Source organism: Leguminivora glycinivorella, chromosome 17 (assembly GCF_023078275.1).
Source record: "Leguminivora glycinivorella isolate SPB_JAAS2020 chromosome 17, LegGlyc_1.1, whole genome shotgun sequence".
NCBI classification, from domain to species: domain Eukaryota; kingdom Metazoa; phylum Arthropoda; class Insecta; order Lepidoptera; family Tortricidae; genus Leguminivora; species Leguminivora glycinivorella.
The window spans coordinates 20,471,492-20,615,670 of NC_062987.1; the positions used below are offsets into that span (position 1 = coordinate 20,471,492).

Consider the following 144,179-nt stretch of genomic DNA (forward strand, 5'->3'; position numbering starts at 1 on the left):
TATACTTTTTTGGACGTATCACACCACACTGTGAGACTATGCTCCACAATTGCGCATCAGCGCCGTTAAGAAGACCTTTTCTACTGAGTAACAATACGGAAATGTTTTTTTTTAATTGGCAATAACTCTGAAACTAGACGAAATCTAGAAAAGTTTATACGACATTTTAGTCTTAAAATGTGACCAAGAATATGCCGTTAAAGTTATATGGGTTCCTCGCGAGCACCTTGTATATATGTGAGTGTGTTTAGTAAAAAGTCCCACTTTCTCAGTTGCTACAAAGCCGCTTTGTCAGTTTATTCGTATAAAGATACAAGTAAATCTCGCCTTAATGGTAACCGACAAAGTGGGACGCTTTACTAAACACACTCACATATATCGATTTACGTTATGACCAAAAAGAGTAGACATTAAAAAGTGGCAACATTATAGTGTCATCCCTTTCAAATCAATACGTGTGAGAAAACGGGACGACACTAACCTACGATGTTGCCACTTTTTGGTCAGACTGTATCAAGTCCTTCACGCTGTCCACCGATATATTCGATCCTCTTTGTTTAAACCTAATATAAATAGCAGAAAAAAATGAATTAAAAAGTTCTATTATTTTTGACAATGTCTTTCAAATATAAAAATAAACAACCTCCTCATGCTCAATTCTAAAGATATTTCATGAAAATTTTAATATATTCGACGGACTTCATACTTATGAGATATTCAATATGCTCGAATGGATTTTAACAAGACAGCTACGAAAACCTCACCTCGAGATAGTAAATTGTAAGTAAATCCATTAAACTGTCCGACATTTAATTATGTTTCTCAGAAATAATGATATGTTTTAATAATATCAGCTATATTGTCTTCTGTATTTCTATATTCTCTTATTGGATGTTGTCCCACCCATGTCCCACAATGATTCAATGATAATGTACCAGGCCGTCCCAATCGCACTATTTGTAAGTCCAATAGGGATGCGGACGGCGATGTTTTATCATTTATCGCGCGACCATACTTGCCTGAATGCCTGCTTGATTATTATGCAAGTGTCCAAGGACTCCAAGGTGCCTCATAGTCAGTTTGTTTAGTGCTAGTTTCTAAATAAAGAAACAGGAAATCTAATTTGCCAGTTTTGCGACTCGACGATTTTTGTGACAAGCTTTTTTAGTATATAAGCAATATCTAGGATGTATCTAGGTATTTTAGATAAAACTCATTTTCTTCTAGAAAAGCTCTGCAGGCCGCATTGACTGCGTCCAGTCCTCATTCAGAAACCTATAAATCAATATATAATTCTAAAGATCCTCAAAAACAATCAACAGACATAATTAAAACTGAAACACCTGAGAGGAAAACAATTAAAGTTAGTTTTCAAAAGGAAAAAGATAAAAATGGAAACTTAGTCAAAAAAATCAAGGTAAAAAATGAAACAATGTTTGATATGGTCAGTTCAAGCATGAAAAATATTGAAGAAACTGAAAAGATGGAAGAAATGATTGAAAATGCGAGCAGGAAGCGACGGAAATATACAAACGAGGTAGCTAAAAAGAAACGTAAATGTTTTTAATTAAATGTTTATGTTTTAGCCTGTTTTTTTTTTGTGGTGGCGGCGTGCACAAATCTCGTGAGCTAAGGCCCCGCGGAGGATATGAGCGAGCCTTGCTCATTCTCATACTGTGCACCTGCCGCCAGCAGTTTTCTGATATTTAATTTTATCGTACAGGAATAAGTAAGGGAAGAGGTGTAATTCCGAAGGTGTATCGCCATCTAGGTCATCACCTTTTTCTGTATGGTTTTGGGGTACGTTTTTTTCTTAGACTTTATCTGTCTATACTATGTTACTCCACATAATTATGTCTTTGATAATTGTAATAAATAGACATTTTGCAGTCGGGTTGCAGTTCCTCCCTTTCGGACCTTATAGAAAAAAAACCAAGAGTTGCTACATAAATTTGTAATTGTCAACATATTCAAAAGCAATTTCAAATGTTATAACAAATGATTAAAACATTTTCAGCATTATTAACACCTTCGCTGCGGCAATTTAAATCGCAGTTAACCAAACTTCGTATAAGGTCTGTCGGCCCGGTACTGCAGCGAACGTGTTAAATAGAAATTTAACACTTATCATCAGTTTTTTACGCAATTAAGTCTAAAGATGAACTATAGATATTTCGAAGCAATCAATGAGCTCAAAAATATCTAAACCTACATCACGTGACAGAGGCGGGCACAAATGGGAGTAATTCATTCCCATCTGTCTCTAGCGGGAACAAATGGGAATAAGCTCACTCCCATATGCCAATGCCGGGAATGAATCTTTCCCATATTTGACCGCCTCGGCCAAAATTTACCTAAACACGTTTGAAAATGTCGAATTAGCTGTATACTGCAAAAACCCTTAAAAATAAGACAATGAAAAAGAAAACAAAAAAAATCCTTTAACATAGGTACATTGTCGATGAAAATAATAGAAATAGGTTGCCTTAAATGAAAATCTTACACAGTAGATAATTATTTGGTATCACACAGATATGGACACATAGATTTTTAAAACATTTATTCTTAACATCACATCAAATTATACAAAGGTACTTCGAACATTGATTCGAATATAGCGAAAATATTTGTAATAGTCCTTATTCATAAAGTAACTAGTTAAAAAGTGTTTCGTCCTTTTCTATCATATTGACTTACGTATTTGTGAGAAAGGGACAAAACACGTTTTTAACCTAAGGGTGTAAGCGTCATCGAAGGTCTTCCGTTTCAACTTGGGCAAAAAAATATCCTCTAACATTTGATTAAATAGAATCTCGGAGATATTGTAACATTTAATTTCATTTTAGACACTGCACAACACTAAATATATGTAGTAACGTTTAGACATCAAGAATTATGTATACTTAATTAACTGAAAGCACCTTGAAACAACCGTTTTCATTCTTAAACGCAAATTAAGTTTAATTATTTCAATCGGTATGATCTTTGTTAATTTCTTAAATTCGTCTCATTTTGTTTTCGTCTTGTACTCGCATGAGAATGATTCATTTTCATTCATTCTCATTCGCTTACATGTGTTGCGTGTATACACGCCACGCATACATACATACCGCGCGGCGTACGTTTGTTAGAAGTGTGACTACTGTGGCAGTATGGGACAAATTTAAGAATTTGACAATAAATTAAATGAATGATACGATGATACCTGATAATCATATTATCCATTCTTTTTATCCTAATCAGTCCTGACATTTGGACGGTCGCTTCCGATCACAATCAATTTTCTCCAAGAATTTTAGGCCATGTGGCGTTCTTTGTCTAAAGGAACCTTTTGTTTCTTGTGGCGATAAGGTACATTTTATCAGAAATTCGGTTGAAATTTAGAACTAAAAGGACCTTATTACACTTGAAACATAAGGACCCTCTTGGAAAGGAAAGCCACGTGAACGTTTCCAAGTTTTCTAACATTGCCATACGTAGGTATCGCCAGAAATTTAAAAAATCTGGCAATTTCACACTGCTAGAGTGGAGAGAATGAAAAAATTAAGCAGTTTAACATTAAACTTAGTACTTAACCTACAATATTGACAAATTGACATCAATGTCTAACAATAATATATCTAAATGTACTTTTACAGACACGCATGAATTTCGATTTTATACCCTTACAGGGTAATTCAAAACTTTGGTTGAAGATGACAATAAAATTATGAAAAAAAAAAAGACTTATCTATAGGTATCTTCCTTACATAACTGCTATATGCTTCTAGTTAAATTGAGCTTATTTTTAAGGTAGAATTTCAAATTATCTGGTCATACAATTCACATCACATTGAAATGGGAAGACAGAATAATATGTAGTACATTGTTAATTTTTTGTATTAGGTCCTACCAGGGGTCTATTTCTCGAACGATATTAGTCTAATATTATTAGTCCATGAACTGTCAAACCGTATGGGTTGCCATGACAACATACTAATATTATTAGACTAATAACTTTCGAGAAACGGGGCCCAGAAGCGAGTAAGCGATGACCTATCAGTGATCAGTGAAACAAAAAATAGACACTTCCGTGTAAATAAAAGAGACGCCATGATAGCGCGAGTGAGTTATAGTTCGTCACTGTGCGACTATCTTTTGTTCGTTTTTACATAGAGGAATAAGTTGTTACCTGTTGTTAGCTCTGTTTAATTTGTTTTTGTTTCTTGTGCATTAGGCCTGATTTAGACGGCGTGCGAACTCGCATGCGATTTTAGTTACATTGCGGGCTGTCGATGTTAAATACATTCAGCACAGCCATCAAATACCTCAATGTAGTAAAACTCGTATGCGAATTCTCGTACCGTCTAAGTGGGCCCTTACTTGTAAACTATGTGAGGTGTGCAATAAAGAGTATTGTATTGTATTTGTATAGGCATAGTATAGTGACATCTAGCGAAAACGACGCGTCAACTAGCGTAAATTATCAGTACTGCTATTTGTCAATAGATGTCGCGACGAAGGAATAGTCAAATGCTTCTCAATTTTTAATATTACAATAGTATTAATCAGTATTCTGATTTCAATTCCTTCTGCTTGTAATATAAGTTGTAAACTGTTCTAATATTACATTTTTGGCAGACGAGCACTGTTGCCACCTAGTATCGAGTAGCAGTACTGATAATTTACGCTAGTTGACGCGTGATTGTCGCTAGATGTTACTATACTATGCCTATCAGTGGCGGCTGGTGAACATTTCTGCTAGGCAACACTGGGCAAAAAGAAACCTACCTTAACATTAGGTACTTTACTAGTTATCAATTTTAGGCAAGCCGGCGGGAATAGGCTTGTATGGACCAGCCGCTGCTGATGCCTATATACAAATAACTCGCATTTACTGATGTATGAAGTGACAACCCCTCCCTTACTTATTTCTGTATAGTTTTGGTGGGACCAGTGCCTAATGCTCATCATTTCTAATTTGTAATAGTATAGGGCAAGGTCAAAAAATATGAAATGAATAATCTTATAGAACACTGTCACTTATTCTATACTAGAGATTCATTAATAGTATAAGATATTTTCTTAATCTAATGATAATACCCTCAAGTCCGGTAAGCTTTAACGTGCATCTGACATCAAAACAACTAGGGAATGCAAACCGGTTATAACCGTAACCGGTTATGAAATTTGGTCGGTTGTTGCATTGCCTAAAACAACAAATGGTATTGGGACCCCCCAATTAGCGTAAGTAGTTAACAATAATTAACTCACTGACAGTTTTGTGACGATAATTAAGCATAAAATTTCAATAAAAGATATTGTTTTTGTGTTAATTACATAAACTTTAAGCGATAATCTACATATAGAATGTGAAAAAAGTAATTTTTTACAAATTTTATGCTTAATAACCTGAAAATGCCCGTAAGTGACACGAATGAACGAATGGGTGAATGAAAATATACACGTGAGTGACAAATTTAACCAATTAAATAGTGGCAGATTAAATCTTGACCGTTACGCCTGCACACCGATTCATAAATGAAAATGAAATATTAATTTTGCAAGTAGGCATATTACAATGCGCATATGAACGTCAAATAAAGCTACGCCGGCTCTAACCCTACGCCTCAGCCTCGAGAAGATTTCAAACCCCCCTCAGTTGGAGGGGGATCCAGGGACCGGCAACAAACTCGGCGGGCCACTTCTTTTCAAAACATTATACATATTACATGTTTTGTTCATTCTATTCATACCATTATTAATTTTGATATCAGATGCAAGTATGAATTGGCGAGTATGGTAATCTCACAAGAGCTGGCTGGACGAATGAATTACATAATCCAAATGTCATTCAACATAAAATTTGGTCACTCACACAAAGTTATTTGGGTAAATCAACTTTTTCTTGTCTGTTATTGCCATGGTTACGATCTCCCGAATCACGCTGGTTTTATGCAAAAATATGCTACAGGCAAACATGCATTTTTCTGGTGTTAACAAGCCCTTTCCTCAATTTGCCACCTATAAACATGGACTACATGCATGCTCGCATAATTTCAGTAGCATAATTTTGCATAAAACCAGCGTGACTCAGGGGACCGTAACCATGGCAATAACAGACAAGAAAAAGTTAATTCACCCCTTTTCATTCTATTCTTGCCAGCTTTCGTGAGACAACATATTCCTTATACTAAACTACGAAGAACTATATAGATTGGCGGACCTCTTATTGTCACTTTTAGCACATGACAAAGACTAAGTGTAACATTCGTCCTAGATGTGTTTTTTTACTTATTAGGCAATTTAGGGAAATCGCCTAACTTGTTGATGTTAGTTGGAAGTCCACGGCCACGACCTGAAAAATATATTTATATGGTTACAGGTATGTCAATAAAAACTATATTTAATTATTCGAATATTTTGCGTGTTAATTTTTAGTTTTTCTTTCAGCCCCTTATTTGCCAAGAGTGGCACTGAAACTTGAGAAGTTTCATGTGCTCTGCTTACCCCTTCATGGGATACAGGCGTGATAGTATGTATGTATGTATGTAATTTTTAGTGGCAAACTCCATGCTTTGGCACGCTCTACAGTCCAAAAAACTTGGGACGGTTTTTCACATATTAATGAGGCCTTTACTCGGCAGTAAGACACAAATACATACACATACAACATACATACAATCACGCCTGTTTCCCATATAGGGGTAGGCAGAGTACATGAAACTGCTAAAGTTAGTGCCAATCTTGGCAAATAAGGGGTTGAAAGAAAACGAACTGTGACATTGCAGTGACAGGTCGCCAGCCTCTCGCCTAAGCCACAATTTAGCCCATATCCCACAGTCGCCTTCTACGACACCCGCGGGAAGAAAGGGGGTGGTGAAATTCTTAACCCGTCACGTCGTCAATTCGCGATAACGCTAACGTTCGCCTTGCCGTGCTGTATGTGGCCGTAGCAATAGAAAAATGGCGTGGTAGCATACCCCGGCCGGCGATGGCGGCCTGCGCGAAGGAGGCGCTGAGCAGGTCGCTCTCCGTCAGCTCGGGCGCCGGCCGCAGCGCCGCCGAGTCTGACGACACAAACAGAGATATTTTACATCAACATAACAAACAATATTATCAGATGTGTTTAATAAAATCAATATACTAACGCAAACTCCAAAAGTGAGCAAAGGGGTAATCAAATCTAGATTAAAACGTTTTTTCCTCAGTGTTAAGTCATAGTCTGTAAGTTAGATAGATGAATCCTGCAATAAGTACGTATTGAGCATGCTTAAATGTTTGTTTAAATTAAGTAAAACTATTAACAAGTTGTAAGAATTAAGTAAATAGGTTAAGTTATAAGCATAAAAATGAGCGCTAACTCACCATCAAACGTCATAGTTTGGCGAGATATATAAAATTTGTAAAAGTGTACATGTTGTTCTGAATAATAATAATAAAAAAATAGGGGCCTGAAAACGCGGCGAAATGGTTCCAGTAAAGGAGGGTATGGCAGTGTTTGCTTTGCGATCGACTTGGCGGGTGCACTACCGTGCCCCTCGATTTGAAGAAAAAAAGTGCTTTCCGCCACAACTAGTAAAGGCTGTCTTATTTGCTTCTTCATAAACGGATGATAAAGTTGAATATGAGAATCTGAGGGACGAATTATCTTGACAAGATACCTATGGATTTCCTATATATATATCGATAAACGAAATTATCGATACTCGGTTCTTATAGTACTTATTGGTAATTTGAAATTGATGAAGTATAAAAATATTATTGGGTTGGTAAGAAAGTAATGAGCGAATCATAACCAATATTGTAATTTTTATTTAATTTATTATTTTAATCATTTATCAAAAATATAACGGCCTTCGTTATCTACTACTTGTCTCCATCGTTCTGGTAAAGAATGAATAGCATCGGCGAAGAAGTTCTTAGGTTTAGATTCAAAAAACTCAGCTATGTACTGTCGTAGATGGGCTTGATCATCGAACTTTTTTTCATTCAAGGCATTGCTTAGCGATCTGAACAATGCGTAATCCGTAGGTGCCAAGTCTGGAGAGTACGGTGGATGAGGTATCACTTTCCAACCTAGCTCCAATAGCTTTAGCCGAGTCACTTTTGCAATGTGTGGGCGAGCATTGTCGTGTAAGAAAAAACTTTAGCATGCTGTGGACGATTCTGACAGATTTTTTGGTTTAAATTTTCAAGCTGATTACAGTATACTGATGCGGTAACAGTCATTCCACTTGGTAGGAGTTCCCAGTGAATAATACCATGAATATCCCACCAAACGGACAGCATAACTTTTTTCGGGTGAGGCTCTGTTTTTGGTGCCTCTATTCCTTTTTCGTTTGAAGCTAGCCACTGACGTTTGCGTGTGTGATTTATATATAAGACCCATTTTTCATCTCCAGTGATAAAATGGTCCAACCAGTTGAATGTGCGGCGAAAAGACAGAAGTTGTATGCAGATATCGGCACGGCGGTTTAGTTGATCTCTATCAAGTTCGTGCGGTATCCAAACACTGTATTTGTAGTTTTTTCCCAACTCGTGTAAATGTGTTTCTATGGTGACATGAGAGCAGCCTAACTCGGTAGCAAGAGTACGACTCGTTAGCCTCGGATCTCCTTCAAGTAAGGTTTTTAACTTGGCTACATCAATCTTCACCGGTCGACCAGACTTAGGTTGATCTGATAATGAAAAGTCGCCACTACGAAACCGCTGGAACCATCGTTTCGCCGTGGCCTCAGACACAACTTCAGGAGCAACACGCTGACATATATTACGCACTGCTTCGGCGGCTGAATGGCCAGACTGAAATTCATATAGTAAGCAATGCCTTACCTGCACTTTTAATTCGTCCATTTTCTTCCTTATATTAGCTCGGCGACAGCTAGTGAATGACTGACGAGAAACTGTGCGATTCGCCCTTTATATACTTTCGACCATAGAAGATTCTAGAACTCTCTCAAAAATTTTATGTGGAATTCAATCGATCGCTCATTACTTTCTTACCAACCCAATATTATTGAACACTACTATTCTGGAAAAAAAACTGCAGAAAAACGAATAGAAAAATCTATAAAATCTGATACGTAAACACTGGGTGGAAATAATTGCAAATCAATCAATTATTTATTCGTGATAACTACAAAATACACAAGTAAGAAAACAGAAACAGCAAATAAAAGAAATTAAACATATAAGTTACCACGAAATGGTCCCGACTCAGCATAAAATGCTAACCCGAGGGTCAGCGCTGGTCTTCCGTCGGGACCGTTTTGTTGGTCACGAACGCAGCTGTACGACGCGGACCCGTGACACAGTGAACGCAGCGCAAAGTTGTATGAATTAATTCTATACTTACAGTCAGTTTTCGGCATTCGCATGGGCTGCTGTGACTTCTTGCTCTGCGTGCCTAGAAAATTACATCATGTTAATATTTTTTCATCACACTCGCACACTAAATGTGCTATTGCACGCAGGCGGGGCGTGAGTTGTAGAAAAATCGTTCTCCCTAGGAAGTTAAGAAATTTCTAGTACTGTATTGAACTCTTTTTTACCTTTTTGCATATTTTTTATAATGCAAGTGTGATGGAAAACATTGTGTGTAACTCGGGAAGTATAAATATTACTAAATCGAGTCTTTAAATCGCTCCGGCAAGCCGTCGCGATTTAAATTACTCTCGTTAATAATATTCAATTTCCTCTCCTTGTTGCACAATGTACTATTATTTTGTTTATTTATTTAAAAAAAACTTGTGGAAAATTGTAAAACCTTTAACAATTTTACATCATTTTCATACATAATAAATGAGAATTTATTAGTGTGAGAGACCCTTAAGAATGACATTCAAGTTACTGTCAAGTGATTGACGGCACATTTCAAAACAAATAACATTAGAAATTGGTAAAGGCTGTCACATACGTGTTCAGTAATTATCTTTATTTTTCTAATAACTCGATAACCGTAAGAGTTAAGACGGTTTCTTAGAGAAATTGTGTTTGATCTAAAGAACCTTCCCTTAAAGTTAACGGAATTCAATAAAAACAGGGTGTATATCAGAAGTCAGAATGAGGTGCACTATCTTTGCAAACGAACACCCCCCTGGAGCCTGCTCTAGTTAGATGGCGCAAATATTAATATGGGTGAATCAACTTTTTCTTGCCTGTTATTGCCATGGTTACGGTCCCCTGAGTCACGCTGGTTTTATGCAAAATTATGCTACTTTCACTATGCATCAAACATGCATTTTTCTCGTGTTAACAAGCCCTTTTCTTAATTTGCCACCTACAAACATGAAACATGGACTAATTTGCATGCTTGCATAATTTCAGTAGCATAATTTTGCATAAAACCAGCGTGACTCAGGGGACCGTAATTATGGCAATAACAGGCAAAAAAAAGTTTATTCACCCATATTTAACAATTATATTATAACATTTATAACACATGTCTGGAACTCTGGAACATACACGGTGTTTCCGGTATCACTCAAAACCTCAGACACCCCAACTGATTTTTATTTTTTTAAACTCATCTAGAGTATTCATCTTTTAATCTGATCGTTACTTTTTTTTAAATTGAATTTTTAATTTTCTGTACAGCTCTACTTGACTTTTAGCTCTACACAATAAAATAATTGCTAACTACCATCATAAACCATAAGACTATTTATTTGTGTACGTTACTACAACGACATAAGGTTTACCAATAGACAGCTAAGATGTCACTGTAAAACACTTTAAATCTTTGTCACAGTAAACTTCAAATTGGACAGGTAATAGCAGTAAGCAAATAAATTCAATATTCAAAATGACAAGGTTGTAATTAGGTACGAGTTCAATTTGTTATGACTTATGATAAACATTAAGATTAAACTGACAAACAACGTCAAACTAGTAGCGGAAAAAATAATCGTCCAAGTAACCAGCCAGTATTAATACCCCTAAATACTGAAAAAAGGTAAACAACCTCTAGCAATGCCATATACACAATGTTGTATTACGAGTACAATAGAATGGGCACGTAAAAAATAACTAATAATACTAATTTAAATAAAAATATTACCCCCATCAAGATATAGCTCAATCGATTCTACTCTCGATTCTGAACAAACTGTTTTCAGGTTTTTAGTGTTAAGTGAAACACGGTGTATATACATTGAATGAAAATGTATGGTACCATACAAAGTTCACTTACTGGTGTTAGATTTGTTGACTACAGTGCTATTGGAGGTATCGGCGTATGAATCGCTCATCGAACTGTTGAATGAAATCATCGCCTGAAACAATATTACAGTCAAATTAGAACCTAAGTCCCCCCAAAACCGAGTAAGCGATGACCTATCGGCGATAGAAAGGAACAAAAGATAATCGCTCCCGTGTAAATAAAAGAGACGCGATGATAGCCGGTAGATAGTGCATGAACTAAATTAGTAAATACTTCCGGCCCAGCCACGACATTGGTTTAAGCGCGACAGCGGTGAGCGGCAGCCATACGTGCGAATGAAAAGTCCCATCGCTGTGTCTCGCTCCAATGTATGGCCGCCGCTCACCGCTGTCGCGCTTAGACCAATGTCGTGGCTGAGCCGTACAGGTCATTCTTACACAGATTGACTGAGTCCCACGGCACAGTATAATAAAGAGTACTATCGTACAGTATGGCCACTCCCGCTCCCCGCTGAAAGTGCCACCCCCTCTCTGTTACCTCACAGTTACCGCCTGTCAAAAACGCGAACAGTCGACCTGTCATATTTCACTCATACAAGCATAGTACGCGTTCACCTACACGAGCTTAGTGAGCTAGGAACGCGCCTCTTTCATATATTTGATCGCCAGTGTCCGAGGTGTGCCCACGGTAAGCTCAAGAAGGTTTGTGTTATGTGTATGCAGACAACGATATATATAATACACAAATACTTATACAGGGTGTATTTTGATAGCGGGTCAGTAAGGGCAGCTATGAGATCCCATAGTCCTACGCAAAAATGGTCTAAGGAGAACATCCATCGATTTCAAATTGACGAAAAATGCCATTTAAAGATGTTGGAAAAACGTACAGGGTGCGAGAAAAAGAGCATTTTTGACAAACTTTGTTTTTTAAGCCAATCGATCTCATTCCTATCCAGGATTAAAAGCTTGTATGGGACCAAAAAAATTTTTTTTTCAAAATCTGTAAATGCCATTTCTCATCAATTTGAAATTGAGGGAAGGTCTCCTTAGACCATTTTCGCTTAGGACCACGGAATCTCATCAAATACCGCTATCAAAATACACCCTGTATACACAGAAAACATGACTCAGGAACAACGTGTGCTCATCACACAAAAAAATGCCCTTACCGGGATTCGAACCCGGGGCCGCGGCTTAGAAGGCAGGGTCACTAGTGTCACTACCAGCCAGGCCAGGCCAGACCGGTCGTCGAACGATAAATCGATCGCTTTCTAATCGTTTGTGTTTATCTGTAATGTTGACTTATGTATTTGTGAGAAAGGGACAAAACCTATTGTCTCAGATTTGTAAGTTCGCATTTTTGACACATTTGTTTTGAAGTATGTTGCGATGTTGCTAAGACGTATCGTTTGCCAAATCTAACGATTAATGTCGAATTGGTTGAATCGATTAGGCCCTATGACAAGGAGGTGCTTAAACAAATATACGATTTCTATCAACATACTGAAATGTCATTTGAATCGAAATGACAGACTCTGCCACAGCACTAGTTTAAAAATAAAAATGAATAATAAATGACATAATAAGTAAATCCTGCGTGATAAATTTTATTAACACTTTCGCTACCAAGAACCCGACTGTCGGGTACACCGCTCGTAGAAGCGTAGCCGATTACATGGGTTTCCCCGTATGTAGCGAAAATGTCGTAGCGCCGCGTAGAGCCCGGTTTCGAAAGTGTTAATATCGTGAAATACTCACTAACGAAAATCCGCAAAAATGTAACATGTGTTAGATTATGTTTAAAGTAAGCGAAATATTGTTTTTAAGTACTTGATTTTTTTTAATATTATTACAGGATTTTGTTTAAAATTTCATTAGGTTACGCGAGTTTACGTTTTGTGGACGCTGTCATGTGTCAAAAATCTGGGACAATAATTGGTTCAGTTACTCTTTTATGAATAAGGGGGGTTAGACTTTGGGTTTTGTCATATTTACCCCGCTGCTCCCAGCTACGGACGGCCCCACGCGGTCCTTCCTTTGTTCTTTGAAGTTCAGGATGCTCTAAAACAAAAAAGATTTAAATAAATAAATATTATAGGACATTCTTACACAGATTGACTGAGGCCTACGGTAAGCTCAAGAAGGCTTGTGTTGTGGGTACTCAGACAACGATATATATAATATATAAATACTTATATACATAGAAAACATCCATGACTCAGGAACAAATATCTGTGCTCATCACACAAATAAATGCCCTTACCGGGATTCGAACCCGGGACCGCGGCGCAGCAGGCAGGGTTACTACCGACTACGCCAGACCGGTCGTCAAAGAATTACATCATTTGATTGAACAGGTAGTTATGTCATTCTTCATCTCAATGCTTTGGCACAGGCTTTGGCGACTGTATTCTAGAGAAGTCCGAGATCATCGCAGGAACTGACGCGTATGGATGGCTCCGCAAATAAATAAATATCAAAGGACATTCTTACACACATTGACTGAGTCCCATGGTAAGCTCAAGAAGGTATGTGTTGTGGGTATTCAAACTATGTTTTCCCCTCACTAGCTCGGAAACACGTGTTGTAACTATTAAGTTATTGTAAAAGTCCAAAGTATGGAAAATCCTAGGTAACCAACACAGAACTTAATTTAGATAGAAGAAACAAATTCATATATTTGTATAGGGGCCGAGCGTGTCAAATTTTGTACTGAAGTTGATTCTTGCCTGTAATTTTAAATATGTCTCAGGCTCTTGATTGTTCATAATTTTTGTGTTGTTGCAATTGAATATCACGTAACGAGGCATTTTTTATGTTTTGGTTGACTTCAACTTACAAAAATTGACGCCCGAAAGCTGCAAGCTGCGAGTAAAGGCGGACGACTCAGTGGATTTCACTGAGTTCATTTGACACGCTAAGTAGATACGTTTGCTTGATCTATGGTATATATGACATCTGTGGTAACCAACCTAACCACAAAATTAAAAATAAAAAAAAACCGACAAAATGGACCGATTTTCATAAAACATGGCTAAGAACATTCCCGACTAACTCAGCTTTCAAACAAAAAAAAAAACTAAATCTAAATCGGTTCATCCGTTTGGGAGCTACGATGCAACAGCAAACACACATACAGACAGACATACAGAGGATGGTGTAGGCCCAGCGCTGTATGCATTCTATTCTTCGCTAGTCCTTCGCATGTCCACAGACTAATGGCTAAGACGAGGCTTGCGTTGGAGCTATGAAAATACTTGTTCACCCTTGAAGGTTGTTTTGATACTCACGTCCACTCAAAATCGGCGGTCTGTCTGTGTGTCTGTGGCATCGTAGTTTTCGAACGGACGGACCGATTTTTTTTTCGTTTGAAAACTGGATTAGTCGGGAGTGTTCTTAGCCATTGATGAAAATCGGTCCTGTCAGGGTTTTTTTCAAAATCTAAACTTTGTTGGTTAGGTTATGATTGTACTCACATCCACATGGAACTCCTTAGGCACGTGGCAGCCGGGTAGGGCTTCGATGCCGGCCACGGGGCACACACTGTCGAGGATGGTGTAGGCCCAGCGTTGGGTGCGGGAGAGCGTGCATTCCACTGACTTGTCTTTCTTCTCGTGGGACTGTGGACAATAATTCATATTAAATATGAACCTTAAAAATAAAACTCAACATTTATATCTTTAGACTCTGTACTGCAAGCCATAAATGTTCAAATGAGAACTACGAGTAGTGCAGGGTTTGGAAAGTATTCATACTCAGGAGATTTGAGAGTTTTGATCAAAGATTCATTATTTGAAGGTTTTGACGAGTGCAGATTGTGAAATGTTGGTTTATTGGTCTCAGATAACAGAGCATATTTCGAAAATAATGGCTAGCTCTAGAAATTCATGTATTTCTTCGTAAAGTAATGTATATCTTTTGGAACATACCTCGCACCCTAGCCCAGGGTTGTACTTGAACTGGTCTTTCTTCAGCTGCGTGAGAGCCAGGGTCGGCTTGGGAAACCCCTCGTCCTCATGAAACTTTATTACTTTATTCATACTTTCCTAGCTACTTCCACTGTGGCTCATACCTCGCACCCTAGCCCAGGGTTGTACTTGAACTGGTCTTTCTTCAGCTGCGTGAGAGCCAGGGACGGCTTGGGAAAGCCCTCGTCCTCGTGAGACTTGAGCGCGTTGATCATGTGGTAGAAAAGCGTGTCGAGCTTGTACACGCGGAAGAGACGGTCGTATTCCGCTGAAAAACGTATTGCAATTTATCCTCTTGTCGCCCAATGTACATTGAGAGGTACATAATTGGAATTTCAACTTTCATCTAAACAAATAAAGTCGTATTTTATTCTCTGAACAATCATATGAAAATTAATATAAAACTTTTCAATTACATTTTAAAAGAATGACGTGGGTGCTGAGGTTAAAATAAGTATGGAAAATAAGTTTCTAAGCCACTTGCACAAACCGCTTAAGTCAAGTGGGCTGTCAACTGTCAAATTCCATATAAAATGGTGGATTAACTTCGGGTTAACCCTCAATTTTCGGTGGTGCAAGTGACCCTAATAAATATAAGTTTCTAATGGGTCGGCAACGCGCATGTGACACCACTTGAGTTGCGGGTTACGGTGACCGATTTCCATCAGGCGGACCGTATGCCTGTTTACCACTGACGTGGTATAAAAAAAAATATTTGTATAGAACTCTAGTCTAGTCAAAGGTACAACTTTGCCAATTACCACAAGGAGAAGATTATGGCGAGCAAGAAAATTTGGGACAGTCCATGTAGTGAGAAATGCTTTATCTTGTACCGTAATCTATTACTATCTAGCAGCGTGTGAAGCGACTGCTTAGAAATCTTATAATTTGTCATGGATGCTAACATAGTGCAAATGAAATTAATATTTTTATACACAAGTTAGTTTTTTAGGAATGGCAACTAATCCACTAGGTATTAGAAACTAACAATGTGCACGTGGATGTACCTAGTACCTACTCCTGCAGTATCTAATGGATTTTTTTTTTCAAAGTTGTCCACCCCATTTTTTTTATTTGGAAATTTTTATGTGATTTCCACTCAGAATCGCGAGCTCTTTCAATCCTAATAGGAGAAAAAAAGTGTCCGAAGGTTTTTTCCCATCCCGTTACCATTTTTTCATACATTTTGTATGTCGGTAATGGAATGGAAGGTTTTAAAAATGTACGGAAATCTTCAGACATTTTATCCTCCTATCAGGATCAAAAGAAGCTTAAAGTTTTAGCTAAATTGAAATAGTTATTTGTTATACAAGGGGGCAAAGTTGTATTTTACCGCCGAGTGTGGAATTGAAAAACGAGCAAGTGAAAGGATTCTATAGTTGAACCACGAGCGAAGCGAGTGGTTCGAGAATAGAATCCTGAACTTGCGAGTTTTTTAACACACGAGAAGTAAAATACATTTGCACCCGAGTGTAACACAAAACTTTTCCCCTCACTAAAGCGAGGAAACTACAACGCAAAAAATGCATTTAATCACTGCTTCCAGTAGTTCCACAGGTGGTAAATCATCTTTATTAGTAGATTCACCTACTTTTATCAATTTTAAAGCAGTTAATTTGACTTTATTCAAGGTCAAATTACTTTACCCACTAGTGGATAAAATGCGTTTTTACCCGCTGGTATTAAAGGACAAAACACGTGTTTCCGAGCTAGTGAGGGGAAAACTCTTTTACAAACTGTGGAAACTACCGACATTTGGAAAACTTTACAAGAGTTTGAAATTCTAGCATGCATGTTAATTATTCGCCGCAAAAATTCACATCAAATTCAAAATCGACCAATCCAAACTCCGATTTAAATACAAGCTCAAAACACACAAGAGGTAATTTATAACACTAGAACACAGCCGTGTTCACAGTATACACACACAAAATTTCAATACAGACCTATCTATGAGAATTACAAAGTCAGAAAATTATTATAGTTCGAAATGAAATGAAATGAAATATTTATTTTCCAAGTAGGCATATTACAATGCGCTTATGAACGTCAAATAAAACTACGCCGGCTCTAACCCTACGCCTCAGCCTCGAGAAGATTTCAGTCCCCCCTCAGTTGGAGGAGGGTATCCACTATGGGACCGGCAAGAAACTCGGCGGGCCACTTCTTTTCAAAACATTACATCTTATATTTAACATGCATTAAAAAAAAAACAAGATACAATTAATAAGCAAAAGTATTCATAAAAAAAAAATATTAACACAAGAAATTATACAAAGTACAAAGCTATTATGATTATTAATAAGAGATGTTAGAGATGTATAGAGTCTCTAAGTGTCAAAGTACATCTAAAAAAAATTAAAAATTATACATAGACAAAAGGACACCTACAGTATGATTAACATCAGTAAACGATTCGGGTTTTATATCTATCTTGCTCGCACTTATGCGATCTCGATAAGTGCCGAAGCCGAAGGGTAAAAACCGAATCGTTAACTGATTTTGATCGTACCGGCATAAAGAAGTGATGATTTCTGTACCTTGTCGCTTTTAATCGTTTGACAATTTCGTATGACATTTCAAACAAGACGTTAATATGACAAGGTACAAAAATAATTCCATCAAAAACATAAATGTGAAATGAGAGCCAAGTTCAATAATATACAACGTGTTTCCGGTATCACTAAAAACCCCAGACACCCCAACTGATTTTTATTTTTTTAAACTCATCTAGAGTATTCATCTTTTAATCTGATGGTTACTTTTTTTTTAATTGAATTTTTAATTTTTGAACAGTTCTACTTGACTTTTAGCTCTACACTCAATAAAATAATTGCTAACTACCATCATAAACCATAAAACTATTTATTTGTGTACGTTACTGCAACGACATAAGGTTTACCAATAGACAGATAAGATGTCACTGTGAAACACTTTAAAGCTTTGTCACAGTCAACTTCAAATTGGACAGGTAATCGCAGTAAGCAAATTTAAACCCAATATTCAAAATGACAAGGTTGTAATTACGTACGAGTTCAATTTGTTATGACTTATGATAAACATTAAGATTAAACTGACAAACAACGTCAAACTTGTAGCGGAAAAAATAATCGTCCAAGTAACCAGCCAGTATTAATACTCCCAAATACTGAAAAAGGTAAACAACCTCTAGCAATGCGATATACACAATGTTGTATTACGAATACAATAGAATAGGCACATAAAAAATAACGAATAATACTAATTTAAATAAAAATATTACCCCCATCAAGATATAGTTCAATCGATTCTACTCTCGATTCTGAACAAACGGTTTTCAGGTTTTTAGTGTTAAGTGAAACACGGTGTATATGCCTTGGTTCGTTCGTTGTTCGCTTCAACGAAAAAAGAAGTGATATCTAAATGGGTGCCAAGTTCAATGGCCAGTCCTGAAATTTATTTGTAACAACATAAAATTATAGGACCAACGCCGAAATCGCAAAAAAATTGGCTAATTTGATACGCCAAATTTGACATGTTTATGTAAAATAGTTTTTGAGTTATGAGGGGGTCAAAGGTGGCTCCAAATGGTTCGTGTAATATTACACACGGTGCTGCTCGCCAGTTCTTTTACTTGAACTTGGCTTGAGCGTGTCTAGATCACTTATTTATGCCGGGGACTGTACTACGTGCCAATGCCAAAGTCAGAGCAAGCCGCATACAGTGAATTTACTTACAATCTCTAATAAATATTTCCTTAATAAAGTCGTTCACCGGTTCTTCTAACTCTTCCATCCCTGATGGCGTGTGAAAATGAGAGGGGTTATGAAATGAGTGAGTGCGCGTATCAGAACGAATGTGTTGTTACTGCATGAGGTATGAAATGAAAAGTTAAAGGATATGTTCATATGATATTGATGTTATTAAATTGAAATGCTAAGCCAAAATGTGGAAAATTTGAAGGTCAAAACATTTAGTTCTTTCAGTCGCTTGAGTTACCGGCTCTATAACGACTTTGAAAATATTCAAAAAACCATAATTAGGTTTAAAGATCTTTTCATCACACTCGCACACTAAATGTGCTATTGCACGCAGGCGGAGCGTGAGTTATAGAAAAATCGTTCTCCTTAGGGAGTTGAGAATCTTTTTTAGTACTGTATTGAACTCTTTTTTTAGTACTGTATTGAACTCTTTTTTACCTTTCTGCATATTTTTTATAATGCAAGTGTGATGAAAAACATTGTGTGTAACTCGGGAAGTATGAATATTACTAACTCGAGTCTTTAAATCGCCCCAGCAAGCCGTCGCGATTTAACTAACTCTCGTTAGTAATATTCAACTTCCTCCCCTTGTTGCACAATGTACTATTATTTCTCAAAAGAATATTAAAATATTCACTAAATTATTATCAAACCTGCTAATATATCACATGTAAAGGAGAACAGTGAGACTGAAAGCCTTTTTTTGTCACAGCTGAAATAGAGACTTTACTTTCGTTCGTGAATAGATCTGAAATTACTTACAAGCACGGGAACACATTTGATGCAAGAAATTGATTAGGGAGCGTTCAAGTATTACATAACGCAACTTGGGGGGGGGGGGGGGGTCTCGTAAAACGTTACGATGCGTTACAGGTAGAGATGTGCCAAACCGAAAATATCGCAAACCGGGCTGAACGGTTTGATTTTCTACGTAAACCGGTTTCAACCCGGTTTGACTAAACCGAGTTGCTACGACGGTCCTTAGCGTATCAATGTAGCGGTTAGGTTTGGCCCGTGTGAAGCGATTCGTCAAAATTAAACACGAATCAAGTCAGTCGGGTTGAGTCGAGTCAAGTTATGCCCGAAACACATTATATGACGTGACGCGCGATATATCGACTTAAAGAGCGTCACAATTAAAGTTGTGTTTGAACAAGCTAAACTAAAACTAAATTAATGCAAATAAATATATTTCATTTCATTTCATAAAAATATTCGTAATGGAGACAGAATTCACAGAATATCGGCAAGGGCGGCAACGGCAGAATAGCGGGAGCATTTAATTACAGTTGTAAACTGTTATATTTTCCCATTTATTATTATTCCCATTGCCTGTGTGGTGACGGGTTAAGAATTTCACCACCCCCTTTCTTCTAGAGATGTGTCAACCCGGTTTGCCAACCCGGTTCTAACCGAGTTAGGCTCAACTCGGCCCGACTCGGTTTGACAGTTCACCAAACCGGTTCCAACGAGCAGACGGAACGCAGCCGAACGAACGTACCGATCGGTCCCACTCCCACATGACTCGACTCGAAAATGTTGATAACGAAACCGGCAATATCGGCATCGGAACTGCAAGCCAGCGAATGCAAGCAGGATAGCTGTACTTTCGCGCGGAAGTGGCGCCACGGCCGCGCTCGCTTTGGTTTGAAATCAATTATAACAGATGGTGCTTTTTTCCTAATAATAAATGGGGAAATATAACAATTTACAACTGTAATTAAATGCTCCCGCTATTCTGCCGTTGCCGCCCTTGCCGATTGCCTTGTGAATTCTGTCTCCATTACGAATATTTTGATGAAATGAAATGAAATATATTTATTTGAATTAATTTAGTTTTATTTTAGCTTGTTCAAACACAACTTTAATTTTAAATAAATAAAAAAAAAAACACGTTTATATAATGTGTTTCGGGCATAACTTGACTCGACTCAACCCGACCGACTTTATTCGTGTTTAATTTTGACGAATCGCTTCACACGGGCCAAACCTAACCGCTACATTAATACGCTAAGGACCGTCGTAGCAACTCGGTTTGGTCAAACCGGGTTGAAACCGGTTTACGTAGAAAATCAAACCGTTCAGCCCGGTTTGCGATATTTTCGGTTTGGCACATCTCTACTTTCTTCCCGTGGGTGTCGTAGAAGGCGACTGTGGGATAGGATTAAATTGTGGCGTAGGCGAGAGGCTGGCAACCTGTCACTGCAATGTCACGGTTTCGTTTTCTTTCAACCCTTTATTTGCCAAGAGTGGCACTGAAGCTTTATTAGTTTCATGTGCTCTGCCTACCCTTTTTTGGGATACAGGCGTGATTGTATATATATATATTGTATATATTATTATTAGGAAAAAGAGCACCATCTGTTATAATTGATTTCAAACCAAAGCGAGCACAAGGCCGGGCGGACTGCGAGCGTGTTTCATATTCTGGCCGTGGCGCCACTTCCGCGCGAAAGTACAGCTATCCTGCTTGCAAACTTCAAACTTCAAAACTTTTATTTGCTAAAATGCACGTACATCATAATATAATGGTGGAAATATATATGTCGCAGTAAGATAGATAAAGCCGTTATATAGTTATAACCCTAGGGATATAATTATATGTCGTAACATAGTTAAACGAAAGCGATTAATTGCTATCTTACTAGGAATATAACTATAATACTAAACTAGTTTAGTCATATAGTTATATGACTGGATTCAGTTTAGTGAAATGATTGTAGGCAGGAGTGCGGCGGTGCGGCGGAGGTATAGTTATAACCCTAGGGATATAATTATATGCCGTAACATAGCTAAACGAAAGCGATTCCTTACCATCTTACTAGGAATATAATTATAATACGTTACTAGTTCAGTTATATAATTATATCACTGGATTAAACTTAGTCTAGGGATATAATTATAATACGTCTCTAGTTAAGTAATATAGTTATATTACAGGATTAAGTTCAGTAGTATAATTGTAGCAGTGTAGTGCTGCAAATTGCACTATTTGCGATAGTAAATATCATGTTTATCTTAGATTAAATTAAAACTGCCATCGCACAAATCCAAATGCAGATACAATTTAAAAAATGAATAAATCCGATATTATGAAAAGAACCGGGAGCACCGGTTCCTAAATTTTTGTCTCGGTTCTTTCGCCACCATAAAATTACCGGGATTTCCCGGGAAATCAAGAATCGGGAAATACCGGGAGCATGCCCTAACTGTTACGTTTTAACTAATATAGCTTGGATTCGTTTGTTTAGTAACCAAACCTTGTGTACTATGTTCGATACAAAATAAACTTTGTTCTAACGTCAGTACCCCAAGAGCTATCCGGTCTTGCTACTACTGGGAAAATAACTTAATTCTATAACAGTACTTTTTATCTCACCAAAAATTAAGTTTGGTAATTTGGTACAGTTTTTTTAGTTAAGCCACCAAAATTTGTGACAAGAAACGTATAATATAATAAAAAAAAGATTATTTTAATTCACTAAAAATCAGGCGAAAATGGTATCAAGACTTTTGTTTTAAATTCGACTACTTTAATTTATGATCTTTATAACACATTAAGAAACCACCTATTTTTGTGAATGATACTTCGTAGTAGCAAAAAGCGGAGTAATTAAATTAGTTATGACGCAAGCAATAATAGGACAAGTGAAGTTATGGTTGTTTTGTATCTACATTATGTGTTGAAACACTATTTCTACTGAAACCACCCTAAAAACAAAACGGAAGTTCAGTATTTTACTAGCTCAGAATAACATTCAGGGCAAAAATTATATCAGCAAAAAAATTGCAACAGACTTTTCGTTAAGATCAAAATAAAGAAGTATAAAAAATAATCCACCTTTAAATGCACGCCAAGAAGCGCTAAAATCTGTACTGAAAGAAGTATTTTCATATTTTTCATTTACCTACAAACTCTACTATTGACGATGTCATTTTCTGCATTATTTCAAAAGTTAGTTATTCATTCGTATTTTCATTACATCGCGGTATAATAATATATTTCGCCACCTTCACTATCGCTTAAATAGCTCAGTTATAGTAGCGTAAGACGATGGGCGCGCTCCTGACCTGACGTCGTGGGTTCGATCCTCGGCAGTGGAAATCTTTTTTTCTTGTTATTTTTTTATCTTTTACACCCTTTTAAACCCTCTCTTTTTAAATATTTATTTTTTAGTATTAGATTTACAACCCATTTCATTAAAATTTTGTTAGACACATGTAATGCAATAAGTTTAAAAATTGTCTTTCAGTATTAGTATTGATTGAAGGTAACCTAAGGTTCAACATCGTGCGTCGTTCCTACTAACCGCAATACTCTGTCTTAGCTAACCATCGCTAGACGTTATGCCCTTGTAATAAGGATTACAACTGTACAGTGACAGTTGTCCGGTATGACTAATAGATTTATATATCATTAAGCTAGATTGAGTTGTTAGGCCAAAAAGTGTGTCCACATGAGAGGGTAAAGTTGGGGCTGGTGATCTCGCACTTATTGCCACTGTCAAAATTATTTGAATGACGTCATCACTGTCATTATTTGGGGATACCAGTCAATATTCAAAGTTACTACCAAATCTACTAATACCGAATTAAAGGTTTTTTTAATTGCGCAAATCTTTGGTTTTATGGATTCATAATAATGACTTACCAATTCATTACAAGGTATTAATATCCTTGCCTCGATATAATACAAAAATAATTTAAGAAGTTTATAAACTTAGTTATCATACAGGTAAAAATACTACTACTGTAGTAATCTCTTTAACACTGGTCACAGGTGCGAGAGGGACACCAGCCCCAACTTTGACCCTCTCATGTGGACACACTTTTACTAGTCTGATAAGAACGCCTTTCTGCACCGGTGATAAAGTTCAATTTAGTATGGCAAAAAAAGTGTGAGCTCAGTCCCTATTGAAAGTCCATGGTATGAGTCAATGAAAAATTGGCTAAATAGTAATCAGAAAACAAGCAAAAAGGGTAGAATATATTTCTTATAAGTTATTTCTTTGGATTACATTACAAAATGAATGTATTATACATTATAATACTCGTTGTAATTGTATAGATTTCAATGAATAATTTTATTTGTTCAAATTAATGACTTTCAAGGAACAAAAACTATTGAGTCGCTATTAGACCGTTTTCACATTATCCGATCCGATAACGGATGTCGGAAGGATATCAATAGAAGAATCCAAGATTCCGCCTGTAATGTATGGAATATCGGTCCGACATCCGATATCGGATCGGATAATGGAAAAACGTACTACACTTTACTCTTTTTAATACCAAGATTAATTAGAGTCAGTTGTATGGTCGGAACGTAGTGTAAATAAAAAGTCGAAAAGTAGGTCCTTTCTATACTTTTTGCTATGTATTTTATATTTCAATAGGCAGGCTTTTGTACCCATATTACAGTACTTTCAATATGTGCTATCCTATAATTAAATTCGAACACTCGCGTATTAGACACTACTAATATTATTTGAATGGAATTACCAACATTAAATCTCCTAATAAAAATAAATTTTAAAGAATATCCCACACTATCAGATCAGAACCACTGGTATTTAATTTAAAACAAATGCCTATAATAAATAAATCCGATAAACCTTTGGGTTGTCTGCTGTCGAATTTAATTGTTTTCATAGAAAATATTTTAATTTGTATCCTTCCAGCTCGAGATTCTTGGAAGCCTTGTAAATTTTTCTTTGTGACAACAAGATATGACATTTATTTCAGGAAATTTACACATACATACATTACATACATTTATTGTAATAAACGGAGTACAAGTGACCAAGATAAAGATGATACAGTAGGGTATTTTTAACCCTTAAATTGGCACTGTGCACTACCGTGTACGTTGCGTAGTGAAAATTCCTGCCATTAATATATTACATTTCTAAAACATTTTTTACCAAAAACGAATAAATAATTTCATTGTAAATGGTAAAAAAAATATTTGATGTGGCAAAAATTTAAAATTAACGTTTGTGTCAAAAATGAATTCGACGCGGCGACGCCTTTCAGTACCTCGGGAAAGTTTTATTAAAGTTTGACAACTTTTTTGTATACAAGTGGTGATTTTTATGTTTTGATCTTTTTAATAAAATAGTTGAAGAATATGAAAAAATAGTCATTTTGTTTGCATAAAACATGATAACAACGATAATCGTGGATAAATTAGAATATACACCATGGTTACCGTTGCCAAGTTGGTGGTGAAGTACCTATATCGAACAACGGTAACCAGTAACCACCGTGTACGTTGCCAACAACTCGGTAAATTACCTGAGACTTTTGTTTTGATTGAAATGTAACAATTTTACGCTTACTATGTTTTTTTATTCATTTAATTAACTTGTTTATATCTTTCTTTAGCTGGAGGGTCAGGGTCGATCACATAAGATTGGCTTTGATGCCCGTAGAAAATGCATGGTCTGATGAAGTGATGATGGTTCTGGTCTGCACCAACAAGATTCTGAGAATAGCCCTGATCCAGTTTCTTAAAATTCTTCCTTGGATCGATTACATCAAATGAAATTTTGCTTGACTACTTGTCTTGTCAGTCTGAGATTAGGTTGACAATTGACAAATATAATGAAGCACGATTATTTCTGATAGCATGTTCTTTACTTCTCTTTCATCCATAATAGAGGGAGTTCTACTCTCTCCATCTACAATTAATTATGATGCACTGCCCACATAAAGTCTGTTCAATCCATAGCCACTCCATCTACAGTTGATCACTCACCTCCATCAATAAAATCAGAAGCTGAATTACAAATACTTTGGAATGCAAGTTAGAGATGTATATTTGACAGATAAGAATGATGATACCTTATTATATTACGGTTGTAAAGGTATAGCATTTACGTCAAAAATGGGTATGTAAGAACTTCGTAAAGACTGGAGTGTTATTGGGGTTTATTTTTTATTTCGTAATGTATGCTGGATACCCTTTCGGTTGTCATCGCAACCATGCTTCGCAACCAGGGGCAAGGGAAGAATTTTCCTTCTTTGTTTGTAACTAGTTGCATACAGTTTCAACGAATCGGAAACTCAACTACCTTAGGTGGTAAAATAGTAATTGGTTTTTGCAAAAGTATACAAAAAAAAAACCGGCCAAGAGCGTGTCGGGCCACGCTCAGTGTAGGGTTCCGTAGTTTTCAGTATTTTTCTCAAAAACTACTGAACCTATCAAGTTCAAAATAATTTTCCTAGAAAGTCTTTATAAAGTTCTACTTTTGTGATTTTTTTCATATTTTTTAAACATATGGTTCAAAAGTTAGAGGGGGGGACGCACTTTTTTTTCCTTTAGGAGCGATTATTTCCGAAAATATTAATATTATCAAAAAACGATCTTAGTAAACCCTTATTCATTTTTAAATACCTATCCAAAAATATATCACATGTTGGGGTTGGAATGAAAAAAAAATATCAGCCCCCACTTTACATGTATGGGGGGTACCCTAATAAAACATTTTTTTCCATTTTTTATTTTTGCACTTTGTTGGCGTGATTGATATACATATTGGTACCAAATTTCAGCTTTCTAGTGCTAACGGTTACTGAGATTATCCGCGGACGGACGGACGGACGGACGGACGGACAGACAGACATGGCGAAACTATAAGGGTTCCTAGTTGACTACGGAACCCTAAAAAACTGCGTATGTAATTTTGTATACGTTGACAACTTCTTTACGTGTCCTGAGCTAATTTACATTTCGAGGCAACAATAAGGTTCGACGAATAATGTTAGGTTCTACAACATAGGACATTTTCTTTGTATCACCCATTCGGAAAGGGTACTTTTCTTCCCTGTTAGGAGGGAGCAAAGTGACACTTTTCTATTTAAGGACTTCATGTTGCCAGTATAAAATATTAGCGCACAAAAAATGTAAGCACATATAATATACCTAATGTACAAACAAAATGTCGATTAAGAACTTATTTTGGGATTTCCTCACAGGTGATGTGAAAATCAGTATGTGTCATAGAGATGTGCCAAACCGAAAATATCGCAAACCGGGCTGAACGGTTTGATTTTCTACGTAAACCGGTTTCAACCCGGTTTGACCAAACCGAGTTGCTACGACGGTCCTTAGCGTATTAATGTAGCGGTTAGGTTTGGCCCGTGTGAAGCGATTCGTCAAAATTAAACACGAATAAAGTCGGTCGGGTTGAGTCGAGTCAAGTTATGCCCGAAACACATTATATAAACGTGTTTTTTTTTTATTTATTTAAAATTAAAGTTGTGTTTGAACAAGCTAAAATAAAACTAAATTAATTCAAATAAATATATTTCATTTCATTTCATCAAAATATTCGTAATGGAGACAGAATTCACAAGGCAATCGGCAAGGGCGGCAACGGCAGAATAGCGGGAGCATTTAATTACAGTTGTAAATTGTTATATTTCCCCATTTATTATTAGGAAAAAAAGCACCATCTGTTATAATTGATTTCAAACCAAAGCGAGCGCGGCCGTGGCGCCACTTCCGCGCGAAAGTACAGCTATCCTGCTTGCATTCGCTGGCTTGCAGTTCCGATGCCGATATTGCCGGTTTCGTTATCAACATTTTCGAGTCGAGTCATGTGGGAGTGGGACCGATCGGTACGTTCGTTCGGCTGCGTTCCGTCTGCTCGTTGGAACCGGTTTGGTGAACTGTCAAACCGAGTCGGGCCGAGTTGAGCCTAACTCGGTTAGAACCGGGTTGGCAAACCGGGTTGACACATCTCTAATGTGTCATATGGTAGCAAAATTATTTTGTTCCCTTGTAACACAATCTACTACTACTTATTTCCTAAAAGTGGACAGAAAAACGTACGCTGCAGAATATTGCAAGGGCTAAGTTTACTGCATCAAATGCAATATGTTTCTTTGTTTTGACGTTGTAGGAGAAATGAAGAAAAGAAATTGCTTTAATGATGAGAAAAAAATTATTTTTCGTATAATTTTCCTTTTATTTTTATACAAAATAATTTACTACCTTCTTGGCAGCGGTAACCAGCATGTACATACCAGAAAGTAGCTCTATTGCCACAAAATTGGCAACGTGCATGGTGGTGTACATAGATTTTCTGAAAAACTATTAACGCTGGATTTTTTTTAACATTTTTCTGTAGAGCCTAAGACACTACTAAATAAAGGTATTATACTGTATCACTCGTTTTTGACATTTTTTACTCTTGCCAATTTAAGGGTTAAAGTTTATGTAATGAAGAAGTAAAATTGCGGCCTTGTTTAGGTATTTATATTTATGGAATAAATTGGAAATATCTAATACCTACATACTTATTATATATTGGTAGCGGCTCCATTCGTTCAATATTCGTTCGCAATTCATTTTGACATATAAGTCATTTGAGCATATTATGACAAAAGGTATTTTGATAAAGAGTTTTTAGTGTGTGGCAGTTCCATTTGCAATTTTGATACTTAGGTCTTTATACACTATGTTGGTTATGACATGAACGATTTTTTTCCTAAGCAGATAAGAAGTTAACGTTATTAGCATCAACAAGAATGTTATAAATGCAATTTAGACCCAGATTTTTAAAACATTTTTGTTATGAATTGTGCGTCCTTGTATTTAATGTCATTGCAGTAGCTTGTACTCATCAACTTATAATATAAATAAAACCTTAAAAAATTAATTAAAAAAGCTGTAAAAACGTATGCGACGACTGAGATTTGAACTTGTGACCTGTGGCTTGTAAGTCTAACGATAATCGCCGGGGCTATACCTGGCCGTGACATATGGGTCGAAATTAGACTTTGCATAGCTTTCGCGTGTTTGTAACAAGCGTTGCTTCAACGATTCTGAAGAATGGAAGAATACATTTCACAAGATGACGGAGATCTGTCAAATGGTAGAAGAGAAAAACGTGAGATAGATGTATGTACTGACAAGTATATACTCTTTTCGACGACTGTCAAATCGCATGCCTAAAATAAATGTGTAATTTTTTTAATTACTTTGGACTTTATTATCGGTGGGAAACGTCTGTTTTTAATCTACTTAAAATATTACTTATGTAGAAACAGGCATGTAATGAGGAGGAACACTCAAAGGATATGACAGATGGCGCCACCCTATTAGTCCGTGAGACGTGAGAGCGAGAAGCTGATAATTATGTTTTTTCTCTCTCTCACATATGAATGACAGTGACATGCATAGGCGCCGCCTGGCGGGGTAAAATGTCAGTGTGCCTCCTCATTTACGTTAATGTGTAATAGAAGAACAGAATAAAAAGCATGCGACACGGCTCATCACCTACCCTCGGCTCAGCTCCACCGGCGTGGTGGTTTGCCATATGGATTCCTAAATGTAAGACACTAAGGTCCAAACCAAACCACGCAAAAAATGTAAATATATTAAATAAATTAAAGTATTAAATAAAGGTCAAACTTATTGGGTGGATTATCATGCTGTTAATATTGTTAAATAGGGACAATAAAAGTCAACCTCGTACTATTATCTGTTTCGAATTTGCCCGGTCAAATATTTAGATTTTTTATTTCCATATAAATATATTGGTGGTTTTTATATGTTAAATATCTGAAAAATTATGTGCTTTTGATTTCTGGTTAAAAATATCTGTTATTATATCAGCTCTAGAGCACGTTAGACAAAATTCAAAAATTCTATATCAATAAAAATAGTCTTATTTCCCGTCATATATTTAGGTGGCTTCGGGTTGTAAACCTTAAAACTGATGTTTTTCTACATGTTTCCACCATTAAATTACTGTGAGGTATTTTGCTGAAAGAAAACGCTTATTTTCTAGGCGTAGTTTTTAGGGTTCCGTAGCCAAAATGGCAAAAACGGAACCCTTATAGTTTCGTCATGTCCGTCTGTCCGTCTGTCCGTCTGTCACAGCCGATTTACTCGGAAACTATAAGTACTACAGTGATGAAATTTGATGGGAATATGTGTTGTATGAACCGCTACAAAATTATGACACTAAATAGTAAAAAAAAGAATTGGGGGTGGGGCCCCCATACATGTAACTGAGGGATGAAAATTTTTTTTTCGATGTACATACCCGTGTGGGGTATCAATGGAAAGGTCTTTTAAAATGATATAAAGTTTTCTAAAAACATTTTTCTTAAAGTGAACGGTTTTTGAGATATCAGCTCTCAAAGTCGTAAAAAGTATGTCCCCCCCCCTCTATTTTTATAACTACGGGGTATAAAATTCTAAAAAAAATAGAGGTGATGCATGCTAATTAACTCTTTCAACGATTTTTGGTTTGATCAAAGTATCTCTTATAGTTTTTGAGATAGGTTGATTTAACTGTAATTTTGGCAGGTGTATAAATTGACATAATAAGTTTATTATATTTGCTGCTACGGAACCCTTTGTGCGCGAGCCCGACTCGCACTTGGCCGGTTTTTTTAATATCTTCCATTCCAAACTATTGGTGGATTCGAAAATATAGGTTTTTTAAATTGCGATTAAGCGCTGTATATGAAATAAAACTACTGTTATAGAATTATTTTCAAAAATATCGTACCGGTCTTAGGCTACAGTGACATTGCAACCGAGACTTAATACATAGTAATACGCGATTAAGTCCCGTTTGCAATTTTAAATACCGTATTATAATTATATTCCTAGTAAGATGGTAATCGCTTTTGTTTAGCTAGTTACGGCATATAATTATATCCCTAGGGTTATAACTATACCTCCGCCGCACCGCCGCACTCCTGCCTACAATCATTTCACTAAACTGAATCTAGTCATATAACTATATGACTAAACTAGTAACGTATTATAGTTATATTCCTAGTAAGATAGCAATTAATCGCTTTCGTTTAACTATGTTACGACGTATAATTATATTCCTAGGGTTATAACTATATAACGGCTTTATCTATCTTACTGCGACATATACATGGTATCAGTGCATTGACCCATATGGCATGCAAATTATAAAAATTTGCACTCGCTGACTTGCAGTTCCGATGCCGATATTGCCGGTTTCGTTATCAACATTTTCGAGTCGAGTCATGTGGGAGTGGGACCGATCGGTACGTTCGTTCGGCTGCGTTCCGTCTGCTTGTTGAACCGGTTTGGTGAACTGTCAAACCGAGTCGGGCCGAGTTGAGCCTAACTCGGTTTGAACCGGGTTGGCAAACCGGGTTGACACATCTCTAGTTACAGGGGCGGGAGGGGGTCTTTCTTACAACACGTTACGTAACATTGTTTCTAAAAAATTTGGGAATTAAAACTCCCAAACTGGCAACCCTTTTCATTTACATTACGGGGAATCCCTCGATTGTATTAGTCTGGTCATTTTTAATTTGTTCTCGCAAGTTGGCAAACGTTTTCATTTATATTTCACGGGGAGTCCCTAGATTGCATTGTACGTCATTTAATGTTGTTTTCGTTACTTCGTTAGTGTTTATGCGTGAGTTCATAGTGTTCGTTTTTACGACTTTAGGATAAAATTGATCACATGAGTGTTACGTAACGTTTAGAGAAGGGGAGGGGGGGGTACAGAAAAACGTTACGGTGCGTTAAAAGGGGGAAAAGGGGGTCAAAAATCTTCAAAAATTGCGTTACGTAATACTTGAACGCTCCCATATAGGTGGGTCGCACTCACAGCCACCTTAGCGGCAGAGTATGGAGTGCATGTTGCCATGACTTTGACTATGGTCTTACTTCAAGCAGTCAAATAAGTAGAATTACTTACAAGCACGGCTGCACATCTGCTGTATGAAGTTAGTCACAGGAGCCACCTTATCTGGCATAGTGTACACCGGTGGCAGAGTATTGTTGCCATGGCTACGGTCCTGCTTCAGGTAATCAATGGTCAGGGCCAGTATTTGGAAGTAGTTGGAAGTCCGGACTGAACTGTCGGGCATGTCTAGACCGTACTCTTCACAGCCAATCTTGATGTCGCTGACGTAGCCGGGAGGGATGCGATCTGTATGAAGTAAGAAATATTATAATATTATGGTTTAACTGGTTTAAGATGATGCAATAGGTATGGTACGGGCACTAAGAAAATGCCTTTAACCCTTTACTGTCTGTTTCATAGTTATCTCAAAAAACTGATAACAGGTACGAACTAGTAGTTAGTAAGTTTGAATCCCAGTGGGGAATTCATTTGTGTGGTGAGTACAGATATTTTTTCCTGTCACATATGTTTTCTACGTATTTGGAATTTATATATTATAGAATAGAATAAATTTTATTCGTAAACAAACAAAAGAGAAAAATATTACAAATAGGAACACATAAAAACGAGAAGGTGCCATGAAATGGTTTAACCTCAGCATATTGCTGGCGACTTCCAGCGCTGATCTTCCAGTTTATAATATGTCTGAGTTACCAGCACAATAGACTTCGTACGATTGCCGTGGGGCCTGTGGGGCATAGTTAGTTTGTGAAAGATTGTCCTATGATATTTAGGTTGAAGAGACATTCTTTACCTGGATTTATGACTTCATGGTAGTTATCCTTGATGCCATCGATCAGGTTGAATCGTAGGATAGTGCACTCTCCTATAATAAACTCGGTGCCAGCCTGACAATAATAGTTGACATCCATCAGGTAGATATCTGCGTGGATTAGGGCTGAAAAAAAAAACTACAATTAGGAGTATTACTGCAATATTCTGCTGTCAGAGAACAGCACTGCCAGTCTGCCACAAACATGGTGTAACATGTAGAAACTTGAATAGTTTAACCCTTAAATGCATAGTGATGTACTGATGTATATATGCATCATGTATTTTTGACTCTATTGACAGCATGTCAAAATTCAAATTTGAATAAATCTTTGTCAAGGTCATGCATTTACGATGACAACAACGTATAGGGTACAATCTGCAATTATTTTTTTCAGAAAATTGCACCTTACCCACCAACGTACAAAGTGCTATCTGCTACAAAAAAAAAATCGCAGATTGCTCCTTGTACGTTGTTGTCGTGTCGTGATTTTTTTAGGGTTAATGAAACTTAGATGCTTGCACATCATAAACGAAATCCGATTTGGCAAGAAAGACTGCAACAGTCACTGGCAATAATATTGTACATAAAGATCTGACACGCTCTTATGGCTTTAGAAATAAGATTGTCTCAAATATTTTTGCGGCCTTTTTTTGTGCAATATTATTGCCGGTGACTTGTACTAACATTTATACACAATATACAAATCTTTTATCAAAATTATGTTAAACTTGAAATTTTGTTAAGCTATCACACAGCTTATGAAAATTAAATCAATCAATCATTTATTTGTGATAACTACAATGAAATACACAAGTAAAAAAAACAGAAACAGCAAATAAAAGAAATTAAAACATATAAGTTACCACTAAATGGTCCCGACTTAGCATAAATGCTAACCCGAGGGTCAGCGCTGGTCAGCCTGGTAAATGCTGATGGACATCTTCGGGATCATCCACATATTACGTCACACCAAATTTCAGGTTTTTGGACCCCTCCCCCCCCCCTATGTCACGCTTTTTTGTATCCCTTTAACAGGGCTTGTCACATTTAGTATGACCCCCCCCTCCCCCTTACACTGTGACGTAATATATGGATGACGCCTTCTAGGAGTTGTTGTTTTAGTTAAATATTACCACAACATACCTTCGTTAGAGCTAAAAGAGTTAAGCTTGACGAAGCTCTTAATGTCTTTTACTTCATCTTCTTCAGCCTTCTGCTGTTCCATTTGCATCTGGTCTATCTCAGCCAAGGATATGCCGGTGGATGTGTATTTTTTCTCCGGAACGTTGTTCTTCATTTTGGCCTGTTTCGCCATGGCCTCATACTTTGCTCGAACGGGGGGAGGTGCATCCTAGGAAATGAATTATTAGTACATTACTACAGAGGCCGGGACAAAGGGGGTTGCCGGCCGAAGACATATAGACCGAAGACGGATAGGTCTGAGGCGGGCAACCCCATTTCCCGCCGAGGTATGTATAGTGCTTTTCTCAAACATGGTAATAAATAAAGTCTACTGAAAATAGTAACTTTGGATGGCTGTATCTCCTAAACGGTGCGTCGTAGCGCAAAAATAATCGAATTTTCGTTCCCCTTTGATACCCCGTATACGGGTTGTCTATTGTTTGCCCGACAGTCATTTAACATAATATTCATTTGCCCGAATCTAACTTGCCTGAATTTCATTTGCCCGAATGATTTGTTTACCATAAAAATCATATGACATACTCGTTGTTTATCCGAATATTACCTTCCATAATCATACAATGCCATACTATTTGTTAGCCATATTATTAAGTGCAATAATATGGTTTCATAGAATATTCAAACGCCATAAGCAATTATTGCCATATTAATTGTTGCCCATATTATTACCTAACCTAACCTACTTTCTTATAGCAGTTTTATTTTCCAGGGGTCACAGTTCTAACCTAACCTAACCTACTTTTCCAGCAGTTTCATTCTCCAGGGGGTCACAGTTCTAACCTAACCTAACCTACTTTCTGATAGCAGTTTCATTTTCCAGGGGTCGCAGTTCTAACCTAACCTACAGTACTGTCTGATAGTATTTTCATTTTCCGGGGGGTCACAGTTCTAACCTAACCTACTTTCTGATAGCAGTTTCATTCTCTAGTCCTTCTAGTACCTATTATAGTAGTTTTCGATTCTGCCAAAGCACATTATGGAAATTGACTTTTCTGGACGCTAATTTGTATGACAAATGATGGTATGGAATGTGGTAATTACGGATTTCGATGATTCTGACAAATGACATTATGGAAACTGACTTTATGGGAAACAAAGTTTCTGACACTAGATTAATATAGTAAACAATGATTATGGCATAAGATGTTATGAGAAACAATATTATGATTGTTGAATAGGATGGCAAATAAAATTATGGCAAATGAAATTCTGGCAAATGGGGGTATCCCCCGTATACGCTTATAAAAAAACAAAAAGTAAAAAAAAAAATAAAAAAAAAACGAAAAAATTTTTTTTGTATGAAAACGCACCCAAAATCAAATATTGTCTAGGGCCCGTACCAGTTGCAGTCGGCACGTCTATAAAGCCCCTTATAGTTTTTTTTTTATTGGCTAAATACTTGGATGTTATGTCACAATTATCTGTGTTTGGAAATTAAAAAAGAGGACTTTGCCGGCCTTGGCCTGCAAGGTTTATATGAAATCCCATTATATATCAATCGTCCTAGCCGCACCTGCAACGTCATACTTCGCTGCCAATTATAAGGCACATAACATCAATATTTCATACCATGTTTGAGAAAAGTATATTAAGACACATGTGGGGACTAGCCACTCCCATAAAATTGAATTGTACGAAATACCCAAGATATTAGCAATTTTTTTTCAAGTTTTGTACATGCATTATAGCATGGCATAGTCGCTGGGCGAGACAAACTATGGTGTGGAAGCCCGCTAACACCCGCGGTGATAACTGGATGCGGATGACAATGCACCGACAAGTGTGGAGGAATGGAGAGGAGCACTATCTCCGAAGACAGGCGCTTTAAAGGCTGCTATAGATAGATAGACATATATTATATTTATTTATTTATAATTCAGGCAGGCAGTTGAAAAAACAACTGATATGGCCTGTATCCTGGTATCTTTTTCTAGGTTTATCTCATATTATTATGTTTGTCTAGTTTGTTCTTATAACTGTTGATGTTGGGTGCTGAGACTACTTCCTCTGGTAGCTTGTTCCAAGGCGTGACTACTCTGTTATACGTTCAAATATCCTTTAAAATTTTATAAATAGTATGTGTAACAGATTATTCTTTTGCTTAAATAAAGTATCTCGTCATGACTGCGAATGAGCTATGGGCCAAGATTACCACAGAGTGGCAGCCCAGGCCAAAACGGGGACCTGGCAGACCATGCATGTGATTGTGGAACAAGCTAGACTCCTTTTTGGAAGAATGGCTGAGGACTGCTCAACACAGGGAAGAGTGGAAGAAGCGGGGGGAGGCTTTTGCCCAGCAGTGGGACATGACAGGCTCTTAATAATAATAAATAAGTATCTAACACAGCACAGAGTTAAGAAGTTAACAAGCCATGTAGAAGTTCTTTTATCAAGGCATTGTTAAAATAGATATCTAACAGCACAAAAACTTGTGGTGTTAAATATGAATATTGAACATGACACCAATGTTTACAAAAATGATAACCCTATCTGTACATGGTGTAACAACAGGAAACCAAAAAATTTTAACGGGATATTCCTGACCACATTTCAAGCCTAAAATTTTGCTGGATTTTGCCCTGCCCGGTGGGCCTTGTCGTTTTTTTTCGTGTATGTGCTTGAAAAACATCAAATCAAAAAATATTTAATGGAATACTTTGATTTGTTCCATGGTTACAGGTATTATTACTTATACAAATTAAGACCTATTTTGTTAGTGCACGATAGCATGACAATTTCCCGCCGGGTAGAACAAAGAAAAGATTGTATCAAATTCACTTTATCAGTGTATATAACATTTAAAACAGCATGTAATAGCAAATAAACAATATTTAAATCTAGATACAAAAGCAAAAAAGTTCAAAAAAGTCAAAAAACGTACCCTCCAAAACGGATCAGCAGCTTTCGCGACTTCTTGTAGGTTTCCATAGTTGACGCCTTTCTTTCTCTGCTCTTCTCTGAAATCTTGCATGAAGAAGTAATATGCGTTTTGCGGTGGCTTTTTCGGCATTTTTAATAGCAAAAACTTTTCTTTAATCAAAGCTAATAAACTTTTTCCGGGAACAGTCCGCGACTCCGCGAGTCAGCACAAGTCAAGAAAAATATTTGTGATTTGAATGAACGATTTGAATTTGAACGAAATTGAACTGTATTTTTTTCAAGGATGTCAAAAAAGAAAATTTGTAAATTTGTTTGTAAAAAAAAATCTCTTGCTTAATTTTTTGTATTTAATTTAATGGATTCTGTAGCGATTATTGCCTCATAAATTAATGGTATTTTGTAGAGTTAAAACTGTATTCGTAGTATCTTCTTAGTAGTTTGTGACTGTATTAAATAAAATAAATGTACAAGTTAAAAAATTTGCGGCGATTTACAATGCAACTCGAACAGGCGAAATCAATCGGTCTTCACTTGATATCTCATTCACTCAGTTTATATCATTCGTTTTCGTTCAGTCAATCAATCAGTCAGTCAGCGATGACATGACAGCGCGAGTTGTGGTGTTTGTGTTTCGCGAGTTATAAATCACTAAATTACTCTTTTTATCTTATTTCTGTGTAACAGTCGGTAAACATTACTTAAATTAGTAGATTTATCAGTTCAAAATAGGCAAATAAGATAAACTGTTATGTGTAATAAGTGACCGAGTGTGTGATACAAGGTATGTTTATAATTCCTGTAATTTTGCAATCGGGTTTTTGAGTTAACTGTTATTTGGAGATACGATGATTTCTGGTTGGTTGACCGTGGGTGAGCTGAGTGTCAGTTAGAGTAGTAAACAGCGCTAGATATCACGGCAGTGTGTTGATTCGAGCTAAATTGTCAATATCCGCTGGCCGGGAGTTGTCGTAGCTCGTTAGTCCACTGCCTACTAGATTTATTCATGATTGCACTCACAACTCGATCACGGCGCTATAAATATAGGAATAAAACTAAACCGGCAATTGTTTTGTTTGTGATGAAGCTAGCAATGCTGGCTTATGTTTGCTTAACAATCCCCACTAAGGTTAGGTAGAATAAGGCTTACTTAACTTTACCTTCAAACCGATTTATTTATTATTCGCATATTCAAGTAAGGATAAAAATATAAAAAAATATGTCAAGGAAAATAATCTAATTAATAACATCTAAAAAGCCTATTTCAAAGCAGTTAACTGATAGACAATGCTTAGAAGCATTAAGCCTAATTTTAGTATGTCATTCGTAAACCAGTTTTTATAATTTACAAAACGCGCATGTATAATTGTAAATATATGTATATGGCGCTTGTTATACATCTTTAAACATAGTTATTAATAATAGTTATTTACATACTGGTTGTGAGTTTATAAGGGCATATTAAATAATTATAGCTAAACCACTGATTCCTAACCTTTTCAACTTGTTACTGTCTTATTTGACTAGCTAGGGAAGAAGGGCCCCTTCTCCATATTCTCCATAATCATTATGAATTGAAACATATAGTTCAAGCGCGGATCCAGCTTCGTGCCCAGGGGGGGGTCACGTGGTAAAGGCCCGGGTGCCCAGGGGGGGGGTCACGTGGTCTATTTGTATGGCCAACTTAGGCTCCAGGGGGGGGTCATGACCCCCATGACCCCCCCCTGGATCCGCGCATGATATAGTTTACTAGCTTTTGCCCATGGCTTTGATAAAAAGTAGCCTATGTCACTCTCCATCTCTTCAACTATCTCCACCTAAAAAATCACGTCAATTCGGCGCTCAGTTTTGCCGTGACAGACAAACAGACACACTTTCCCATTTATAATATTAGTATGGACTAGTACCAGTTTACCTCCAGGCAGGGGCGGCTCACTCCGCGATTCTATCGCCGCGCTACAAGTACATGCCGGCGGCCGCGAGTTCGCGGCCTAATCAGGGGTGGCGCGCGTTCTCACGGAACGCACGTTCGCACTTTCTAATGTTACTTTACGTCGCGAGTTTTTTTTAAGGTTCATATGCGATGTCCGCGTGTGGAATGGCTAATAATGCTTAGTTAAATAGATATCTTGAATAAAATAAATACCATAGGACATGTTTACACAGATCTACTATTGATTAAGGCCCCGAAAAGATTCAATAAGGCTTGTGATATTGTGACTTAAACAAAAATTTATAAATACTATATATTTATACCTAGAAAGTACCCACGACTTGAATATAATAGTATAACATTTTATCTGAGTATTAAATCGTTTTAATCCGTAGGCAACCCTATCACCGGGCGTCGCGCACGTGCGGCTCATTTCTTTGTTAGAATTTTGTAGGCATTTAAAAAGGCGGCATGTCGTGAACATCAAAACAGTGGGCCTTCTGTACTTGTACTATTATATATTCTGTGCTCCAGGTAAGAACTGCTGGGCTAGTCAATTGTAGTTCTATTATATCATTTGTGATAGTATGTCAACAGGTGGGGTAGTTGCAACTGTTGTAAGCTTAATTTAAGGGTGTTCCCTGTGCCAACGACCTTCAATTTTAATCCATTGATATTATGACAGTTTGTAAAGCCTATCATTTTAACAGCATCATCTTTAATCAAAATAATATCTCATAATTCCTTCACACCTCATTGTTTCTGTGATATTTGGCATCAAAGTCGAACAATTTTAGGGTCAAAAACTGGTTTTTTGGTCATAACTTTTGTTTTTATTACAAATAAATATTAAAAATCTCTCTTGAATGTTTAGAAAAGTCAAAGGTAAATCCAAACATGTCGATTTTATGTACGTAATACCCTTCACTAAAATCAAATTTCGATAAAAGTGTTTTTATAGACCACTAGCTTTTGCCCGCGGCTTCGCTCGCGTTAGAAAGAGACAAAAGTAGCCTATGTCACTCTCCATCCCTTCAACTATCTCCACTTGAAAAATCACGTCAATTCGTCGCTCCGTTTTGCCGTGAAAGACGGACAAACAAACAGACACACACTTTCCCATTTATAATATTAGTATGGATGTTTAAAAAATTCATTAAAAAAAATAAGTTTTAACTTTTTTCGAAATATGGCTCTTACAAATAGAGATAAAAGATTTAAGAACCGATGGCCGTTGGAAATATAATTCTATCTGTAGTGCAAATTTAGGAATTTCAACTCAAAATTTGTCAAAAGTCGATATAAACCGTGTGGAGCCCCTTAAGTAAGTCTAAAGTTTCAGATCAATGTACTGTATGTAGTGACAAAGTGTATTAAATGCAGAGTAATTCACTGGCAGTAAGAAACTGAAGTGAAAAGAAAGAAAAAGCTCTTATGCACACTTAACACTGTTGCATTACTAACATGCAAGATTATATAAACACTTCTGAATTTAAATTAAACTGCATAACATTTATTTACACATATAACTTAGCTAAGTAGTATTCGTTAGCTTTTTTATCTACACCAACGTCACCAACAACCAATCTGGCCTAGCGGGTAGTGACCCTGCCTGCTAAGGCAGTCCTGGGTTTGAATCCCAGTAAGGAAATGTATTTGTGTTATGAACACAGATATTTGTTCCTGTCATGGATTTTTTTATATATAAATTAAATAAATAAATATTATAGGACATTCTTACACAGATTGACTGAGTCCCACGGTAAGCTTAAGAAGGCTTGTGTTGTGGGTGCTCAGACAATGATATACATAATATACAGTCAAGTGCAAAAATACGTATCGATTTTATCCGCTCAAAAATATGTACCGAGACCTTATTCCGCCGACATAAAGTGCTATGGGACAAATTTTTGATAAGTTGTATGCACCCATATTTTTACACTTGACTGTACAAAAAGAAAACATCCATGACTCAGGAACAATAATAATATCTGTGCTTTCACACAAATAAATTCCCTAACCAGGATTTGAACCCGGGACCGCAGCGTAGCAGGCAGGGTCACTACACTCACTACCTACTGTTTTCAAGCCTTCTTGAGCTTACCCAGGGACTCAGTCAATCTGTGTAAGAATGTCCTATAATATTTATTTACCTACTTACAACAATCCATGAATATATTGATTTAAACTGACACGATCTTCACTCATATTATTAAATTAAAACGGGACTTAATCGCGTAAAACTTACGTTTTATATTTAACCCGACGTTTCGGACATGACATTACGTCCGTGGTCACGGGTAGACTGGCTGGGAGTTGTATCAACATCTTCTAGCTGTACGAGTTTTTCGAACTACCCGCACTTGATTGTCATCAGTCACTTTTACGCTAGGGTTGCCACTCTGCCTACATACAACACTCACGACATCCGATGGTATGGGACGGGAAGTTTTCTCACGTTTACACTTGCTAATCACTGGATTCCACGAAGATGAAATCCAAAGTCCTTTCAACTGAACGTCTTTACTATAGCAGGAAAGTACGTGAAGCGATTGAAATCAGGAAACATCGTAATTTCAATCAAAATGAAGGGCAAGGGATTTCATCTTCGTGGAATCCAGTGATTAGCAAGTGTAAACGTGAGAAAACTTCCCGTCCCATACCATCGGATGTCGTGAGTGTTGTATGTAGGCAGAGTGGCAACCCTAGCGTAAAAGTGACTGATGACAATCAAGTGCGGGTAGTTCGAAAAACTCGTACAGCTAGAAGATGTTTTTTTTTTTTTTTAATCTTTATTTAATAAAAAAAGGGGTTTTATCATACTTGATAATGTCACCCCCATTGTTACAAAACTAAATCCTAATTACAAACTTAACGACGCCCAATTCCCAGATTGACCAGCTTGTACAAATCTCTGGCAGTTTTAGACAAAGGAAGCGACAAAATATAGTTATATGTGCCCACATTGAGTAAATTAATGTTATACTTAGTTACAAAATTTTGTCTTTCAGCTTCGTTTCGGACACATTCCATCATGATGTGAGTAGCATCTTCTATTGTCCTGCATTCCGCACAATTTTGTGAATCGCTCTTTCGCATTAAAAAAGCAAAGCTATTAAGTGGAATGTGTCCGGATCGTAGTCTCAGGGCTGTAATGATCTCTAATCTACCCATACCTGATCCTCTAAACCATGGCACTTGGCATAGATTAGGTTGGATTGTTCTGTACCATATTCCTTTGTTCAGAGACCTCTCATCGAAGTGCACCTTCCATAATTCTTTGCATTTGGCACGTACCGTGGTTAGACAATCGGTATGGTATGGTAAACATGTACATACTATTCCCTCTGATACAGCTTGCTTAGCCAGTTTATCAGCAGATTCGTTCCCTATTAAACCTATATGAGATGGCACCCATTGCAGATGCAGCGTGATATTTGACCCCAACAATTTGTTTAGAGTTTTAAGTATTGTATAGGCTATCGGTGCTCCTCGAAAATTCGAGGTGCATCGAGCCAAATACTGTAAAGCACTTTTTGAATCTGTACATATAACAAAATTTCCGTTTTTAAATGATTCGACGTATGAAATAGCCTCTGCTAATGCAACCAATTCAATATACATAATAGAAATATTATCCTTTATTTGAAGTTTTATAGAACGATTTAGTTGAGGGTCAAATATAGCTACACCTGCACCGTTTGTACATTTCGATCCATCCGTGTATATGAAATAGAAATCAGTGTACTTTCTCTTTAAATACAGTTGACAAGCTTCCTTCAAGATATAAACGTCTAGTCTGTTTTTTGATATTTGCACACCTTCAATATGAAGCGATATAACATTAGAAAGATCCACGCTGCTAACCCAGGTATCCAATGTAAAGAGTTCAAGTTGGCGTGAAGTATGAATTTGGGTATCTTTTAGCATTTCGTGAGCTTTGATTAATAAAGGTTGTTGCTTACGTCTCCAATACAGATTTTCCATTGAAGTAGCTAGTTGTTCTATTTTATTCATCGTGATGTTATTTTTATATGACTTTGTTTTCAGCCAAAATTTATTTGCTAGATAATATCTGCGTATATGCAGTGGCGAAAGACTGAGCTCGGATTCCATTACGTGAATTGGTGAGCTTTTAATAAAGCCTCCGATCGTGCGCATGCAACGATTTTGTAACCGGTCTAACTTAATCAAAGTACTTTTGTGCCCATTTCCGTACAAAAAACTAGCATAATCTAGCCTACTACGTATAGTTGCAATATATAGCCTTCTTAAGTTGTCAGGGTGGATACCCCATCCTGGTCCAGCTAAAATTTTAAACGTATTTAGTAGCTTTAAACTTTTTTCTATAATTTCGTTGATATGTTTATTCCATTTTAATGTTTTCTCTAGCCATAGACCTAAATATTTAATTTTATCTACCACTTCCAACGGTTTATTGTTAATTTTAAGGATTACGGTACTTCGTGAGTAACCCCGTCTAAAGATACAGATTTTGCTTTTAGTTACTGATACTTCTAATCCCATACGGTACAACAATTGGGTAAATATATTTAAAATGGTTTGCAACTCGTGAACACCGTCTTTCAATGTTCGACATGTCGTGTATACAACAAAGTCATCCGCATATTGTAAGATATTAATATTGTTGTTTACAAATTTTACATTTTTGCATATATTCATGGTCGCAATGTTAAATAACAAAGGTGAGAACGGATCTCCTTGAGCTAAGCCGATCCCGGTTGTTCTAGAAATTGTGCAAGTATCCGTTTTAATTGAAAGAATCCTCATTTTTAGAAAATTCCAGACATACCGACAAATTTTGGCGCCTATACCTATCTGATCCATTATGCTTATTAAACTTTTTAAATCTATGTGATTATACGCATTATCAATATCTATGAAGCACGCTAAGGTGAAGCAATTATTTGACATACCTACTTGAATATCGCAGACCAGTGACGCCAGACTATCCACTGTTGATCTGCACTTCCGGAAACCGGTAGTACAAGGCGATAGGTAATTATTTCTTTCAATAAACCACTCGACACGTTTAAGTAATACGTTATGATACACTTTACAAAGACAGGATATCATTGAAATCGGCCGTAACGCATCTGCAGATTGTGGATTGCGGCCCGGTTTAGGTATAGGCACGATGTTGATAACCCGCCATTGCAAGGGGACGAAACCCGACGTAAGAAATTGATTATATAAGGATAATAAAATTACTTTACCGTTATCTGGCAAGTTGCTAATCATTGAGTAGGATATATTGTCACAGCCAGGCGTCGTGTCTTTATGTCGCATGCATTGTTCAAATTCCTGTTTCTGTATAGGTATTTCAAGTTTAGGATTGTGACTGTATAAAGTTGGATCTTCTGGCGCCACGTAATCTGGGGTTAAGCTTGTTAATAACCTGATTGCTTTATCCTTTTCAACGTAATTAACTGTACTTTTAGACCCCTTAAACCATTTCATTTTACGCCATAAATCAGATTGTGTAGTTGATTGGTCTAAAGACGTACAAAACAAATGCCATGACTCATCGCGTGTTTTCCTTATTAACCTTTGGCTATCTCGTATCTTAGTTTTAAGTTTATCGTAATTACCAGGTGTGGGATTGCGTCTGAATGCGGAAAGTGCTAAGCGCCGCTCGGCTACTGATTGTGACAGAGACGAGTTCCAATAAGGTTTGGGCATAAATTTACTACTTGGATTTGAGCATGTTTTAATATAGGGTATATGAAGTTCAGCTGATTTATTTATACACTCGATGAAGTTATTGTACGTGTCTTGTAAATTATCTTTACACTGAAAATTAGAAAATAATTCTTCCAAGGAAGCCCTGTATCCGTTCCAATCAGCTTTTTTAAAATTTCGGCGAGAATTGAGCGTCTTGTTATTACTTGTTTCCAAATTTGTCGTTAATTGGATCACACAGATCAATACAACAAGATGGCCCTTACAGGGCGACTCGCGGTCACCAAGCATACGACAAATCAGGTTTATAAAAGTTTGAACGCGTGCGACACCGATCAGTAGCGCCCAAGTATACGACCCGCTAACAGTGTCCGTGTCCGCTCGGGAAAAAATCTTAAATAATCAATTTTGGTTGCAAACAATGGTCTCTTACAGCATAAAGTGGTGTGGCAAGTCTTCTAACACTTCTACATGTAAAAAAGATGGAACAACATTCCACAGTTAAGTCAAATTAATTATTTTGTTGAATATTGTTTATTGTCCGCGGAGTTCATTTATACTGGTCAATATGGTTGTGCTGAGCGGCGCCGAGGCGCGTCCATCCCTCTTTACCGAGTTAACAATGTGATATGCTATCCCTTTCACGTAAACGACTAGGCATGGGGCCATGTTAGTTTATGTCTGTTGCGGGAACTTCGTACTGCCGTTCGTACCATGTGCTACCATTTTATGAAATATAAAAGAAAGCAGATTTGTAATAGTGAATAATTATCTAGAATCTGTAGAGTCTGTAGTGGTATTTAGTTCATTGATTAGTTTAGAATATTTAGTTGGTTATTTAACTTAGTAAACGTAAGTAAAAATGCACAGTTTAGTTATTAGTTACTAGAATGATTTTTATTGAGATGCTATCACAATTATCATCCTCCTTGCGTTATCCCGGCATCGGCATTCGCCACGGCTCATGGGAGCCTGGGGTCCGCTTTGGAAACTACTACCAAGATTTGGTGTAGGCACTAGTTTTATGAAAGCGACTGCCATCTGACCTTCCAACCCGAAGGGTAACTAGGCCTTATTATAATTTAATTATAATATTATAATTTTGCAAAACAAATTCACCACAGTACTGGTACCGGTACCATTGTCTATAATAGACATGTCCCATTCCCATCCCTACTGCTAATCATAAAGGCGCGCCATTATTTGAAACGACCAATGGCAGCACCGTGCGCGCCCGCCTCACCCCGCAAGGATTGGTGATTTGCGTCTCGAACAATATCGCTTGCATTTGGCTTCTAGTGGGGTGTTCTGTGTTGGATCATGATATGATCACTACCTAATGATTCATTTAATGTTTTCCAAGTGAAGTCTAAAGCGATATCTGAAGAAACTATCGATATATCCGGTGATGATTGTTGCAACTGGTTATTAACATATTTAAATCGAGTGGGACTTCCATCATTAAGAGTTACAAACATATTGTCAGTTAGCGTATCATGAATTTGTGAGCCCCTAGTATCTGTTTTGTACGACCAGTTGCTGTGATGCCCATTAAATTCACCGAGAATTAGAGTATTTTTCGTCTGTATAGAAAAGATATTGTCCCAATCATTTATGTTAGTTCGTACCGATTGCGGACAGTACACGACAGTAACAAATTTTAATTGATCACAGTTAGAAATCTGAATACAAAGAAGTTCAATGCCCGGGTTATTAAAGTAAATATTATGTAACTGTGATTTAATAGATCTATGTACAAACAAAGCTACGCCTCCGTATGAATCATTCCTATCCTTACGATAAATATTGTAATTTTTAACCGCTAGGTAGCTATCGGGTTCTAACCAGGTCTCGCATAAGGCAGCAACGTGGATTTTTTCTTGAAGTAACATGTTTTCAAACTCTAATAATTTAGGCCTGAGACTTTGGGCGTTCCACTGGATTATTTTTAACTTAGTTATTTTTTTTCTGTTATTTGCCATTATCATTTATAAACAAGTCCAAGACACTTTTTAATATCGGCCAGCTCGACAGTTTTTCTACACACACTAACATAACCCACTGAATGCAACACTTTAAAATTTTATGCAATTTTACCTGTATAGATACCCCTTTTAAAAATAAAATTTCCTTTAAGCGGGACACTAACTCACTAATGTCAACACCTTCTTCTTTTTGGTCCTGTGCGTCATCCTTTTTCAAGTATTCCTCCGGTTCGCTAGTGAGGCGTATCTTATCCAGGAAAGAGTCCACATTGTTTTCTTCGCGAGATCTATTTATTTTAATTTTTGTCCGACGCTTTTGAGGTTCTTGTCTATCGTTTTCATGGTGTATCATCGCTTTTGTTTGTACTGTCTTAGCGAAGGATATTTCTTGAGTTGGTTGACTGGGCTGGGCCACTTGAGCAGACTGGGTAGTTTCTGAAAACTTTAAATTAGGAAAAGATTGGTAGGTCATCGGAAATTCAGCACTTTCTTTCTTGTCAGGGGACTCGGGCGTTACATATATTTCTAAAGCTTTTCTGTAGGTGCAATTATACTCTGCCATTAGTTCACGTAGCCTTTTCTCTTTTAAATAAGCTGGACATGACCGAGATAATGATATATGGGCTCCCCCGCAGTTAACACATGTTAAATTGGTTGTGTCACAGTTAGCGTGATTGTCACCGCATTTCGGACAGACTATTCTATTAGAAGGACATCTTTTTTGTGAATGACCTAGTTTCCAGCAACGGGAACATTGCGAAACAGGAAATACATACGGGTCCACTTTGAGTCTCAACCCCTCCACAAATACGAATGGTGGCAAAAAAGTCCCTTTAAAGCATAAGCGCACAACTTCACTCAATGACCAGCCTTCCTTGCAATTGATATCTCGCTTTTTAAGTCTGAAAGCCGACAAAAGTTCCGCTGGCTTGTCATATTGTATACTTTGGCACACTTGTTCATCTGTCAGCTCCATGTCCACATCTCGTATAACTCCGTAGGAAAGAGACTTCTCCATCGGTCTTTGAACACGCCAACCCTTCTCCTTTATTATTTTGCTATTTTCCAGTTTGTCGATGCTTATCTCGTTTGAGATCTCTAAACGAATTTTATATGGGTTCAAATATTTAATCTTCTGAATGTCCGTGATATTATTCTCTTTAAATAACTTTGCCAAGGCAAACTGCTTTGGTAGTTTTTCCGTACAAGAAATAAATCTCTCTCGACCGTCAAAACGGGGTTTCGATGAGAATCAGTGGGAAAAAGCCGGAAAAAGGAAAGAAAAAAAGATCAAACCACATACGGAGACAATAGAAGATGTTGATACAACTCCCAGCCAGTCTACCCGTGACCACGGACGTAATGTCATGTCCGAAACGTCGGGTTAAATATAAAACGTAAGTTTTACGCGATTAAGTCCCGTTTTAATTTAATAATCCATGAATAGGCTATAATATTTAATTGCACCAATTGTAGTTATTTATGTATGGTTGTAATTATTAAATGAAGCCATGTAGTGATATCCTCATATCTGTAAGTGGCTTGTGTTAAGTGGTCTAACTAATTGACATTATTTTAATGAGTTTCCAGTTAAATTAAATATGTAACACAGACTCAAGGACTATTGATAGAGATAGAGATATTTACTTGCTTCCAAGTATGAAATTTAACATTAAATGGTAACATGGGCCCTAGTAGGGTATGTATTTCTTATGATTGAGTGCATAAGAGTTTGTATATTTGAGCTTTGCTTACTCTTAAGATGATACAGGAGGGGTCAATTTTCCATACAAACACTCGACTATTTCCTCCCTGGTTTTTGAAGATAGAGCAATGATTTATTCAACACAGATTATTATTATTTTTATCTGTGTTGGACCGTTTTGATTTTTTTGATAAATTTTTAAATTAATTTTTTTTTAAAATAATTGTAATAAATTTGCGCATTTAATTATTGAACCACAATACCAGTCAGCTTCACCTTAGACCAGAGATGGGCCGAATATGGACTTTGCCGAATACGAATATTTGGCCGAACATTCCGAACCGAACTACGGTTTTTTTAAAACTTTTTTTACAATATTTTGACGCATAGGTTTCTCTCTTTTTATCAGTTCCTTAAAAACTTACTTAAATAGGAGCTTATTATCCATTGGAATACGTAAGATCTTCATTTGTTATTTACTTTGTTTATTCAGTCGGTAGTGACCCTGCCTGCTACGCCGCGGTCCCGGGTTCGAATCCCGGTAAGGGCATTTATTTGTGTGATGAGCACAGATATTTGTTCCTGAGTCATGGATGTTTTCTACGTATATAAGTATTTATACACGGTGTTTCCGGTATCACTCAAAACCTCAGACACCCCAACTGATTTTTATTTTTTTAAACTCATCTAGAGTATTCATCTTTTAATCTGATCGTTACTTTTTTTTAAATTGAATTTTTAATTTTCTGTACAGCTCTACTTGACTTTTAGCTCTACACTCAATAAAATAATTGCTAACTACCATCATAAACCATAAGACTATTTATTTGTGTACGTTACTGCAACGACATAAGGTTTACCAATAGACAGCTAAGATGTCACTGTAAAACACTTTAAAGCTTTGTCACAGTAAACTTCAAATTGGACAGGTAATCGCAGTAAGCAAATAAACTCAATATTCAAAATGACAAGGTTGTAATTAGGTACGAGTTCAATTTGTTATGACTTATTAAGATTAAACTGACAAACAACGTCAAACTAGTAGCGGAAAAAGTAATCGTCCAAGTACCCGGCCAGTATTAATACCCCTAAATACAGAAAAAAGGTAAACAACCTCTAGCAATGCGATATACACAATGTTGTATTACGAGTACAATAGAATGGGCACGTAAAAAATAACTAATAATACTAATTTAATTAAAAATATTACCCCCATCAAGATATAGCTCAATCGATTCTACTCTCGATTCTGAACAAACTGTTTTCAGGTTTTTAGTGTTAAGTGAAACACGGTGTATATTATATTATATTGTTGTCTGAGTACCCACAACACAAGCCTTCTTGAGCTTACCGTGGGCCTCAGTCAATCTGTGTAAGAATGTCCTATAAAAATTTATTTATTCGGTAAATATTCGGCAATGCAACCGAATTATTGGGCCGAATACGAACATTGAAAAAGCTTGCCGAATATGCCGAATACCGAATATTTACCGAATATTCGGCCCATCTCTACCTGAGACATAGATTTTGACCTTTAGGTGACAGTAGCCTTAGTCACTAGTCCTCTAAAAAACATTGAATAAAATAATGAAAGTATTGTCATTAACTCAAATGAATGTAACCTTTATTCATGTTCTCTGATGCATGACTATAGATCAAAACCATTTCCATTGCAAACTCATCCTTTCTACTAAAATAATATGAGTTATATTACCATATACTCTGTCAATTGGTGATAGTCCCCATGATGATGCATAATGACAATGTTTTCCATTGTTGATGACATTTAACTTAGGGATGTACCAACTAGAGATGCAACGAATAGTTGTTTGGCCGGATACCGGATACCGAATATTACCTACAATACCTACAATTTAAGCAGGGAACGGGCGCGTCGTGCAGGTTTTGATTTGTTGCATAGTGAACTTCGCGCGGAGTCCGTTTTAAGTGCAAAAAACTAGTTTTATTATAATTATTTCGTTCAAGGCAAATGTATGTTTAAATGTTTATTTATTTAATAATAAAGAGCACTGATTATAAGTATTACAACCGTAACTGTTTTTAGGGTTCCGTACCTCAAAAGGAAAAAACGGAACCCTTATTATAGGATCACTTTGTTGTCCGTCTGTCCGTCCGTCCGTCTGTCAAGACCATTTTTCTCAGGAACGCGTGGAGGTATGAAGCTGAAATTTATATCAATTACTCAGGTCTACTGTCCCTTGAAGCTGTGAAAAAATCAAACTTCTAAGCCAACGCAATCAAAAGATACAGCCGTTTATGCCGCAAATTTTCGACACTTGCAAGGGAATCAAAACCTACAGGGTGCTTCCCGTGAACTCAGAATCTTGAAATTTGGTACGAAGCAACGTCTTATAGCATAGATAAAGGATAAATTACGAAAACCATAAATTTTTAGTTACATCACATAATATATATTTTTTTAATAATTTTAACCTTACTACCCATTTCCTCATAAACGCGTAGAGGTATTAAATTGAAATTCATACCAAATACTCAGGTCTATAATACCTTTAAGCTGTAACAAAATCAAACTTCTATGTCAACGCAATAAAAAAAAACAGCAATTTAAGCTGCATATTTTGAAACTCGCAAGTACTCGCAAGGGAATCAAAACCTAAAGGGTACTTCCAGTCGACCTAGAATCTTGAAATTTGGCATGAAGCAACGTTTTATAGCACACATAAAGGAAAAATTCCGAAAACCTTAAATTTTCAGTTACGAAAAAAAAAAACGAACTTTGTAAACCTTGCAGGTTTGTACGGAACCCTCGGTGCGCGAGTCCGACTCGCACTTGGCCGGTTTTTTTTACATTTATTTACCCCAAAATCATTCAATTAAAAATAGCACATCCGGTATCCGGCCGGATAGTACGTCACTATCACGTTACGTCACGTCACGGATAGGCCGGATACCGAATAGTAACCGAATATTCGGTGCATCTCTAGTACCAACTATTGATTTGGCCGACTCGACTAGGCCGACTACCGACTAACCGGCGCTTGGGTGGCCGATTAGTCGGCTGACTAGTCGGCCAGTCGGCCAGAACATAGTTCTCGACTTCACCACAATTTTTGAATGACATTGGGCCTTCGTTCGCGTTTCATTATTTTTTTACAGGTTCAAAGGTCAATGAGAATATTAGACTTATATTGACCGGGATATAGACCGTGATTACCTTTTTGATTTTTGTCGAGCTCCCGATATTTCGACGCAGTTGCATGCATCATGATCACGGAAAACTGACGAAGGCGGGTGGATGTTAAAGTTGTATAGACAGCGCGCGATCTACCCTCCTTCAACTGCGTCGAAATATCGGGAGCTCGACAAAAATCAAAAAGGTAATCACGGTCTATATCCCGGTCAATATAAATCTAATGAAAATAACCGTGAATCATTCAAAACTCTTAATGAGAATATTGTTATACAATTTCCATTTTTAACAAATGGTTTGCCTTGGTAGGAATCCTGCCTATGAAACCAATAGTCCTAGGACTCCTTGGTAGGACATTTATTTCTGTGATGATCACAGTTGTTTTTTTCACTTTTCACAAAGGCACAATGAATAGGTTCATAATACAACAATATCAGCTGTTAATTTATGTTTGTACTGTTTTCCTATCACTCATAATTTGCCGATTAATCGCCCTTTTTTGCCGGCTAGTCGCCGACTAATCGCCGACTACAAATGTGGCCGGATAGTCGCCGACTAGTCGGTACATCCCTACTTTACTTTTATTTTAAACAATAATATGTGTACAGATGGGTAGTTGTATGGTTTTAAAAACAAAAGCTGTCCAAATATTGTAAGTAAAAGTGAAATTATGCACATGAATAATCAATATTCATTGTCTTAATAAAAGAAGGTGCCCTTCCCACCCGTGGGTGCCGTAGAAGTCGACTATAGGTTATGGGTTCTGTTGTGACGTGGGTGATGGGCTAGCAATATCTCTGCAATATATCACTTTCGTTTTCTTTTAACCCCTTAAGTGGCACTGAAACTTAAGAACAGTTTTTGTCATATATTCAGATACACATAATAAACTTACAGTAAAATTAACCAAGTTGTTTATAGTCATAGACAGTTTCACGTCTGTTGGTGCTAAGCAGAGGCACTTGGTATAGTATGAATTTTCTGAGATGCACTTTTCGCTTTTGCCCTAATCTGTTAAACAATGGCCTTTGTTTCTATTATTCGCTGCGGTTAGCTCCCGTTTAAACGGCACGTGCTATAGTCTCAGTGTAGTTAAAAAGCAACTATCATGATAGCAATAAGGTTCAAATCCACAAAAAGCCCTTTCGGAGATAACACGTTTTGTCATCTTCAAAAAAAGTTACCTGCACACTGCAAACTGTTTAATAAATTTGAACCTTATTGCTATCATGATAGTTGCTTTTTAACTACACTGAGACTTTAGCACGTGCTGTGGAAACGGGAGCTAACCACCGCGAATAATAGAAACAAAGGCCTTTGTTTAACAGATTAGGGCAAAACCGAAAAGTTCATCTCAGAAAATTCATACTATATGGCATTTGGAATTCCAGCCTCCTCCCCTAAATTGACTTGGCCCCTATTGTATATTGACGTGTAAAAGTGCCCCTGTGGCCTATTTGGGCATTTTCAGAATTTGGGACACCCCAATTAGCGTATGTTGTTAATAAAAATGAACTCAATGTCAGTTTTGTGACGATAATTAAGCATGAAATTTCTATAAAAATACTGTTTTTGTGTTAAGTACATACACTTTGAGCGATAATCTACATTCAGTATGTGATAAAAGTAAATTTTTAGACAGATTTTATGCTTAATAGTCGTCACAAAACTGACAGCGAGCATACAATAAAAACTTTGAAACTTTGAAACAACTTATGCTAATTGACCCAAAATTGGTTTCTTATGTCAACTACAGGAAACAATAATTTCTTGTGCCAAATTCGATAAGAGTCTAGTAGCCTATTAGGGTGTCCCAAATTCTGAAAATGCTCATTTGCTGAATAAATGCTTTGTAATTTATGACCTTTCCCTATCAGCTCCATTTGTTTCAGAGATGCTGTAACGACACTGCGCGGCGATGAAACACCACGCCAATGGCCACATGACCCTGAACGATTACCTGATGATGTATCTGTCACGATGGAAGCGAGTGGCAGTGGTACTACTGGTCATATGGATAGTTGTCACATATTTATTTATAGCCCCGCTCAGGTAAAATATGTCTTTAGTATTTAATTTACCTACGTACTTACATAGCTTAGATGTCAAAAAAGGGACCCATTATGCTTTATGTTAAGTCCATCAATGTCTGCAATGCCACAGTTTAGTTTTATTTTAACCCCTTATTTGCCAAGAGTGGCCCTGAAGCTTTAGTAGTTTCATGTGCTCTGCCTACCCCTTTATGGGATACAGGCGTGATTGTATGTATGTATGTAAAGTCCATTTGTCTGGATGTCACAGCCATTATATTGAAATAAGCCAAGCCCCGACGCAAAATAGACGGGGTGATATAAGTTAAACGTGTCTGTATGTATGTGTCTGTCTGTGGTATAGTAGCTCCCGAGCGGATGAACCGATTAATTTTAACCCCCGACGCAAAAATGACGGGGTGATATAAGTTAAACGTGTCTGTCTTGTGTCTGTCTGTGGTATCGTAGCTCCCGAGCGGATGAACCGATTTGATTTAGTTGTTTTTGTGTGAAAGCTGAATTAGTCGAGAGTGTTCTTCGCCATGTTTGATGGAAATCGGCCTACTATGTCAGGGGTTTTTCAAAATTTAAATTTGTGTCGCTTAACTTCAAACCTGTGTAAATCCATTCTGCTTTAAGGTTGAATATATAAAAAATATAATATGATCTGAAAGATAATCAACCTTACAGCAGAATGGATTTACCCAGTTTTGAGGTTAAGCGACACATTTGTATGTCCCAAATTGTCTACAATGGCTAATGATATCCTTTCTTTTTTCCATTTATGACTGGGTTAAATGGGTTAAAAGGGTGTAATGGGTTAAACACGTTGTACGCCTAAGTGTGTGGCCTGAGTGGACACTATCGGCGTGGCGTGCAGCGGGGCGGGCGAGCATGCGTCCACCCTTTGCAGCGTCGACTCAGGACACTTGTATGAGCTTCAATTGTTTGACATGCACGCCACACGCCTCGGTGCACGCCCAATATGAGCGTCCTCTCAGGCCTTGTCTTGGTCGACCCCCGTACTATATAACAAGTATCAGAATGTCACAAAGCTCTTGTTTTCAGGTGCACAGGTAACACAGATGAAGTGACAGAGTTCCAGGAGAGGTTACGGAGGGTGTCCTCTCAACTGGACGTACTGAAGCAGCAGCACAATAACCTTATAGGGCAGATCAAGAAGTCACCAGGGTAAGCAACTGTTCCTTACAAACTTTTAAACGTCGTTAGGTTCATTATTAGGAACCAACCTGTAAAAACAAAAAAAAATCATCAGTTTCATACATAATAAGAGAAATTAATTGTATTTGATGTTAAGAATCTTCCCTTAAAGTTAAAGGAATTCAATAAAAACACGGTGTATATGAAGCTTTGTCGGTACCATTTGGCTGCGACTATCGTTTGTCGCTTTACATCAGTGAAGGGTCTTTGAAATCTACATTGACACAAAAGCGATGCGCTCATTTTCCTAGTAGTTTCAGATCCCCTCCCTATTTGCTCGCGTTGCTCGCGTTCCATAGTTCGGGAAATGTTGTAGGGCAAAACTTAGTTTTTCACTCCTTGAAAAATATGAATCTCAGAAGTCGAATACGTTCGAACTAAAGAGCTATGGTACTACATATATAGGCACTAAGAGGGTGCCTCTTGACGTTCGAACTAAAGAGCTATGGTACTATAGGCACAAAGAGGGTGCCTCTTGGCGTTCGGACTAAATAGCTATGGTACTATAGGCACCGAGAGGGTGCCTGTTGACGTTCGAACTAAAGAGCTATGCTACTATAGGCACCGAGGGGGTGCCTGTTGACGTTCGGACTAAAGAACTATGGTTCTATAGGCACTGGGAGGATGCCTATGCACCTAAAGGGATATGGTAGAAAGGGATAGCTGGAGATACAAATTTAATTTGTTTATGTGCAAAATTCGACGGAACACTTGTTACGTCAAGGTGGTCACAAATATCTGAACACGCCTCTATTGTCAAGGCGATTGGGCGTGTTCAGTTATTTTTGCGCGCCCGCCCGCTGAGATATATCTGACGGCTACTATACATATTGAATCATACTAATTTGCAAAACACTTCACCTAATACTAGTCTTACAAAAACATTAATAATTTCTGATTACTTATATGATGTATCTGGTAATCATGAAGTATCCACTTGTGTGGACATCGCTGAGACAATAAACCTTAAGGCCCGGAAATAAGATCAGCAATAGATCATATCATAAAATAAGTAGGTATTGTGTGTGACGAATGACAGTTGCACATAACATGTAGTTATTATTTAACACCTAAGTGTTATTTGTTAAACGTCTTTAGCTACCATGTTGTGTAATTATGCAAATTATTCATGACAAGCAGACGCCTTTAATAAGCGAAGTTGCCAACTAAAAGGTACCACATTATCGGTTGTCGATAAGGTGGTTTTTAAATTGTTTATTACCGCCATCGCCCTACGCGACAACATTTCCATCGCCATCATTTAGATGGCTGGCAGTCCTCAACTGTGCGTTTCTCCAGAAACTTCCTGCCCCGCACAGCTAAACTGTGGAATGAATTGTCGCCTGCGGTATTTCCGGACCGATACGACCTTCAAATCTTCAAGAAAAGAGCGTACACCCATCTTAAAGGCCGGCAACGCACCTCCAACACCTCTGGTGTTTCGGGTGTCCATGGGCGGCGGTGATCGCTTACCATCAGGCGACCTGTCTGCTCGTTTGCCTCCTATCCCATTAAAAAAAAACTATGGAAATAGCGCCTTGTCGACAATTGACAATAGGTACCCTTTTCGTTGAAAACGGCACAGTTTATATGTGTACTCGATAGTGTTTGAATGCAGTTTTACGATGTAGGTATTTAATGCACAAATGTGTCGCTTAACTTCAAAACTGGGTACGAGGGTCATGCCAAAAGAAATTAGATACTCAAAATTTACATACTTTATTCTTTATTACAGCTATCTATTTTTTCGAAGTATTCACCGTGAACACGTATACACGTTTTCATCCGTCTAAACCACTTAGAAAATACCGATGACCACTCTTCTTTAGACACCTCAGAAATTTCGTAATTATACGCAGCCAACGCATCTTCTTTGTTCTCAAATCGCCTTCCTTTTAATATTTCTTTAATTTTAGGAAAAAGATAAAAATCACAGGGGGCTAGGTCAGGGGAATATGGGGGGTGGGGCAGAATAGTCACGTTTTTAGGGTTCCGTAGTCAACTAGGAACCCTTATAGTTTCGCCATGTCTGTCTGTCCGTCCGTCCGTCCGTCCGTCCGTCCGTCCGTCCGTCCGTCCGTCCGTCCGTCCGTCCGTCCGCGGATAATCTCAGTAACCGTAAGCACTAGAAAGCTGAAATTTGGTACCAATACGTATATCAATCACGCCAACAAAGTGCAAAAATAAAAAAATGGAAAAAAATGTTTTATTAGGGTACCCCCCCTACATGTAAAGTGGGGGCTGATATTTTTTTTCATTCCAACCCCAACGTGTGATATATTGTTGGATAGGTATTTAAAAATGAATAAGGGTTTACTAAGACCGTTTTTTGATAATATTAATATTTTCTGAAATAATCGCTCCTAAAGGAAAAAAAGTGCGTCCCCCCCCCCCCCTCTAACTTTTGAACCATATGTTTAAAAAATATGAAAAAAATCACAAAAGTAGAACTTTATAAATACTTTCTAGGAAAATTGTTTTGAACTTGATAGGTTCAGTAGTTTTTGAGAAAAATACGAAAAACTACGGAACCCTACACTGAGCGTGGCCCGACACGCTCTTGGCCGGTTTTTTGAGCTGAAATAGTCAAGTGTTCTAGCGGAAGTGTGCGGGGCAGCGTTGTCGTGGTGCCAGAGCAGGTGCCGGGTTCCTGACTTCGGCCGCTTGTCACACCAGCTGACAGTACTCTTGAGGCACAAACTGTCACATACCATTCTGAATTAACTGTCTTTTGATCTTCTAGCACTATTGTAGCAATATGTCCCGTCTTGCAGAAAAATGAGGCAACTATTTCTTTTTGTGTGCTTCGGGTTCGGCGACATTTTGTTGGCGTCGGCTCATCTTCAAAACACCATACTGTGGACTGTCGCTTTGTTTCGGGATCGTAGTTATATAGCCATGTTTCGTCACCAGTAAGTATATCATATACGTTTTTGTTCTCGCCTGCGTCGAAATTATCTATCATAAATTTGCACCAATCCACGCGACGGTCTTTCTGACCTTTCTGTAAATCGGTGAACTTGTGCGGCACCCATCTTGAACAACGCTTATGAAGAGACAGTTTACTATGAATTATAGTTTGCAATGCTGCTGATCCAATGCCCAGTTCACGCTCGAGCTCTACATATTGTGGTATACTGACTCCTTATTAATGTTGATTTTAGTTCTGTTAGCACATTTGACGTCTTGTCAACTTCTCTTTAGTTTGGGATATTATAATAAAATGATTATTATACAAATTAATTAGTTTATTTCATTGGCGACGAGGAATATTTACTTCGCAAAAATGTCCATCGGGAGTATAAAAGAGTTCAATCTACAAGATGGGAACTGGAATTTCTATACGGAAAGATTGGAAATGTATTTTGCGGCGAACAGCGTAAAAAATGACAAGAAGCTGCCTACGCTTATTTCCGTGATGGGAGAAGATGCTTATGGCCTTTTAGCTTCTTTGGCCAGCCCCATACAGCCGAAGGATTTATCTTATGATCGTGCGGTAAATATTTTATCTCAACATTTGCAACCGAAACCATCCATTATGGCTGAAAGGTACAAATTTAGACAGCGGCGGCAAATGACAACTGAAACAGTCGCTTGTTATGTTGCGGAACTTAAGCGCCTGTCGAAATACTGTGATTTCGGAAAGTCTTTAGAAGAGAATCTCAGAGATCAATTTGTTTGCGGCGTTAGCAGCGATGTTATTCGCCAAAGGCTGTTTGCGGAGGAAACCTTGACATATGAGACAGCGGTAAGGCTTGCCAAGTCAATGGAATCCGCGGAGCGAGATGCGGCATCAGTAGAGCGAACGGGAATTGTTCACACTCAGGCTGGTAATATTACACCTGAGCTAAACAAGCTAAATATACGAGGAAAGCGTAATGGAGAGGCAGGGCGACAAGAGGCAGCTTGTTCGACACGTGCTGAAGGAAATATGCAATTTCAAGCAGATTCGCCTAACGGTCTACCATGCACTGTGTGTGGTTGGCGCAACCACACTGCGGTAAAATGTAAATATCGACAACACACTTGTAGTAAGTGCAAAAATGTCGGGCATCTTCGTAGGATGTGTCCGCTGGCTGATATTTCTTGCAGGAGAGACCCGTTATCGACGAATAGTCACAGGAAGACAAGAGGTGTCAATTTTGTCGGGAGTAACGATGCGGACGACACGGACTACTCAAGCTGTGATGATGATTTTATTAATTATTTGTCGCTGAGCAAGTATCCACCGGTTAGTTTACCTTTGATTGTTAATGATAAGGTTATTAGTATGGAGGTTGACACAGGTGCCCCCATAGCGTGTATATCAAAGGAAACGTATGACGCTATGTTTGCTGACGTGCCGTTAAAACCGTATAGTCAAGGGTTTAATTGTTATAATAAGACAAAAATTCAACCTGTCGGGGTATTGAAACCGAATGTTAAATATGGAGGAATTTCTAAGAATTTGGAATTATTTGTAATGGATAAAGGGACTACATCTCTGCTCGGTAGGCATTGGCTTACTGAATTAAAAATACCTACTATGTGTAAACATGCGAGTTGTGTTAATAATATCGCTAAGGATGTGTCATTAAATGTTGATGTATTACTTGACAGGTATAAGGAGATTTTTGATGGTGGCTTGGGACAGTTCAATGGTGGAGAGATACAGTTGCGATTGCGTGACGGAGCGGTTCCTATTTACTGTCGCGCTCGTCCTCTTCCGTACGCGCTGCTGCGGCGAGTGGATAATGAGTTAGACTCAATGCTGCGCGATGGAATCATAGAGCCGGTTGATAGCTCGGACTGGGCTACGCCTTTGGTACCCGTAAGTAAATCTGACGGAGGTTTGAGGCTCTGCGCGGACTATAAGATAACTTTAAATCCGGTCTTGCTGGTTGACAGATATTCATTGCCGCGCGTTGAGGATTTACTTGTGACCTTAAATGGCTCGCAGTATTTCAGTAAGATCGACTTGTCTCAGGCTTACAATCAGTTAGTACTCGACGAAACATCTAGAGACTTAACTGTTATTAACACGCACAGGGGTTTGTTTAGGTACAACCGTTTAGTATTTGGATTGGCATCTAGTGCCGGGATATTTCAAAGAACTATGACTAACTTATTAAAAGGAGTGCATCCGTCCGTCGGAATTTTTCAAGATGATGTTATTATAGGCGGCGGTTCTAAGGAAGAACACCTTAAGGCTTTAGATGCGGTACTTAAGCGATTGCATGAGAGTGGTTTGAAGGTTAAGAAAAGCAAGTGCGTATTTCTAGTGAGCCAAGTAAATTATCTTGGGTATGTTGTATCTAAAGACGGTATTGCGACTGATCCGGCTAAGATTGAGGCAATGTTAAAGGTGCCTACTCCTAAAAATGTCACAGAGTTACGATCCTTTTTAGGGATGGTCAACTTTTATGGGAAATTTGTTAAAAATATGAGTTCGATATTGAGTCCCATGCATGATTTATTAAAAAAAGGAGCTGCTTGGAATTGGTCACATGAATGTGAAAAGGCCTTTATGACCATTAAGCGGCGTTTATCTGGATCGAAGGTTTTAGCGCACTATGATCAGGATAAGGCTTTAATTTTGACATGTGATGCTAGTTCACGTGGCGTCGCTGGTGTGCTGACACAACCTAGTGTGCAGGGCGAGCGCCCCATAGCTTATGCATCACGATCGCTAAGTGAAGCTGAAAAAAATTATTCGCAAATCGATAAGGAGGCCTTAGCTATTATTTACTGTTTAAAGAAATTTAACCAGTACTTATACGGGCGACATTTTACTTTAAGGACCGATCACAAGCCATTGGTGAGTCTGTTTGGGCCTAAGACTGGTGTTCCTGCGATGGCTGCAAGCCGAATGCAAAGATGGGCATTGATATTGTCGGCATTCTCTTATGACATAGAGTATATCAATACTAAGGAAAACTTGGCTGACGGCTTGTCAAGGCTACCGATCGAAGGCGATGTAGGAATGGAACCATCTATTCCAGAACATACATATTTACATTATGTCCAAGATGCTTTGGCTATCGATAGTGAAGTCATCAAACGTGAAACCGCTAGGGATCCGGTGTTGAGTCGAATTTTATCTTATATCGATGACGGTTGGCCTGATTCGAATGATGTAAGGAACTTGCAACTCTTTCTTAGGAAGAAAGAGTTGCAAGTTCCTTAATAGGAAGAAAGAGTTATATTCTGAGCGTGGATGTGTTATGTGGGGCCATAGGGTGATCGTTCCTAACTCATGCAAGCAAGCGGTATTGGAGATGTTACATGAGCCTCATATGGGTATCGTCAAAACTAAATCTATGGCTCGGAGTTATGTGTGGTGGCCTGGCATGGATGAAGAGATCGAGGCTAAATGCAAAACTTGCGAGGTTTGTGCGATGGAGCAGGACTCACCTAGAGGCCATGTACCTTGCCCTTGGCCTTATCCTAGCAGTTCATGGACGCGGATTCATGTAGATTTTATGGGTCCGGTTAATGGAAAGCTTTATTTGATCATGGTTGATTCCACTTCTAAGTGGTTGGAAGTATTCAAGTATCGAGTACCTCAGCTGCTCACACAATAGAAAAACTGGCCGAGGTGTTTTCTCGTTTTGGTTTTCCTAAGCAACTTGTGTCAGACAACGGCCCTCCTTTCACTAGTAAGGAGTTTAGTGAATATTTGAAGGGAAACCATATCCAACACGTGTTTTCAGCTCCTTATCATCCATCTTCAAATGGCGCAGCTGAGAATGCAGTTAAGACGGTTAAAAGGGTGGTAAAAAAAGCTATTAGGCAAAACATAGACACTAAGATGTCAATACAGACTTTCCTATTACATTATAGGAACACCCCTCATTGTACTACGGGTGAAAGCCCAGCTCAGTGTCTCATAGGCCGAAAGTTGCGGACGGGTCTTGACGTTCTTAAACCCGATAGGCAGGTTAAAGTGTGGGGCTCACAGATGAAGATGGCGGAACAGGCCGGTGGCTCCCAGAGATCAGTTGACGTCGGTGACTCTGTGTGGATCAGGCGATATAACTCAAAGGACAAGTGGATGCCTGGCGTAGTGTCTGCACGATTAGGGAACACTGATTATGCAGTGACAACCAATACCGGTGAAGTAGCTCACAGGCATGTCGATCAAATGAGACCAAAAGGATTGAAATTGTTATCATGTCCGTTGTCAGGGCCAGAACCTCCGTTTGTAAATACGCAGCCGTTGCCTTTACCGGCTTCGCCTGATGTTTCATTTTCGGGTGACATCGTAGCAGAGGTCCCAGCTCAGCCGGTTGTAGGGTCTGCGCCAGTACCTCCTCAGGGGGATAGTGTAAGAGGTGGGAGTAGTACAAATGTGAATTCATCTCCTGTGTTGAACCGCCCCATGCCACGTTGTACTAGGAATAAAAATCCTGTATACAGGTAATTTATTAATTTATTATTTAAGTAATTTATTTAGACATTATTAGAGTGTTATTGTTTCGTTGTTTTAGTGGGGAGGATTGTGGTATACTGACTCCTTATTAATGTTGATTTTAGTTCTGTTAGCACATTTGACGTCTTGTCAACTTCTCTTTAGTTTGGGATATTATAATAAAATGATTATTATACAAATTAATTAGTTTATTTCACATATGTAATTCGTCGGTTCGCACGAATATTTTTTTCCACAGTCTTTACATTTTCTTCAGTGACTGCGGTTGGCGGCCGTCCGGTCTTCGCCTCATCTTCAAAGCTCTCCCGTCCTCTTTTAAATTCAGCAAACCAATTGAAAACAGTTGCACGTGAACACGCAGACTCTCCAAAAGTCGAGACTAAAAGTTCAAAACACTCTTGAGGTGTTAAACCTTTTTTAAAGTCATAATATATCATAACACGAAAATCACGTCGAGTAAGCTCCATTGTTGCGGAAAATTCCCGCCAAAATTATTTAGAAAAAAAATAATTAAAAAAGGAATCCTAAGAATTTCCAAGTGTTCCATTTTTAAATTTATAAGCAGATAACCTACCTTTACATTGGTGTATAACTGGCCAGTATCAATCAAATGGCCATGGAGTATCTAACTTCTTTTGGCATGACCCTCGTAAATCCATTTTGCTATAAGGTTGATAATCTTTCAGATCATATTATATTTTTTATATATTCAACCTTAAAGCAGAATGGATTTACCCAGGTTTGAAGTTAAGCGACACAAATTTACTTACAGGTTTCTTTAACGATGTTTTCCGTAATCTTAAAGCGTCTTGTAAATATCAAATATTTCGTAAATAAGTTTTGAAAAATGTTAGCAGTCGGGCCAAGAATTCATGACCTAGGTACATAATAGGGTTGGAAAATGATTTATAGTTATGCTACTAACACTCAGTCATTTGTGAGTGTGCACGGGAAAACGTCCCACTTTGTCGATTTTTTTTTTTTATTATTATAAATGGGCTTACTCTTGACCACAGACTAGCCAAAGGCAAAGACGTGGCCTACGATGGAGTGAGCTCGCCCAGAAGATGCCTGTTCACTCTTGATTTGAAGGTTGCCGGGTTATATGAGCTCGGAAATATAGCCGCCGGCAAGGAATTCCACTCCTTGGCAGTGCGCATAAGAAAAGAAGAAGCAAAGCGCTTCGTGCGGATTCGTGGAATATCCAATATCGATTGCTATAAAGCCGCCTTGTCAGTTTATTCTGATAAGGATACAAGTAAATCTCGCCTTAAGGCTGCTTTCAAAAAAAAACGTCAAAATAATGTAAAATTGATAGTTTTAGTCGGTGAAATACTACACTTTCCGTTATCCAATAGATTTATTTAATTCAATTTCCAGTTAGAACATCTTATTATCTTGATTTTTATAAGACTGGATTTTTGAAAACTAACTCACTAAATTAATTATGATTTTTTCTCTAATGCACGTTTAGAAAAACGCACGTATAGAGCTGAATCAGTCGACCTTATTTGTAAAATTTGGACAATTTTGAATATTAAAACGGGTAAATTTATAATTCGTATATCCTGTACCACAATCATTTCAGACTAGATTTTTATTTTAAGTTTTTGAAAAAGAGTAAACTAGCCTAAGGCGAATTCAATTTTTTCAGAAATTACCTAAAATTAAGTGACAATTTCTTTGAAAATCTACATCACATCGAAGTAAGTTTTGTACTAAATTAATCTGCAACGTTTACTTAAAATGCTGTTATGCCTTAGTGATTATAAATTGCTATTATTGATTTTTACCAATTTTTTGAAAACGAGCCTTCACCGGTACAATTATTACCAGTTTTGGACATTTTCTCATATTTTGTTAGACCAAGTAGAAAAAGTCCTATAATGTGATATATATTCATAAACTACTCGCAAAGCCCTTTAATTTGATACCACAAACGGTATGATCGAGCGCTCGGTTGCGATTTCACTATTTTTAACACGAAAGCCCTCTTAATGGTAACCGACAAAGTGGAACGTTTTACTAAACACACTCACATTTTATGTTTTAAGTATTGTATAGCTGCTACTGCTACACCACGGTTAATTTTTGCACATACACGTTTACTTAAAAAAAAACTCACGCATGTATTCCCATTTTTAACCAGTCGCCACACAGGGGATCATCCACCTATTACGTCACACCAAATTTCAGGTTTTTGGACCCCCCCCCCTCTATGTCACGCTTTTTTGTATCCCTTTAACAGGGATTATCACATTTAGTATGACCCCCCCCTTACACTGTGACGTAATATATGGATGACGCCCAGGGTTAAACCTGGTTAAATTTTAACAGTTAAAATAATAATTTAAACGTAGTTCGAATGAAAATTAAGTACAGAATTTGACTCATATGAAAAGCATTTCAGTTTCGGACTATGGGCATATAGACTACTTGCCTCCTAGTCAAATCAGCTTTTATTTAAGAACTGTCAAAACGAATTTGAACGACTTGCTAATATGGAATTTATATGAAATCGAATTGAGTGACGTCACGGTCAACTCAGTTAGGTACTTTATATATTTCTACCTGACTTATTAAATAGAAATTGTATTTAAAAATAATTTCTGCCCATGTTTTTCTTATAATGTGTTGCTTTTTTTCGTGCACGGTATAAAATATTTTATTATCACTACAGTCAAGTTCCCTTCCCTATTGGGCATATAAATGCAGTTTTACACAATAAAAAATACCCATTACAATTAGTAACGAAAGCCTCCAAGCGATATCGTTATCAAGCCCAGAATAATTGATGCTAACCTTGGAACATGACATTATCGACCTAGATACACACGTAAATACTGACCTACCTATATAATTGTAGTATTTTGGTAATGTAGGTAGCTCATAAAAACATGTCTACTGTCAGTTTGCCGTAAAATACATAACCGTTACGTTGCTAATCCAAGTGTTTTAATTCTAAATTAAGCCTGAATACAACATTTGGCGACGAGAAGTACCTAACGCGTTAAATTAAGTGATAAACTAGTGTATTCATTGTTAAATACGATGGCGGCGAGCGCTAACGTGATTTATGGCGGCAATCTCACCTTCGACCACAACGCGCAAGAATGGAGGATTTTTAAGGAGCGGTTTGAAGCGATGTGTTTTGCTAATGATTTAACGGACACCACCGACAAAGCGGGCACAAAGCGGCGTTCTATACTCCTTACGACGTTTGTGGAAGAAACTTACCGCGTTGCAAAAGATTTGGTATATCCAAAAACGTTGAATACCATTGAATATTCTACCCTCCTTGAAAAGCTGGATACTCATTTCGAGTCACCCAGGTGTTCGTTTGCAGAACGATACAAATTTTATAAAGCGGAGCAACGAGCCGGCGAGGATTTGGGGGAGTGGGCAGCGCGAGTGCGTAGTTTGGCACAGTTCTGCGGGTTTACGACGGAGCTCGATACCGCGTTACGGGATCGTTTCGTTCTCGGGCTCGAGAACGCTAAAGAACGAGAGAAGCTGTTTGCGGAGAGCGTCGATAAGCTGACTTTTAGTAATGCGTTACATCTGGCGCAGGCTACTCGCAGCGCCCGGCAGGGCCTGCAGGAAACCAGCTCGTCCAGGCAGGCGGCGGGAGTCGGCAGCGGCGAGGTGTTCGCGGTGCGCGCGGGCGCGGGGGGCGCCGCGCCGCCCCTAACAAACAATAATAGACTAGCCTGTGCCGTATGCGGATATAAAAACCACACCAAGGACAAGTGCCGTTACATTAATTATACGTGTAAAAAGTGCAACACTAAAGGACACCTAAGTAGGATGTGTAAAACGAGTGTTAAAAAGTTGAACTTCATTGCTGAGGAAACCGATGACATACATGAAGGTATTGTAGATGTTTACTTATATAGTATCAGCTGTGATAACGGTGAACCTATGCAGCAGGTAGTGTCGATGGCTAACGAGAGTGTGCTATGCGAGGTAGATAGCGGAAGCGCTGTTTCAGTGCTACCTGTTAAGCCGCGTTTATATTTGTCTGTTGTGTTGTGTCGTGGCGCATCAGAACGGTATCGGTTTCAACCATTTAATATCGTTGCATTCACATTTATCTGATGCACTGTGTTGTGACGGCTTGTGTTGTGTCGCGTCACAAGCGATCCCGGTCCGCGTCAGACCGGGTGAGGTACGGGGGGCGGGGCAGCGACACGACACAGCTCCTTTGGCTAGTGTGAACGCGCCAGTCTTGTGTTGTTACGCGTCAGAGCTGCAAGTATGGATGGCGAACTGCTCGTTGAATACGTACGGCAATACGAAACCATTTATCGACGTTCTAAAATACTGATGAAATTTTTCAGGATCACTCTCAAGCTCTTTAACGAGACTATGAAACTCGCCTTTACTCTCTCTTTTTCTATTTACTGGATGAATCCAATACCTCCTTCTCTTTTTTTCTTTTGTAAGAAGCGTAGCCAGCGCCAACAATTGCAATTCATCTTCAAAATCGGAATCTGAATCGGATGATTCTTGAAAAAACATTGTGAACGTGTGAGCTATCCGAGTGCTAAGAACGAACTGATAAAAAATTGCGTCAGAATGCGTCATAACACGTCATATTAATGTGAACAGTAGCCATCACGACAGAGAGCATCACAACACGACACGACAGACAAATGTGAACTTAGCTTTAGTGTTTACAACCCGTTATTTAAAGGAAAATATGCCTTAAAAAGATCTAATGTACGATTAAACTGTTACAATGGTACCAAAATATTTCCTTTAGGCCGAGTTTTATTACCGGTTACTTTTGAGAATAGAACGGAGGAAATTGACATGTTTATTATAGAGGATACAGCAGATCAGCCAATTTTGTTAGGAAGGGATTTCATTAGCAAATTCGAATTACATCTATGCAGTAATAAAAATTGTAATAAATTGAATTGCGAGGATGACGTCATTCGGTCGTTAAAGAATAGATATTCGAAAGTGTTTTCTAATGAGTTGGGCAGGTTCAATAAATATAAAATAAATCTTAAACTGAAAGACGATGCGCAATTTAAATTTTTTAAGCCTCGAACCGTGCCTTTGGCTTTAAAACCTAAAGTCGAGGAGGAGTTGAATAGATTAGTTGATTTAGGTATTTTGGAAAAGGTTAGCCATTCCGATATGGCTACACCTATTGTGCCTGTTTTGCGGCCCGACGGCAATATTCGAATTTGCGGTGACTATTCCGTGACCTTGAATAAATCATTGTTTATCGATAGCTATCCACTACCGCGTATCGAAGACCTATTTTCTAGGTTACACGGGGGGAAAGAATTCTCGAAATTAGATTTATCTAGGGCATATAACCAGTGTGAACTGGATGACGCATCAAAGAAATTGACATGTATAAATACGCACAAAGGGCTTTATTGTTATACACGTCTTGTGTTCGGCTTGTCCTCTGCACCGTGTATTTTCCAGCAAATTATCGAAAAATTATTGTCAGGCATAGACGGAATTTGCATATTTCTAGACGATGTACTTATAACTGGACCGAATCGGAAAATACACGTCGAGAGGCTCGAACAAGTTCTGAGTCGACTTAGTGATGCCGGTTTATGTTTAAAACAGGACAAATGCGAGTTATTTAAGAGTTCTGTGGAATACTTGGGGTTTGTAATCGATAAACATGGGTTACATAAATCAAAAAATAAAGTGCAGGCGATTCTTAATGCTAAAAGTCCGAAAAATGTATCTGAACTGCAATCTTTTTTAGGTTTGCTTAATTACTACCGGGCATTCGTACCTAACGCTTCGGGTATTTTAAACCCGTTGTATGCGTTGCTTAAAAAGGATTGTAAATGGCATTGGGGCGTGGAGCAAGAGGAGTCATTTGTGAAAATAAAGGATGAGTTAGCAAGTGAGCGAGTGTTAGCGCACTACAACCCCGATTACGTCACGATTTTAACCACGGATGCCGGACCGGCGGCTTTAGGGGCTATATTGGCTCAAAAACAACCGGACGGCTCCGAACGCGTCGTCGCTTATGCCTCCCGCTCGCTCACGCCCAGCGAAAAAATTACGCTCAGATACAAAAAGAAGCGGCATCGCTAATTTTTGGAATAAAAAAATTCCATTATTATTTATACGGCAGATCGGTACCTTTTGTTTTAAGAACGGACCACAAACCCCTAGTATCAATTTTCGGATCCAAAAAAGGTGTTCCGGAATTAGCAGCTAATCGGTTGCAGCGTTATGCAATATTTCTGTCGGCTTATAACTATCAAATCGAGTACGTAAAAAGCGAACACAACGTTGCAGATTACTTGTCTAGGGCCACAGTTGACGAAACGCAAGGTTGTCCCGAAGGAGATATAGTTGACCGGGCCACATACATAAACTTTATATCTCATTCATTAAAACCTATTACGGCAAAAGATGTTTGTTTAGAAACAAAAAAAGATAAGGTATTATTGCGCGTCAAGTCATATATAGAAAATGGTTGGCCACGAAAATTGAACGACACTGATTTAAAAGTATTTTTTAACTGTCGTACAGAATTGACCTTGGAAGAAGGCTGCATTTTGCGTGGCCATAAAGTAGTCATACCTTCAATTTTCCGGGAGCAACTTTTAAATGAGTTGCATGATTCTCATTTGGGGGTAGTAAAAACTAAATCGGAAGCTAGGAAACGAATGTGGTGGCCTAAAATAGACCAGCACATTGAACAAAAGATTGGGTCATGTAGCGTGTGCATTCCACTAAGAAACGCTCCCGCGCGTTCTCCGCTCGCTCCGTGGCCATACCCGGCGCGCTGGGAGCGCGTGCACCTGGACATGTGCGCCGTGCAGACGCGGCAGTTCCTTATCGCCGTGGACGCGCATTCCAAGTGGGTCGAGTGTTACATAATGACACAGACCGACACCGCTAGTGTAATTATGAAATTAGCTGACATGTTTAGTAGATTTGGACTCGTTCGCACCCTCGTTACAGATAATGCCACAAATTTTTGTTCGACGTTGTTTGCAGAATTTTGTATGTTGAATGAAATAAAACATATAACTATTGCACCTTATCACCCAAATTCGAACGGCCAGGCAGAGAACAGTATTAATTTTTTTAAAAAAGGCATAAAGGCAATTCTTGCACAAAATCCCTCTCAGTCAAGTTTCAATATTAAATTAAGTAAATTGTTATTTGATTATAGAAATTCGGTTCATTGTACCACTGGATTCTCTCCCGCTCAACTATTGCTGGGCCGATCGTTACGCTCTCGACACGACTTGCTGCGCGCGCCGAGCGCTCCCGGCGCTGACGCCGACGCCGACGCCGGTAATCACGCCGACGCCGACGGCGACGCCAACGCGCCCTCTCCGCACCGTCCGTTGTCATTGGCTTCCTCGGCTAATCAAAATGTTATTTCCAAACAGATCTCACAATGTAAACAATACGGCGGGCAGAGGAAATGTAATTTCAAAAAGGGGGATAACGTTTTAGTAAAATCGTTTTTTAAGAATGGTACAAAGTATACATGGAAAAGAGGTACTATTGAGAATAAAATTGGATCCAGAATGTTTATTATAAAAATAACGGACCTGAATGTAAAAGTAAAGAAACACGTCGATCAATTGCTGCATTACAAAGGCGACTCCAACGAGTCAGATAGCGACGTCCCGACTGTACACATCGAGCACGACGACGACGTCGAGTTGGCACCGACCGACGTACCTCCGCCCCAAGAGCTCGCAGAGGGCGGCACCGACGTTCTAAATCCTCGTGAGTCATCTCCGGACATGTCTTTCGAGAGTGTCGGTTCATCGGTCAGCTCTCCACAGAGGCAGTCGGTGGAAGAGGATACGTCAGATTGTCCGTTGGAGGTCGTGGAGGCGGACGACAACGGCGTGGAGCCAGATGCTCCGGCCGAAGGTCACGGCCCTGACAACAGGCGGCAACGGCCGATAAGGAGTACCAGGAACAGGGACGTGAATTATAAAATTTAATAAACCCCCAAATTGTAGGAATAGAACTGCTGTGTGAAATAAGCTGTATATAACTGTAATGTTTTTTTTTGTTCAAGTACCTATTTGAAACTTGTTTATTTTATTTTTTTCTTTCTGTTTATGTAGTTCTACGTTGTTACTTAAATCCTGTTAACCGAAACTGAACCACATTAACGTTCAATAGGGTTTAAAATTGCATAGGATTGAGAAGTTAAACTAGCGTCATAATTTTTGGGGAGGGGTAAAGGATACTGTTCTTGTATATTTGTTAACTTTTTAGTTTATTGGAAACATTAATGTTGGTAACTTTATTTTCAAATGTAGGTAAATGAAATGTTACATTGTTTGGTTAAATATTGGTGGAGGGATTGTAGTATTTTGGTAATGTAGGTAGCTCATAAAAACATGTCTACTGTCAGTTTGCCGTAAAATACATAACCGTTACGTTGCTAATCCAAGTGTTTTAATTCTAAATTAAGCCTGAATACAACAATATTGTACCTTTATATAGTTTATATCATACACAGTGTAACGTGAGGAAGCCGAATACTCATTTCTGAAACAAAAAAGAAATACATTTCTGCAAAAAAAATTTTCATCCGTAAAACGAGCCCCTGAAAAAAATACTCTTTTTTTATACCTACTTTTGTAACTTCTTTTGCAATATGTTGACACTTTTGACTTAAATTTATCAATAAGGATAGTTCGATTTTATCCCATAATAACATCATCGCCGTCATAAAAGTCTGTTGTACCTATGAAATAATTACGAGTTGTATATTTTTTAATAGTAATAACGCTCAAATTATTAGAATACAGAAAACTATATTGTACCTATATCGTCTATCATCACACATCAGTCTTGAAATATGATCAGTGTGCGTAGCCGAATGCACAAACGCTCACGAAACGCTCACGATAATATCTCTTTCGTAGCTACCTATCTCTATCGCTCTTGCGTATTGGCGCGACTGAGCCAGACTACATTTCTGCGGCTTTTCAGCTACGGGGCCAGAAATACGCTGTTAGAATTCCCCGTATCTTTGTTACACAGTGTATAGGTAGGACAGGTGTTGCTCAGGTGGCGGGCATAAACCGGACCTGCATATGCTTGTATGTTAAACAGGTAGGCTGTGAATTAAGCCTGTCGGCTTACCCGAACTAATCGTTCATGCTCCGCAGCGTGTCGTAGTTATCTCACTATAAGGGTGCATTTCCACCGGAGACGCTAGGTTACTATGGATGCGTAAAATAGTAGGATTAATGACAGGACACAACACACTGAACAAACACCTCAATAACATAGGTATAACCGATAGCCCCATGTGCAGAGCGTGCATGGAAGCAGAAGAAACCACCAAACACTTTCTTCTAGAGTGTAAACAGGTAGAAGTATATAGGAACAAGTACCTAGGTACGCCGAACACACTAAAAGAGGTATTTAGCAACCTGAAAACACTGCTAGGATTTGTAGAGGAGCTGGGGTGGCTAGAGTAGTGCTACCTCGTCAAATTCACGCAAAATAGGCACAATAGTTGTCGACTTGCGGAAAATGCCCAACAAAACTAACTAACTAAAACTAACTATGGATGCGTCTGATATCCACCAATCAGCTAATCTAATTGGCGGAAATCAAACACGTCCACGTAGCGCATCTCTGGTGGAAAGGCACCCTAACTCTGCCGTAAAGCTCGTAGTCTGCTGTGAGTAAAAGGTTCAAGTTTACTATCTAAGCATAAATTATCATCAGTTTGACTTCTCTGAAAAATATGGAGAAAGGCTCTAATTTCCAGTAATCCTAATTTTCCATCCAGCACCTCCGTGTCAGCAACAGTGACGGACTATTGAGATTGTATTATATTTACAAAAATGCCAAAACAAAATATAAGAACTGTTGCTACTGAAAACGATAAAAATTTATTTTGTTTGAAAAAAGTTTGCGGAAATGTACGTTTTATTTTAAAATAATTAATTTAGGGGAAAAAACCGGCAAAGCATGAATACACTTCAAGTTTATACGCTTCTTTTCCTCGATATACACTTCTTATCGGTAATATACTTAGAATACTTAACAATTAAACTCGCTTTTAAATGATTCGGCGACCCATGGCACTTATTATCTACATCTACCGTATTTAATACTCGTAATTCACGTTTACTAATTCGTTTTTTATTATTTCATTATCATTAGGGTTTGCAAAAACCGGTTAACTTTAAAAACCGGTTAATAACCGAACCTATATCTTCAAAACCGGTTAACCGGTTTTTAACCGGTTTTGCGGATTTTTAGTAAATTACCGTACTACGCAATAATATTACCATTACCTTCAAGAATTCTGTTGTTTATGATATCGTAGCAGGTATTACTTGCACGATGAAGATCATTTTTATCCAGTTTTTGGAAATTTTGTAAAATGCAGAAGTTGCCATAAAGGACTTGAGTCCCCATGGCGTATATGGCGCTTAAAACTGTCGTGACTTTACTGTGATAATCACGTTATGAACTAAATATTTGTCAGTTGTGCGTTTTCTAAGCATGTCGCGGAGATCTACAGCTCCCAGAGACACTAGTAGTACAAGGAATTAACGTAAGAAAACCAAGATTTACATTTTCCCTTTATTTTAAAAATATAATTTGAAATATGCAGTAGAGTCCGGGTATAACGACGCCCAAGGGACCGCTGATATTACGTCGTACTAACTGGACGTCGTACAAAACGAATTTCATTTCGGTTTAAAGATATGTCATTTTTTAGTATGCGTGCTTGCTCATCACCGGCAAATTACTGTCGTATGTCGTAATAATAAATAGTCCCATTCCTTGAACCTCGATTTACGTAATTAATATGACAATCGATTTTTTTATTAAGTAAAACTAGTTTATACGCAATCGAAAAATAAAAAGTTGGTTCTATCACAGAATATATAATAGTACAAGTACAGAAGGCCCACTGCTTTGATGTTCACGACATGCCGCCTTTTTAAATGCCTACAAAATTCTAACAAAGAAACGAGCCGCACGTGCGCGGCGTCCGGCGATAGGGTTGCCTATCGAGGCTATGGATTAAAACTAATTAATACTCAAATAAAATGTTATACTATTATATTCAATTTTTGGGTACTTTCTAGGTATATATATAGTATTTATATATCTGTGGGTCTAGTGTGGTGTCCGAGGTGGGACTTGTGATCTTTTTCACCGAGTCAATTTGAGTTATACCCTTTTTCACTAGACCCACAGATATTTTTGTTTAAGTTCTAACATGACAAGCCTTATTGAATCTTTTCGGGGGACTTAATCAATAGTAGATCTGTTTAAAAATGTCCTATAACGGTATTTATTTTATTCATGTATCTATTTAACTAAGCATTATTAGCTATTCCACATGCGGACAACGCATATGAACCATAAAAAAACTCGCGACGTAAAGTACCATTAGAAAGTGCGAACGTGCGTTTCGTGAGAACGCGCGCCACCCCTGATTAGGCCGCGAACTCGCGGCCGCCTGCACGTACATGTAGCGCGGCGATAGAATCGCGGAGTGAGCCGCCCCTGGTTCTATTTAGCTCATAAGATTAGACCCGAGGCGAACCAATTGTTAAAATTATTAAAACCAATGCTCCAAAAAGTCACATTGTAGGCAAGACAGGGGACCGTGCTTGGGGCAGAAATAGCTTTGTTTTCTCAATTTACTAGTAAAACGTTGTCGCTCGTCGTTGTAACCGGACTTGACGAACGGATTTTGCGTAAAATTACGTCGTAAAAAGCGGTTGGTCGTTAAAACCGGAGTCGTAATAAACGGATGTACATTCATAATATCACATATGAAAACCAAACAAATACCTGTGCTTCCGTTATTCGGTTATTGTAAGCGGTTGGACGTTAGGTATATGCGGAGTCGTAATACTAACCGGACTCTACTGTATAAAATGTATATTTGAGTGGACTCGGGACTATTGTTTAATCTTCACGTTTAATTAGATTATAAAATCATGATTATACTATGACCTCTTTAAGAAATTCAGTGCAGGTGCGTAATGTTGTCAATGAAAAGTAATAAATAAATCTTTATTGTTACAAAACATTGAAGAATTACGTACTTTTGACCCTTTTTTATGCCTAATTTGGTCATTTTGGGAAATAAATATAGTTTCGGTTATTAACCGGTTAGAGACTTTGAAAACCGGTTTTTAACCGAGGCCAAAAAGTCTCGGTTAACCGGTTTTTCGGTTAACCGGTTAACCGGTTTGCATACCCTATTTCCTGTCAATTGCTTCATTGCTCTTAAACTATTGAACCCAATTTATCGATTTGATCCCAATTATCAACGTTAATTTAAAATCGTTGGTATTACGTGTAGATTGTGTCATTTTAATGTAACTACTTACATACAAATACAATACAATACAAATATTCTTTATTGCTCACCAATATAACAAGATGACATTAAAAAAAATAAGCACATAACTTTAATTAACTATGGTAGACAACAGGCGGCATGGTAGACATACTTACAAATAAGTAAACAAAAATGTAGCCTTGTTAAAGACATACATTTTATTTAATATCGCTTGTCTCTAAAGAAAAGAGAGGAAAGGGCGGCTGCCCTACACGGTCCGACCGAGTTAGTAAATGCAAGCGACCTTTAAATGTTTATTTTGAATCATAAATATTTGAAAATTGATGGATATCATTTTATTGATGTTTTAATAGCATTGGTGTGGTGAAAAAAATTGTGTTTCACTTGGTGGCAAAATTTGTTTAGCCTTAATGATTTAACACCCTCGCAACGCTCAATATTCCACTTCTCGAACGACTCGCTATATATTGAACGACTTGCAATATTTCGTTTTCCCCCCTTGTAAAACAACTAACTATTAATATCTCACCCTTGTTTCAGGTTAAGAAGCAATCTCAAAGACCTAGACCCCAGTCTCCTCCTAGACTCAGGGCAAGGCCCAACAGAAGAATACGAGAATCTCAGACGTCGAATACACTCCAACACAAAAGAGCTGTGGTACTATATCAGCCATGAGCTCAATAATGTTATGAAGAGTAGTGAGAATAGAGAAGAGAAATTACTTGCTGTTTTACAGCAAATTAACGAGAGGCAAAGGTATGCGTACTTATATATTTTTTTATAAAAAAAAACAAGTCTTATCATCTCTGAATGCGCTCAAACTAAACAGCTCTGGTACTCTATTAACCATGAGCTGATTAACGTTATGAATAGTAGTGAGAATAGAGAAGTTACTTGCTATTTTGCAGCAAATTAATGAGAGGAAAAGGTCAGTATTATTTCATATTTTTTACTTCTGAAAAACAAGCAATGTGCTCGAACTAAAGAGCTGTAGTATTATCTAAAGAGCTGTGGTACTATATCAGCCATGAGCTGAACAACGTTATGAAGAGTAGTGAGAATAGAGAAGTTACTTGCTATTTTGCAGCAAATTTATATTTTTGTCCAAAAAAAAACTAGTTAAACGATGTTTAAATGCGCTCGTACTCAAGAGCTGTAGTAATATCTCCATGAGAAAATTTGTAACTCAGAACTTTCTCTTTTCCGCACTTGTATCCAAATGTACTATTCTTTGGTAGTGTTTTTTATCTCCACTCGTTTCGAACTTGTGTCGTAATGTACTATTTTTACCAAAAACAAATATTATCTTTGAAATATCTGGTAGATTTAGCACACATGCTGAATCTCGCATAATACCAAGAACCGGCTGAAGAGCATCGCGTGCCATCAATCCGCTAAGGATTCCCTGAACTACAGATGTGTTTACATTTCTGCAAAATGGCTGTTTGTTTACGCTATTCCTTTTGGTTTATTTAACCTTTGGTGTTCTGGGAAATAATAGACGTAAACAGTCCTTATTGATACTAGTCTTACCTCTAGTTTGATATTGTACCAAATAATGTCAAATAAATTTAGCACATGATTTGCGCGAGATAATCATGTCTATGATAACTTGAATGACTATGAATAGTCACCTTATGTGACCTATGTCATTAATACTTTTAGGAAAAGCCAAGTCATCTATGTCTCGTCGATAAACTGTCGCGCTAAGCATGTGTTAGACCTGCTGGGCAACATTATGGGCTAGTAGATAAAAAAAATAACAATTTTAACGGTGCATGTATTTTTTATTGTAGCCTGTGTGGTGACGGGTTAAGAATTTCACCACCCCCTAAACCCCCTTTCTTCCCGTGGGTGTCGTAGAAGGCGACTATGGGATATGGGTTAAATTGTGGCGTAGGCGAGAGGCTGGCAACCTGTCACTGCAATGTCACAGTTTCGTTTTCTTTCAACCCCTTATTTGCCAAGAGTGGCACTGAAGATTTAGTAGTTTCATGTGTTCTGCCTACTCCTTTATGGAATACAGGCGTGATTGTATGTATGTGTATTTGTGTATGTATGTGTTTTCAATGCTAGCTTATATTATGTAATTTGTGTATACAGTGAGTGGCTGTTTTCATGCAAATTTGTGTTTTATTTGTGACCTGAATTTACAAACAATGCAGTATTGAGACATCTCGTCCTCGAGTTACCTCACTGACAATTTAGTGTCATCTTGTAAGAAATCATGTATAAAATTTAACTAAAAAGAGTATCGGGTTGTCTGTGTGGTCTGTAAGTTAGGACGTCGGCCGAGTAAGCTGAAGACCCGGGTTCGATTCTGTAGATTGACTGCTGTTTTTAGGGTTCCGTAGTCAACTAGGAACCCTTATAGTTTCGCTATGTCTGTCTGTCCGTCCGTCCGTCCGTCGCGCTTCTTTCATATATTTAAAAAATATATATCTAAAAAATATTTCTTTTCAGCTCCCTCCAATCAGACCAAGAGAAGCTTCCGGAGCTGGACGGCTACCACGAGTGGCGTAAAATCGAGGCGGCCAACGTCAGCGACCTCATACAGAGGCGGCTTTACCATCTGCAGAACCCGTCAGATTGTAAAGACGCGAGGAAGGTCATCTGCAACTTGAATAAGGTATGTTTTACGACTATAAGGGCCAACCACATTTGACAGACATATCATCGTCACGCAACAGATGTCTAAGGAACATCCCATATAATAAAATTTAACGAACGCTTTTCGGTGACAGACGGTTTGATGCAACCGGCCCTAAATGAGCTTACTCTTGACCACAGACTAATCAAAGGCAAAGACGTGGCCTACGATGGAGTGAGCTCGCCCAGAAAATCCCTCTTGATTTGAAGGTAGCCGGGAATTCCACTCCTTGGATTTCAATGGCGCCTGTAATGTATGGGATATCGGTCCTACATCCGATATCGGATCGGATAATGTGAAAACGCACTAAAAGTCCGACGCGATCTCATACAGAGGCGGCTGTACCACCCGATTGTAAAGACGCGAGGAAGGTCATCTGCAACTTGAAGGTTTGTTTTATGATTTGGGCTTACTCTTGGCCACAGACTAGCCAAAGGCAAAGACGTGGCCTACGATGGAGTGAGCTCGTCCAGAAGATGCCTGTTCGCTCTTGATTTGAAGGTTGCCGGGTTATATGAGCTCGGAAATATAGCGGCCGGCAAGGAATTCCACTCCTTGGCAGTGCGCATAAGAAAAGAAGAAGCAAAGCGCTTCGTGCGAAGTCACGAAATATCTACCAAGTAAGGATGGAAACCGGTCGTAAAAATATTGCTTTTGTATTAATTACGTAAACTATAAGCCAACACGTATATATAGAAAGTCCACGGGGGGGGGGGGGGGGGTTGAGTAAAATTGGTCACGTGGAATAAAAATGCAAACGTGAGTGTAGCGAGCTCGAAATTTTTTCCATGTAAGTCAATTTGGGGATATGTCATATTTGAGCAAAAGCCTGCTTGTCTATAAGCAATAATCTACATTTAGAACATTAAAAAGAATGATTTTTAGAGAAATTTTATTCTTAAAACTGACATCGAGTTAATTTTTGTTAACAAGTGTCACTAATTTTGTGTTCCGATTTCTGAAAATGTCCATTATATATTCTGTGCCACCGTGCACCTTGCGAATAATGAAAAGTCCGATATCAATCGCTTATGTAGTTGAGAAAATCATAAAACCGTTTTTATAGGTGGTCGGTAACGGCTATTTATTCACCGATTGTAATGGTCGTGAAAACGGTCGTAAAACTGGCAAAACAATTAATTTGCTGATTAATTCGAAGCGTGCCAGGGGAACGTGATAAAATTGACGTAGGAAAATTCACACAATATGCATCCTAATTGCTTTAAATAAAATATGTCATCATCGTCAGGGTTATTAAAACAATTATATTAATTATAATATTGCGTGTTATGAATCGAGTCATCCTGACATTTTGACTTTTTAGCGTTCGAAGTCAACGGAGGCTAACTAGGTTTTATTTTATTTGAAACTCGTAGTTATTCGGTTAAAGTTACGTTAATTATGTGTTAAGGGGCTGACAACACCCAATTGCGTAAAATTGATGTTACTTGCGCAGTTTTTTAAGACAAACTATTAGTCTTAGGAAGGCAAGTAAATTATATGTTATTATGTTTCAAAGAACATAGCCGTACTCGATACACGATTTAATTAAATCAGCTCGATAGAAAAAAATTGCAAAAATTGGTCTCGAGTTCGTCATTAAACGGTTGTGTGTCGTTCAATTATTCAGTTAGTTGTCTTTAGTTAATATTATAATAACAAATATATACATATCTAAAACACTAACGAAACATTTTGCAGAAATAATGCATCTTTCTATTTTATTTTAATATTTTTCCGCACTTTTCGTACCTATCCGCCCTCTTTTAGTGACATCGCGCTCTCACTTACTCCCATACGATTAGACAGTGTACGCTAGCGTCAAGGCCATTGGGTGCTGTCAGCGTCTTAAGTAGTAGGTAAAGGACAATGGATGTTGAAGGAAGTAACGGCAAAGGAAACTCGAGGAAAAGGTGGATGGACCCGATATAAAACATGGAACAGGACATGCTGCTTCGACCCCAAAGGACTGGGATAAGGGCAGGCGAATGGTGACTTAGTGTGTAGGTAAAGGGCTATTAAGTAAATAAATAAATATTATAGGACATTCTTACACAGATTGACTGAGTCCCACGGTAAGCTCAAGAAGGCTTGTGTTGTGGGTACTCAGACAACGATATATATAATATATAAATACTTATATACGTAGAAAACATCCATGACTCAGGAACAAATATCTGTGCTCATCACACAAATAAATGCCCTTACCGGGATTCGAACCCGGGACCGCGGCTTAGCAGGCAGGGTCACTACCGACTAGGCCAGACCGGTCGTCTTAATTAAGTATTAAGTGCCTGGTAAAAAAATATGACAATTTATTAATTCAATTGACATTCATAATGACTCACGTAAACTGGAAACGGATTATATCGCGTTCGTCGTCAACGGGCGACGCCGCGAACGCTATAAAGACTTTGAAACCACGGAATATGTTGTAAATTCATTTTACGAGTTCATATCTGTATCCATAGTCTTATTTCATTAATATAACGGACACGCTACCCGTATAAAATAGGTGAGTATTACTTACGTTGTTAAAAGACACAGCTAATAGTATTTTATACAATCGTGATATAATACAAAGCTTTTCAGTCGAGTACCATGTTAAGGCCACGAAGCTTTGCTGAGTGGCCTAATAGTACGGTACGAGAGTGAAAAGCTTAATTATATCACTATTGTATACAATACTTTTTCTACGAGTCATCATCTTCATCATCAATGGACGGAAATATCATCATTCATGCAAGTTAAAATTAATGTTAATAGCGTCGTTCACCGTTGTATCAACATCGAATTACCTAGCAACCAATTGTTTGTAATAACCGTCTCTGATTGACCGATAACGCGACAGATAAAAAAAAATGTGTTTCAGATGCCGAAATTTGCCAGGTATCGCAAATTAGTATAGAAATTGTATGAAGTTCTATTTTTGAAATTATTACAGTTAACTAAAAGTCAACTATAATGAGATTATTATAGTTGAGTTGGAGCTGCCATAGAGTATCCAACACTGAAAAGTTAGCACTTATAGTTTAGTCTGTGGTGTCCTAATTGACAGATTACAGTCGACGAGTAGAAAAATTAATTAACTCATCAGACTTGTAGCCTATCTTTCATTCATCTCCCCATCCCATTGACATTACGTCCATGACTCGTCAGAAACGCTTATTTATAGCCCTTGCTATAATTACATTATCACTGCACCTGCCCGGGTCATTGAGCTCATGCTGTGTCGATAGTTGGTTCATATAGTGCCAAAATAGTAACTTTTACCTATTAAACTATTGAAAAAAACGATATACTATGTATATTATGTACTACAAGTACTGCCCGACTAAAATTTATATTATGTACTACAACTACTGCAGAAACGAAAGGTTTTGACTCATGTTCGGCCGAAACTGAAACTTGTTGGAAGTTAAACATGTTAAAGTGTCAGTAGGGCGTCAACCTAATTTATAACTATTTTTAGCCCTTGCTATACTCGTAATTACACTATCACTGCACCTGCCCGGGTCATTGAACCCGTGTTGTGACATGTCGGTTTCGACACATCACATGTCGGGTAACCTTGTTAGTACAATAGTGTGAATTTGTTCACTGTTCAATCATTGAGGTTACAGATAAAGTAAAAAGCCAAAAGCCATGTAACTCAGTATACAGGATGTAATTTAATCTTACCGGGAAACTTACTAAGGGACGAATTCCGAAATTAAAAAAAAAATCCTTAGACAATTTCAAGGTCAGACAGACAAAATGTATGATTCGACCAATTTTTTTTTCGCTTTTTTGGAATTGATACCATGATGAATGTTGCTCAGTATGATACATAATACATATACGTAATATCAACACCGTTAAATTTTGCAGTTGATTAAACTAGTGGCTCTGGGAGCTGTAGAACATTCACGACATGTTTATTAAACAAAAAAGTTAAAAATAACTAGTTATTTCTTAAAGTCATTAACACAGTCAAGTCACGACAGTTTTAAGCGCCATCGCCATTTACGCTATTGGCACTTAAGCCCTTTTCTAAAATTTCCTATAATTTTGGTAAATATAGATTAGTCAATCATATTTCCTAAAATATGGTTACAATGTTTCACGAGAACCGGTTGAGAATTGCGACCTGTAGCGGAAAACATCCGGATATTCCGGACATAGAAAAAGCAAATCGAGTTTAACCGTAGACCTATGCTTTTGACGACCGGTCTGACCTAGCGGGTAGCAGGGGCGGCTCACTCCGCGATTCTATCGCCGCGCTATAAGTACATGCTGGCGGCCGCGAGTTCGCGGCCTAATCAGGGGTGGCGCGCGTTCTCACGGAACGCACGTTCGTACTTTCTATTGTTACTTTACGTCGCGAGTTTTTTTTAAGGTTCATATGCGATGTCCACATGTGGAATGACTAATAATGCTTAGTTAAATAGACATCATGAATAAAATAGGACAATTTTACACATATCCATTATTGGGACATACCCACGGAAAAGTTCAATAAGGCTTGTGATGTTGGGACTTACAAAAATATATAAATACTGTATATATACCTAGAGAGTACCCAAAACTTGACTATAATAGTATAACATTTTATCTGATATTAATTCGTTTTAATCCATAGGCAACCCTATCGTCCGACGCTGCGCACGTGCTGCTCCTTTCTTTGTTAGAATTTTGTAGGCATTTAAAAAGGCGGCATTCCGTAAACATCAAAGCAGTGGGCCTTCTGTACTTGTACTATTATATATTCTGTGCGGGTAGTGACCCTGCCTGCCGCGGTCCCGGGTTCGAATCCCGGTAAGGCCATTTATTTGTGTGATGAGCACAGATATTTGTTCCTGAGTCATGGATGTTTTCTATGTACATATATAAGTATTTCTATATTAAATATATCGTTGTCTAAGTATCCACAACACAAGCCTTCTTGAGCTTACCGTGGGACTCAGTCGATCTGTGTAAGAATGTCCTTATAATATTTATTTAATACTATTTATTTATTTATATGCTGTCTATGCGGTCAATAAACAATTTAAGTCCGTAACTTTGTATTTAAATTAGTAAGTATAATGTATTAAAGTTAGCTGTTGTCCAAGTTTACATTATCACAACTTGAACTTGTGACCTATATTTAGAAATGTCTTATCTGTGACTAATTTATCTCACATACAACATTGTACTGACTACAAACATTGACGATTTGAAATCCGTTTAGTACATTATTATAGTTTAGCTAACACATTAACACCTTCGTTGCGGCGATAGACAAGTAAATACATCAGTTTTTCCTTATTTCTGTTGTTCTGAAATTTAAGGTCTTGTTTGATGTAGGTACTTACTACATGTTTAATTATTACGAAGTATTTTGTAGTCTTAGCCTGACTGATATTCCTTATTAAAATCTCAGGGACAGGAAAACTATTAATTTACTTATCTCCAATTATATGGTTGTAGACAATAATAGGTAATAAGAAGGTCCGGTTTTATTTGAGTCTTAAAACCTATTTTATTCTTATACCACGTCGGTGGCAAACAAGCATACGGTCCGCCTGATGGAAAGCGGTCACCGTAATCTATGGACTTCTGCAACTCAAGGGGTACATGCGCGTTGCCGACCCATTAGAAACTTGTAATTAAATTCGCTCAAAAACACAAGCTCTTTCTCGAAAGAAAAAGCGACCAAGCCCTCTGGTGGTCGAGCCAGGGGTCGAACCCGGGTCTTCAGCGTACGCGCAACGTCCTGTCCACTGGACCATTCGCCTTCCGTCTCTTTTAATAATTTTTGAAGAAAAAAACGTTTCCACACTTTACGTCATACCTCTTTTCCGATCTTGTATCGTAATGTACACTGTACAGTCAGCAACAAAGCTATGAATACAGCCAGTGTTAAAATATGTATAAAGAACTTTATTGCAAGTACATTAAGGCGTGTATACATAATTGGCTGGCATCCGTTGGCTCGTTGGGTGGACGTTATTCGAAAAACTGAGGGGCGCTTCTGGATGAGATTAGCCCAGGACCGGGATGAGTGGCGTACGCGAAGGGAGGCCTATGCTCAGCAGCGGGCGATTAATGGCTGAAACGATGATGATGATACATAATTTTGGCACTGTCTGCATTCACAGCTTGGTTGCTGACTGTACTACGAAGCTATTTTTTTCGATTACCTTAAGCAACTCTTTTTTTCTTTCCAGGGCTGCGGCTTCGGCTGCCAACTCCACCACATCGTCTACTGCTTGATATTCGCGTACGCCACCGAGCGGACCCTGGTCCTCAACTCCAAGGGCTGGCGGTACAACAACAAGGGCTGGGAGTACGTGTTCCACCCCGTCTCCGACACCTGCACTAGCTCGTACGACGACCCCGTGGTGCAGTGGTCAGGTATGATCATCGTCATTATTGACATCATCACCTTCACCATCATCACCACTACTATCATCATCAACACCACTATTATCATTAATACTACCAACACCATCGCCTTTATCATTACCATCACCGTCATCACCATCATCACCACTACCACACCATCATCATCACCATCATAATCATCAACATCATAATAATTATTTTGACCAACACCATCGCCATTATCATTACCATCACCGTCATCATCATCATCATCACCATCATAATCATCAACACCATAATAATTTTGACCAACACCATCGCCATTATCATTACCATCACCGTCATCATCATTATCACCATCATAATCATCAACACCATAATAATTATTTTAACCAACACCATCGCCATTATCATTACCATCACCGTCATCATCATCATCACCATCATAATCATCAACACCATAATAATTATTTTGACCAACACCATCGCCATCATCGTTACCATCATCATCACCGTCATCACCATCATCATCATCATCTCCAACGGCTCGAATCTGATCATCGTTTAGTCAGGCCTACGTCACTCGCTCGCGGTCGCGCGAGTACCTACATGCTAGCCGTTCATTCGAATGAACAAGTGCCCGAGGGGCGCCACGCGCCCGCCTGTGTAGCCGCGTCGCGTGGCACGTACCTACTATTTTTCTGAGTTTTACGTAGTAACTTATTAGTATTAAGACCGGTTGCATGAAACCGTCTGTCACCGTTAAAGCGTTCGCTAAATTTTATTGTACACTGAGAGAAATTTGCATTGTGAATTTAACAAGTTCGACTTGTTGCGGTTTATCCGTTTGAATCAGCCAAACGTATGTTTAAAACAATATGTGTCAGGTTGTTTTTATAAAATCGACTTGTTGATTCAAATATATTGCCGATTCAAATGACAAGTAGCTTGTTGTTTGAACCAAAGAGCACGTAGGCGCTATTTTAACCAAAAAACTTGTTGAACGAACATGAAAACTGGTTGTATTTTCTCTCAGTGTATGGGAAGTTCCATAGACGTCTGCTGCGTGACGATGATGTGTCTGTCAAATATGGTTGATGCAACCGGCCCTTAGTTAAATAAAGCGTTACGTAGGTATTTGTCGTTTTGCGGGCAAGGGAAAGGATCTGTTACGTTAGTAACATTAATAATCTGTGGTTTAGGCTCAGTAGTACGACCGGACCTACTTCCTCATATCATACCTTATTTGTCAAAACTAGGTGCCTCGTTGGCCTGGCGGGGAGTGTTAGAAGCGCACCTTGGCGAACTCCGCGAGCAACAAGGATGGCACTTTAATGAGCGGGACAGAAAGAAAAGGCGCGCCCTAGTCACCGAAGCTGAGATGAACGTTCGGCGCCATACGCGTTAGTTACAATCTGGCAAAAAATAGAAAGTAATAGGGGCGCCACTGTGTATGTAACTATGTAACCCGTTTTGCACGTGGCAACTATTTTGACAAATTGAAAACAACTAGGGAACAAATCAAATTATTTTATTGAATATTTTTTGATTTATTCTTTTTTCAAGTAGTCACACTACTATATATAAATTAGTAGCGGCCCGCCCCGGCTTTGCATGGGTACTATACATACATGTAAACCTTCCTCTACAATCACTCTATCTATTAAAAAAACCGCATCAAAATCCGTTGCGTAGTTTTAAAGATTTAAGCATACATAGGGACATAGGGACAGAGAAAGGTACTTTGTTTTATACTATGTACTGATAAATTGAAATAGATATCATACACGAAAGAAAAAACGACAAGGCCCACTGGTGGCCGAGCCGGGAATCGAACTCGTAGTTATATAGATGGCAGCACCATCTCTCTCGCTATATCGTAATCCTGCAAAGGATTCATATAGGAGATGCAAGCACTAATTGCTCGCCCTTAGAGTTGGTCAAAAGGCGCCTAGCCTTATCAGAGATAACATACACTAGAGACATTTCGTCAGGTACCACGGGGCGGGTGGTCTAGTGGTAAAGCCGTTAGCCGCGTAAGCTGAAGACCCGGGTTCGATTCCCGGATCGGCCACCAGTGGGCCTTGTCATTTTTTCTTTCGTGTATGATGTCGATTTGACAAACTCCCTTCGGTCGTGTTTTAATTTATCGCCACTCGTTCCGAAGTTCCTCTTCTCCGCACTTGTATCGTAATTTATTTCTCACGTGAGTTTAACATCGTTTTTTAATACGGTTATTTTACCAAATGTGTTTTCTTTTTCAGTATCTCACGACGCCAAAGTGGTATCGCTTCCCTTCATAGATTCGATATCGCAGAAGCCCAAGTTTCTACCACTAGCTGTGCCCAAGGACTTAGCTCATAGGTATGTACCATATATCAAAGACATATCGTCACTACTTTAAAAAAAAAACTTGTATCTTCGTCTGTCAATGAAAAGAAAATTGTAGTAAGTATGTATGAAATGCATATAGACTTACTGCGTTTTAACTTTGAGGAGCAGCGTGAGATACGAGATTTTTTCAAAGTAGTGACGATATGTAACTTCGTATAGACAGCTACAGTCTAGGAAACTAACCTAACCACAAAATTAAAATTTTGAAGAAACTCCCGACCGCGACATAGTAGACCGAGTTTGATGAAACATGGCTAAGAACACTTCCGACTAACTCAGCTTTCAGACAAGAAAAAACTCTAAATCGGTTCATCCATTCGGGAGCTACTATGCCACAGAAACACACACAGACAGACAGACAGACACGTCAAACTTATAACACCCCGTCGTTTTTGCGTCGGGGGTTAAAAAACGAACCTCAGTACCATATATTGGGTTGGTAAGAAAGTAATGAGCGATCGATTGAATTCCACATAAAATAAAAAGAGAGTTCTAGAATCTTCTAAGGTCGAAAGTATATAAAGGGCGAGTCGCACAGTTTCTCGTCAGTCATTCACTAGCTGTCGCCGAGCTAATATAAGGAAGAAAATTGACGAATTAAAAGTGCATGTAAGGCATTGCTTAATATATGAATTTCAGTCTGGCCATTCAGCCGCCGAAGCAGTGCGTAATATATGTCAGCGTGTTGCTCCTGAAGTTGTGTCTGAGGCCACGGCGACACGATGGTTCCAGCGGTTTCGTAGTGGCGAATTTTCATTATCAGATCAACCTAAGTCTGGTCGACCGGTGAAGATTGATGTAGCCAAATTAAAAACCTTAATTGAAGGAGATCCGAGGCTAACGAGTCGTACTCTTACTACCGAGTTAGGCTGCTCTCATGTCACCATAGAAACACATTTACACGAGTTGGGAAAAAACTACAAATACAGTGTTTGGATACCGCACGAACTTGATAGAGATCAACTAAACCGCCGTGCCGATATCTGCATACAACTTCTGTCTTTTCGCCGCACATTCAACTGGTTGGACCATCTTATCACTGGAGATGAAAAATGGGTCTTATATATAAATCACACACGCAAACGTCAGTGGCTAGCTCCAAACGAAAAAGGAATAGAGGCACCAAAAACAGAGCCTCACCCGAAAAAAGTTATGCTGTCCGTTTGGTGGGATATTCATGGTACTCGTATTATTCACTGGGAACTCCTACCAAGTGGAATGACTGTTACCGCATCAGTATACTGTAATCAGCTTGAAAATTTAAACCAAAAAATGTGTCAGAATCGTCCACAGCATGCTAAAGTTTTTTTCTTACACGACAATGCTCGCCCACACATTGCAAAAGTGACTCGGCTAAAGCTTTTGGAGCTAGGTTGGAAAGTGATACCTCATCCACCGTACTCTCCAGACTTGGCACCTACGGATTACGCATTGTTCAGATCGCTAAGCAATGCCTTGAATGAAAAAAAGTTCGATGATCAAGCCCATCTACGACCGTACGTAGCTAAGTTTTTTGAATCTAAACCTAAGAACTTCTTCGCCGATGCTATTCATTCTTTACCAGAACGATGGAGACAAGTAGTAGATAACGAAGGCCGTTTTATTTTTGATAAATGATTAAAATAATAAATTAAATAAAAATTACAATATTGGTTATGATTCGCTCATTACTTTCTTACCAACCCAATAGAAATAGGTACGGTGGCCTAGATGGCGTTAGCGTTACACCTTTGGGGAACGCTCGGCTCAATCTCGCTAATATTAATATCTGATATTTTTAACACGTATCAAGCTAAGAATATGGGCCAAATTGTCAAATCTGAGGTTTAAAAGTTTTGAGCTTGTGTCGAGAGATGGCAGTCTATGCACTGATTACACATTTTACTTTGACAATAACTCTCTATAATACTTGATCCTCTTTGCATATACACCGTGTTTTTATTGCTTTCCGTTAAATTCAACACGTAGCTAGGTTCATTATCAGGAACCACCCTGTATAACACTTTTAGTTAAATTGGCAACATTTTTTTAGAGTAATATTCAAGTTAGTGTCAAGTGATTGACGGCACATGTCAAAACAAATAACATTAGGAAGTGGTAAAGGCTGTCACACACGTGTTCAGTAATTATTTTTATTTTTTTAATAACTCAATAACCGTAAGAGTTAAGACGCTAGTTTCTTAGAGAAATTAGTAGTAGTAGTAGTAGTAGTAATCACTTTATTTTGTACAACAGTTTATATACAATTTGTAGGTATAGAGATAAGGGATCTCTTCCAGCTAACTTTGGAGTAGATTATGTTGTGTATGTATGTGTGTGTGTGTGAGAGTAAATTGTGTAGTATAGTATTTGATCTAATGAACCTTCCCTTAAAGTTAACGGAATTCAATAAAAACAGGGTGTGCTCTGATGTCAAATCGCATGAAACTCACATGTAAAATTTACAGTGTTCACAAGCGTATGATTTTGCTATTTCTGACACTTCATATCCTTCCAGAATAATCCGTTTCAACGGTGACCCGTCTTCCTGGTGGATCGGGCAGATACTCAAATACATCCTGAAGCCGCGGCTCAGTATGCAGAAAGCTATCAATGAAACTATAGCTAAGATGAACTTCAACACTCCTATAGTAGGGTAAGTGAAATATGCAAAGCAGAGAAAACCTGTTAAGTAACATAAGTAATAAAACTATGGAAACGGATTAAATCGCGTACAATGAATTTACAATTCATCCCGACGTTTCGAACACTTTACAGCGTTCGTGGTCAACGGGTGACTGTGGAAAAATTACAATGTGCAAAAGCTATGAAAAATTACAATATGCAAGAAATATTAAGGAACCATGACCATAAATAATATATCCGTTTTTTTTCACGGTTTTTTTTTCGTTTTTTTCAAGCCAGAAAAAAAAACCGTTTTTTTGCAACTCTAGTTATGTTCTAAGAACAAATTAAATTACTTTCATAGAAAATATTTTAACTTGTTATTTTAAGTAGTAACACTACTATTATGTTCTAAACATTAAATAAATGTCATATACAAAGAAAAAGTGACCAAAGCCTCCAGTACTCCGAGCTGGAACCGAACCAGCGTACTCCGCTTACCACTGCTTAGCACACTGGAGGCTTTGGTCACTTTTTCTTTGTATATGACATTAGGGTGGTCCACATTTGTATGGAAGAAAAATAAATATGACTAATTCTTTCTCCACATGGTTCCCTTTGTTCTATTATGAATTAGTAGTTTATGTACCAAATTTTAACCCATTTGCTCATTATTTACAGGTCGCTCAAGATACATTTAAAATTGGATATCTCCTATAATAAAAACCAAAATAATTAAAACATTGCAAACTGCCCGGTTCATGTTTTATTTAGCTCTAATGAAATAGGGAAAAATATAATTAAACCATTAAAATACCTCCATGTAAGATTTTTTCTTTAGTCAAGTTCATTTCATACATTTCAGTATGGCATTATTGCTTTATTTTGAGCGACCTCTAAATAAAGTCTGATTGTTCTCAAAATTGGTTGACATGATTTTAATAAGTTTTCGTGTAGAAATAACCATGTGGAGCTCAAACAATAAAAAAAATTTTTTTTTGGACCACCCTAATATGACATTTATTTAATGTTTATTTCTAGTTATGTTACTATATGCTAGTTTCTCACGTTTTAATGCTATTTCAGAGTACACATAAGAAGAACGGACAAAGTTGGCACAGAAGCCGCCTTCCACCACATTCATGAATATATGTCGCACGTGAAGAGCTACTACGACCGGCTCGAGTTGACGCAACATGTCGGCATCAGGCGGGTTTATCTCGCCACCGACGACGCTAATGTGAGTACACTGTAGTCAATCAATCAATCAATCAATTATTTATTCGTGATAACTACAAAATACACAAGTAAGAAAACAGAAACAGCAAATAAAAGAAATTAAACATATAAGTTACCACGAAATGGTCCCGACTCAGCATAAAATGCTAACCCGAGGGTCAGCGCTGGTCTTCCGTCGGGACCAGATAGTCAGATTAGTCAGCTGCCGCTGCGTTGGCTGACATTTATTAGTCAGTTAAACATAGTAATTTAGCCTTCCAAACATGGTTACTATACTCTGGCACACCCATATTGTCAGCTTAAACATGGTGACTATACTCTGTGTGAAGTGGCTCATCCACTTTGTTATAAACATGGTGACTATACTATACTCTGGCACACCCACTTTGTCAGTAGAATACGCAACTTAACTGAGCAACTATAGTCATCTAGACACGGTAACACTCTGTCGCACCCACTTTGTCATAAACATGGTAACTATACTATACTCTGGCACACCCATTTGGTCAGCTTAAACATTGTAACTATACTCTGGCGCACCCGTTTTGTCAGTGGAATAGGCAAATTAGAAGAGTTGTTGCTCAAACAACTATAACTATACTCTGGCACAAGCCATATTGTCAGTAGAACACAGTGGGTATATGACCGGTCTTCCACCACATTCATGAATATATGTCGCACGTGAAGAGCTACTACGACCGGCTCGAGTTGACGCAACATGTCGGCATCAGGCGGGTTTATCTCGCCACCGACGACGCTAATGTGAGTACACTGTAGTCAGATTAGTCAGCTGCCGCTGCGTTGGCTGACATTTATTAGTCAGTTAAACATAGTAATTTAGCCTTCCAAACATGGTTACTATACTCTGGCACACCCATATTGTCAGCTTAAACATGGTGACTATACTCTGTGTGAAGTGGCTCATCCACTTTGTTATAAACATGGTGACTATACTATACTCTGGCACACCCACTTTGTCAGTAGAATACGCAACTTAACTGAGCAACTATAGTCATCTAGACACGGTAACACTCTGTCGCACCCACTTTGTCATAAACATGGTAACTATACTATACTCTGGCACACCCATTTGGTCAGCTTAAACATTGTAACTATACTCTGGCGCACCCGTTTTGTCAGTGGAATAGGCAAATTAGAAGAGTTTTTGCTCAAACAACTATAACTATACTCTGGCACAAGCCATATTGTCAGTAGAACACAGTGGGTATATGACCGGTCTTCCACCACATTCATGAATATATGTCGCACGTGAAGAGCTACTACGACCGGCTCGAGTTGACGCAACATGTCGGCATCAGGCGGGTTTATCTCGCCACCGACGACGCTAATGTGAGTACACTGTAGTCAGATTAGTCAGCTGCCGCTGCGTTGGCTGACATTTATTAGTCAGTTAAACATAGTAATTTAGCCTTCCAAACATGGTTACTATACTCTGGCACACCCATATTGTCAGCTTAAACATGGTAACTATACTTTAACATACTTTCTTTGTCAGCTGAAGCATGACAACTAAGTATACTCCGTGTGAAGTGGCGCATCCACTTTGTCATAAACATGGTAACTATACTATACTCTGGCACACCCACTTGGTCAGCTTAAACATTGTAACTATATATTTTTTTCTACAGGTCCTAGAAGACGCCCGTAAAAAATACCCAAATTACGAGTTTTTGGGCGACCCTACGATCGCCAAAACTGCGGCCACGCATCGGCGATACACCCCTGTGTCACTCACAGGACTGTTGGTTGATTTACACATGCTGTCTATGTGTGATTACCTCGTCTGTACCTTCAGTAGTCAGGTATATAATCATTAATATTTCTATCGACGTTTGCATACGAGGATAGGTATAGCAGTAGGGTTCCCTCTATTTGGCATACCTTTAATTGTCCAAATTATGCCTAATTATGCCATAACAGACTATGCGAAAGGTGAATTATGTCAATGTAGATTATGCCAAAAAGAATTGATTGTAAAATTATGCCAAAACAAGGGGAACCATAACTAATATTCCTTCGTCTATCCGTTTTAATTGTCACTGATAGAGGCATTACTTTTATACGAGTATTATATATATATATATATATATATATATTGTGTCGGAGAGAAACTGGATATTCAAATTGTAGCGCAGCGCGCGAAGAGTTTACGTCACACCCAACCAGTTGTCCCCACTTCGTGCGCTAGGACGGGGTCGGGATACCTGCGACCCAGCACTCTGTAGTGAGGTCACAGTCATAGCAGCGTCATGTCATACACCCACACATAGATAGATAACCTTTAAAGATCATGAAATTAACAATAAGATATGCTATCAAGTACAATCATAACCTTTGAAATATGAACACATACTATCATGAAATAGATACCATGATAACTCCCACATTAATTGATAATTAGATAATACCCTAGCATATAAACCTGATGTATCTTCAAATAAAGATACAGAAATTCCCTGAGTTTTGACTTGTCATTACCTCAATAACACTCCTACATTTCATGGCGACCCTGCCAGTCGGGCTGCCCGAGCACTTGCTGGCGGACCATGCTAGAGACAAGAGGTCTTAGAGCTACCTCGAAACTTTCTTGTTAATGTAAAATTGAAAGTGTTTAAAATACATCGTTGATTGCCTACTATCGTCGTCGTCTTAATCCTCGATCTACGCCCTGGGGGGTACCATGACGTGCTAAAGCCGTTCAGTTTAGGTTGAGAGAGAGGGACGGAGCTATGTAACTGCTATAGCTGTGTCCCTTTCTCTCAACCTAAACTGAACGTCTTTAGTACGTCATGGTAACCCCCCTGATGTCTGAAGATGGTGGCAATCCTGACCTCTCCCTGTCATATGATATGTATATCGTTGTCTGAGTACCCACAACACAAGCCTTGAGCTTACCATGGGAATCAGTCCAAATGTGTAAGAAGTCCTGTAATATATATATTTTTTTATTCCAGGTGGGCCGCGTAGCATACGAGATGATGCAAGCGAACCGCGTCGACGCGTCGGACAGTTTCTTCTCACTAGACGACATTTATTACTTCGGCGGGCAGAACGCTCACGACCGAGCGGCCATCATGCCGCATGAACCGAGTAACAACCAGGAGATCGCTGTACAGGTACGTACATTATTGTTCATGTTAATTATACTAAAACAGGTCACTGATGATTTTATCCTTGGATCGATCGACATATCTCACATTCATCGGGAGCTCGCAAAAATTTATGGTAGCTAATTAAATAAAGGCGGGCGAAGGCCTTTACCCGAAAGGGGTCTTAACCAAATATTTAGGCTATAGAAAAAAAAAAAAAAAAACAATAGTACCTAACTTACAACTTTTTTCTCATTTTTTAAATATTTTCGTATCGCTTTGGTTATGGAATAAATGGGCTTTTTATTTTATTTATTTATTTAATTAAATAAATAAATATTGGGGACACCTTACACAGATCAGTTCAGCCCCAAACTGCCCAAACTAAGCAACGCTTGTACTATGGGTGCGGTAAGTGCTATAATTACGAGTGAGAACATTGAATCAGTTTATATACTCGGGGACTTTAATGCTCACCCGGGCGAGCCCTTCTACTTCGAACTGGTATCGTTTTGCGACGAGGAGAAATGGATATGTGCGGACGTTGATAGGCTGGGCGTTCAGTCAGGATCGTATACGTTCGTCAGTGAGGCTCACGGTTCACGGCGTTGGCTGGATCATTGTTTAGTATCGAATAATGTCACGTTAGATACTATTAGAAATGTATATGTTAAGCTTGATGTCATGTGGTCAGATCACTACCCGCTTATAATTGAATGTAACTTTAATGTGCTAAACATGAAGTCATGTTACAAAAACGTGTCCAATAAGGTAATCTGGGGAAACAGAAATGCGAAACAAATTGAAATATACAAAGACAAATGTAACGAGCGTTTGGGCTGTATAGACTTACCTGGTCAGTTGTGTCAATGTTATAGGTCTTATAAATTATGTTCGATAGCTGAGCATAAAACAGTTATTGATAAATTATATAATGAAGTAATCGAAGCCCTTAAATGTTCGGCTGTCAATAGCAATTATATTCAGCCAATTAGGAAAAATAAAATAATCATAGGCTGGAATAGGTACGTCCGCGAGGCTCACGGGGAGGCCCGGCATAGGTTTCAGGACTGGGTGTGGTATAATCGTCCTACTTCTGGTCCAGTATACGATGCTATGATGGAGAGCAGGAGGATATTTAAATCACGCTTAAAATGGTGTCAAAAAAATGAGGAGCAAATTAAATTTGATAAATTGGCATCGTTGCACACGAAAAAGGATTTTAAACAGTTCTGGAAATGTACAAACAGTATGAGTACCAAACCGGGTCTTCCCGTGAGCATCGATGGAGTTAGTGATCCCATTCAAATAGCTAACATGTTTAAACAGCACTTCTTAGTTGAATCGCCATTGGGGCCTTCATGTTCGGAGCTCGAGGATGAGACCAGTGAGCCTTTTACTGCAGGCGTAGAGATAACAGCTCAGGATGTAGCTATGGTTATAAAGAACATGTCTAAAGGCAAGTCCCCGGGCCATGATGGGCTCAGCCTCGAACATCTACAACATGCTGGCCCTCATTTACCTCGTGTTCTGGCTTTGCTGTTCACGTTGTGCCTGGGACACTCTTATTTGCCGACTGAGCTTATGAAAACAATAGTAGTACCAATTGTAAAAAACAAAACTGGAAACACATCGGATAAAACAAACTACAGACCGATCTCGCTGGCCACAATTGTAGCGAAAGTGCTAGACGGTCTGCTTAATACACAGTTAGATAAGTACGTACAGCTGCACGATAACCAGTTTGGTTTCCGGCCGGGACTCTCAACGGAAAGTGCGATACTGTGTCTAAAGCAGACTGTCAAGTACTACACTGAACGAAACACACCAGTGTATGCGTGTTTCCTGGACCTATCGAAGGCTTTTGACCTGGTCAGATACGATATACTGTGGGATAAATTAGGGACTATGAAAGTTCCTCAGGAACTCTTATCCATTTTTAAATTCTGGTATAGAGGACAGGTCAATAGCGTTCGATGGGCGGGGGCGCTGTCGGAACCATATAGGTTGCAGTGTGGGGTCAGGCAGGGCGGTTTGACCTCACCAAAGCTCTTCAACTTATATGTGAACGCACTAATTGAGGAGCTCAGCAGTACTCGTATCGGATGCCACGTGGAAGGCATAAACGTAAATAACATTAGCTACGCTGATGATATGGTGCTGCTGAGCGCGTCACCTTGTGGTCTCGCTAAACTGATCGCGACCTGTGAGCGGTACGCTATTGCGCATGGGCTAAAGTACAATGCCTCGAAAAGTGAGCTCATGGTGTTTGGAGTTAGAGGAAGTGTTTGCCAAAAGTACCAACCTTAAAGCTGAATGGCAATCCACTGATACTAGTCAATCAATTTAAATACTTAGGGCATATCATCACCTCTGACCTCAAGGACGATGTCGACGTCGAAAGGGAGCGCAGGGCGCTGGCTGTTCGAGCGAACATGATTGCCCGCAGGTTTCAGCGTAGCTCAAGTGCGGTAAAGATAACCTTATTCCGAGCATTTTGTACCTCATTTTACACTTGTAGCCTGTGGGTGAACTACACACAGAAACAGTACAGCGCCCTGCGTGTACAATATAACAATGCCTTCAGGGTGCTGATGGGGCTGCCTCGCTATTGCAGCGCATCGTTAATGTTCGCGGAGGCACGAGTAGACAGCTTTTCTGCCACCATGCGCAAACGCGCCGCGTCGCTGATCGGAAGGGTGAAGGCCAGCACCAACAGCATCCTGGCAATGTTTGCAAGCAGGTTGGATGGGGCGTGTCTGAATCACTGCAGTGCGCTCCATATGAAATATAATTAAGTAATACTAACACGTAGATTTAAGATAATTATGTACCTACTCACTAACCTTAATGTTTAATTTTATTTGTGCAATTTAAATTTTATTGTTATTTATTGTTGTTAATTTTATTGTGATTATTTGTGATATTTTATGTGTGTACCGAAATTGTATGATCCCAGTTGGTCGAAATAAAGTCATTTTAATTTTAATTTTTAAGGGACGATATACGGACGTAGTTACGCAGAAACGTTCCAACCCATCTGAAATTGTCACTGAAATGATAGACTTTAGACGACCGGTCTGGCTCAGTCGGTAGTGACCCTGCCTGCTAAGCCGCGGTCCTGGGTTCGAATCCCGGTAAGGGCATTTATTTGTGTGATGAGCACAGATATTTGTTCCTGAGTCATGGATGTATCCTATGTATATAAGTATGTATTTATCTATTTAAGTATTATATGTATATCGTCGCTTAGTACCTATAGAACAAGCTTTGCTTAGTTTGGGGCTAAGTTGATCTGTGTAAGGTGTCCCCAATATTTATTATTTATTTATTTATTATTACTTTTGTTTTTCATACAAGGTCTAAAACTTAATGACAATTTCACTTGGATTGGAACGTTTCTGCGTAACTACGTCCAATTACATACTTAAATAGATAAATGCATAGCTTCAGCTCAAATGCTCAGCTTCGTTTAACGCAGTGGATCGAAATATTGTCATATTTCTTTCTGATCGGAGTACAGAATTTTATAATTTTAGATAACTTGTATAAATTATTCTCCCACGTTGTTTCAGGTTGGAGATCTAATAGGCATCGCCGGCAACCACTGGAACGGTTTCGGGCGAGGCACCAATAGGAGAACAAATATGGTAAGTAACACGTTTGACGTGTGAAAAACACAGTATCGATGCCAAAGACATATATTTAACTCCGTATAGACAGATAAAGTTTAAGAAAAAAATGTACCTCAGTACCATACAGAAAAAGGAACGGTGGCCTAGATGGCATTACACCTTCGGGGTACGCGCCGCTAGATGGCGCTAATATTAATATTTGACATTTTAAAACATATCAAGCTAAGAATATGGGCCAAATTGTCAAAATTGAGGTTCAATAGTTTCAAGCCTGTGTCAAGAGACGGAAGTCAATAGTTTCAAGCCTGTGTCAGTAACTCAATCTATAATACTTGATCCTCTTTGATCGATGCCCACTTGGCATGGTTTGAATCTGTCACGTCACTATACCCTTACGAATTTAGAGTGAGAAATATAGGTTAGGTGGATTTTAAACCCCTGAAGATATAAATAAGTTTAGCTATAGTATATGAGGGAGACTACCTACTATGTTTAAGTTAATCAAAAAACGAAATGGTATGAAAAATTAGCACCTGCTGTTAATAGCCAAGAAAGTGGTGAAAATTTTAAGTAAACGTATGTTTCATGTTTCAGAACGGACTTGTCCCGTGGTACAAGACGGCGGAACACCTCGTGCTGTACCCCTTCCCCGAGTACAAACACGTGCCCCTCCACGACACGCGGCAGGGGGACTTATAGACCACACTGTAGTAGACAATATCGCTAACTGTGTAGGCACAGTAGGAACAAAAATGTCCCTTTACACTTGTAGATCGTGCTAGTAGACTATTACATGATCTATCTCTTTCTGGATACTAGAGTATCCAATATAAAGATATAAGACAGTAGTAACTCTTCTAACAAACGTACGCCGCGCGGTTTCTATGTGTGCGCGCCGCACAGGCAACACATGTAAGCGGATAAAAAATATTCTTTCTCGTTCACTCTTATCCGCTTACATGTGTTGCGTGCGAACACAGCACACATACATACCGTGCGGCGTAAATTTGTTAGAAGAGTTATTACTGGTCTTATACTAGCCAATATAGCCAACTGCATTTAAGAGCAGGGTACGTAGCCGAATGGCACAAACGCTCACGAAACGAAACGCTCGTAGATATCTATCTCTATCACTCTTGCGTGTTGGCGCGACAGAGCCAGACTACCTTTCGCGGCGTTTCGTTTTCGTTTCGCGTCGGAGAAATGCCATTCGGCTACGGGGCCAGGTGAGGAAAGTTGGTCATGGCATTTATCGCGCGACCATGCTTGCCTACCTGTGATTTGCGCTTTGCTTGTATACAAACATGTCCGTCTACACAACTCCCGGCAGGGGGATTTATAGACTACACAATAGTACCCAATTCTCCTGGCGATACCTTATACTTTATCCAATGGTGAATTTTAGTACTACAACAATGGTTCAAGAGCAGAATCATTACGTGGTAAAAAATAGCCAATCATATTGTCATTTTAGTATCGGAAATTTTTACCTAAGAATAAAATCAGGCTCAAGAACTTACACTGCCGTTTTAAGAAACACAAGGTTTGACAAAAATGATAAACCTTATTTTTCATGTACGATTTGTCAAAATAGTCGATATTGTACATTATAAGTACGTACGACGTTTTTAGTACAGATGGCCCTTTGAAGATTCGAACTGACATATATTATAATGAACCACTTCTCGCACTAGTGCGTAAAAAAAACATCATCTGTACTGAAAAATACATTTAGGTCATGAAGTAAGCCATGTTAACTCATTCAATAGGTGGATGATAATAATATATGGGCATTTATAACCAACTTTGACTACGTTTCACTAAGATTTTTTTTTATTATTAGAAATGGGCTTACTCTTGGCCACAGACTAGCCAAAGGCAAAGACGTGGCCTACGATGGAGTGAGCTCGCCCAGAAGATGCCTGTTCACTCTTGATTTGAAGGTTGCCGGGTTATATGAGCTCGGAAATATCTATACATTCTGAGGAAAATACAGTAATTTTTGGAAATTTTACCATATTTTTTTCAAGGCTCAAGAAAATCCTACTCGAAGCGGTCGGTAGCAATAGGCGAGACGACTAAAAAAAACTACCATTTAATCAGTCAGTTGGATCATAAAAAAAAATTTGGACACATTTTTTCTTTTTTCTCGTAAACGAAAAATGACGACGGTACAGTGCGTTAAGTTTCGTGTGACGTCACGCCTAGGTACCTACAATGTTTACCTAAAAGTGACGTCACAAGCCCCCACTCCGGAAGTTTGATGCCCTGTATCTTTGTATTTTTTCATTAACTAGATAAACAGAAAAATATCTGTTCTGTATTTTTAGACGATCTAACTGACGGACTAAACAGAGTACCATTTTTTTATATATTGTTATGACGGATTTTGAACTTTATATAACAGCCAATAAAGGGTAACAGCCGATTTTACTTCATACTCAGTATCTAGACTAATAAATGAAGGTAAATATTCCTTATACCGGATCCCCTACTATATGTTAGCTTGTTCCAAAATAGGTCCCCAATATAAAACCTGCACGTGCAATGTTTATTAGGCCTAGATATGACCCCTATGATTTCCATATATTATACATCTTGTTATACTGGAACCATAGTTTATGTACATAATTTAAAACATGAGAAACCGTAGAGGAAGGTAGAGTTGTAACTCCATTCGTCAGTAAATGTGAGTTATTTGTATAGGCATTGGTGACATCTAGCGACAATCACGCGTCAACTAGCGTAAATTATCAGTACTGCTACTTGTCAATAGATGTCGCGACGAACGAAGAATTTAATGCTCACCAATTTTTAGCTAATATTACAATAGTATTAATCAGTATTCTGTTTTCAATTCCTTCTGCTTGTAATGTAAGTTGTAAACTGTTCTAATATTCATTTTTTGGCAGACGAGCACTGTTCACAGAGTAGTATAGAGTATTGGTACTGATAATTCACGCTATTTGACGCGTGATTGGCGCTAGATGTCACTATAACTATGCATATACAAATAACTCGCATTTACTGATGTATTGAGTTACAACTCTTCCCTTACTTTATGCCTCTATGATGAGAAACAATGTGTGACCAAAAATCATGAATGTGGAAAATTTCTTAATATGTAATATAAAGAAAACTTGGGCATTACTTAGGTGATAAGTCTATAAAATGTCTAAAATAGAAACAGAATTTTTACGCCATAAACTTTTCGGGTAACTACGCCATCTAGTTCTCTTTATAAGAAACTCTCTTTTCATGTTTTTGGTCTAAAACTTATTGGCAACGTGCGTGCCAGAGTGGCGCTGATTGTCACAAACACATGCCATCTTATGCATGTCCAACATTAATGCTAGCGGCGGCCGTTGGAACTAATTTGACAACATACAATTTAATATGGAAAAGCCGACAAAATAGGGCAGTACCAGTCGTGCACGTAGCCAATAGTCGTTATTTTTGATTTGACTAATAGTGCAATATGAAGACAAAAATAAAAGTACAGAATATTTGTCTTTTTAATGCAATTGTACTGGCATTTTGTTATATAGTGTGTATCTTTAGGTATTAAAAAAATTTAAACAAAATCTACCCTCAATAGAGTCCTTAAAGGGTAAATGAAAAGATTGCGCGACTAAATAAAGAGGTTAAAACAGGTCGCTCAGTGACAGATCCACTTGGTTTTGTATTTTGTTGGTTAACCAACAAATGTATCTACCCTAAAATGAACATTTTTTTTTTATAAATGGCCTTACTCTTGACCACAGACTAGCCAAAGGCAAAAACGTGGCCTACGATGGAGTGAGCTCGCCCAGAAGATGCCTGTTCACTCTTGATTTGAAGGTTGCCGGGTTATATGAGCTCGGAAATATAGCCGCCGGCAAGGAATTCCACTCCTTGGCAGTGCGCATAAGAGAAAAAGAAGCAAAGCGCTTCGTGCGAATTCGCGGAATATCTACCAAGTAAGGATGGAAACCGGCCGTGCGCCTAAGAGTCCGATGGTAGAATGGGGACGGTGGAATAAGGTCACACCTCGGACACTGGCGATCAAATAATATTTGATGAAAGAGGCGCGTTCCTAGCACACATTCTAAGCTCGTGTAGGTGAACGCGTACCATGCTTGTATGAGTGAGACATGACAGGCCGACTGTCCGCGTTTTTGACAGCCGGTAACTGTGAGGTAACCGAGCGGGGGTGGGCGGCACTCTCAGCGGGGAGCGGGAGTGGCCATACCATGGCCATACTGTTCGATAGTACTCTTTATTATAATGTGATAAGGTAGTGTTTGTTTACCTTGTTTTAGTACCTAAAGTACAGAGTAAATGTGAGATGAACCCCATAATGTATAAATGTTCAAGTTTTAGTATTTTTCACTAAATGTAATGTTGAAAATGTGATAGTGGAATACTGTATATGTTGCATATTTTACAATTGTATTAACTAATGATGTAAGGTATTGTGAATCTTTAAAGTCTGACTATAAGGCACTGCTCCCACCAAAAGCGGCTATCAGCGATAAACTAACAAAATATCGCTCCTGTGTTAAAAACTTAAAAGAGACGCGATGGTAGCGCGAGAGAGTTATAGTTCGTCGCCGAGCGATGGACTATAGATCATTCGCTCTCTCTTTTATTAGGGTTCCGTAGTCAACTAGGAACCCTTATAGTTTCGCCATGTCTGTCCGTCCGTCCGCGGATAATCTCAGTAACCGTTAGCACTAGAAAGCTGAAATTTGGTACCAATATGTATATCAATCACGCCAACACGTGCAAAAATAAAAAATGGAAAAAAATGTTTTATTAGGGTACCCCCCGTACATGTAAAGTGGGGGCAGATATTTTTTTCATTCCAACCCCAACGTGTGATATATTGTTGGATAGGTATTTAAAAATGAATAAGGGTTTACTATAAAATCGTTTCTTGATAATATTAATATTTTCGGAAATAATCGCTGCTAAAGGAAAAAAAGTGCGTCCCCCCCCCTCTAACTTTTGAACCGTATGTTTAAAAATATGAAAGAAAATCACAAAAGTAGAACTTTATAAAGACTTTCTAGGAAAATTGTTTTGAACTTGATAGGTTCAGTAGTTTTTTAGAAAAATACGGAAAACTACGGAATCCTACACTGAGCGTGGCCCGACACGCTCTTGGCCGGTTTTTACACCATTGCGACTATCTTTTGTTCGTTTCTGGGTGTTAAAAAAAATCTAATATCGAATTTCACCAGATCTGGACGTGTTTGGGCTAATTCTTCTCAGAATCACGAGCTGATTCTATCCCGACGATAAAAAGCGAGATCTACTTAGTGAAATTCGATATTCGGGATTTTCTTTTGAAGAACACCCTTCTATCGCTGATAGCTCATCGCTTACTCGGTTTTGATGGGACCAGTGCCTTAGTCCGTTTTCACATTATCCGATCCGATATCGGATGTCGGAAGGATTTCAATGGAAAAAATCCAAGATGGCGCCTGTAATGTATGGGATATCGGTCCTACATCCTATAACGGATCGGATAATGTGAAAACGCACTTAGTGTAGATAGACTATTATGTTGGCTGGATGTATGAGATTATTCTTCTAAGGATCTGATGTGATCTGAAAAGTGAAGTTATGTTTGAGCTCAAATTTATTTACATGCTTTTATTTCTATGTTTAATTCTCAAAAATTAATTTAAGTAACATGATGATTTTTTTATGTAAAGTACATGTATGTTTTTCTCGTCAATATTTTATAGAGAATTTTAATTAAATTGGTGCTTTTCAGTGTACACAATAATAGTACATTACGATACAAGTGCGTAAAAAAGGAAGTACGAAACGAGTGGCGATAAATTAAAACACGACCAAAGGGAGTGTTTTAAATCGACACGAGTTACGAATTTCCTTTTCGCACGTGTATCGTACGACGTTTTTCAGTACAGATGGCTCTCAGAAGTTTCGACCTGACATAATAATGAACCACTTCTCGCACTAGTGCGTAAAAAAAAACACCATCTGTACTGAAAAACAATTATTATATTATGGACACCGAATCCACAAGCTTTTGATTCATACATGTAGTCAGAGGTACTTTTATGCAGAACCTATTTTAAAAAAATCTGACATTTGTATTCTTATGTTCAGTCAAGCAATTGGAACCCTAGGCCACTCTACAACCATGTCAAAATGACAATCGTTAAAAGCTTACTTATAATCTGATTTATAACGTCACTATGACCAAAGACATATATAACTCCATCTAGACAGATAAAGTCTAAGAAAAAAACGTACCTCAGTACCATACAGAAAAAGGTACGGTGGCCTAATGGCGTTACACCTTTGGGGGACGCTCAGCTAGATGGCGCTAATATTAATATTTGACATTTTGAAACATATCAAGCTAAGGCACTGGTCCCACCGCGAGCTAGTAGGCTATCGGCTATAAAAACTAACAAAAGTAATCACCCCCGTGCAAATAAAAGAGACGGCGATTTTGATGGCTCACCACTGGGCGAGTAACTATAAACATCGCCGTGTCTCTTTTATTTAGGCATTAAGTCCGCCATTTGTACATTTTTTTTTTATTTATGTGCAATAAAGTTTAAATAAATAAATAAATATTTACACGGGAGTGATTATCTTTTGTTCGTTTTTATAGCCGATAGCTCATAGCTTACTAGCTCGCGGTGGGACCAGTGCCTAAGAATATGGGCCAAATTGTCAAAACTGAGGTTCAAAAGTTTTAAGCCTGTGTCAAGAGATGGCAGTCTATGCACTGTACACATTTTACTTCGACAGAAACTCTATATAATACTCGATCCTCTTTGCTATGACATCGTTCTACAGTGGTCTAGGGTTCCAATTGGTTGACTGCACTACGTCAATTTCAGTTCAACTCCATTTCAAATAGGCCGGATAGCACTTTAGCCAGTCATTAGGCGTTAACAGGCATTATGGCAGGGTTAACAGATTCTCGGCCGCGAATAAATTGTATGAAGTCTCGGCCGCCCGAGACTTCATACAATTTATTCGCGGCCGAGAATCTCAGTCGGACCTTACCGATTATGATCAATTATGACATTCCATAAAAAAAAGTCCTGTGACGTGCAATAAAAACGTTTTCATATGAAATTTTAACAGAAGATCTCCCTTATTGCAGATAAAACATAGGTTCCCTTGGGAAACTTGGAAACCTACAATTATTTGTCTTTTACTTACCGCATGAATATTTATGTGTATTATAAATAATAACATGTTAAACTGTTCGTAAGTTAACCTAATACGTACAAGAATGTAAAATGGAATGCTCTTAATGTAAACGATTTTAATGAATTCTATAATTCAGAGCTTGTAAGATTTGAAGTGTAACATGGACCTAAATTGTGTGTATATAGAACTAGTGTACATAAGACAAAGAAAGTAATATAAATAAAATAATGATTTACTTGCTTAGTTTTATTAATTAAGAGAACCACACAACTTTTCCTGACAGTACTATTTTGTTGATGATGATGATTATGACAATAGTGACTGTTTTCCATGCAGATGAATAGAATAGTGATTATGCATGATTTTTTTAATACGATTCTACTGGCTATTGAATTAATTACTAAAAATAAATGTAGGAACACATCCAAAATATGAAATAAGAAACTAGAAAAAAAAAATTAAAAGCACTATCATTTACGGCCAATTTAAACGCTGCCATTTTGGCGCGCTCGATCGAGTGAAATCTGACGTCATACTTCTGGCCGTACACACGAGTGGGAGCGAGAAAAGAATAACTCTCTCTCGCTCCCACTTACTGACGTCAAGCGTAACATGACGTCACGTTGCGTTTTGAGAATTTGTGAGGGAATTTAAAAAAGCCGCTTTTCGCGGTTGTAAACGTATGTTTTTTCGCAATAAATTGGCAATAAAGATTACAAATAAATATATTGTGGTCATTTTGGAGTTACGTGTATAAGATGATACAGTACTGAACTGTATTATTATTAAATATTATTCCCTATTGGTGTTACAAACAGCCAAGTTTCGAGACTTTCAACACTCGGTTTAGTCATATAAAAATCTGTGAAAAACGAATGTATGACATACCAGTGACAGAAACGGAGAATTTAAGGATGTTTGACAGTTCGTTTTTATTTAGGGCCACTTGCACCAACGAAAATGGTTAAACCCGCGGGTTAACCCTTGGTTAACCCACCATTTTACATGGAATTTGATAGATGACAGCCTGGACTGGGCCTGTAAGTGCAAGTGGGCCTTATTTAAATACGTAGTCAGTAACTGAGATATTCATTTATTGAACAAAGAAAAATCAAGCAATGTGTGCCATTCCGTGACATCCTATCTCTTAAACGGGTAAACCGATTTAGATACGGTTATTTTTCTGTGAAAACTTTTTTCTCATCGGTTAATTTATTTATAAAATTGGGTTTTCCTTGCATTTTTTTAAGTGTAGATAGACAACTTCTTTGCCTTTTTAGGGTTCCGTCCGTAGTCAACTAGGAACCCTTATAGTTTCGCCATGTCTGTCTCATCTGTGTGTCCGTCCGTCCGTCCTCGGATAATCTCAGTGACCGTTAGCACTAGAAAGCTGAAATTTGGTACCAATATGTTTATCAATCTCGCTGACAAAGTGGGAAAAAAATGTCTTGTTAGGGCACATAGGTACCTAAAGTGGGAACTGGGAACTGATTTTGTTTTTCGTTCCAACCCCAACGTGTGATATATTGTTGGATTAAGTATTTAAAAATGAATAGGGGTTTACTACAATCGTTTTTTGATAATATTAATATTTTCGGAAATAATGGCTCCTAAAGGAAAAAAGTGTGTCCCCCCCTCTAACTTTTGAACCATATGTTTAAACTTTCTTGGAAAATTATTTTGAACTTGATAGGTTTAGTAGTTTTTGAGAAAAATACGGGAAACTACGGAACCTTACACTGAGCGTGGCCCGACACGCTCTTGGCCGGTTTGTTTTATAAAGTCATACCTATTCGCAACAACAGTGTTCAGGAAATCGTATTCGTTGATAGTTATATCTCGTGACCAATATTAATTGAAATGAAAGTGTCTCGAAACAAGTATAATACATTGAACCCGATTTCTGTTATAATAAATATCGTTGAAATTAGGAAACATTCTTCGCTTATGACGAACCGCAAAAAAATTACAATCCTATTACTTAAAACATATTACTTTTATAAATTCTTTCGCTTAACTTCAAATTCGGGTAAATCCATTCTGCTTTAAGGTTGATTATGTATAAAAATATATATATAATATGAAAAAGAATCAGCCTTACCTATAGCAGATATTATGTTCCGTAGTACTGTCTAGATTGTAAATTCAATTTTAGTTATAGTTGTATAGTCCTGTGTTAAATGATAACTGTGTATTTCGAAAATTATAAAAAACACTTAAACAATATAACACATATTCTCTATAGTTGAAGAAATATGAGTAAATCCTTTGGTTGGTTAGATGACGCGTGCGGTCAGCGCCAGTGTGACAGTCGCCTTACGAACGGGTTTGCACTTGAAAACGCAGCACGACTAGGATGAGTTCCGCCACACGATACCAGTCTACGGCGGGGCCACGAAACTAGCGGCTCTGGGTAAAATATTTTTATGTCCCGTTTATTTACTATGATCCGCTGATGGGCAACTAATCCAAAGATACATAGCCAAATGCCCAAACGCTTGCGATAATATCGTTATCGTATGTAGCTAGTTATCTCTGTCGCTCTTCCGTATTGGCGCGACAAAGCCAGACTGCGTTTTGACCGGCATCTAGTGTCAACGATTGACATTTCGACGGCTAGGCATAATACATAGCATCTGAAATTGTCATTCAAATGAAAGACTTTTGTCTACAGGTCTAAAACTTAATAACTCCACTTCCATGGCTCCAAAATACAATTTGCAGCGAACGTCGGCGCCCGCGAACAAGCACTTTCCATAGTTTCCATCAGGTGCGACTAAGGTCAATCACTGGCCAGTTTGTAATAATAATACCAAAAAATACCAATGAAGCTCTCAGTCGTGTTGTGTGAGCTTAATAAGCCACCAAAACTAAAAAAACAACACATATTTACCAATATATATATATATATATATATATATTGAACAAAAAAAAACAATTCTAAAAACATACACGTACTCGATGTAGTATTAAAAAAACTATTGAAATTATTCCACTACGTAAAACCTGACCACAAATATATGACGTGAGGTATGAGTGAGGGCGTGGTGTTTCGGCGGTTCCGGGGCAACCTGCCGAACCCTACGCCGAGTCAGACGACGCAACGGAGCCACGCTGTTACGTCGTCGCTTAAATAGAATATTGTATTTTTTTTTCTTCTCTCTGTTTTGTATTTTTTACTGTTATGCTGTGTAACTTATTTGAATAATAAATAAATAAATAATAAAAATGACTACGCGCCATGATGCGGAATTTCATTAGAACTATTTTCTTCATACTAAACAGAATAACAGCGCCCTCCTGACAATAATCATATACTTATTTTAGGTGGCTTTAGAAACGCCGCTCCCGTGGCTCCAAAAGACAACTTGCGGCGAAAGTCGGCGTCCGAGTAACAGTACCAATGAAGCTGCCAGTCGTGCTGTGTGTGCTCGCGCTGGCCCCGGCCGCGCTGCCGGCCAAGTACATGCCAAAATGGAAAAAACAGGTATGTAGTATGTACATAATAATATTTAAAACTAGCTTTTGCCCGCGGCTTAGAGACAAAACTAGCCTATGTTCTCCATTCCATCCCTTCAATTATCTCCGCCTGAAAAATCACGTTAATTCGTCGCTCCGTTTTGCCGTGAAAGACGGACAAACAGACACATTTTCCCATTTATAATATTAGTGTATCGGAATGTGATGACTTGCTTACCTCCCTATTTTACAGTGATCAATAATTCTACTAATTATTCTACATTTCTACTTGCATCGGGACTTAATAGCTTTTTAAGATTTTAAGTTTTTCTGATATTTGCGAGGATGGTGATGGGATACACCTAGGGTTGCAAAAAAACGTTTTTTTTTCTAGCTTGCAAAAAAACATGAAAAAAAAACCGTGAAAAAAACAGTTTTTTTTCTGGAGTATGTTTTTTTCTAAAGGACGAAATCTCAAAATTTGCGAAACAGTTAATACTTTTATACGGTTTTTTAGACTTTATGTTAACTATTAAACGAATTTTATTCAATAACTTTAATTTCTGGTTTTATAAAACTAACATTTACACAATCTGTAGTTCGTAGTTGTCGCTACTGTTGACAACACCACCCCCTCTCCACGCTCCACGCCGCATCGGGGATTCCCCAATAAACGTTTGCATACTGAATGTTTATCGAATTAAAATGTACGTTATTGTTGTTGAAACGTTACAAATCACGAAAAACCATTATTGTCGTATTATTTGTTCATCTGAAAAAAAACATAATATTTAGAAAAAAAAACCATGGTGCTTGGTTATAGCTCACATAGATCCACTCAAACTTTATTTCAAATAAAGTGTGCCGGTCTTGCCCGCACTGACCTTAGTTAGTTTTCTTAGGGCCACTTGCACCAACGAAAATGGAGGGTTAACCCACCATTTTATATGGAATTTGACAGTTGACAGCCCACTAACCTTGAGCTGAGCGGGTGATGCATGTAGCCCTTAGTATTTTTTTTTTCTTAAAAATAAAACCATACACCTGCGATAGATATGTTACATCAAATATTGTTGAGAAACGGGCTTTACAATTAACTCTACTAAGTGTCAAAACTATGACATGTCAATCGCATATCGAATAGACAAAGTTAATCGAAATCTAGAACATTCCTATTCTAGATTTTGATAGAAAATCAGATAATGAAGTGAACGAAAATAAACATCAAGCCAACAGTGTAGCCAAGTTGTCAGTCGCTAACGCTCCGTGGCGAATGATACGTTGTCGGAAACAGAAGAGCGATAGAGAGAGTTGCGTATCGTTCGTGAGTGATTGACCTCTGTCTACGACTCTACGGGCTCAGCCGGCATTGCCGAAATTAAAGAGTTGACGGTAGACGAGCATTTCTTTTTTTTTCGCCACTTTTATGAAATGTGATATTTTTGAAAAAAATTATGGTATTCCTACTCAGAATCACTAGCTGCTTCAATCCTAGTAGTTAAAAAATTGTCCCATAAGATTTTTTCTTATTTTGTTACCATTTTCCATACATGTTGTGTGGGATAACAAAAGAGGAAAATAACAAAAATGTATGGAAATTCTGGGACACTTTTTGTCTCCCAGTGAGATTGAAAGTACTCGTGATTCTGAGTACAATTGACCTAAAATTCTTTAAAAAAATCAAAATAAAAAAATGGCAAAAAAAATGCTCAGACGCCGATCGAAACGCATTCTGGCTCTGTCGCGCTAACGCCGTGTCTTGTGTGGGCGACGGTCGCGCGACCGTCGCCGTCGCGTCTCATACTTCCGTATCGATAAGGTTTGATTTCGTATGCGTCGCATCGCCGTCGCGCGACCATCGCGCGACCGTCGCCCACGCAAGCCACGGCGTAATACGGAAAAGCTACGATAAGGATATAAGCGGTTGTGCATTTGGCTATGTATCCAGAGATTACTAAATATTAAGTTATTTGCTTCTTATAGCTGTTTCACATTACGGCATTCAATTACTTCACAAATGCTCTCATTGACTTTATAATACGGATGCAAAAAATGTAACAACCATAAAGACGCATAAACAATTCTATACCGTGTTTTTTTTCGTTAATTTCGACACGTAGCTAGGTTCATTATCAGGAACCACCCTGTATATCACTTTTAGTTAAATTCGCAAAAAAAAACATCATTTTCATACATAAATTACATAATAAATGAATTTATTAGTGTGAGAGACCCTTAAGAATAACATTCAAGTTAGTGTCAAGTGATTGACAAAACAAATAACATTAGGAATTGGTAAAGGCAGTCACACACGTGTTCAGTAATTATCTTTATTTTTTTAATAACTCGATAACCGTAATAGTTAAGACGCTAAGTTAATTGTATTTGATCTAAAAAAACCTTCCCTTAACGTTAACGGCATTTAATAAAAACAGGGTGTATATGAGCAAAAACAAGCACTAAAATTAATAAAGAAAAAAAAAGTTATGATTCTTTTTCTTAAAAATAAATAGTTTTTTGGCTTTGAGACTACGGTCACCGATGTAGTTAATCCATTTATGACTTACTCTTACTTACTCGCTTCGCTCGTGGTTCAACTATAGAATCCTTTCACTTGCTCGTTTTTCTATTCCACACTCGGCGTTAAAATACAACTTTGCACCCGTGTATAACACAAAACTTTTCCCCACACTATAGCGATTAAAGTACAACGCAAAAAACGCGTTTATCACTGCTTCCAGTAGTTCTACAGGTGGTAAAACATCTTCATCACTAGATTAACCCACTTTTATCAATTTTAAAACAGAAAATTTGCCTCTATTCAAGGTGAAATTACTTTATCCACTAGTGGATAAAATGCGTTTTTACCCGCTGGTATTAAAGGACAAAATAGTGTTTCCGAGCTAGTGAGGACAAAATCCGCACACCGGTTATAAATCAAAGTTTCGCCCATATAAATATTTTGGTTTATAATACAAATATAAATATAAATGTTTTGGTTTTGCTGTAGAATTTTTAGATTACCTACTTTTACTTCCTGACTTTAGGAAGTTTATGTCTTACCGTGCATAATATTTGGCATAATGCCATGATATACTAGTAATCTCCTTTAATCCTCAAAGGAGCGATGCATCTCGTGAGTCAGCGCTTTCTAATATGAGCGCGAGAAAGTCGAAGAAAGCGGGCCGCGAGGAAAACCCGGTGAAAACATACCTATACAAAACACACGGTCCTGCTACATACCATGAGGTTTTAATTTTTTTCCCCTCACTAGCTCGGAAACACGTGTTTTGTCCTTTAATACCAGCGGGTAAAAACGCATTTTATCCACTAGTGGGTAAAGTAATTTGACCTTGAATAAAGTCAAATTAACTGCTTTATTATTGATAAAAGTAGGTGAATCTAGTAATAAAGATGATTTACCACCTGTGGAACTACTGGAAGCAGTGATAAACGCATTTTTTGCGTTGTAGTTTCCTCGCTACAGTGAGGGGAAAAGTTTTGTGTTACACTCGGGTGCAAATATATTTTACTTCTCGTGTGTTAAAAAACTCGCAAGTTCAGGATTCTATTCTCGAACCACTCGCTTCGCTCGTGGTTCAACTAGAGAATCCTTTCACTTGCTCATTTTTCAATTCCACACTTGGCGTTAAAATACAACTTTGCCCCCTTGTATAACAAATAACTATTAGAACACACACTTCTTCCTTGCGTTATCCCGGCATTTGCCACGGCTCATGGGAGCCTGGGGTCTGCTCTGACAACTAATTTCAAGATGAGAGTTTTGAATGATTCACGGTTATTTTCATTAGACTTATATTGACCGGGATGTAGACCGTGATTACCTTTTTGATTTTTGTCGAGCTCCCAATATTTCGACGCAGTTGCATGATCACCCAAAACACAAACACAAAACAAAATGATGACAAAAATAAAAAACGGTAATCACGGTTCATATCCCGGTCAATATAAGTCTAATTCCAAGATTTGGCGTAGGCACTAGTTTTACGAAAGCGACTGCCATCTGACCTTCCAACCCGAAGGGTAACTAGGCCTTGTTGGAATTAGTCCGGTTTCCTCACGATGTTTTCCTTCACCGAAAAGCGACTGGCAAATATCAAATGACATTTCGCACATAAGTTCCGAAAAACTCATTTGTATGTGCCAGGGTTCGAACCCGCGACCTCCGGATCGAAAGTCGCACGCTCTTACCGCTAGGCCACCAGCGCTTGTTGTTTTAGAACACACACGACTGAAATTCTTTCGTGACCACGGCACGGCATGTGGCTTGTTTCACCGCGTTATCACCTAACAGTGACACTTCGCCGTTCATTGCCTATTAAACAAGTAAATGTTGACGCTGAGTAGGTTACTTATCTATCAAGCCTATGCCAAGCTCATGGTGAAATAGGCCAGAGTGCAAACTGGGTGTAATCTCTATCGCTCGTGCGTATTGGCGCGACAGAGCCAGACTATTTACCTTTCGCGGCGTTTCGTTTTCGTTTCGCATCGCAGAAATGCCATTCGGCTACGGCACTTGGTCGAAACGTCGATGGGAAAAGGGGTAAGAAATTGTTAAGTAGTTAATCTCGTTCCTCTATAATAGAAAAGTGACTCCTCGGCTTTTCGCTCCTTTCGCTCCCATCTGGCTCCCATTCTGTTGCGCGTGTGTGAGTGTACTAAATGTACTAGAGAGCAAAATCATTTGGGAGTAGTTCGGTCTAGTACAGTGCAGGGAATCGTGTCTTTTGTAGGTACTATTAGTACATGTACTACACAAGCCTACTCAATTATTTATTAATTTTTATTTTTACTTGGCAGGCTTGCGAGCTACCAGCCGTGCAAAGTGAGCACAGTCACTACGTGTGCGACGAGAAGGGCGAACCGAAATGCCTGCCCGGGTGGCAGGGCGACCTGTGTGACGTGCCCATTTGCAAGAAAGGATGCGATCCTTTGCAAGGTAAGAAATTGAGAACTTGTTCACCAGTGGGATGTTTTAAAGAATTGTCTGGAAACACCAACTTACGGACATAATCCAAGGTTCATACCTTCCCATCCACCTATTTTCATCTTAGAGGTAGATGCGAGCGGCGCGGTGATAGAACGCGGCCATTAGCGATACATTATGTCAACATATTTAGAACATAGCCGGTTGGCAAAGGTTGAAAAAAGGATCTAGAGGTTTTTGACGGTAACGTGCATAAAGTGCCTCGATGCCGAGGCAAAGGCCTTGATGCCGAGGTATTAAAATTTCCTTTTTTGGTAAATTAGGTATGATGCTATCCAGGAACTCTCAGATAACTGCTTCCCAAAGTTGTTTAGACTCTGACCCTCGAACGACCCTAACATAAACTGACATTCTTACGACCCCGACCAAGGCTGTCATAAAAAGTTCACATACAGTTTAATATTGGCACTCAATCATTTTAGGATGACACAATTCTCATGAACTTTGATCCACTATAGGTACTATTGCGTAATCTAATTACAGAACCTTTAACATGGATGTTACTTTGTTAACAGGTTACTGCAAGCGTCCAGGGGAGTGCCGGTGCAAGCTGGGCTTCTACGGCGAGCGATGCAACAAATGCATCCCCCTCCCCGGCTGCCAACACGGCTCTTGCAATGTGTCCTTCGAGTGTGTGTGCAAGGAGGGGTGGGACGGCCTCTTTTGTTCTGAACGTGAGTTTTATACATATTTGTACCTAGCAAACTAGTGAAATAAGTTGCGTAATGCAATTGTCAGCGTTATTTTGCTCTGCATCACTTTGCAAAGACTACTGGGGTGCAGTCATTGCCAAGGCTCACGTATTTCTTTAGTTTTAGCTCTGGAAACTTTTACTTTTTGTAAAGATCTCCGTGGCCCGAAGTTAAAACCAAATTCGAAGTTACATAGGCTACTTGCCCCCTAGTCAAATCAGCTTCTTTTTAAGAACTGTCAAAACGAATTTGAACGACTTTCTAATATGGAATTTATATGAAATCGAATTGAGTGACGTCACGGTCAACGCAGTTACTTGATATATTTCTACCTGACTTATTAAATGAAAATTGTTTTTAAAAATAACTTCTGTCTGAGTTTTTCTTATAATTATCTTTATTTCGTGCATGGTATAAAATATTTTATTTTAATTACAGTCAAGTTCCCTATTACACACACAGAGTTTAGTAAAAAATCTTTATTAAAAAAAAAGAAAACAAATAAACCTTCAAACAGCTGACAATACGGACCAAAACTATCATATTCATCAAAATAACAACCTTACTACACCAAGACATGATACATTTTAGTAAATTATGCCGATGCCGGCGCATCGACCTACATACTACCGCGAGGTCTCAACGGTTAAAAACATAAAAGGATGTTAATAGATATCACCGTTATAATCTCAATGCGCGACTTTTCTATTTGAACAGGTTTCTGTTTCTAAGATAGCTTTAATAAATTTTGTGATAAACTGTTCCTAGATGATCCTATGTATCCATTTGCCGCGTGTTTGTTTCGTGTATGTAATTAAGTCATTGTTACATCTTAGATAGATAGATAGATAGATAAGAACTTTATTCATTCCCACAACATACATGGTAGATAAAACAAAAGATAAAAGGCATGCATCTTAAAATAGAAATTAAAAGCTAATTACTTAGTTACATTTTTAAAAGAATACAAATTTTCAAAACCATGTGTCGTGGCAGAGAACAGGCGCTGGCTCAGCATTATGATGCGGCAAGCCACATCGCTGATATTCTGCCAGGACCTTACAAAGAAAAAGAAGACTTCAACACTTAAGCCTTAATTCCTGAACTTCAATATATGCTCACTATGTGTGTATGTGTGTGTATGTGAAGTTATGTGTAGTTATGTGCCGAGATGTAGCAATATCCTTCTCTGTAGCATTTGTGTATATTTTGATATACATTCTTAATACAGATTTAAAGTAGTATGTTATTTAAATTTGGAGGGAGATTCAGCCTTGAAGTTTTTGAAGGTTTAAGAGGTATATTCGATATTTCAATCTTGTGTCCCCTGTCAACTTACTTGTATAGTTCGTACCTAACTGTTCCCTGATGTTTATGCTGTCACTCGTTTTAGTTTTAGTTTAGTTCTTAGCTTAGTTTATTAAGTCAGGGTCCCACTGAAAATCAGCGCCTCAGCTTGCCGTTTCAACATGCTGAGTGGGATCCCATTTAGCATCTAGTTTGTGTTGCACTAAATGCGTTTATCACTGCTTCCAGTAGTTCCACAGGTGGTAAATCATCTTTATTGCTAGATTCACCTACTTTTATCAATTTTAAAGCAGTTAATTTTTTTAACTTTATTCAAGGTCAAATTACTTTACCCACTAGTGGATAAAATGCGTTTTTATCCGCTGGTATTAAAGGACAAAACACGTGTTTCCGAGCTAGTGAGGGGAAAACAATATTATAAATAATTGATCATGCCGATCAGCATGCTGAAAAACAAAACACTAATATTTGCAACTATCTACGTAAACCCAAACAACACAAAAATATGTTCTGTGACGCTTATGACAAACTTAATTACAGACTGTGAGTATTTTTTAAATTATCCAACTTGTTAATTCCCAACTTAACCATTTATCTACTGTCAGAAAATCGCGAAAAACTTTATGGACCCACAGATCTTTATGGTAACGGAATCTATTGTCACGTCATATCCGCTTACGTCTGTCTCGTCGCTAGGACTCTAACCAGGAACGTGACCACCAAAGAAATCGTCTTTACGACGCGTAAGAAAGCGAAAGTTTGTAACTGTACCTGTTTTGAATTAAACATACTTTACTGGCGTATTTTCTACTGTCAATTTCTATGGCTCTTAGTGATGATAAATACCTACTCATGATACTCTTACAAACATTCAGTAGGTATGTACCAATTAAGTACAATTTTCAATGTTTTGAATAGGCTAGGAGTAAGTCAAAACAGCTTCTTTTTAAGAACTGTCAAAACGCATTTGAATCACTTGCTAATATGGAATTAATATGAAATCGAATTGAGTGACGTCACGGTCAATTCAGTAATTTTATTTCTACCTGACTTATTAAATATAAATTGGATTTAAAAATAACTTCTGTCCATGTTTTTCTTATTATTAGCTGATGCTTTATTTCGTGCAAGGTATAATAGTATTTTATGCAACTGGTGGTTAAAAGAGGTCAAAAAAGGCGAGTGGCGTGGGTAACAATTTGAGGCGAAGCCGAAAATTGTTAATAAAGACGCCACGAGCATTTTTTGACTCAGTTAAACACCGTTGCATACAATACTTTTTCTACGACCAAGCACTTACCCTGAAAGAAAATTATAAATTCAATAAATACCTACTTTCAGTCATCTTAGTTATCTAGTGGACCACCTACCATTTCGAATATGCAGTTTGAGTGCAAACATGAAAATAAAATTGTCTATGGTACATGGTTCTTTGAAGCCTGGCCACTAAGACGAATCGAGTCGAGTTGAATCGAGTTCTCATACATTTGAATGCGATTCGACGCGTCGCCAATGATCGCAGCAGAAAACGAACGAGTCTCGACTCTGCGAATGCCAGGCTTTATCTGACATTCTAAGGTTGGCAACAATGTACCTATTTCATACAATATTTTAATTTTCTACGATGAAGTGAATGGTTTGTTAAGTTGGTAGCAATGTATTTACTGAACTGTAACAGCTATATCGTGCTACTGCTACTAAATGTTTTCAGGGTATAGACTAGATAGACTTGTCCTGACATCTTTTATGTAGGGTTTTAAAGTACTATGCACGACCTTGTAAGTCACGAATAACAGTACGAGAGTAGAAAAAATATTTTATTTTAAGAACAGTCAAGCTTTATAAATTAATTAAATTTATAAAATTATAAGATAGTTTGGAGAGCCTCGCACAAAACTTTTTGAGGAGCTTCTAACTGGATCACTTCTGTCAAAATCAGCTTTTTTGTAACTGAGTAGATCATTTTTGTCAAATTGTGATTAACAGCAAGTTGGAAAAAAAAAATTGGTTTTAACCGGATCGAAAATGTATGTGATGTGAATGTAAAGAGGAGGATTGTGTCAGGAATGTCAGGATGATTTTGATATCTTGAGTCCCAAAGTTCTAAGTATTTAAGATGGCGTTTTGTTTAGTACGTAGCTTGACCACAGATAGTAGTTAAAAAGGCTTAATTTTCCTGTAGATGTAGCACATTCAGCGTGATTCAGGTCCGGCGTCAAACACTCTGTAATCTGTGCGGCAAACCGTGCGCTGCATAAATTAGCCATAGTTAAAAGCTCCCGTTTATGGTAAGGCCTAAGTGCGTTTTCACATTATCCGATCCGATATCGGATGTAGGAAGGATTTCAAAGGAAAAAATCAAAGATAGCGGCTTAAATATATTGGATATGGGTCCTACAATCGGATCCGGAAGTGAAAACGCACTAAGTGCTGACCGATTTGCAGATATCTTACGCTTCGTAACGCCATGCCTTGCGTGGACGACGATAATTTTTGGCATTCCGAATTACGACCCCCTAAATCACCCAGTAAATTTGACGTTTCAATCAAAAATTTCTCATCATAAAATTCTCTAAGAAGGAGAAGAGGGTTAAGAATTTCACCACCCCCTTTCTTCCGGTGGGTGTCGTAGAAGGCGACTATGGGATATGGTTTAAATTGTGGCGTAGGCGAGAGGCTGGCAACCTGTCACTGCAATGTCACAGTTTCGTTTTCTTTCAACCCCTATGCCAAGAGTGGCACTGAAGCTTTAGTAGTTTCATGTGTTCTGCCTACCCCTTTATGGGATACAGGCGTGATTGTATGTATGTATGTGTATAAAATTCTCTTGTCATTTTCAGCGATCTGCCGCTCCGACTGCCACCAGACGCGCGGTTTCTGTGAGTCACCCGGCGAGTGCCGCTGTCGACTGGGCTGGTCCGGGCCCACCTGCCGCGCCTGCCAGCCGCTACCCGGCTGTCAGCACGGGTACTGTGACAAACCGCTGGAGTGCAAGTGCCTGCCTGGGTACACCGGCCTGCTGTGTCAAACACGTGAGTATAAAGTTTGTCATCCAGCAGATAAGAGGCGCTTAGCGACGGTAAAAAATCTCTAGACTGGACCAACAGGGCCGAAATACAAAAGAAAGGTTGCTATTGCGTAGTGCTCTTCCCTATTGGATGAGTGATAAAGAGACTGGGTTGGTCCGGGCCCACGTTTCCCGGCTGTCAGCATGGCTACTGTGACAAACCGCTGGAGTGCAAGTGCCTGCCTGGGTACATCGGCCTGCTGTGTCAGACACGGGAGTATCCAACTAAATCAGCGACTTCTTAATACCACCCATTAAGAAGTCGCTATAAACTTTCTATACTGAATCAACAGGGTCCGTAGAAAATTCCTCTTTAGCGAACGATGCGCAACTAATACGCAGACGCTTGAGTAGGTAGCATTTACCTTTTCATCCAGCAGAATAAGCATGAGGTTATTAGAGGCGGTATTGGACAGGAATGACGGTGTCGATTGCGATCATCATCATCATCCTCCTTGCGTTATCCCGGCATTTGCCACGGCTCATGAGAGCCTGGGGTCCGCTTTGACAACTAATCCCAAGATTTGGCGTAGGCACTAGTTTTACGAAAGCGACTGCCATCTGACCTTCCAACCCGAAGGGTAACTAGACCTTATTGGAATTAGTCCGGTTTCCTCACGATGTTTTCCTTCACCGAAAAGCGACTGGCAAATATCAAATGACATTTCGCACATAAGTGAAAAACTCATTGGTGCGAGCCGGGGTTCGAACCCGCGACCTCCAGAACGAAAGTCGCACGCACTTACCGCTAGGCTACCAGCGCTTTAGCTCACCTCAAAACATATTATAGTGATAAACTCGACTTTTTGTGAGTAAATAGGTATTCGGCATCGAAGCGTTTTAAGGGTATCTGAATGTGTGGATTTCAGTGCTCAGTTTAGGTGTTCGCCGAGTATCTTATAGGTGCGTACGGCTGTAGAGCATGTATAGAAAGTGAGATACTAACGCTTAAAGGCATTATTAGGTTGCATAAGCATAATACCAAACAATTGCCTAATCTTCCTTATCCTCTTCCAGCGATCTGCTCAACGGGCTGCCACAGCGAGCGGGGCTACTGTCGTCGTCCCGGCGAGTGCCGCTGCAAAGTGGGCTGGACTGGGCCCACCTGCTCCCAATGTCACCCGTATCCTGGCTGCGTGCATGGTACCTGCAGCAGGCCTTGGGAGTGTGCCTGCGAGCCTGGCTGGGGAGGCATGCTGTGTGATGAAGGTGAGTGTGTAGACTAGGACCCCACTTGTTCTGTCAGATGACACTGGCCCAAGCTGTGTCAATGTCACCTGCAGCAGACCGGAGCTGCGGCTCAGGCGTGTTGGGAAATTCTTAAACGCCTTCCTATATCCCACCCTGCTATCAAGAATTGGGGTAAGACATGGATATTATGTAGCAAGCGTCCGTGGCTCAGTTGGTCAAAGCGGCTGGTCCGGAGCACCAAAAGATCGCAGATTCAAGTCCTGCAGGAGGTGCGTATTCTTAAATGTTTCCTTTAAAATGAAAAAGTTCATAAGTACTTTTATAAAAATATTTAGAGCAGGCTCCAAGGGGATGTTCGTTTGCAAAAATAGCGCACCTCATTCTGACTTCTGATATATATTGTATAGATCCCGGACATCATATAAACAGATGTTGCCAACCAGTTTTGTGGTCCCGCTCCCCGCACCCCGGCAATTAAAGATGACATACAAAAAAATTTTTTTTTTCATCGAACCATGCCGTGTGGGGTATCAAATGAAAGAGCTTACTAAGTAGTTTACGAATATACGGCATACTATAGCATTTCTTACACTTCATTTAAGAATTTTTTTGAAAGTTTACTAAAATGCCCCATTTTCGAGTTAACTTTAAACCACTATTGCTTGAGATAGTTATGAATATATTTTAATAATTATTATTTTATATAGCTAACAAAAGTCCATTTCATACAAACTAATAGTTAATACAGTGAAAAAGTTGCATGGGGGAGCGGGGGAGCAATCAAAGATGGCGAGTTTCGATATTTCTCTCGTGGCCAAACGTTGTGTATAACTGTTGTTTTAGATTGTTTTTGTCCTGCTTTCCTCCTCCCGCTTTAATTTGTCAATTATATTGTCCCACAATGATATTCCACTCAGAAATCGAATTTTAAGAAATATATTGAAATATCGAAACTCGCCGTCTTTGATTGCTCCCCCCGCTCCTCCGTGCAACTTTTTCACTGTACGAACTATTGGTTCGCAAACAATGGACTATTGTAAGTTATTTAAAATAATAATAATTAAAATATATTCATTAGTTCTCAATCTATAGTGGCTTAAAGTTAACTCAAAAATGAAGCATTTTCGTAAACTTTCTAATATTTTTTTTAGAGAAAATGTAAAAAATGTTATAGTATGCTATATATTCGTGAACTACTCAATAAGCCCTTTGATTTGGTACCCCACACGGCATGGTTTGATTTTTTTTTTATAAATCTTTGTAGGTATGCTACCTACCTTTAATTGCCCGATAGGGGGAGGGGGACCACAAAACTGGTTGGCAACATCTGTTTATAGGATGTCCGGGATCTATATAATATATAATCAGAAGTCAGAACGAGGTGCGCTATTTTTGTAAACGAACATCACCTTGGAGTCTCGTCTAATTCTTTTCTTAAAGTTGCTAAAAAAATTATAAACTTAAAACTTTCTTTCCATTTCCAGAGCTGAATTACTGCGAGAAGAATCCAGACACCTGCAAGAACGGCGGCAAATGCCAGTCCCTCGAGTCCGGAGATGGTTACTTCCGCTGTTCCTGCCCCGCCGGCATCAGCGGGCGGAACTGCGAGAACCTGCCCGACAGCATGACTACCACTGAGGCTAGTAACTCTACGGAGGTTGTGACTACTGAGGTCACTACGGAGGCAGTGAAGGAGCCTAGTGAGGAAAATGAGACTGAGTAGTCATCTCACCGGGTCTAGCTAAAAGTAAAATCGTTGATACTCCGTGGCGAATGATATTCTGAATATTAATATATTTACTGCATCCGCTATAGCCAACGCCAATAAAAGCATTGGTCGTCCTATGTTACGGCATAATGACTGCGCCAAACGCGACATGCGCGCTTTCAACATTCCAGTGCATAAATGGGAGGAACTTGCAGAGGACAGGGAAAAATGGCGCAAACTGGTGTTTGACGGGCGTAAAATCCACGATGAGGCGTGGTTTATGACACTCGCAATCAAGCGAGCCAAGCGTCACCAGCCGGACACCTGTTCGCCACGGAGACATTACCCTTGCATGGCTTGTGGTCGCGTTTGCCGCTCCCGTATTGGCTTACACAGCCATGAAAAACACTGCCGTTCTACTGCTTGACAAGACACTGTTTTAATAGTCTGCATTAGACCTACACTGAGAGAAATTTGCATTGTGAATTTAACAAGTTCGACTTGTTGCGGTTTATCCGTTTGAATCAGCCAAACGTATGTTTAAAACAATATGTGTCAGGTTGTTTTTATAAAATCGACTTTTTTTTGATTCAAATATATTGGCGATTCAAATGACAAGTAGCTTGTTGTTTGAACCAAAGAGCACGTAGGCACTATTTTAACCAAAAAACTTGTTGAACGAACATGAAAACTGGTTCTATTTTCTCTCAGTGTACAGGCCCATGATGACTGTATCCATGGTTTAAAGGTGGTTTTAACGGTTTTATAAAAGTACACTCATGGACCCTACTGCGTGGCGTGGTAGCGGGAGCTTATTGTGCTAGTTTATTAACTGATGTGTAAGTTAAGAACATGCGGAAGAGAATAGAATATAGAATAGAATAGAAAAGAACATGCGGAAGAGGAATAGAGAGATAACTGCGATATGGTATGGAGCATCAACGATTCTACTCTTGGTTAGAAGGCCAGGGCTACCCGACATTTGGGCCTTTGAGCGTCGAAGTCTTGTCAGAAAAATGCACAGATGCGTCAAAGTTGCGTCGAGCAGCAGCCATAAAGTTGACGAGATATCGACGCTCGGGAGACGCTAGTGTAAGGGGTTACTAGGAAGAAGAGGGTCTTATTGTAAAATGCAGTTAGTAAACTGTATATTAACATTTTTTATGCAAAATGAGGTACATAAATGGTAAAGAAATTAAACAGTAACATTAAAAATCGAAATAAGATGTCATATAGAAAATATGACGGACATCACCAGTGGCGAATTCGAATTCGAATCGGATTCGAACCGGCGTCTTTAGTAATCCGGGCTAACGCCATGAACCCCTAGGCCACCCCGTCACAGCGGAAGCCGTCGATTTTTTCTTCTATATGCCATCTTTGTAAGACCAGGCGTTTAGTAACATTAAATGAGATTCCTAGTGACTTTTCTATTAATTGTCACTGTACGAAGTACGAATCATCAATTTATGGGATAAGCATCCCTCTATGGGATAAGTTCGCCTTTGTACTTCGCATCTCAATTTATGTTATTATTAATGTGTTTTTGTACAATAAAGCTACTACTACTACTACTTTATTCATGTATTTTAAACTCAAATGAAATTATTAATCTGTAAACTCCCAGGCATTTTCATGATCAAAGGAACTGATATGACTGAATGTATTTCTAACCTAACTTTCATAATTTAAGTAGTCTAATATAAATTATTACTAGTGTAAGTAATTTATTTTTATTTATTGTAAAAACATGACTGTGTGTACGCTGTAAGTAAATTATAGTACTTAAGTTATTTATTTTCTAGGATTAAGACAAAAAAAATAAACGAGAAATTTTAAACTTTGTTTTTGTTACCAACAAACTTGTACATAACAGTTTCACAAAGTCGCAACATGTACATTTACGCAATTGATTAACAAAATAGGAAACAGAGACGAATAGAGACTGTGCTGAGGGGAAAACGTAAGTATAGCGTATTTACCCCATACATTTGATGACTCTCCGTTTTTAACCCCCGACGCAAAAACGATGGGCTGTTATAAGTTTGACGTGTCTGTCTGTCTGTCTGTGTGTGTGTCTGCTGTGGCATCGTAGCTCCTGAAGTGATGAACCTATTTAGATTTAGTTTTTTTTTGTCTGTAAGCAGAGTTAGTCGGGAGTGTTTTTAGCCATGTTTAATGAAAATCGGTCTACTATGTCGCGGTACGGGGGTTTTTTCGAAATTTTAATTTTGTGGTTATCATTATTCAAACAGAGTTTCGAATAAACGTTAATTTATAACTGACATCCGATCCATATCATAACTAGAGCTAATTTGTGCCGAATATTGAAGTTCTAATCGGGAAAGGTAAACATTTATTAAGTTTCACGATTGTAAGGTATCTTTACTGTAGCACAAACTACATATATACAGACTGAGCCACCCCGTACCACAAAATGCGACTGTCAAAACGAAACTATTGTTTGCAGCGGAAATGGATAGATGTCGCTCATAGTCCCATTTGGCACATATCTATATTTAATAAATTTGCAAGCCTTGTCATCCGATACATCCGTCTCAGGTTTTTCTCTTCAATAATTTGACAGGTGGAACTGACTAACTATTTATTTTTATGCAGGAACATCGAAATGCCTGACATGTAGCGAAAGCTAGATGATACCGAATTTCGGGCAAATTGTCATGGCACGTTATGGTCTCATCAGAAGTTCGTTCGCTTTTCAATCCAGAGGTCACTGGTTCAAGCCTCGGTGGAGACACACTTAAAGATATCCAATTTTTTGGGTTTTATTATTATTTTATGGTTTTTTATTTGTTTAGATTTTTTTTGCGTAAGTTTTCACGATAATTCTTAATTATTTTGAACGTACATTCCAGAATAGGCAAAATATTACAACCTTAAGTGCGTTTTCACATTATACCCGATCCGCGATATCGGATGTAGGAAGGATTTCAAAGGCGAAAATCAAAGATGGCGACTTAAACATAATATATGCGATATCGGTCAATGAATAAAGGCAAGAAATTGGTTCTAGCTGGGAATTTTCTAGAGATTGAAGACATTCTTCCACCATTTGAACTTATGTGCAATAAAGTATAAATAAATCATTGGTTTTTGAAATTGTTGATATGTCATTTTCATAGGCTAACTGTAGGTACTATTGGGTTGGTAAGAAAGTAATGAGCGATCGATTGAATTCCACATAAAATTTTTGAGCAAGTTCTAGAATCTTCTATGGTCGAAAGTATATAAAGGGCTAGTCGCACAGTTTCTCGTCAGTCATTCACTAGCTGTCGCCGAGCTAATATAAGGAAGAAAATGGACGAATTAAAAGTGCATGTAAGGCATTGTTTACTATATGAATTTCAGTCTGGCCATTCAGCCGCCGAAGCAGTGCGTAATATATGTCAGCGTGTTGCTCCTGAAGTTGTGACTGAGGCCACGGCGAAACGATGGTTCCAGCGGTTTCGTAGTGGCGACTTTTCATTATCAGATCAACCTAAGTCTGGTCGACCGGTGAAGATTGATGTAGCCAAATTAAAAACCTTAATTGAAGGAGATCCGAGGCTAACGAGTCGTACTCTTGCTACCGAGTTAGGCTGCTCTCATGTCACCATAGAAACACATTTACACGAGTTGGGAAAAAACTACAAATACAGTGTTTGGATACCGCACGAACTTGATAGAGATCAACTAAACCGCCGTGCCGATATCTGTATACAACTTCTGTCTTTTCGCCGCACATTCAACTGGTTGGACCATCTTATCACTGGAGATGAAAAATGGGTCTTATATATAAATCACACATGCAAACGTCAGTGACTAGCTCCAAACGAAAAAGGAATAGAGGCACCAAAAACAGAGCCTCACCCGAAAAAAGTTATGCTGTCCGTTTGGTGGGATATTCATGGTATTATTCACTGGGAACTCCTACCAAGTGGAATGACTGTTACCGCATCAGTATACTGTAATCAGCTTGAAAATTTAAACCAAAAAATCTGTCAGAATCGTCCACAGCATGCTAAAGTTTTTTTCTTACACCACAATGCTCGCCCACACATTGCAAAAGTGACTCGGCTAAAGCTATTGCAATATTGGAGCTAGGTTGGAAAGTGATACCTCATCCACCGTACTCTCCAGACTTGGCACCTACGGATTACGCATTGTTCAGATGGCTAAGCAATGCCTTGAATGAAAAAAAGTTCGATGATCAAGCCCATCTACGACAGTACATAGCTGAGTTTTTTGAATCTAAACCTAAGAACTTCTTCGCCGATGCTATTCATTCTTTACCAGAACGATGGAGACAAATAGTAGATAACGAAGGCCGTTATATTTTTGATAAATGATTAAAATAATAAATTAAATAAAAATTACAATATTGGTTATGATTCGCTCATTACTTTCTTACCAACCCAATATATCATTCAGGGACAGGGTACAGGGTTTATAGTAAAATAAAAAGAAACTAGCTATAATAACTTTTAATTATAATATACATTACAAAAACTTGTTTCATTTACTTGAAAATATTAGAGGTTTACCATATCACAACAAATATATAGTCATCAATGCGATGAAATAAGTTCTCAGGAAATTTATTTAAAATGTGATAAGCCTTTAGTGGATGGCCTGCTTCTGCTTTTCTTGTTTTCGTGCTCGTTCATCCCATTGAAACTTCGATGTTTACGCATTTTTGTCAATCCGTTTCGATGTGTACACATGAAATAACTTCTAAATAAAAAATATGGATTACTATTATTGAAACTTATTTATTTAGTAGTAACAGCTACATGTATCGATACAATCAAAAAAAATCTTCGAATGTCTAGAGTCAAAATCCATCCAGCGTAACTTTTTTTATATCGTAATTGGCGCCAATGCAAATACATAGACATTTAAAAAGTTACCCAGTTATCGCTGGCAATAAAATTATGTTTATAATTAATAAACCTAAACATGAAATTAAATCAGTTTAAATAGTATTATTTTAAACAATGTTATACTTATCTAATATCAATATTATATAATTAATCATCAAACTTTTTAAATTGTTACTTTCGAACATTGCCGGAGTATAGACATCAGTATTCAGATTTTAAAAGCAATATTGATCTCTATTGCCAGTACTTTAAAGTTCTTTTCACATTAATAACAATACTGTACCTAATGCTGTAATATGCTAGGACTCAAATATAACATTAATTATACAGTTTTGATAAACAAAACCTTCAGGATCCATACTTTCAGAACATAAATTCGACTAATTTTGACGACATATTTTCATGAATCTTACAGTTCGCCCATCCTGATAAACAAAAATCACGTCCTCGTGATGTAACTTAGTAAAACAATGATTATTTCTAAACCAATACTTCAAAAATAACATTACATCAAACAGAAATATCTTAGTACATATTAACTTTACTCTCTTTAACTTACTCTACGTCTCTTAGTCAAATTATTAACTAAAATATACACGTACGGGAATCTGACCGCCGTGTCTTAAAAATAAATATACACGTACGGAAATCTGACCGCCGTGCCTTAAAAATAAATATACACGTACGGGAATCTGACCGCCGTGCCTTAAAAATAAATATACACGTACGGAAATCTGACCGCCGTGCCTAAAAAATAAATATACACGTACGGGAATCTGACCGCCGTGCCTAAAAAAATAAATATACACGTACGGGAATCTGACCGCCATGCCTTAAAAATAAATATACACGTACGGAAATCTGACCGCCGTGCCTAAAAAATAAATATACACGTACGGGTATCTGACCGCCGTGCCTAAAAAATAAATATACACGTACGGGAATCTGACCGCCGTGCCTAAAAATAAATATACACGTACGGGAATCTGACCGCCGTGCCTAAAAAATAAATATACACGTACGGGAATCTGACCGCCGTGCCTAAAAATAAATATACACGTACGGGCATCTGACCGCCGTGCCTAAAAAAATAAATATACACGTACGGGAATCTGACCGCCGTGCCTAAAAAATAAATATACACGTACGGGAATCTGCCCGCCGTGCCTTAAAAATAAATATACACGTACGGGAATCTGACCGCCGTGCCCAAAAATAAATATACACGTACGGGAATCTGACCGCCGTGCCTAAAAATAAATATACACGTACGGTAATCTGACCGCCGTGCCTAAAAATAAATATACACGTACGGGAATCTGCCCGCCGTGCCTTAAAAATAAATATACACGTACGGGAATCTGACCGCCGTGCCTAAAAATAAATATACACGTACGGGAATCTGACCGCCGTGCCTAAAAATAAATATACACGTACGGTAATCTGACCGCCGTGCCTAAAAATAAATATACACGTACGGGTATCTGACCGCCGTGCCTAAAAAATAAATATACACGTACGGGAAACTGACCGCCGTGCCTGAAAAGAATACATATGGGTACACACGTACGGAAATCTGACCGTCGTGTTAATATTATTGCATTTTACATAAAAACATTGTATTTACATTTATGACTGAAATGTTAAATACAATCAACTGAAAAACAATTAATCGTAATTATATACAGTTACTCTGAAAACTGCTCATTATCACTCTCATTTGTATCAGAACTTTCAGAAATATTTTTGTAACATAACCAGGGAAAAATTTTATCTACAGCAAAAACCCCTTTGTATGTTGTTGTTCCTTTTTTTGTTAAAGGTGTGTCCGTCACTTCATATCGGTCATTGTCATATACATTTGTAACCCTATATGGGCCTGATAACTTAGGAAGTAGTTTCTTACTCTGTCCTGTTACATGCGAAGTTCTCTCAACGCGGACTAAGTCTCCTACCTGATATTTAGGGGCAGCTTTTCTTTTCTTGTCGAATTGCTCCTTTTGATTATGTTGCATTTTAACAACATGCGCGTCTACCTCAGTCCTAATATTTTCTAGATTGTTAGAAACGTCTAACTGCGCGTCGTTATCTGTAATGTCTGGATATATTTCTGACATTAATGGACCCTCGTTAATTCCTGTTAAAGTAAAGCCGAAAAGAACCTCCGAAGGAGATTTTCCTGTTCCTTTGTTTACTGTATTATTTAATCCCCATTGCACCTGAGAAAGCTTTTCGTCCCAAAGTCTTTCATCATTCCCGTGATTTTGCGCTGCTAGTGAAGTTAATATGGTCCTATTATATCTCTCCACTTGTCCATTAGCACGTGGAGAAGCTACGGCATTTAAAACATGCTTGACTCCTTTTCGTTTCATAAAGTCTTTAAAACTAGCACTAGTAAAGGAACTTCCTCTGTCACTTATCAACCTAAACGGTGGACTGAAAAAATTGAAGTATTCATCTAGCGCTGCTATCGAATGTTTCGATCTTGTCGTTTTCACAGGTTTCAGTACTATGTATTTAGTATATGCGTCAACAATCACTAATATATATGTGTTTTTCTTTTTACTAGTAACAAATGGACCCACATGGTCTATATGAACTGTGTGGAAGGGTCTGGATATTTTTGGTATTGGGTGCATAAAGCCTTGTTTTTTTCCTGACGGTAATTTATTATGTGCACACTCGAGACAAGCATTAACATATTTCTTAACAAACTGACGCATGCGAGCAAACCAGTAATGCTGTTTTATTCTTTCAAATGTTTTTTCAAAACCAAGGTGTCCAATGTCATCATGGTTTTTTTTCATAATTTGCCATCGGCAACCTTTTGGCACAACCCATCTTAATCCTTCATCCGTATTTCTATACACGCGGTCTCGTTTAACTACGAAATTTTTACGAATATCTACTATGTCATCATAGTCCGTATTTGTTAGTATATTTTTAATTCGTCGTATTTCGGTATCATCATATTGAACCGTCGCCAACCAGTCATTATCAATGTTCAAGACATCATATGCTTCTATGCTTTTAACCACTCCGCCATCATTTGTAATTGGGTTTCGGCTTAGAGCGTCGGCGTGCAGCATTCCTTGCCCAGATCGATATATTATATCGCAGTCATATTCCTGGATTAGGCTCCACCACCGAGCTACTCGAGGTATCATGTCACGCTTCAAAAATGTCGCTCGCAAAGAGTTACAGTCAGTTACTATTGTAAAATTTAGACCCAGGACATATGGGCGAAATTTGACTAAAGAAGCGATTACTGCTAGTGTTTCTAACTCATAGGACGAGAAGTGGGATTCCTCTGGAGATGTCTGTCGACTGTAATACGCTATTGGTCGAAATAGCCCATCGTCTTGTTTTTGAAGTAACACGCTACCAATACCTGACTTACTGGCATCACTGTGAATTTGAGTCTCGGCTTTAGGGTTATACAAAGCTAATACTGGTCTTGATGTAAGGGCACTTTTTAACTTATTAAATGCATTTTCCTGATCAATACCCCACATCCATTTAGCTTCCTTTTTTAACAACATTGTCAATGGTTTGGTAATATCTGCAAATCCTTTTATAAAACGTCGGAAAAAACTTGCCAGACCTATAAATTGCCTTACGTTATGTACATCTTTCGGAGTAGGAAAATCGGAAACAGCTTCTGACTTTCTAAGGCCGGGTCTTATGCCTTCCCCTGAGACTTCAAAACCCAAATAATCAACCTGTTTTTGAAAAAAGAAACACTTTTGGGGTTTTAGTGTTAAATTAGCTGATCTTAATTTTTCAAATACCAACTTCAATCTTTTTATCCCTTCATCGAAATTTGATGATGGTACTAATATATCGTCCATGTACGCTAAAGCAGTATCAAATCGTAAATTTCCTAGTATTACGTTTATCGCTCGTTGGAATACCGCCGGTGCATTGGCCAAACCAAAAGGCATTCTATTAAATTCATATTGTCCGTCGGGTGTGACAAATGAACTTTTAGACTTTGCGTCCTCTGACAGTGGGATCTGGTAATATCCAGATGCTAAATCTAAGGCACAGAAAAATTGATTTCCAGCTAATCGGTCAATTTGATCTTCAATTCGAGGCAGTGGATAATGCTGTTTAACTGTCTTTTTATTCAAAGCTCTGTAATCGACGCATAACCTTTTATCACCAGTTTTCTTTTTCACAACAATGATAGGACTAGCGTATGGGGATGTTGATGGTCTGATTATATTATACTTTAATAATTCATCGACCATATTTTTCACTTCTAATCGTTCTATTTGACTTAGTCTGTATGGGCGATAAACTACTGGTTCTGTATCCTTAACTACAACATCCATTTCTGTAACATGAGTGTGTCCTAATTCAGATAAATCTTTTGCAAAACAGTCACGGTATTCATTAACTAATTCAAGTAAAACACTTTTCTGCATATCGTCAAGTTCTGAACCTATATTTAATTCGTTCAAAGTAATCGAGCTCTTTTCAATTTTTCTTACGTCAATAATTCGTGCTTGAGTTAGGTTTAGCTTTAAGTCTATACAAGTTCGCAATAAAAGTTCATCCTTTATGAATTTCGTAGTTTCATTGCGTGTATTAATAACAGTAACATAACCTGAACCATTAATTATCTTAAGTGACCCGATTTGGAGCTTGTAATTTAAACGATACCCTTTTTCAATATAAACACTGCCCGTATAATTATTACCGACGTAAACCTTGACAGATGCATCCCCATGTATAGTAATGTCTGACGCACATTTGACTATTAACTTGTCCGTTTCACAGGAATCAATACGTTGTATTTGTAGTTCTTTATGCGTTTTATAAACTTCTACATGTGGCTGTTCAGTGGTAGTTTGTCCTATTAATATTTCATAGTCTAAATAACAATCTGGCACTATAAATAATTCAACCTGTAAATCAGCTTTATCAACTTTCAAATTAACGGTATACTTTCCTATAGCTCTTATTAGTTTACTGCCAAATCCTCGCAAGAAAGGTAGATCATCAAATGACCATTCTATCGGATTTTTAACTTTACAAGCCGCAGATTCCTGTATCAAAGTGCCCTGGCAACCAAAATCAACATAACCGTTTAATTGTAAACCATTGACTAGGACTGCTTTTCTGAATTTCTGATCTGATTGTTCAACCGTGGTTTGACTGAGTCATAATGTTTTTACGTCCAAACCTTTAAACTTCTTTAGCGTTTCTAGCGAACAACTAGGATTATCATGTCCATAACGCAGACACTTCTGGCATTTTATTTTTGGCTTCTTACAAAATTGAATAGTATGGCCTGTTTCATTGCAATTGAAACATTTCCAAGCAGGTTTCTGATTTTTGCTAGTTAAGTCTACTCTCGTCTTAATAAAACTTCGTTTATTAAAGTTAGCGTTACGTTCGTGCTTGACGGTTTTGAGGTAACCTAATAATTTGTCAGTGGTATCGAAGTTGGCCGCCTCGCAACCATATCTAACGGATCTATCCTCTATACCATAAACAATACAGTCTACGGCATTTCTATTTGTGATAAAGCAACGATTAAGCGCATTCAACTTTTCGAAAAAATAATCTTCCAAATTATCTCCAAACTTTGCTGTTATATTAATCATCTCGTGTATTAAATGCCCATAATTTTCATTACATGGAAAAGCTAACTTTAACTTGTCTTCCCAAATTTCCCACGAATGCAAAACCGATGGTTGCCCTTCGTACCATAGCTTTGCAGTACCGGTAAGCTTTGGGAGAGCGTAATGTGCAGTTTGTTGACTATTCCAACCGTATATCTCTGCACATTCCTTAACTTTATTAAGCCAGTTGGTTATGGTTTGATGCTTAACTTTTGGGTTGAACTCGGGTACAACATTTAAATTAGTAAACTTACCCTTAGGATGCGACATAGATGCTACGGTTGTCATAGTTTGCAAAGTTTTATTAAGTGTCTCTAACAACTGATTGTTTGTCAAGGAAGGACATTGGTCACTTTCATTAACGGACACGGCTGCCATTAATCCCGTTCCAGGAACTGCAACCTTTTCATTTTCATTTAAGTTTGTATTATTTATATCTAGCTGTGATTGGTTCTCTGTAACTGGATTTGGCATCCGTGGCGTACCATTCATTTCTGACATATTAGGAGAGGAACGACTATTTTGCACAACATATTCAGAACGGTTATGATATACTTGACAATTATTAACACGTTCACATCTAGAATAGCTTCTACCACGCGAGTATAAAACTGATCGCGAACAGTAAAATCCACTTCTTGACGTAGAACGTCTCATGCTGCGTGTTTTCAAGTTAGATCGTTCAGTCGATCGAGAATATCGTACTCGCGATCTAGACCGTGTTACACTATGATTTATGATATAATATTTTTTTGTCATGCGCGATGTACGACTGCTCGACCGACTTGAATACCTTTTCCGCATTCTACGCGAACGCCGCGTTGTTGATCTGGAAGTTCTATCGCGGCTATCCTCACGTCCGCGCTGCGTAGACAGCGATCGCTCCCGACGACTCCGTTGCGACTGTGATCGCTCGCGCCGACTTCGATGGGACTGCGACCTCTCGCATCTGCTTCGCCATGGCTGCGACTGCTCGCGTCGACTTCGATCCGACGGTGTCCGCTTGTCACGCCGTCGCTCTGAACGCAAAGGCGTCCGCAGGCTTCGACCCGCCCGTGAACCTTCAGACCGCGAACGCCCCTGCCTGGACCGCCCGCGATGACGCTTCTCAGATCTCGACCGGGTCCGCCTTACGCCCCTCTGCCTGGTCCTAGACCGGGAGCGCGACGGCACCTGATCACGCTGCTCAGGCATCTCGTCAAAAATTAGGTATTCTTTCAAAGACTTCGCCTAATTTTACCTTTACCTTACCGTGCCTTACTTACAGGTCACGGACCTTCCGATGAATTTGGTATATTATTCCTTTAAAAAGATGGCTCAGCCGGCCTTTGAAAATGGCACGTAGTTGTCCCGCTTCGGAATTTGAAATAACTTCTAAATAAAAAATATGGATTACTATTATTGAAACTTATTTATTTAGTAGTAACAGCTACATGTATCGATACAATCAAAAAAAATCTTCGAATGTCTAGAGTCAAAATCCATCCAGCGTAACTTTTTTTATATCGTAATTGGCGCCAATGCAAATACATAGACATTTAAAAAGTTACCCAGTTATCGCTGGCAATAAAATTATGTTTATAATTAATAAACCTAAACATGAAATTAAATCAGTTTAAATAGTATTATTTTAAACAATGTTATACTTATCTAATATCAATATTATATAATTAATCATCAAACTTTTTAAATTGTTACTTTCGAACATTGCCGGAGTATAGACATCAGTATTCAGATTTTAAAAGCAATATTGATCTCTATTGCCAGTACTTTAAAGTTCTTTTCACATTAATAACAATACTGTACCTAATGCTGTAATATGCTAGGACTCAAATATAACATTAATTATACAGTTTTGATAAACAAAACCTTCAGGATCCATACTTTCAGAACATAAATTCGACTAATTTTGACGACATATTTTCATGAATCTTACACACAGGAGCAGACATGAGGGAACAACTCAAATGATTTTGGAACATACTCGTAACTGGGATTGGCTTCCACATCGGCTTTTCTACCTCCAATAAAGTTTGCATTATAAATTCACCGTAATTTCAATACTTGTATCAAATGATTATGCACTTTAAATAATTAGAGGTTAGATGACACTTTTCTTCTTACGGCAATTATCCACTTAAACGGTGGTTTCGTTTCCACCACAGTCTTGGAAATAGCTAGAATTTAGTCGCTATTTTTCTTGGTGTTATTACAATTCACCATAACAAATTTTACTAGGCGCATATTAAATTTATCTCGAAAATGTTTACTGCAATATGGATTTCACAACGTAAGTCAGTGACAGGAATGTCAATTTTGGCCATAGTGAGCGCTGGTGAGCGCTGTCATCCTTTTAGTTACCCCCTCCAGGCCTCCACCCGCTTTGCACCCTGCACCTTGCCAATACAGTACAGACTTGTCATCCCATACATCCGTCTCACGTTTTTCTCTTCAATCATTTGACAGGTGCAACTTAATAACTTAAGTATTTACTTTTCAGCAGGAACATCGAAACGCCTGACACATTAGTGAAAGCTAGATGATGGCGAATTTCGTGCCAATTGTCAAGACACGTTATGGTCACGGTTGAAGTTGGTTTGGTTTTCAATCCAGAGATCACGGGTTCGAATCCCGGCGGAGAGACACAAAGTGAAGATAACAGTTTTTTTGTGTTCTATTTTAATTTTATGGTTTTTGATTTTTTTTGCATAAGTTTTAACGATAATTCTGAATTATCTTGAACGTACATTCCAGTAAAACCAAAATATGCTAGGTAAAATATTACAACTCTAAGTGCGTTTTCACATTATCCTATCCGCGATATCGGATGAAGGAAGAATTTTAAAGGCAAAAATCAAAGATAGCGGCTTAAATATATTGGATATCGATATCGGTCCTACATCTGATACCGGATCGGATAATGTGATAACGCACTAAGACGGAAGTATTACTTTCTGATTATTTCATTTTTAGTAGTATAAAAATGTTTTACCACAAACAACTACATAATTTCAGCACGACAGAGTCAGACGGCACTATGATCAGAATGAGACTAAAGTTGTCAAAATGATAGATATTGTATATTATTGGGGAATAAAACAATAATTATATTAATAGGCCAATTTTATTCACCAAATTCTTTGAAAAGTTTTTTCATTACCATACCAAGTGTTGGTCCAGATTGATAAAACATGGAATATTGGTAGTTCGGGGTGTAAAAACATGTCAAACCTGAGATATGAAATATTAGTACTTATTTTCCCATCAAATATAATGAATAAAAATAAATCAAACACAAAGTATTAAATAAAAAAATAAAAAAAGATTCACAAAAAAGCAAGGTCTCCCCGGTGAGATTCGAACCTCGTCTGCTGCTCAAGTTATCGCAGCTAAAAAGCAGTATCTTTGACCGCCACACCAAACATCTACTTAATCAGAGTGACGAAATTAGGTAACTTATAGGTATAATATGAGTAGTAAGTCATGAAGACTTTTCACGACAAATTGAATGAATATTAAATGTTTTGTTACTTCAAAATGCAACGTTGCCAGACTGCTGACTGCAACGTCGCATAACTCTAGTTTGGTCGTAAACTGATTTAGACCTTAGTAAATTATTATTAAAAATCAATTCAGAAATAGGAGATGATGGCTATACACGGCGCTTGACTGATGGATGCGTTTTGTTATATAAAAAGAGTAGGTACATATTTCTGAAAATATTTTTATCTTCTTGCTTTAAACTAAAAATCATCTTGATATTCATCAATTATCATCATTTTGATATTTTGATATTCGTATATAATTAATAACCTAGATACAAAAAGAACATAATGAATGTACTTCGATATTTTACCAGTATCGAAACGCAGTAGGTTGGCCATGACAGCCAGTGACAGTACTAGTACTGAGGGCTTACTGCTGTCACCTGGGTTAACACATTGCGGACATCTTTCTCTTTTACTCCTATCCAGGCATATAGAGTGACATATATAGCCACATAGCGCAAACTCTGGTGTTCGTGGAAAACCTCCTAGCTAGACTTGTCATTCATTCATTGTAAAAATAGTAAAAAGATTTTGACTCTAAAGACTAATGTTTAAGTGATTTTCAGTCTTATGTTAAAGCTGAGTAAGACGTGGATGGCGGCAAAGCTTTTGTAAATACATACATATATTTAATCACGGAATTAAGCAACACAAGGCAATTTTTGTTATGTATTTATATTCCGCGTTTTGTTTAAGCCGTATATTGTATCGTTTTTCATAACAAAATGCGTAGATAATTTACACCTTAGCCTGTAACGTATTCGCAAAGGTTCTTGAGCGAAACCAAAATCGACAATATCCACCTACACTCAAAAAAAATCTTTATTTATTAATTATATTATAAAGCAACATCTGCTGACGGTTAGTAATTGTCGATATTAATATATCTAGACTAACTTTCAATGTGGTACATGCAACTGGACAACTGTCACTGTACATTTGTAATCCTTATTACAAGAGCATAACGTCTATGGTTAGTTAAGACAGAGTATTGCTGTTAGTAGGTACGATGGGTACGATGTTGAACCTTAGGTTACCTTCCATCAATACTAATACTGAAAGACAATTTTTAAACTTATTGCATTACATGTGTCTAACAAAATTTCAATGAAATGGGTTGTGAATCTAATATTTAAAAAAATCACTATTTAAAAGGAGATGGTTGAAAAGGGTATAAAATATTAAAAAAAAGAAAAAAAAAAAGATTTTCACTACCGAGGATCGAACCCACGACGTCAGGGCCGCGTCCTTCGTCTTACGCTACTATAACTGAGCTATTTAAGCGATAGAAAGGGTGGCGAAATATTAACTAACTTTCAATCTAGTACATGCATGGCGTTACGAGTCCTAAAATTCATTATATTCTTTTAAAGATTTATGTCTCAAAAGTGACACTTAACGCCATCTAACAGTGATCTCAAGGCAACAAGAAATTTGTAGTAACGCCATCTACATTTGCCGTGCTTTTAGGCGGTCGCATTTTTTTGTATGGGGTGGACATATCTACTATATCCATAATCTCTGACTGTAGTGAAGAATTTCGGCTCTTTCTTCGCTTTTAATTCTTGGGTTATTTGTCGTATTAAATCCGTCGTCGTGTTAAATCGTAGGGCGTATTTACAAGAATAATCAATTTCAAAAAACATGAACGCGTAGATCGATGTTTTCCTCTCTTTGATACTCGATTTTCGCTGAATCCGCATTCAATATTGATTTGAATGATGCGGACTTAAGGCACGGTATAATAAAGAGTACTATCGTACAGTATGGCCACTCCCGCTCCCCGCTGAAAGTGCCGCCCGCTCTCGGTTACCTCACAGTTACCGCAAGTCAAAAATATGAACAGTCGGCCTGTCATGTCTCACTCATACAAGCATGGTACGCGTTCACCTACACGAGCTTAGACTGTGTGCTAGGAACGCGCCTCTTTCATATATTTGATCGCCAGTGTCCGAGATGTGCTTAAGGTCTGACATCTCTAGTCGAAGAGCCCTGTGAAAGGTCTTTGGAAATAGAAGTTCTTGCATGGTTCTTGCCATCTGCCAAGTTTATCATCATCATCATTATTAAGAGGGCCTCGCCCTCTGTCGTTGCAGCATTTTCCAATCGTGCCTATTCTCGGCCTTCGTCTTGACTTCTTGGTATGTCTGGCTACAGCACCATTCCTTAACTTGCGCCATGTATGGCTTTCTAGGTCTTCCTCTGCGTCTCTTCGCCTCGATTTTTCCCTCCAGGCCCCGTAGCCGAATGGCATTTCTCCGACGCCAAACGAAAGCGATACGCCGCTGGCTCTGTCGCGCCAATACGCAAGCGCGATAGAGATAGATATCTACTAGCGCTTCGTTTCGTGAGCGTTTCGTGAGCGATTGTGCCATTCGGCTAGCCACCCTGGATGGTAATGTTGAGTCCTTCGTGCTTGAGTATGTGGCCTATGCATTTAGCTCTACGTTTTTCTATAACGGCTTTCGAAATATTGGTAATGGCAGACCGACTTTTCTTAGTTGACAGACAAGATGCATGAGCCAAGCCTTTAATAGCTAAACATGTTAGTCCATTAACAAGTTCGTGAAGGTATCTCTAAACTGCTCTACAAACGTCCCCTATAAATATTAATACGCGAATAATTTTAATGAAGCTATGATCAAAATATTTGTACCGCCACCATTGCGCAAAGTTGCATTTTGCACATTCCGAGGATTCCTGCCACAGATATAGGTAGGAAGGAGATTGGATATCGGAATACGCCTCGCCTGTCGCAAGGTTTGAACTCACAGTTTCTTGCCGGTCCCATAGTGGACACCCCCCTCCAACTGAGGGGGGACTGAAATCTTCTCGAGGCTGAGGCGTAGGGTTAGAGCCGGCGTAGTTTTATTTGACGTTCATATGCGCATTGTAGTATGCCCACTTGGAAAATAAATATTTTATTTCATTTTATTTCATTTCATTTCACACACACTTGTAGACGGACGCTCCTATTGGGTTATTGGTCAATACTCGCGCATCATTTCCCGAATTCGGGTTTGAATCCCGGTAAGGGCATTTATTTGTGAGCGTCAGAATGGCGGGTGTACATCAAGCAATCCGGGTGTGGTATACGTCAGGAATTAATGCTAGCAATGTGCCAAATGTGCGCCAAAATTCGAGCAATGTGCTCTTTGAACTCCAGAGATATTTAAGAAATTAATGACACCCGCCATTCTGACGTCAGGTTGGCGGGTGTACTTCCAGTTCTAGCTAATGGCAGCCTACTCAAGGGTGAAAGTACTGCCTAAGGTTAGTGCTCGCAATGTGCTTCCACATGTATGAAACACAAACTAATTCAGAGAGCCGTTGAAGAGTAATATGAGATGGAATAAATGGGTCGGCATCGCGCATGTGACACCCCTTGAGTTGCAGGCGTCCATAGGTTACGGTGACCATCAGGCGGACCGTATACCTGTTTACCACTGACGTGGTATATTAAAATTTTGAAAAAAACCCCGACTGTGACATAGTAGAGCGATTTTCATGAAACATGGCTAAGAACACTCCCGACTAACTCAGCTTTCAGACAAAAAAACTAAATCTAAATCGGTTCATCCGTTCGGGAGCTACGATGCCACAGACAGACAAACAGTTAGAAAAACAGACAGATAGACAGACAGAAAAATAGACGGACAGACTGACAGACAGCAGACATACACGTCAAACTTATAACACCCCGTCGTTTTTGCGTCGGGGCTTAAAAAGAAACCAGCGAGTCGTGTCATCAACGCACATAACAACTGTATGCTCAATGAGCCAATAATTGCGATACTTCTGCCGGTGGCTTGCCCGCTCTCTAGTATTACATGCTTTGAGATTCCAGCCGTTCGGATCGTTTATAATCTTTCCTAATCTGTATTAGGCTAACACAGAAGGCAATATAGTCCTTTTTTAGCTGTAGATATTTTGCAATATTGAACAGTTTTTACGAGTTTGACAATGTGAGTGCTAAATGTTGGGCATTGCTCAAAGATCGCTGATAAAATAGGGTGACAAAGCTTTGTGGGTATTAGGGACAATTACACTACACAGGGGAAAAAATATCCAGGGTAGTCTATCCAGGCCTCGTGGACGAATGGCATTTCTGCGATGTGAGACGCCGCAAAAATGTAGTCTGGCTCTGTCGCGCCAATACGCAAGAGCGATAAAGATAGATAGCTACGAAAGAGATTATGATATTATCGTGAGCGTTTCGTAGACAGGATTTACGTTCTTATCAAACAACGCATACTATTCAATCGAAGAATATAAAAGAGACAACACGAGTATTTGAGTATTATTTATTATTAATTACAATTCTTAATTATATTATGTTGTTAATAGAGAATATTTGCATGTTACTTATATTTATTAAGTATTTAATGTACCTTCACAACCACCAATGACTTTGTAGGTATACCTAATGTTGGTGATAGTGATACTAAGAAATTATTTTGTAACACCAATGTACTGTACCTATGTTTAACAAATAAAATGATTGATTGATTTTGTTTGGGAAACCCAATCCCAAATAACACAAGACACAAGTTCTTGTGCGGGATAGGAGAATGCAGGTACGTACACTATATTTAGGACAGGAGCATTAGAAGATGTTTATTATATAGTGTCGTAAGTGGTCGTAAGCCTCATATTGACTTCTGGACCTTGTGTGGTATGTTCCACCACCCAAATTCGGAATTCATTAAATTTGCCATAGCTAAGAAAGCTTTGAGCATGCAGTCTGTTACAACACCTATATCTAGAACCAACTTTGGGCTTCAACCTACTGTTTCATTGAACACAACAGAAATATTCGAACGCGACTTTAATCCTGTGTGCTGACGGGTTAAGAATTTCACCACCCCCTTTCTTCCCGTGGGTGTCGTAGAAGGTGACTATGGGATATGGGGTAAATTGTGGTGTAGGCGAGAGGCTGGCAACCTGTCACTGCAATGCCACAGTTTTCGTTTTCTTTCAACCCCTTATTTGTCAAGAGTGGCCCTGAAGCTTTAGTAGTTTCATGTGCTCTGCCTACCCCTTTATGGGATACAGGCGTGATTGTATGTTGTATGATTGTATGTTGACTTTAATGCGTAACTGATGTAACTAAACTGTAAACATACCTGTTGCAGCCAAATACAGTCACGTGCAAAGTCCACGATTTGATGAGGAAATCCTTAAACAGGTTCAAGTTGCCATCATTGGAATCATTCTCGAAATTAATTAAACTTCACCTCCCTCATCTACGTACGATATTATACAGTAGCGGAAAATAATCTATCATATTTTATATCCAGAGCAGTGGCGGGAAAAGCACGGGTAGTACTTCCAAATAGTGTGCGTTATTGCCAGCACTGAAGAAAAAATGCATTTTTGGTGTAAATCTGGTACACCTCTAAAATTCCTTAATATTTTGGCCCCGAATGAAAAATGTTTGCCCACTACTGATATAGACCAATAGCACACCTCGGACACTGGCGATCAAATATATGAAAGAGGCGCGTTCCTATTAGCACACAGTCTTAGCTCGTGTAGGTGAACGCGTACTATGCTTGTATGAGTGAAATATGACAGGTCGACTGCTCGTGTTTTTGACAGGCGGTAACTGTGAGGTAACCGAGAGGGGGTGGGCGGCACTTTCAGCGGGGCGCGAGAGTGGCCATACTGTACGATAGTACTCAATATTATACTGTGCCAATAGGTACCTAATATTGTGTCGTTCTATTCCTAAAGTGTCCATTTGCTTCTACTGCACTGAGGACTTTTCATGACATTTTTCTATTCGGTTCTAACTATTTATCGCTTGTGACAAAAATTCACAGAGAAGTTTTGCATCATCACGATGTATGTAGGTAACTACGCGGCGCGCGGTGTCGAAATAAAAAAGACCCAAACCAACCAACCAAAAAATCAGAACCCAATCAGAATCAGAAACCAAAAATCAAAAAGGTTAAATAATCAGGGTCCTATATCCCGGTCAATATAATATAGTATACTAACAACAGTAAAATAATAAATATTATAGGACATTCTTACACAGATTGACTGAGTCCCACGGTAAGCTCATGAAGGCTTGTGTTGTGGGTACTCAGACAACGATATATATAATATATAAAACATCCATGACTCAGAAACAAAATCTGTGCTCATCACACAAATAAATGCCTTTACCGGGATTCGAACCCACAACAACAGTACTTTCCTGTATGTGGATTTCTATCCTATAGAGTAGATTACCACCTGCATTTGAGAGGGGATGATTAACATTCTCGGGCCAGTGATGTGTAGGGATAGAAGCGGTGTAGCTTTTTTGACGTTCGCAAGTGCATTATAACTAGGGATGTACCGACTATTGATTTGGCCGACTAGGCCGACTACCGACTAGTCGGCGCTGGGGTGGCCGAAAAACAGTTTTTTCAACTAAGTTCACATTTTAAATGTCGTTTTTGGTCTTTTGTTTGCTCTTTTCATAATTTTTTTACAGGTTCAAATGTCTATGAGAATATTTAGATAAATTTTCCATTTTTAACAACCGGTTTGGCATAGTAGATAGTGAATTAGTAATCCAGCCTATGAAATTGTTAATCCTAAGTAGGACATTTATTTTTGTGATATCTGATATTTGTTGTTTTGACTAAGAAAGGCATCATTTATGAAGTGCCGACTAATCGGCCTTTTTTGCCGACTAGTCGCCGACTAATCGCCGACTACAAAAGTGGCCGGATAGTCCGCTTTCCCGACTAGTCGGCGACTAGTCGGTACATCCCTAATTATAACGTGTAGGTATCTACAGTAAACCTACTTGATGTGATATTATCAGAAACACCTATACATTTACTTATATACAACTAAATACTACTTAACACTTTCGAAACCGGGCTCTACGCGGCGCTACGACATTTTCGCTACATACGGGGAAACCCATGTAATCGGCTACGCTTCTACGAGCGGTGTACCCGACAGTCGGGTTCTTGGTAGCGAAAGTGTTAAAGATACTGATTACCTGTCGCCGGGTGCGCGACAGCGTGGTGCTGTAATTTCTATGAATTAAGCGAGCTAGTCAAATCAAGCCCGTAAAAGGCACAGCAGACATTTTAATTCAAGAACGAAGTTGCGCTCAATTCTAAAAGAAGATGGAAAATTAGGTATTTAATCATGATGTAAGTATACAGTATTATAAGTACAGAAAGATCTTCATTAGGTAATTGTAAACTTTAATGTTTAGTTACTTTCTTTTCACTGTGACTGACACAGTCATGTTCAATGCTATATTGTTCATGAATAAAGTGCTATGACTATCGCTATAATACAGATGTATTGCGAAAAAAAAAATGATTTTGTGACCGTTGTACAAAGTGTTTAGATAAGCTAACCACAAAATTAAAATTTTGAAAAAACCCCCGACCGCGACACAGAGGACCGATTTTCATAAAACATGGCTAAGAACACTCCCGACTAACTCAGCTTTCAAACAAAAAAACTAAATCGAAATCAGTTCATCCGTTCGGGAGCTACGATGCCACAGACAGACACACACACAGACAGACAGACAGACAGACAGGCACACACACACAGACATACACGTCAAACTTATAACACCCCGTCGTTTTTGCGTCGGGGGTTAAAATGGTAACGAAGTGGAAAAATTAAATTTGGGCCGCTTTTTTTTACCTAGTAGGATCGAAAGGGCTCGTGATTCTGAGTAGGAAAAACATTAAATTCACCAAATAAAAAAAAAAAAATTGTATCTTTCTTCTCGAAAATGCCCAATTACATCATCATGAGGCCGCTTCCTTGATGAATGGTTAAGCAAAACGTCTTTAAAGGTGCGTTATCCAACGAGTCATTCCCAGAAACCCAGACACGATGGTCACAGCATCGTCAAAAATGGCGGCTTGGAATCCGTTTAACATGAACGATTGATTTGTAGGACATAGACACTTCTTCATCGATAAAGGCTTTAATAGGATAAAGGCTTTTCTTCGACTGCTATTCAGGACTAAAAGAAATAGATGAGATGGGGAAAAGGGACAGGTACCTTCCTTGAAACACCGTTATGGTAAAGACGGTCTAAGAATTTTACCACCCCCTTTTCTCCACTGGGCATCGCCATCGTAGAAGTAGATCGTGAGATATTGTTTCCATACTGTCACTGCTGCACAATTTAGTTTTCTTTCAACCTTTAATTACCAAAAGTGGCACTGAAACTTGAATGGAATAGAATTTTATTTATTTGCCAGAATTTTTTAGATGGCTGGCAGTCCTCAACTGTGCGTTTCTCCAGAAACTTCCTGCCCCGCACAGCTAAACTGTGGAATGAATTGTCGCCTGCGGTATTTCCGGACCGATACGACCTTCAAATATTCAAGAAAAGAGCGTACACCCATCGTAAAGGCCGGCAATGCACCTCCAACACCTCTGGTGTTCCGGGTGTTCATGGGCGGCGGTGATCGCTTACCATCAGGTGACCTGTCTGCTCGTTTGCCTCCTATCCCATAAAAAAAATACGTATGAGCTATTTCATGTGCTCTGTCTACTCCATTTAGCGTATACGTTATCCAACGAGTCATTCCCAGAAAGCCCTCACTTACTGGTCACAGCATCAACAAATATGGCGGCTCGGAATCCGCGTACATTATTGATTGGTTTGTCGCAAGTATGTCGCGCGGCGATGGTTGGGATACCTGCGTCCGGCGTGTCCATGACTCCACGTTAGGATTGGTAGGTAATACCAGGGGCGGCTCACTCCGCGATCCTTTCACCGCGCTACAGGTACATGCCGGCGGCCGCGAGTTCGCGGCCCATTCACTGGCGACGACCTTCGCGCGGCGCAATAGAATTCAATGTCGTTTGCACGCGTGCGGTCTGTTTGTTAATGTAGGTAAGAATTTAGAATGGCGGCGTTTTGTGAACATCAAAGGAGTGAGCCTTCTGCACTTGTACTATTATATATTCTGTGGCAATACTGCCCTTTGCAATAGGGCTTACGATATTTTTTACGATTCCTACATCATATAACTCAAAAAGTTAACCCTTTCGCTGACAGTGCATGTCGACGTACTGTCACTGAAAATACATATATGGGTACTAGCATTTGCCCGCGGCTTTGCTCGCGTTAGAAAGAGACAAAAAGTAGCCTATGTCACTCTCTATCCCTTCAACTATATCCACTTAAAAAATCACGTCAATTCGTGGCTCCGTTCTGCCGTGAAAGACGGATAAAGAAACAGACACACACACTTTCCCATTTATAATATTACCTAGCTTTTGCCCACGGCTCCGCTCGCGTTAGAAAGAGATAAAAAGTAGCCTATGTCACTCTCCATCCCTTCAACTATCTCCACTTAGAAAATCACGTCAATTAGTCGCTCCGTTTTGCCGTGAAAGACGGACAAACAAACAGACACACACACTTTCCCTTTTATAATATTAGTATGGATATTATATTATATATTATATTATAATATTATATATTATATTATGTATATTATGTGCCCGTGTGGTGACGGGTTAAGAATTTCACCACCCCTTTCTTCCCGTGGGTGTCGTAGAAGGCGACTGTGGGATATGGGTTAAATTGTGGCGTAGGCGAGAGGCTGGCAACCTGTCACTGCAATGTCACAGTTTCGTTTTCTTTCAACCCCTTATTTGCCAAGAGTGGCACATGAAACTGTGCTCTGCCTACTCCTTCATGGGATACAGGCGTGATTGTATGTATGTATGTTGTATGTATGTATATTATGTATTATGTATGTATGTATAGTATGGATGTCTTTTCTGCGGCAGTCATCATTAATTTGGAATCGAGGGTAAGTAGGTCTTCTAAGACTAAGACCATTTTCGCGTACTGGATCGGGTAGAAGCCCTCACTGACCCGTTAATAAAATAAGTACATCCTAGATATATAAAATGCAAACGAACACTAGCTCCGCTTGATGGTAATAGGTGGTGGCCACACCTGTAGGCCTAGCACATGATGGCCGCGGGAGTATGTCGCCGCGAGATAGATGACACGTCTTTGTCTAATTGTATTAATGACATAAGGACAGGTAGTCTATCTCGCGGCGACATACTCCCGCGGCCATCATGTGCTAGGCCTGCTGAAAGTGCGTTGCCGGCTCCTAAGATGGAGTACGCTCTTTTCTTGAAGACCGCATGGTAACGAATGTTACGAATAATGCTCCTTGGTGATGCTGAAATAAACTTCCTATAAATAATAAAATTACTGAATCTGACATTTTCCGGAAATACACGTCTATAAAAATAAAAATATTACTTTGCTAACACGTGAAACTATAACGCTTAGGTAAGTATATTCGTAAAATATTATTGGCATGAAATTTAAAGAATACCTTTTTGTACCCTTTGGTGTAGAAACTCTAGGTCCATGGGGCCCCAGCGCGAACAAGTTGTTCACAGAAATCGCGAAGCGTCTGGTTGAGGTAACTGGTGACCGAAGAGCTGGCGACTTCCTCGCTCAACGTATCAGCATTGCGATACAGCGAGGAAATGTCGCCAGTATCCTTGGTACAATGCCTCAAGGGCCTATTTTAGACATTAGCTAGCTTTTAAGTTTAGTCTTAGTTTCTTATATAATTATGTAAATAACATACA

The 144,179-nt window shown here is 38.5% G+C and overlaps 4 protein-coding genes across 4 annotated transcripts; 3 read left to right on the forward strand and 1 right to left on the reverse strand.

Moving 5' to 3' along the window:
- Positions 1-5,663: 5,663 nt before the first annotated feature.
- On the reverse strand, positions 5,664-36,779 carry LOC125235494 (protein maelstrom homolog). The gene is made up of 11 exons (XM_048142066.1): positions 36,414-36,779; positions 33,473-33,680; positions 32,309-32,452; positions 31,567-31,800; positions 15,218-15,381; positions 14,622-14,765; positions 13,141-13,206; positions 11,174-11,255; positions 9,338-9,388; positions 6,963-7,049; positions 5,664-6,337 (listed from the first exon to the last, which is right to left on the reverse strand). The coding sequence occupies exons 1-11, from the start codon at positions 36,540-36,542 to the stop codon at positions 6,270-6,272; spliced, it is 1,377 nt and encodes a 458-aa protein (XP_047998023.1). The 5' UTR covers positions 36,543-36,779; the 3' UTR covers positions 5,664-6,269.
- Positions 36,780-36,986: 207 nt separating this feature from the next.
- LOC125235167 (alpha-(1,6)-fucosyltransferase) lies at positions 36,987-98,654 on the forward strand. Its single transcript, XM_048141622.1, has 13 exons — positions 36,987-37,193; positions 52,800-52,959; positions 54,006-54,128; positions 74,438-74,653; positions 76,361-76,526; positions 82,739-82,925; positions 85,160-85,259; positions 87,787-87,924; positions 88,980-89,133; positions 90,782-90,955; positions 92,108-92,269; positions 95,818-95,892; positions 96,472-98,654. The coding sequence occupies exons 2-13, from the start codon at positions 52,826-52,828 to the stop codon at positions 96,574-96,576; spliced, it is 1,734 nt and encodes a 577-aa protein (XP_047997579.1). The 5' UTR covers positions 36,987-37,193; positions 52,800-52,825; the 3' UTR covers positions 96,577-98,654.
- LOC125235166 lies at positions 64,447-70,007 on the forward strand. Its single transcript, XM_048141621.1, has 2 exons — positions 64,447-65,440; positions 68,967-70,007. Exons 1-2 carry the CDS (start codon positions 64,621-64,623, stop codon positions 68,978-68,980), a joined length of 834 nt encoding a protein of 277 aa, XP_047997578.1. The 5' UTR covers positions 64,447-64,620; the 3' UTR covers positions 68,981-70,007.
- Positions 98,655-106,403: 7,749 nt separating the features above from the next.
- Positions 106,404-120,073, forward strand: LOC125235553 (neurogenic locus protein delta-like). Its single transcript, XM_048142150.1, has 6 exons — positions 106,404-106,552; positions 111,346-111,484; positions 112,048-112,206; positions 116,373-116,564; positions 117,617-117,808; positions 119,275-120,073. The coding sequence occupies exons 1-6, from the start codon at positions 106,469-106,471 to the stop codon at positions 119,511-119,513; spliced, it is 1,005 nt and encodes a 334-aa protein (XP_047998107.1). The 5' UTR covers positions 106,404-106,468; the 3' UTR covers positions 119,514-120,073.
- Positions 120,074-144,179: the final 24,106 nt, after the last annotated feature.

Bases quoted from the DNA above. Each gene is read 5' to 3' on its own strand.
- LOC125235494 (XM_048142066.1), bottom strand. From the start codon at position 36,542: ATGCCGAAAAAGCCACCGCAAAACGCATATTACTTCTTCATGCAAGAT. The intron at 32,453-33,472 runs GTATGTTGTGGT...TTTTTTTTTCAG, and splicing joins CTCTTTTAGCTCTAACGAAG to CCCTAATCCACGCAGATATC. The intron at 13,207-14,621 runs GTGAGTACAATC...TTTTTGTTTTAG, and splicing joins CTAAGGAGTTCCATGTGGAT to AGCATCCTGAACTTCAAAGA.
- LOC125235167 (XM_048141622.1), top strand. From the start codon at position 52,826: ATGAAACACCACGCCAATGGCCACATGACCCTGAACGATTACCTGATG. The intron at 74,654-76,360 runs GTATGCGTACTT...ATTTCTTTTCAG, and splicing joins CAAATTAACGAGAGGCAAAG to CTCCCTCCAATCAGACCAAG. The intron at 89,134-90,781 runs GTGAGTACACTG...TTTTTTCTACAG, and splicing joins TCGCCACCGACGACGCTAAT to GTCCTAGAAGACGCCCGTAA.
- LOC125235166 (XM_048141621.1), top strand. From the start codon at position 64,621: ATGGCGGCGAGCGCTAACGTGATTTATGGCGGCAATCTCACCTTCGAC.
- LOC125235553 (XM_048142150.1), top strand. From the start codon at position 106,469: ATGAAGCTGCCAGTCGTGCTGTGTGTGCTCGCGCTGGCCCCGGCCGCG. The intron at 106,553-111,345 runs GTATGTAGTATG...TTTACTTGGCAG, and splicing joins TGCCAAAATGGAAAAAACAG to GCTTGCGAGCTACCAGCCGT. The intron at 112,207-116,372 runs GTGAGTTTTATA...TGTCATTTTCAG, and splicing joins CGGCCTCTTTTGTTCTGAAC to CGATCTGCCGCTCCGACTGC.